Source organism: Budorcas taxicolor, chromosome 7 (genome assembly GCF_023091745.1).
Source record: "Budorcas taxicolor isolate Tak-1 chromosome 7, Takin1.1, whole genome shotgun sequence".
NCBI lineage: Eukaryota > Metazoa > Chordata > Mammalia > Artiodactyla > Bovidae > Budorcas > Budorcas taxicolor.
The window spans coordinates 37,801,439-37,902,920 of record NC_068916.1 but is presented as its reverse complement, the minus strand read 5'-3'; the positions used below and the strand labels follow the sequence as shown (position 1 = coordinate 37,902,920).

At 40.8% G+C, this 101,482-nt stretch overlaps 2 protein-coding genes across 3 annotated transcripts; one reads left to right on the top strand and one right to left on the bottom strand.

Annotated features, from left to right (window-relative positions):
• Positions 1 to 9,433: 9,433 nt before the first annotated feature.
• Positions 9,434 to 78,576, bottom strand: FAF2 (Fas associated factor family member 2). 2 transcript variants are annotated; one of them, XM_052642826.1, is made up of 11 exons: positions 78,484 to 78,576; positions 43,377 to 43,445; positions 28,473 to 28,607; positions 26,852 to 26,928; positions 24,378 to 24,516; positions 22,364 to 22,449; positions 22,174 to 22,265; positions 20,070 to 20,247; positions 18,947 to 19,118; positions 18,208 to 18,351; positions 9,434 to 12,575 (listed from the first exon to the last, which is right to left on the bottom strand). In XM_052642826.1, exons 1-11 carry the CDS (start codon positions 78,544 to 78,546, stop codon positions 12,393 to 12,395), a joined length of 1,338 nt encoding a protein of 445 aa, XP_052498786.1. In that variant the 5' UTR covers positions 78,547 to 78,576; the 3' UTR covers positions 9,434 to 12,392. The 2 variants fall into 2 exon arrangements, with proteins under 2 accessions (XP_052498786.1, XP_052498787.1); XM_052642827.1 differs by lacking the exon at positions 78,484 to 78,576 and adding an exon at positions 69,424 to 69,543.
• A 14,372-nt stretch (positions 78,577 to 92,948) lies between these two features.
• LOC128050515 (elongation factor 1-alpha 1-like) lies at positions 92,949 to 94,392 on the top strand. Its single transcript, XM_052642769.1, has one exon. It carries the CDS (start codon positions 93,004 to 93,006, stop codon positions 94,390 to 94,392), a length of 1,389 nt encoding a protein of 462 aa, XP_052498729.1. The 5' UTR covers positions 92,949 to 93,003.
• The last annotated feature ends 7,090 nt before the right edge of the window (positions 94,393 to 101,482 follow it).

Genomic DNA, 101,482 nt, shown 5'->3' with positions numbered 1-101,482 from the left:
AAAAATTAATTGTATTTCCATATACTAGCAGTGAACACGTGGAACTCAAGAATAAAAACCTGATAATATTTAAATCACTTGAGAGAAAATGAAATGTATAAATCCAACAAAACATAAGACTTCTGTGTTGAAAACTACAAAACACTGATGAAACAAGGCAAAGACCTACATAAATAGAGAAATCTGTCGTATTCTTAGATTGGAAGACTCGGCATAGTAAATTGTCACTTCTTCCCAAATTGATCTCTAGGTTTAATGCAATTCCCATTAAAGTCCAGCATAGCTATTTTTTTTTTTTTTTGACATACTGACATGCTTATTTTAAATCTTACATGAAAAAGTCAAGAAACTAGAGTAGCTAAGGCAATTCTTAAAAAGAAGAATAAAATGAGAAGAACCACTCTTCCTGATTGTAAGACTTCCCTGTAGAGACACATTAATCAAGACATTTTATCAGGAGAGGGATAGCCAAATAGATCCATAGGACAGAAAAAAAGAATTCAGAAATAGACCTGCATGCATATAACCAACTGATTTTTGAACAGTCAATGAATAATTTTTTTCAACAAATACTCCTGGAGTAATTTGATATCAGCCAAAATCACTGTAGATGGTACCAAAGTCAATTTTCTGGTTTTATATAAGATGTTATTGTTGAGGGAAAGTAAATGTACTTAAGAACTTTTTGTAATGTTTTTGCAACTTCCTATAAATGTATATTTATTTCAAAGTTAAAAAAAAGGGAAATTGGATAAAGATTTGACATTATGAATCAGAGTGAAATTATATTATCCCTGGGCTCCCATTCTGTCACTTGAAGTGGTCATTCTGGTTACCTCCTATTAAAACCTCTGCCTGCCACCAACTACAACAGTGCCTGGCCCATGGTGGCCATTTTGGGGAATGAATTAATTGGCAGTTATTTTACTAACAGTTGGTATAATTGGCAGCATCTTTTCAAGGGTCACACACTACAAAGTGTCCTTGGAAGGAGGAGGGTGGGTCTCCCCAGAACTGGATGTTTTCTCACCATTTTTGGGCTCAAGTGTCCTTTGAGCTCAGCCTATATGCTGACATGTAGAACCTTCAGGGCTTTTTTCTGGGCACAGAGGGTGTAACAGTCTAGACAGTTCAGTTGCCCCTCAGTCCTCGAGGCCTGGTAGGACTCTTGGGTTGTCATTTCAGCAAAACTGGTTGAGTACTTCTGCCCCAAGCCAAACACGGTTTTAGGCCTTGGGAAGACTCCAGTGAATGAAACTAAGTTCCTGTCACCAGGAAATGGGCATTCCAGGAGAAACAATATTTAAAAACCCCGAAAACCACCGTTTCAAATATAACAAGGGCCATGAAAGAGAATGGGCACCTCTATACAGGGCTTTCAGAAGAGGCAACCAATATTGAGATTAATGAGACCTGAGTGTTGAGAAGGAACTGGTCAGGAGAAGAGCATTCTGGAGGGAAGGAACAGAATGTGCAAAGGCCCAGAGGCAAGAATGAATTTGGGCAGGGTGAAGTTGGAGAGGAGCAGGGGCCAGCTCCCACAGTGTTTCGTTTGTTCTTCAACACCCTGAGTGGAGGTATTTATTATCTTTGGATTTTATTTGGAGGAACTGAAGCTCAGAGAGGACCAGGGCTAGGCCCAGGGAGAAAATGGGAGAATCAAGATAGCCTTGCAGTCTCCACTTGTAAATTCTCCTAAGTCAGAGAATACACTTCTGAAAAGCCCAAATGGTGGCCTCTTTGGTCTCTTCTTCCCCTTCTTCCAGGCTCCAGGCAAGCCCTCTCCCACTGCCACTAGAAACTTGCTGGATGAACCAGGAGTAGAAGGTTTTTGTCCCTAGGAGGGGTCCTTTGGGGGCTGGCAGCCACAGGAGTTCTGTTTACGTTTTTTTCCCAAAGTGCCCTGTTTTCACCCCCTTGCTGTGTGTGCTGTTCTCTCTGCTTGGAAGACCACTCACATTCAGTGAGCACCCACCACACTGTCGTATTTCTCTCACGATCCTTCTATGTTCTTAACTGTAAAACTGTTTATACCTTCCTCACTGGGGCAACTGGGGGCTGATTGAGGCTTGGTTAGAGGAGCTGCCATGTGCCCCCTGCCTCCTTGGCCCCTGAATCACACTAAGATGCCTCAGGGGCTTTAAATTCTCTCTTGCTGGTACACATGCTCCCTTCCCAAAGCCCAGCTTGAATGACCCCTCCTCAGACCCCTCCCTCAAGCCAGAGCAGGCCACACTCTATTCTGGTTTCCACTGCACACCATGCGAATGTCTCACCTGTTAGAAGTCCTGCTGGTTGCCCATGACTTTGCTTCACCAGACCAAGGACCGTCATATTCACCTCGTTCCCAGACCCTAACGAAAGGGCAAGGACACAGTAGGCATTGGTGAGGGTTTCTGAGTGGATGACTGAATAAGTGAGTAAATGAGTGAGCTGCTGTTAAGAAAAAGACAAGGGAGGTTAACCCCAGTCCCAGGGCCCAGATGATTTTCTACAGGCCCTGCCCTCTCCTTTTGTGGTCCCAGAGACAGTGAAATTAACTGTTTTCTCTCACATTAGTTTTTGTATGATGATGTCCACTCCCTGGCCTCCACTGACGAGCTGGGACACACCATCATCCTCCACCGTTATTCCGAGCACAGATGAAGTTTATGAGAGAGAAGTGCAGGCTGGGAAAGCCATCATTCTCGGCCGGCCAGGCAGACTCAAGGCCACAGCAGGTCACCGGAGAGGCTGGTGCCAGGGCCCAGATCAGCCAGAAACTAGCCACATCTGTGGCTAGAGGATAAAAGGATTTCTTTGCAGTAAACATATAAACATTTTAGGTGATTCTAACCAAAGTATAAACAGGAAAAAAAAAAAAAAAAAACCTGAAGCAGATATGCCAAAATATCAGTGTTAATTCTTTTGAGTGGTAGGAATGTGAATGACGGTTATTTCCTTTGCACTTTTCTGCACCATTTTAAAAGAAAAGGCTCTGCCTCTGCTGTGTGGGGCGCAACTAAAAACAAAAACCCCATCTGCTTGCGTTATGCTCCAGAGGCGGGAGCCCTGACATCTGAGTGTGCCTTCTACCTGCGACAACTCCCATCCCTCAACTGTGCTCCACCCTTTCTGAGGCCTGGACCCCACCCTTTCTGAGGTCTGGCTTTCCATTCTGGGACCTACCTTGTAGTCTTTCGACATACTAGTTCTTTCCTTAAATTAGCTACAGTGGGTTTGTTGTTGTTTGCTAACTACAGACCTCTTTAAAGGGCTTCCCTGGTGGTTCAGATGGTAAAGAATCTGCCTGCTATGTGCGAGACCTGGGTTTGATCCCTGGGTTGGGAAGACCCCCTGGAGGAGGGCATGGAAACCCACTCCATTATTCTTGCCTGAAGAATCCCATGGACAGAGGAGCCTGGTAGGCTACACAGGTCCTTAAGGTCACAAAGAGTCAGACACAACTGAAGTGACTAACTTTACTTATCAACTACAGATCTCTTTAGATACAGAAGGTAAGAACTACATGAGCAAACCCAGGTGTGTGGAGTCCTGTGTGTCTAAAATGGCATACTAGGCCAAATACGACTTTCATCTACTCTCCTGCCAGGACCTGGGTGATAATGAAGCCAGAGTTAAACAAGAGTCGTATCAGTATGATTCTGGAAGACTAGAATCATGTAGTCTAGGTACTTGCCTTCTTGGCAATCAGAGGAGTTCAAAAAATTGACAGCATGTTGTTGAAAACCTTTGTATCCAATGTGAGTTGTCTTGGTCTGACTTTAGGCAGGCAAATGCCTGGTGTGAAAGAGTCAGATCTACTTACATGTGATTGTATGGAGGAACAGAGAAAAATGAAATTACGATGTTCCACCAGGGCCCCAGAGTTGAGGCCCCGACTTCCAGCCTGGGGAGCGGAAAGCCTCTGGATGTTCCCACATGACCTCTTTTTAGAAACCAACTGGCAGCAGTGAGGGAGGCAGACTAGTACATTTTCATGCCTACTCGCACAGTGTATTCTGGGCTTAACCTCGCCTGGGCCCTCAGTTTGCTGAGACAGGCTTCTAAGTCTTCCTACACTCTGTCTTGCTCTCTGAAATGGACATTTCAAATCTCTCAGTCTAATTAGATCTCTGGCCCCATCACTTTCATCACTCCCCCCAACCTGACAGAGTGAACAGACATCATAACATGGGGACGCCCGTAACTTGTCTTCAAACCTACATTCTAGAAGTCAGAATGCCCTGACTTTTGTTCCCATCCTTCCTCCTAAGGCCAATGCCTCCCACCACTCCGGTGGCATCTTTCTCTATTGTCCCTCCTCTGTGCATTTTCAACCTTTCTCTAAAATCTCCGCTTTTAGCATTTAAACATAACAAAGTCTCTCCTACTTTAAATAACCCTTCCTCAGTCCTGGTTCCTATTTCCCCCCATACTTTCACTGACAAATTCTGTTAGAGCTGCCTACATTTGATCTTCCCACTTCACCTCTTATGTATTACTTCTGTCTCTGACACTATCTTCCCCCATTGAAATAGCACCTTTGTTCCTAAATTCAGTTTTTGGAAACCAGTAGCTCAGCTGGCAAAGAATCTGCCTGCAATGCAGGAGATCCTGTTTTTGATTCTTGGGTCAGAAAGATCCCCTGGAGAAGGGAAAGGCTACCCACTCCAGTATTCATGGGCTCCCCTGGTGGCTCAACTGGTAAAGAATCCACCTGCAATGTGAGAGACCTGGGTTCAATCCCTGGGTTGGGAAGATCCCCTGGAGGAGGGCATGGCAACCCACTCCAGTATTCTTGCCTGGAGAATCCCCACGGACAGAAGAGCCTGTCAGGCTACAGTCCGTGGGGTCGCAGAGTCAGACATGGGACTAAGCACACATAAGCACATTCTCAATTTCTCACTCTCCTTGATCCTCCATATTTAATCAACCTCCTAGTCTTGGCCACTATTTTTCCTAAATAGTGCTCAGTCCATCATTAGCCTCTCCATCCCTTCAGTTCAGTTCAGTCGCTGTCATGTCCGACTCTTTGCAACCCCATGGGTGCAGCACACCAGGCCTCCCTGTCCATCACCAACTCCTGGAGCTTGCTCAAACTCATGACTATCAAGTTGGTGATGCCATCCAACCATCTCATCCTCTGTCGTCCCCTTTTCCTCCTGCTTTTAATCTTTCCCAGCATCATGGTCTTTTCCAATGAGTCACTTCTTCGCATGAGGTGGCCAAAGTATTGGAGTTTCAGCTTCAGCATCAGTTCTTCCAAAGTTAATCCTTTTGGTTTAACTGGTTTATCTCCTTGCAGTCCAAGGGACTCTCAAGAGTCTTCTCCAACACCACAGTTCAAAAGCATCAATTCTTTGGTTCTCACCATCCCTAGGCTGCTCCTGATACACAACTCCATCGTGTCACTTATCTTGCCCTCTCCCATCCAGTCTCCCCAGTGAGAAAATCCACTTTCTAAAACCCTAATCCAACGTGCCTCCCTTGTTTAAAGCTCTCAATGGGTTTCAGGATAAAGTGTGAATTCTTTAACCTCTTCACATATTCTGACACCCAATCTGAGGGAATGGAAACACGACAATTATTCTGTGTCAAACATCAACTGGGCAATTTCTACATTCCCAAAGGTCTTGTAAGAGGCCAATGAAAGTGGTGATTAAGAGGTCATGGGGGGACTTCCCTGGTGGTCCAGTGGCTAAGACTCCCGGCTCTCAATGCAGGGGGTCTACATTTGATTCCTGGTCAGGGACCTAGATCCCACATGCCACAACTAAGACCTGGCACAGCCAAATTAAATAAATTGAAAAAAAGAGGTCATGGGTGACCATAAGAGATGGTAAGTGGAGATGAAAGTATAATTAACAGGAGGTTAAGGAAGAAGCAGGGGCTGGTTGTGCAAACTATCTTGGAAGGGAAGGAGACAGGGAGGTGATTTTATGGGTAAAGCAAGGTCAAGATTTTGTAAGGGAGGAGATGCCAAATAGTTTGTGGTAGAAGATAAAGCAATCCAAGCAACTGAAAAGGGAATAGTTTTTGGTAAAGATCTGGTGATCATAACACAGATGGTGTCTGATAAGAGTATAAAATAACTTTTCTGGATTACAACTTAGAGATAACACAAACATTTTAAAAAGTAAAAATTTCCATTCCTTTTTGACTCAGTAATTTCACTATTAGAATTTTTTTTCCTGAGAAAATAAACATGGACATGCATACTTAGCTATAGGGATGTTCATCAATTTATTATCTAGAAAAGCAAAGAAAAAGTTTAACAATCTAAATGTCATAAGAGGCTTTTGATCAATATGTGGTACATCTATTCAGGGAAATGCTGCACAGCCATTAAAAAAGATATAGAAGAATGTGTGAAATAAGAGATAACTCAATATTTATAATATTACCCCATTTCTGTATTAAAAATGCTTTTATATGCAAAGTCTAGGAAGATACACATCACAATATTAACAATGGATATCTCTGGACAGTGTGGTAATTATAATTTTTTTTTTTGCTTTGAACTTCCTTAAATTCCCATCATGAAAACAACTTATAAAATTATACAATCATACATGCATGCATGCTCAGTCGAGTCCGACTCTTGCAACTCCAAGGACTATAGCTCGCCAGACTCCTCTGGCCATGGGGTTTTCCCAGAAGGAATACTGGAGTGGATTGCCATTTCCTCTTCCAGGGGATCTTCCCAACCTGGGAATCAAACCCGTGTCTCCTGCATCTCCTGTATTGTCAGGCGGGTTCTTTGCCACTGAACCTCCTGGGAAGCCCATACACACAAACATAAAGTGAATCCATTTATACAGAGTTTAAGAACAGGCAAAACTATGGTGAAAAAAGTCAGAATAGTTACCTCTGAGAGCCCACTGACTGGGAAGACACACAAGGGAACTTTCTGGGGGCGAGGTATTCTGCACCTTGGTTTTGCTGTACACTTAGGTAAAACTGTATCAAGCTGTGGATTTATGAGCTGGACATCTTACTGTGTTAATTATATCTCTTTTGAGAGAAAGTACACCCACAGGACAGAAGAGAAACAGGAAGCAGGTGACAAAACACAGAACCATTTTGAGGTGAACAAGGGAGATGAGGAAGTTCTGGGCAAGACCTCGTTTTCTCAGGAAGTAGGCTGTTGCAGTAGGCGTTAAGAGTGAGTAGGATGCACGTGGGCTTGGATCTGAGAAAGGGGACACAGTGATGGAGTGCCAGTGGGGGTACAAATGCGTGAATTTCCCTGAGCTGGATCAAAGGAGAGGGCACCAACCCCTAGGGCTCCTCAACTCACTGTGATACATGCTAGGATTCTGCAGCTGAAGGATCAAAAGGGAAATCAAACAGTTGAGTTTCCTTTGGGAATTGTGACAGTCAGTACTGGCTTGTAGTGGAGAGATGTGAAGTCAACATGATTCCATAGAGACACTGAAGCGAGAAGGGGACAGAAAGGCTTTGAGGGCAGAGCAGGGACAGTGGAGTTGGAACGGTAACAGCCATAGTGAGGAGGGTCAGTTCTTAAGTCCTGAGGGTGAGGCAGTTCTGAGTGAAGGCCATACTCAAAGCCTAGGACTGCTGGCATAGAAGGGGAAAAGCGACTACTCAACTTTGTGTCCATGTACCCAGTCCAAGCACTTCACAGATACCAGTTCCTTTAAATGGCATCTGGAGGGACCGTACTGCCAGTACAGTGGTTAGGACTCGGCGTTTTCATTGCCAGGGGCTGGGATGGTTCGGGAACTAAGATACCGCAAAACGGCACCTGGACTTTGCAAGGATCCTGCTGTGAGGCTTATGTATGAGGAAACTTGCCAGCAGGAAGCAGTTTCAAATCCAGATTTGACTCCAAAGCTGCTTCCTGCAATACTACACTGCCACAGAAGTTGAGTACTATGCTCCACACAAGTGGAGCTGGAATTTTAGGGAATCCACATAGGTAGGTGTTGAGTCACGCACGTTGCTGGTGGAAAAAGTATCAGTTGCCAACATCTGGAGAATGGCCAGTAGCAACCAACAGGGTATAGTAGTCCAAGCACATGGCATGTGCTCTGGGAGCTTGCCTTGGAGGACAGTGCGTCAAAGTGGCAGAAGAGGCAAGAGGAAGGAACTCGGGGGGCCCAGGACTTGTGGCTCTATCAAGGTGAAAGCACACATGGAGTCCCAGCAGCAGTGATGGAAGTGCATCAAGAAAAAGTGTCAGGAACTATCTGCCCATAAGCAAAATCTCAACCACTCCCGTTTCTTTCCTTCCTTGATCTGCATGGGGATGAATTGCTAGCAGTGGGCCAGCTACAAACTGGAAAACAGTAACAGGAGCTTTCGCCCAACACTTCTTGTGTGCCAGGCACTCTGCAGCAGCAATTTATTGAATCTTCGTGGAAATGCTACATCTGGACCTATCTTAGGATGACACTGAAGCCTAGGGAGTTGAGGTTAGTTGGCCAAAATCACAGCCACAGCCAGGATTTGTGACCAGATGTACCTGGCATCAGAGTCTGCACCTTCCTTGACTATTAATAGATGAAACAAACTTTGTATGTCAGCAATCAAGCAAATCTTGTGAACAATCAACTGTAAAGTTTTCATTTTTAGGGGATTCTGACCTAAGGTGAATTAACTATTATTGCAGATTTACTAGACTGAGAAGACATTCTAGTTTGCACTTAAGATGTGGGTTAAAAAATACATATATGTATCTTTGGGTAAGCAACAGGGCAGACTCTGCAGGTGACAAAAACTTATAGAAATGAGTTTTTTGCCCAGGACAGATAGTAGGAAAGAGGCAAAGAACGGAGGCTTAAATCTCCTCAGAAATAAAAATAAGAGCAAAAATAGACTAGGAGGGTAGTTCTAAAAGTCAAGAATCTGTTAGATCCAAAGTGACTCTTCTCTAGCCACTCATTTGCAAGAACATAGGTCTGTACAGGCAGGAGAAATCACATTCCTTAATAAACTGATCGTTATTAACGCCAGAAAATATACCTTCAAAATACACTTCCTCAGAGAAAGGGGAACAAATGACACCTGCATCAGGTGCTTCATATATACATACATATATATATATATATATAGTTTTTTCCCCCCTCCATTTACTTGATTTCATCTGCAAGCCCATCCTGAGGCAGATGGTATTAACTTCATTTACATTTGGGTGAAACTAAAGCTCATGGGACCCGAGACACAGGCTCACAAGACTGACAAGTGACAGACCACAATCTGAACACAGATCCGCCAGCTTTCTATTCACTCCTGAGCTGCCATTTTCACAGGAACACATCATAGGTCTGTTTTGACTCCCTGCTTCTTTTTGACCCTCTCTTACTTCTTGGCAATATTCCCTTCCCTGATGTTTTCCAACCTTGCCTTCAGACAGAACCACATCTCCCCCAGACAGAAAGACCCACAACTTGGTATGAAAATTTTGTTATAAAACATTTAATGTTAACCTACAATACAATGTAAACTTTTATGAAAAAAATTTAAAGTACACTAGATTTCCTCAGTAAATTGTCACGTAACTTATTCAGGTGCAGTACAAGTTGGGCACTGCATCCTTGGGGGATGGATTTCTTGTTGCTGCGTCTCTCGCAAGTCCTTAAAAAAAAAAACAAAAAACCAGTTCTAAAGTGGAGCTCCTTGTTCAAGCACCAGATTAATACTCCCCTGACTGCGTTCTGGGGGTTATCACTCCTTCCCACAGTCATTTTCCGTAACTTTTTCCTTGGCCTTGGCACCATTTGCAATGTTCATAATGACTGTTCAGTTGAAGATTCTAGGTTCTTTTTAGCTTGTTTATAGTCTGTTTTTCTTTTTTAAAGTATTCTCCATTGGCCATTTTTTATCCAAACGTTATAGTGAAAGCAAGGACAAAGAAGTATTTGCTGCAGGAAATTCTGCAGGTGTTGAACAAAAAACTGAGGCTACAGAAATTCAACTGACTCCAATTGGGTATCTTTGCTTGGTCACTTCCTACGGATATTCAGTTGAATCTACTACTTCAGTCTTGGAAATGCAGAACAAAACTGGAAACAAGTGTTTTTGTTTAGCTGATGACTTGGCATTTGAAAACAGCTGAAATAATCAGGCGATTTGGAAACAAGAGCAAATGCTTGTGGATCACCAGCTTCTCTGTTTTCTCGCTTGAAGGTCCCATCAAGTTCCCAGAGGTCCTTGGGAATAACATACAGATTGTACCGGCATTGACAAAATGTGCACCTTTCATGGAGTAAAGGAGTGGGATGAGTGGCAGGTCTCGATCAGCAAGAAGACAGGAACTGCTCTGAGTAAAGCAGCGCTTAAAAAAAAAAAAAAAGGACAAAAGCAAAACAAAGCAAACTGACAGGCCATCCTGAGAGTTGTACTAACACAAATAGACTTCAATACTCCGGCACTGGACCTCCTTCACTGGACAGGTTAGCAAAAGGCAAGAGGCACAGGGTGCACACTGTAGAATAAGAGGCAGATGGAATTATTGAGCAGACTTGGTACATCCAGCCTGGCAAAGGTCCTGCCAGGGAAATGCAAATTCTAGGCAGGCAGGTTGGTTCTGAGTTAACTGAAAAAATTCCTCTTTGCGTGCCTGTCAGCAAGAAGCAAACTTCTCACATAAGGTGGCCTGGAGAACATGGTTTATCCTGGAATTCACTTCAGATAACATTTTATGCCAACAGCCAGCAATCTCCCACTCATCTGGTCATGGGATGGCAGGAAACAAAGTGGAAGGATGACAGAAGCAGGAGCAGGGTTACATTTTCCTGGAGATTGTGCTGTCGACACTTGTGCCAAGGCCACTGCGAAATTCTCAAGGTCCTCAGGTGACACCTACGGGGCTCCCCACCGGCCCTTGGTGTTTACCCCAACCACTGAGGGCAGCAGAAAATAGCAGCCATGTCAGTGCAACCTAAAAGGATGGCCCTCAGGTTTAGCTAAGCAGGAGATAAGCCTCTGGAGACTGCAAATCCAGCAACTTGTGCTTGACCTTGGTATGAGCCGCTGGCCTCACCAAATGCTAGGCAACTGTGGTAACTTCAGTAGGTTGCAGTGTTGGGTCTACACCAGTCTACCACAGAACACCTTGGAATACTTGTCAGCTCATGCTAATACACGGCCTGACCCATGTACCCACTACCATAAACTCAACCACAGACAAGACATCCAGAGGCTAAAAACCCGTACTACTTCAACAGCAATAGAGAGGATAAAAACTTGTCTCCACAGCAGGCGGCTACATCAAAAACTGAACTGTGCCTTCCAACAATTTACACAGGCTGAGTTCTGTCTTGGCTTCCTTCAAGGCTATGGTTCTTTCAATCCTTAAACCACCACTACCGCCAATTCCTAAGGAGACAGGCAAGGTCCTCTCACATGGTTCTGTTGGTTGCATCACAGGCCCTGTTAGTCCTTTGGAAAGGCACCAAGCTTGGCAATTTAGGAAGGCTCAGGGCTGGGCAGAAAGAGCATGCACATGTCAGAACAGGAATGAACTGCCATCCTTTGGTTCAGACCCCATAAAGACCACTGATCCAGATTCCAAGGAAAAGCTGCAGTTTTATGTATAGGTAAATCTACATGGAGTTCATACCATATGTACGGGTCTATTGGTACATACACCACCATTGCAGGGGTATAAACCTGGACTTCCTCCCATTGCCCCAAGTGGGGTGCATAGGTGGCAAGAAAGGACAGCAAGAATTGGACCAAAAAGAATAACCTCTCTGGGAACGTGAGAGGGACAATGGCAGAAATAAGCATAAACCAGCCCAGGGCACCTTTATTACACTCTTGTGGGCTAAGGAGCCCAGGGCAAGGATTCATGGGTTTAAAAACTGGCTCCTTATCAAATAATGTTAAGGAAAACAAATACATCTATGTCAGCCTCATTCCTTTGGTCATTACAAAGCAACAGAAAAAAAATTAAAATTATTCATGAATTGTAGGAAGTTGAGGAACATCTCTCCGCTCTGTGCCTTCTCTCCCCTCTTCTCTGGAGGTGGGAGAAGCGAGTCCTCAGGAGATGCTGCAGTAGCTGTTTGATGAAGGTTTTCACTTTTATTTTCCATAAAAGCAAGAATGCATGAAATCTAGTGGGAATGTCCCCTTCCCCAGTTGGGACAACAGCGGGGTTGGAGGTGAAGAGTCTCCTTTCATTGGAAGGTGTATGGTGCAAGAGGGAGTAGGGAAGGGTGGGCTTGCCAGCGGGAACGTTCACTGCTAACCTCGCGTGCGCACACAGGTGGTGACTCTTGCAGGCAGCATGGTTTCTGATCCCTCCTTAGGACGCAGCAGTCTTTAAAAAAAATATTGTATTATAATAATAATAATATCAATCTCTCTTATTTTTTTGTTTTTGTTTTTTTTCCATTTCTTTTGGGGATTGGGGTGAGAGAGAAGAGGAAGAAAAAGTGTCATTCGTCTGTTAGGTCCTGAACAAAGAGAACTTCTGTGTGGCTGAGTCCGGCCTCCTGCAGCGTTGGGGGGTTGGGCCACTCCTCTGAAGGGAGGCAGGGCAGCACCCTTCGGGGAAAATTGGCTTCAATCTGAAACTTTTCAGGGCTTTCTTTCAAGGAGAATAAGAAGTCGTGGATTACCTGCAGAGGTCACAGAGAAAAAGGGCAGTGAGAAAACACACACACACACCCCAACTATGAAATCAAATATAGCTTTCTCCAAGATGACTTGGAGATACAAAATTACCGCATTACAGTGAAATTTCATTTCAAAATCCATCCATTTCACAGAGCAAACATGCAGGGAAGCTCTTTTTTTAAGAGATTTGTTACCCAGTCCTGCTATGAATTGATACATCTCTTTCTCTGAAAACTGGTCTGATATAAACAACAAACCTTGCTGTTGTTGAGTTGGTTAAGTCCTAGCAGGTGCAACCCCATGGACTGTCACCCGCCAGGCTCCTCTGTGCATGGTATTTCCCAGACAAGAGTACTGGAGTGGGTTGCCATTTCCTTTCTCCAGGGGTCTTTCTGACCCGGGGACTGAACCCACATCTCTTCAATTGGCAGGTGGGTTCTTTACCACTGAGCCACCAGGGAAGCCCTAAACATTTTTTACTTAGGAATAGTCAAGAGTTAGAGAAAAGTTGAAAGCATAGGTATAGAATTTTTTCTTTGAACCCACTGAAAGTGAGCTACCAACTGAATGTCCCATCATCCCAGAATACCTGTGTATATTTTACAAACAGGGCAATTACCTTCATAATACAAAACCCGCAAAATCAGGAAACTTAACTGATATATTACTATAAAAATATACATTAAATTTTCATTCAGGCCCCATTCAAGTACTGGCAGTTGCCTTTTAGAGCAAAAGCATCCAGTTTAGAATTGTGTGTTGCATTTAGTAGCTGTCACATCTCCTAAGTCTGTTCCTTTAGCCTGGAACAGATTTTCAGGATTTCCTTAACTTTCATAACCCTGACACTACTAAAGGTTTCCGGTCAGTTATTTGGCCTATTTGTTTATCTGAAGTTTATTCATGATTAATTCCAGTTTTGCATCTTTGGCAGGAGTATTATAGAAATGATGATGTGATCTATTCAATGCATCCTATTCAGGTGGAGTATAATTTCAATTTGCTCTATTACCTATGATATCCACTATGATCACTTGATTAAGGTGGGACCTGCCAGGTCTCTTCCCTCTTAGTCTTTTCTCCATTGTAACTAAGGAATATTTTGTGGGGAAGTACTTTGAAACTCCAGAAACATTCTGCTCCTCAAACTTTCTTCAACTTATTTACATAGAGCCATGCTTTCCTATTTCATTCAATAGGTTTTAATGTTCAAACTGTTTCTGATGGAGTCTGAGAAGCCCAATGAAGCTGGCTTCTGTGTATTTCTGACATGTCTCCCATGTTCTCTGAATAATTCCTTGCTTTGTGGCACAAGGTATTACAGGTGAATCTTGTATTTTCCATCCCAGCCCTGCAATCAGCCATTTCTCCAAGGAGCCCTGATTATTCTTTTTAAAACATTTTTTAATTTTTGGTTGCACTGGTCTTCACTGCTGCATGCAGGCTTCCTCCTGTTGTGCCTAATGGAGGCTGCTCTTCCTTGGAGTGCATAGGCTTCTCACTGCAGTGGCTTCTCTTGTTGTGGAGCACAGGCTCTAGGCCCATGGGCTTTGGCAGCTGCAGTACTCAGGCTCAGTAGTTATGGCACAACACACGGGCTTAGCTGCTCTGCAGCATGTGGTATCTTCCTGGACCAGGGATTGAACCCACGTCCCCTGCATTGGCAGGTGGATTCTTTACCTCTAGACCACCAGGGACATTCCCTGGTTCCTCCTAATGGACAATGGCATTTAAAAACCATGATCTAGGGAATTTCTTGGTGGACCAGTGGTTAGGATTCCGTTTCCATTGCAAGGAGCACACGTTCAATCCCTGCTCAGGGAACTAAGACCTTACATGCTGCATGATGTAGCCAAACAAAGAAAAAAATAAGAAAATAAATAAAAACCATGATCTAAGTACCAAAAGTATGTTCACTGCTACTGGGGTGCTGATGTTCCTAGGCACTCTCTGTGGAGAAAGCTAGGCAATGAGTACACACATATACACATCTGTATCTTTATCTCCCTCTATATGTGCTGAATGCTAAGAGTTGATTCCTCTTTCCACATATACACCCTTCTTACCTGGTTCTGGCTTTAATATCTACTCCATTCCCAGGCCACCTGGGCGCTGACTTCGCTTCACTGGTCCCCATAAGTGGATACCTCCTTAACTTGATCGAGATTGGGACCAGCACCCTCCATGTGGACCTCTCCTCTGAGAAAGCCCTCTTAACTCTAGTTTGGCTCTACCAAGATACAGGTAAATTCTTATTTTCCCCTCTCTCTTAACTCCACCCATTAGGAATACACACCCTGGCTGATCTATGGTCCTCTTCATCGCATATTCCATTTCTTTTTAAAAACCATTTATTTGGCTGTGCTGGGTCTTAGTCGTGGCACGTGGAATCCTTAGCTGTGGAACGTGAACTCTTAGTTGAGACATGCAAACTTTCAGTTGCAGCATCTAGTTCCCGGACCAGGGATGGAACCGAGGACTCCTGTGTTGCGAGCATGAAATCTTAACCACTGGACCACCAGGTAAGTCCCCTTTTTTTGTTTTTTTAAACAAGTATTTATTTGGCAGTGTCAAGTCTTAGGGGTGGCATGCAGGATCTTCGCTGTAGCACATAGGAACTTTTCATTGCAGGGCGTGTGGGCTCAGCAGTTGTGGTGCGCAGGCTTAGTTGCTCCTTGGTGTGTGGGATCATCTGAGACCAGGGATTGAACATATGTCCCATGCACTGGAAGACCAGGGAAGTCCCACATATTCCATTTCTAACAAGACTCTAAGGGATGTGCTATGAAGGACACTGCATTCAGGTCCCTCACAAAGATCAGGAACACACTATTCAAGTTACCCTTACTTTTTTGAAGGAATCTATTTCTATTTCCTTTTTATTCCACCTCTCATATAAGTGTATTCCTTTTTGGTGAAGCAGTCCTTCCTGTGTTTGTCTTAACTTAAACTTACCTCTTTAGAATTTTTAAGGGGCTATAGCTACAAATCCATTTAAAGTTCATTTTCCTCTTACGTAATCCATTCATGATTTTACAAACTTCTCATATTTTGGTCCATCAACCTTAATAATTTTCAGTTCCCTTTTGTCTTTGCCATTTCCATTAACATTCATCTCTTCTTTTCTTGAGATGCATCAGTTAGACTTGCACCAAGTATTCTTGGTATGAACCCAGTAAGGGTTTTACAAAAGGGCAAAATATCTTGCTCCTTTTTCAATCACTGCTTGATAATACTCAACACTAATACAACACTGGCATTCTTTATCACTGGCAATGCCCTAATACCATCAAGAAACACATAAAATCACTCTAGAGGTCCCTTTTGGTTCGTAATGGAAAGAAAAATGAGTTCTGGGCTGAGTTTAATTTGGATTCTCTCTTATATGCATTTCTTTAGGAGAGAGTCAGGTGCCACTTTTCTGCCCACTCACAGAAGCTGGAGATTTTCGTACATTTTACCCTTTTTTCAATCCTAGCATTTAATCACTGTCAAGAGTTGAGCATCATGCGCAAACAGTGCATTTCATGTAACATTCACTCATACTCACTAGACCTCACAGGAAGATCACAGTCTGTAAGGGCACTAAAAACTGCAACTCATTCTTCAGCTACTTGCTGTAACACTACGAATGGTAAATGAAAAGCCAACAGTGCCACTATACCTCTCATCACACTTCTTTCCTATCTTTGAGCCCTGTCCTCATTTCTCCATCTTAGTTTTTATTTTTTAAAATAACTTTTAGTGCAAATCTTTTTAAAGGCTTACAAGGATTAAATATTTATTAACACAACAAATGGTTACCCTTTGACTAAAAGTCTATTCTATTCCCCAATTCTAATAGATTTTCCTCTAAAACTCTGAGGAGAGGAAATTTTGTTTGGGCTTTTCATATATGTAATGAGAGTTTAGGGAGTAAAAACTCCAGAAGAGCTTGGGCATACTACAGGGAAACGGTTAGTCAAGATGGCTGCAAGCTAAAACCTACACACAAAACAGCAGTTAGGAGACACATCAAGGGAAGGGAATGAACGTATAGTGACCATCTACAACAGAGTAGGTCCTGTGTGAGGCTCATTCATGTTATTCCCAAGTAAAATATCCAAAGTTAGGGATGAAGAGTACTTTCCTCCATATAAATCAGTGTATAAATGAGAGATAAATAAAACGGAGAAGCTATTTATTTCACCAGGATGCCTCAAAATGTTTTACTGTGAATTAGCTCTTTGAATAATCTTAACATTCTTAGTAGTCAGTAAGCTCTGTGAATTTCAGAACCACACTTTACTCACCTGCATAACTCACAGGGTACCCAGCACAGGGCCTAAAATACCTTCAGTTTAATGTTATCAGAGGGCAAGTTATATTTCCATTTTATTTCTGCGATATATCTGAGGCCCTCTAAGAGATTCTGTAACTTGCTCAATGTTCTCCAGTTAAACAGGAAGAAGTAATCAATGTGCCACCCAGCCTCACCTAACCACAGAGCAGCCACATTTCTATTACGCGGTTTGTTGTTGTTTAGTCACTAAGTCATGTCTGACTCTTTTTTGACCCCATGGACTGTAGCCCGTCAGGTTCCTCTGTCCATGGGATTCCGCAAGAATAATACTGGCGAGTGTTGCCATTTCCTGCTCCAAGGGATCTTTCTGACCTAGAGATTGAACCCAAGTCTCCTGCATTAGCTGGTGGATTCTTTACCACTGAGCCTCCACGGAAGTCTAATTATGCAGTTTTCTCCTGATTATTTCAAGTGATCAGGGAAATGGCAGAATCTAGTATAGTTGTAAATTTGGAAAGGCAACATGCCAACACAATATAAACATAAAGGCAACATACCAACACTAAATATAATTCCTTCTGATAACAAATATCAAAAATAGCACTTGAATGTTTACTATGAGCCAGGCACAATGTTGAGTACTTTACATACGAACTTAATCCTAATTATCCTATTGCAGAGTGACCATTATACTCATTTTACAGATAAGAAACTGAGGCGTACAGATTAAGTAAACTGACCAAGGAGAGACATTTATTAACAACAGAACAATGAGAATTTGCTCCTCATTCTGTAAGACTCTGTGCTTTCAACTACATCCCTATGGAATGACAAATACTATCTACCTATGGACACCGGCTACACAATGTAGCCCTACTACGTGGAGCTTACGGGGTAACCTGAAAAGAAAGAAAGAGTGACAACTGCATGAAAACTGCACATGCACTTATACCCAGCTGTGTAATCCCAGTCCTTCTAGGGCCATGGGGATAGAGCCTTTTCTACACAGCAAGGGGTGCTGATGGGATTCTGAAGCCAGTGAAAGCCGAGCAGCCAAGGAGAGCCTCCCACCTCCAACATCTGAGTCTTCTGTGGAACTTCTTGGTAAGGTATCTTTTCTTCTTGGCAGAGCTCAAACATGACATAATGAAATCTTAATAACTGCTCTGTGTTGGCAGCTAGACCTGAAGGAACCTACAATAATTCAGTGCCCTCTTCACTCTCTGTTCCACCCCCTTCCTCCTCTGTTCATTAGAGCAGCAGATAAACCAAGAACATTTTTGAGAGTCCTTAAAAGCTTTCAGATCTACAGCCCAGACATTAACACTTCACACAACTGAGGCAGTCCTTACTGTTAGAGACTGTGAAAAGTGGAATCGTCTCTCTACTCGAGAATCATTGGGTAATTTGAAAATGATTTTGACACTTTCAGGGTCATCAGGGGAAGGCTCCGGGGGCAGACACTCCAACTTCCTTTCCTTCTCCTCTTGTAAATTCTGTAGAGACACAAAGCAAAGGTGAGACTATGGTTCCAACTAGGGAACAAGGAAACAAGAAATACGATCATATCATAGGTTTACTAGAGAGTATCAGGAAAAAAGCTTCTTGGCAAGAGTCAGAAACACCTCACTTTAAATTATATTTATTTGCTTACACACCACTGCATCACATGTATTACTGATTGACTGTTAAGGTATGCAACTGGTAGAAAAAAGGGAAGGACTGAAAGATACTGGCTATAATCAAGCAGCAATATGCAATGATGAAACAAGATCATGAATTAAATGTCAGATGAGCTAACCCTGGTACCTGAATGTTTAAACACTACTGCTGTGAATTAGCATATTGAACTGTTTACTATCTGTTTATGCTTCCTTTTCATGGAACAGAGTTGTTTTACATAACCTTTATACTTACTCTTATATTTGTTTTAATAAACTTTAAAGAAAATACTTTTTGTGAAAAATGTAGTAAATATTAAAATGGCACGGAGAATTTAAATCATCCACAATCCTATCATCTAGTTTTTTCCTTTCACACTTAAGAAAAGACCAGTCTGGGAGTCACCAGAAGCAGAGACAGGCTCCTCACCCGCCGCCGCCTCTCTTCTGCCAGCTTCTGCTGTTGCACCTCTTCCTCCTTCCGCCTCTTCCGTTCTCGCTCCTCTCGCTTCTTTCTCTCTTTTTCCTGGTCAGCTCTGAGAGAGGCCAAGTAGGCCTCATCCTGTTGCTGTCTCAGCACCTGGGTCTGGTTTCGTTCTTCCCTGTGGACAGATCAAAAGCATAAAAGGAAAAGGTAAATCTCACAAAGCCCTGCATTTCCTTATACTGAAATTTTTCAGGGGGTTAAAAAGGTTGACAATCTCGGCAGATAACTATTTCACACTATCATGAGAGAGTACAAAGAAAGCAAGCAGAATCTAAATGCACTGTCTCTTAATTTAATTTGGCAGAAAAAGAAATGGCGAGCTTTCCATCTCTTTTTTTCATGTAAAACTATCCTTTTCCCCCAATCCTAACAGAAGTAACTCAGTATTATTGCCATCAAATGATCATCAATATCATATTTTATAGGTAAATACCTTCTCAGGTAACTGCATTTTCGTATATGTTGCTTTTATAAAACCAAAAAACGATACAGATATTTTAGCAGATTTGAAAAATACAGAAACACCTTATTCAGAGTTCTACTAATCAAAAAGGAAACACTAACATTTTGGTATATTTCTTTTTCTCTCTGAAAAATTGGGTATCTATGTAGAGTGTTGTGTGTGTCTGTAAAATTAAAAGAAAATATCCCAGAATGTTGAAGTGGTGGTAGGGATTATGAATTATTTAAAATTTCTTCTTTGTGCTTTTCTGTGTTTCCTGAATTTTCTACATTAATTCCTGGATATTACTTGTACGATGGGGGGGGGAGTTATAACCATTCCTCAGTTTTTATATTTAAGTTCTTTATATCATGCTCAGCTATTTTAAATGACATGATTTATAATCCTGAGCACAGAGTCTTTATTTTGAATGACATCTCCAAGGACAAATGATCTGATGGAGTTATTTAGGTCAAAGTATCCATATATGAATATTTTAACATTAAATGGAGAAGGCTTTTGAAGTTGCCTAACACTGAGAAGAAGCCAGGATTTGTGAAGCCCCAGGTAAGGCACCCACGTCTGCAGCTGGTCTCTCAGTTCTAGAGAGGAACTCCCCTGTACCTCTCTAGGCGTTCAGACACCAGGTAAGTCTGATTTGCGTCCATGATAAATGTCAGCTGGTTAATGAGGTCATCAGGCTGAATGAGGCCTTCTAGACGTCCTACCACAGTCATCCTCCGATCCTTCAACATAATCATGGCCAAGAATGGATAGGTATTTTCTCTTAAAGCCTGTGAGACTGACAGAAAGAAGATCCAAAAAATCAAGGGCAGGACTTAGGGATAAAACAGAATAATTATCTTAAGAGTTCACACAACAAGCAAGAGATAACTGCTTTAGTCTCAACTGGGAAACAGTGGAGGTGTCATTTATTCCCTGCCTACCTTTTTTCCTCCCCTACTTTCTCAATCTTTTTGTTGTTGTTGTTGTTATATATTCATGTTCCTATGTCCAATCAGTCTGATTAGAGGAGGACAGGCTTTTCTGGTGGGGTGTTGTTGTCATGATGATGCCAGAGCAGCCTGCAGAGTTCAAGGACAATGTCTATTTGACAGAGCAAAAAGGATATACAAGGACTCTGGCTACTGCTTATTATAATAATCTTCCTTTGTGCTGGTTGGGGTCAAGCCTAAAGAGGCCAAGGCTGTAACTCTCCAGTTTTCTGTTACTGGTGATGATCTCAACCATCATCTTCCCTATCTTTTGTTCCTTTTATCCAATCCCTTCCTTATCCCCTTTTCCTATGTCCTATACATGCTACCCAATTAAAAAAAAGGGCTAGCTTTCCTATTCTGAACAAGCTTAGAAAGTTGGTCCTCCAAATAATCAAGATTGTACCGTAACAGTTTTACCTTATGATTTGAAAAGAAGAGATTTTAAGCTTCTATAAAAATATCCTTAGTCTCCTTCTATCACTGCTCATCTCCAAAGCCATATTAGAATGTCAAATATGCAAGGACTTATCAGCTGTTTAAAAAACAATTAGGAACAACAACTCGGATTCCAGGATGCAGACGAACCATCTACTGCATCTTTGGTTCTCAGGATTTAGCACAGAACCTGTATGCCAATATATACTCAAAAGTTGCTGAACAGAAGTAGCTGCAAAGTAAACTGTTTTCCTTTACTAGATGCCTTTATATCTTATGGTGGTTTAGTTGCTAAGTTATGTCCAACTCTTGTGACCTCATGGACTATAGCCTGCCAAGCTCCTCTGTCCATGGGATTCTCCAGGCAAGAACACTGGAGTGGGTTGCCATTTCCTTATCCAGGGGATCTTCCCGACTCAGGGATCAAACCTGGGTCTCCTGCACTTCAGGCATATTCTTTACCGACTCTGCGACCAGGGAAGCTGATATATCTTACACTGACTTCTAAAGATATTTACCTCCAGTTAAGAGTTAGTTCGGAGAAGGCAATGGCACCCCACTCCAGTACTCTTGCCTGGAAAATCCCATAGATGGAGGAGCCTGGTGGGCTGCAGTCCATGGGGTCACTAAGAGTCAGACATGACTGAGCGACTTCACTTCGACTTTTCACTTTCATGCATTGGAGAAGGAAATGGCAACCCACTTTAGTGTTCTTGCCTGGAGAATCCCAGGGATGGGGGGAGCCTGGTGGGCTGCTGTCTATGGGGTCGCACAGAGTCAGACACGACTGAAGTGACTTAGCAGCAGCAGCAGCAGCAGCAGCAGCAGCAGCAGCAGCAAGAGTTAGTTACAGTCAGTAAAGATCTGAGCTTTCTGAACCCCTATGGGCACTCAACATACTCAAACAACTATTTCACTGTGCAAGAAGCTCTGGTAAAATTGCTAATGCCAAGAATAAACTCTCTGGTAAAAAGCCCACTAAGATTAAAGGCAAGTTGCTGGCCAGGACTGGGTATTTTAAAAAACAAAACAGGTTCTGGCAATGGTTAACTGTAATAAGTGGGCTAGAGTCTGACAGACCTGAGTGTGCTCCAAAACTTGCTAACTGTATGATCCTGGGCCAGCAGCTTAAATACCCAAACTATACAGTGGAGGTAATACAATCCCCATCTCTTGTGACTGCTGAGAGGTTTGGTTGGCCACAGAATAGTCATGCGATAAATGGCATGTCTGTCCAGATTATCTGAAAGATATTCTAACAATTTCAATGAGGAAAAAAACCCCACACAACTTACCTCTGTATCCCTCAGGTTTGTTTGTGGAGCATGCCCAGAAGAGCATCCTAGTGTTTATTAGTGAAATAACTTCTGGTGCACAGAGTGTGTTGCTGTGGAGAGGGATGAAAATGACATAAGAGGAACTTGCTTTCCACAACTATCAGCAGATAAGATCAGAAAAGAGGAAGAAAAAAAACAATCCACTTACCGACAGAATTCATCAGAGTCCTGGTGATCATCTCCATGAAGATAAACCAAAAGAAAGCGAAGCTCCCGTTTGGCATCATTAAGTGCCTGTGAGAAACAGAAGATCACTAATTATGATGATGACTGTGCCTCACACTTTTAATTAGGATAAAGATCCTAATGGATACAGCTATGTATTTAGGAACAAAAGAAGAAATAAGGAAAGAAGGTAAGCAAGAAAAGCAGAAAACTCCTGGGCTTCTATCTTCACACCCTTGGCACTCCTCTCCCAATAGAAAGTCCATATGCTAATAAGCTTCAGTGAAAAAGTTTTTAGTGTTGTTAGGATTTAAATTCTATTAGGCAAGTGAGAATAAAGAATAAGCAGCCTGACAGAAAAAAGCCCCATGTAATCACAGAAAAGTCAGCTGTTCCCACAGTCTAAAGGAAGATAAAAACAGGAGAATCTGACCTGAAAAAGGAGACGAGAATTTTGTCACTTTATAGCTACAGCATAACGGAGAAGGCAATGGCACCCTACTCCAGTACTCTTGCCTAGAAAATCCCATGGACGGAGGAGCCTGGTGGGCTGCAGTCCATGGGGTCGCTAAGAGTAGGACACGACTGAGCGACTTCACTTTCACTTTTCACTTTCATGCATTGGAGAAGGAAATGGCAACCCACTCCAGTGTTCTTGCCTGGAGAATCCCAGGGATTGGGGAGCCTGGTGGGCTGCCGTCTATGGGGTCGCACAGAGTCGGACACGACTGAAGTGACTTAGCAGCAGTAGCAGCAGCTACAGCATAATAAATACTGTGAAGATAAGCTGGATCCCTTGCCACATGCCAAACGGATGAGAAAATGAGGGACCCAAGGGCATTTTAAAGAGCATGAGTTTTAAAAGATCTTCAAAAACAAGGCAAGTGTCCCAGATTCCTGTGTATGCTTTTTCATTTGTAGACTCCTGGACACATTACAATTCAATTGAGATTTCCTGAACGACCAATAGTGGTCTACCCTCAGGATCACAGCAAAGAGGGTCTATGAGAGGTCCCATCTCATTCACAAATGTATCTCTAGCATTGAGCACAACGTGTGGCATATAGTAGGTGCTTAAGGCTTACTGAGTGGGGTGGGAGCAGCCAGTGAGAAAAATAAGATGTGGGAGAATCACACAGGAAGCAAGAGTCAGCATTTTTCTCCTTTTCCAGATAGATTCAGGAATCCTGGAGGCTGCAGAACAGAACCACTCTTAGGCACATGCCCACCACGCTACTTCTACATTTGTTTCTGGTGAAGTAGGGGTATGCCCAATACCCACAGAACTCCTACTAGTCTTCGCCCCCTGAGAGATAAAAACAGTCAAAGGTGTGTGTTGCTTGGGTTAAATGAGATGTGCTGCCTTGAGTCTATGGTCTATGCCTTTATTCAGTTCTGTGAGGGATCCAAGAAGACTTAGGCTTTGCCTACAAGGAGCTTATAGTCTGTACAGGAGATAAGACATGAACACAAACAACTATACAATAAGGAAGACTGTGACTGCTATAAGAAAAAAAAAAAAACACTATGAAAATACAAGACTATTTTAGTCTATAAGTAGGCAGGGTAGAGTTCAGCAATCAGGAAAGGTACGAAAGGGGAGAGACACGAGCTGGTGAAGGATGGGCAAGATTCCAGTTAACAAAAATGTGAGGAAGGCATTCCAGATAGAGGAAACAGTAAAGTAAAAGCAAAGGCACAGAGGTGGGACGTTACAGAGTGTGTTAAGGGGATTGTTTAGCTGGAACCTATGGTACAGGGAAACAAGTTATGCAGGAAAGACCTCAAAAGAGGTTGGGATTAGATCAAAGAGGGCCCAGCTAAAGGGCTTGTTTTTGTGTGTGTGTGTGTGTGTGTGTGTGTGTGTGTGTATAAGCTATAAAAAGTCATTTAAAGGTTTTGAATAAAAGAATGACATGATCAATGCTGGCCTATGCTTTCCTTTGAGGATAGAACCATATCAATAAATTGGCATCTATATGGTTTGTGGCACTGACCTGGCTGTACGTTCCCAGGTAGAAGACAGGGTGTGCCCTCCCATATTTCTCTTCAAAAGAGTGCATAAATGAAACAATGTCCCCAACGGGATCAGTGACCCGGCTGCGAGGGTCAGGCCGTATAAAACGAAGAGCAAACCTGGGGAGGAAGGAATAAATATCACATGAATCGGCTTACTGTAGTGCACACGGAGTGGGCCAGTTTGTAAAGATTCCTACACAGAGCCACAGGCTTGGCAGCAAGGGGAGGTGAATCACCTGTGAGTGGACCATCAAACCTGAGAATACAGTCTGGCTCCAAAGCCACAAAGCAGCAAGCTGTGCCACTGCCTGTTTAAGAAGAATGCAAACTACTAGGATTATAAATTTCAACACTGGTGTAAACAAATATTAAGTGCTTTTTGCAGAAAAATTTAGGACTGAAAGAACTGGGAAAGGAAGACACAATATCCACAAAGGTCAAGAGTCAGGCTGTGCCCTCAGACTCTTGTAATGGCACTGTCTAAAACAGCAGCCAAGAGCCACATATGGCTATCTAAATTACCAAGAAAATTAATTCAATACAATCAAAAAATTTAGTTCATCACTCACAATAGCCATATTTCAAGTGCTCAACAGCCATGTGTGGCTAATGGGTTCCATAATAGACAGTGAAGATACACAACATTTCCATCATCACAGAAAGTTCTGTTAGATAGTGCTGTTCTAGAACAGGGCTGTCTCTTTCTGGTTGTTCTACCTGCCTCTCCCTTTCCTTTCTGTTCTCCTGGAATTTTGAGTTATGAATCCACATTCCCGAACTATTCAGATTATGGACAAGAACTTCAAATCCAAACTTGCAGTCACGATTTACTTGCTCATCAATGGGGCAAGTAAATTCTGCTCAGTGATTTACGGCTGACAGCATCCATAGAGGAAGTTATAAAATGGATCTAGACAACACTTGGCAGAGTTGAAGACTTGGCAGTTATTTAAGTTTAAAGATGGTAGATCTGTTTCTGAAGAGCCCATCTTATCACATTTGTACAATACCATTTATTTATCCTTTGGGTTTCCATAAAAAGCAAAGGAGCAGAGGCTTGATAAGTCAAGGTGCTACATAACATTAAACAAGTTGCTTGGATGATACAGTTGCATTAAAATTAGTAACACATGCCATGCATATTTTTCCCCAAGGAAGTGAACAATATTCATATACTTGATTCAGCATAGAAAAGCTAACTACACTATGATATTCTCCTTAGCAAATACTAAGCCAGTTCTTTATCCCCTTAACAAATTCCCCATATACACACAATGTCACTTGGAATTTCTCCTGAATAATCAAATCTAACTCATTGACACAAACATTCCAAAGCAAATTAAAAACAAAAGAAAGAAGCTGTGTATGTGGAGGAGTGATTAGAAATCCTTAAGATTAATGTTTTGATAACTTTATCTGAAATCAAGTATTTTAGGATTATCTTATTACTCCAAGTTTTCAAATTTTATGAATGAATGGATAAAGGTTTTAATTATCTTTTGTTGTTGTTTTTTCTCATCACAAAACAGTCCAATGGCCAACACAATTTAGGACAATTAGCTTAAAAAAAAAAAAAAACAACAACAGAGATAGCAAATGATTTTAAAGATTTTTACATGCACCTCTGAAGCTGGTCAGTCCATACCTTCAGGCTCTGTTCCCTAGAGTAAGGCAAAGATTAGCCTGTATTCAGAGGCAGGTACAGGTTGCGCTATATGCATACAAGGCTACAGTTATTGGCCTGGATGCCCATAAACATTCTAGTTCTCCATAAAGATTAGGTGTGGATTCATCTATCACTGAGTTCTAGATCAGACACTCAAGTCTGATGTGCACCTTGGGTCCCCTGACGTTTTGCAGTCTTTCTGTAGCTTCTTGTGCTGAGCTCTCCAAACGGTAAAAGAAGGAAGTGAGAAGAAAAGTGAAGGTGTGAAGCAAGGATGTACACACACGTGGAAGGGTTACAGTGCCAGCAACCTATGGGTTGCCAAGACAAAGGGAAATGTAAAGAAGGGGTGTCTAGAACAGTGAAACTGTTATAGGAGGAATCTGGGGAAAAATGGGTCATTTCAGAGCAAGTCAATCTGTTGGAATTATGAGTTGTAAGATGCATTTGGGTGAAACTTAACAAGGAGTGTGAAGCTAGCAAAGGTAACAAAGGTTGGAACAGAAAGGGTGTGAAGACTAACTGGGGAATGTAGGGGGAAAACATGGTGGGATAGGGAGGATACAATAAATATAGGCAGACTCATTTGTGAAAATGGTAAAATCTGTTGTTACGTTCGAAAAACTGAAAATATTTTCATGCTATATGAAATACTTTAGGAAAGGTACTCAATATGACGATAAACTGGCAAGTCAAAATTTATAAGAGCATAAACCTTATTCTGATCTGTTTCTGCTCCAAAGTCTACCCTGTTGCTACTAAACACATGGATACAAAGGTACGTACCTAAATATATCAAGTATTGTATAATAGGTAAACCGGAACGGAAGCATTATCAAGTAATAACCCCATCCAAGCAGGCCCTGAAATTCCAAAAACAAAGTTAGACATCATTCTCCCAACCCGTAATACCTTAATTGCTAGATAAGATTTTCATTCTTTTTTGTCCTTTATGTGATTTCTCCTTCTGTCACATATGGTTCTCTTTTCCTGGACCACTTTATCTTTCTTAAAAAACCAACTACTTAGGACCTCATTTCATCTAATACTAACGTAATTTTTATATTAAATCTGCTTGAACACTTTTTGTGCAGCTACTTATATTAGTTGCCAAATTCAATTCCAAGTTTTCCTCCCCAAATAATAAATATTCATTCTTTCATTTTTAGAGTTAACACATTAAAATGTAGTATATAGAAATAACAAGAAAGATAACCAATATTACTACCTTGGACCTCTGTATAAAAGTGACGAATAATTGTATTAATCACAATTACAAATCTCCAAATACCTGCTAATCTCAACAGTAGTGTTAATTATTTTAGCAATATTGATTATTGCTACTCTTATTATTAACTAATAAATACATAGGGCTCTATAGCTTACAAAGCATTTATTATATATTATATTATGTTAATCTGATATCCTCTTTGTGTCCATGGCCAGGGAACTCTAGAGCTCTGGAACTCTATTAGTCGACATTAGGGTCTCAAACAAAGTCAAGCCCAAAACAAACTGGAGTAACAATGGGCACATATGCAGTCAAGTGCAGAATCCTAAGCACTGGACCACCAGAAATTCTTTTGAACTACTCCTTGAGTCATATAATCCTCTAAGATTCTGTGCTCTTCTACTGTTAAATACCCTAAAATAGCTACTTAGAAACTCTGTTTTTTAAATTTTACCAAGTACTCTGCAAAAGGAATGATAGAATACATTTTAAATTCAAGTGTAAGAAGTGAGTGTTAACTCTTAAGAATAAGAAAGAGAAACTCTAAAAGTTCTCTGGAGTTCACTGTGAGTATACACACCTGACTTCCCTAATCTGACTGTGAATAATCTGAAGAGGGAAGAATGCTTCTTTATTCACCTCTAGATTCCCAACAGCAAAATATCAAGTACCCTGAAACACTCTTAAATGCCAACTGAATATAACTGAATCACCTCCTTGCTACTACTAGCCCTGAGATTAATTTCAAAGATATGGCCAAGGCTCCCACAGAACTTCCAAGTATTTCCCTAGAAGTAGCTTAAAATTAAGCAAAATGAAACAGCAAAGAATTCAGTAAACATTTTAATTTAAAAGTGCAGGGTCTACTAAACACACAGCAAACATTTTTAGACACATAAATACATGTAGATAAAGTGTCATAAACACAAAACAAGGCACAGAAAACTCTTCAAGTAACTGGCATAGAAACAGGGAAAAAAATAGTTACTTTCATTGGTTCACTAAGGAATCAAGAAAAAAATGATAAACCCAATAAATCTACCAAGGAGCTAGGTCAAGCTAACAGGTTTATATTCTCAATATTCCTTTTGCTCCTATCATACAGAGATCAACATAACCAAGTAAGAGAACTTTTACAATAAAAAAGGGAGAGGTTCCGGCTATGAAATAACTTGCCCTTGGTTGTGGTCTTGAGACAACATAGCTGTAGATCCTGTGGTCAGCTGTATTAACTTGCAAGGGTCGCGATGGTGGTGGGTTGAAAACACTCGGTACACCCTCTTGCTCGTTCAATCTGTCCTGTACAGCAGCCTGAGAGGAAAAAAACAGTAGCACTTCAGTGATGCTCATATCAACCTAGAAGAGACAACTATTGCTGGTGTGTCAAAATAGGTCACCAGGGAGTACACACTCATGAACCTTTTTTAACTTGCTAAGGTGGGAGGCAATGTGTGGTGATGGCTCCATAATTCATATACAGAGGCGTCCAAGGAACCTGTCTGGAAGCTCACTGCTTTTATTCAGATGGTATACACTATTTAGGGTGGCCAGGTTACAAGGTGTTTGACTGTACAAGCATAAGAAAAACCACCCACAGAGAACACAAACTGTAGACACAGTTTGTGTCTGGTGCCCCCAGAACTGTGCAATGGAGCCATCTTGATCGGTTGGTATTGAGGGAAAGCTTGGCTTTGGAGCAGAGGAAGTTAGGTCTGAATCCTAGCTCCAGCACTGAGAAAGTTGCTTGGCTTATGTGCCTCAGTTTTCTCACATGCAAAATAAATGAACAATACTTTTCAGGGTTAATCTGAAAATTTAATGAGATGACCATACAAAATTTTATATAATTCCTGGCACAAAGATGATATTCAGTAAAAAAAAAAAAAGTTTCATTCCTTTCCTAACTCTGCCCCTGAAACTGGATATTTGTCCCAGTATAGTTAGAAAATTTGGCTTTACCCAAAGGGAAATCTGATCTCTACCTTCAGCTTCTGGAGGTAATCAACGTCACACCTGGTAAGAGTATCTTTGCTATGGGATTTTATGGTGGAGCTACGCACCCCATGCCCAAGGTAAGAGAAACCCAAGTAAGATGGTAGGTGTTGCAAGAGGGCATCAGAGGGCAGACACACTGAAACCATACTCACAGAAAACTAGTCAATCTAATCATACTAGGACCACAGCCCTGTCTAACTCAATGAAACCAAGCCATGCCTGTGGGGCAACCCAAGACAGGTGGGTCATGGTGGAGAGGTCTGACAGAATGTGGTCCACTGGAGAAGTATTCTTGCCTTGAGAACCCCATGAACAGTATGAAAAGGCAAAATGATAGGATACTGAAAGAGGAACTCCCCAGGTTGGCAGGTGCCCAATATGCTACTGGAGATCAGTGGAGAAATAACTCCAGAAAGAATGAGGGGATGGAGCCAAAGCAAAAACAATACCCAGTTGTGGATGTGACTGGTGATAGAAGTAAGATCCGATGCTGTAAAGAGCAATACTGCATAGGAACCTGGAATGTCAGGTCCATGAATCAAGGCAAATTGGAAGTGGTCAAACAAGAGATGGCAAGGGTGAACGTCGACATTCTAGGAATCAGCGAGCTAAAATGGACTGGAATGGGTGAATTTAACTCAGATGACCATTGTATCTACTACTGCAGGCAGGAATCCCTCAGAAGAAATGGAGTAGCCATCATGGTCAACAAAAGAGTCCAAAATGCAGTACGTGGATGTAATCTCAAAAACGACAGAATGATCTCTGTTTCTCTCCAAGGCAAACCATTCAATATCACAGTTATCCAAGTCTATGCCACAACCAGTAACGCTGAAGAAACTGAAGTTGAACAGTTTTATGAAGACCTACAAGACCTTTTAGAACTAACACCCAAAAAAGACGTCCTTTTCATTATAGGGGCCTGGAATGCAAAAGTAGAAGTCAAGAAACACCTGGAAAAACACCGGAAAATTTGGCCTTGGAATGCAGAATGAAGCAGGGCAAAGACTAATAGAGTTTTGCCAAGAAAATGCACTGGTCATAGCAAACACCCTCTTCCAACAACACAAGAGAAGACTCTACACATGGACATCACCTGATGGTCAACACCGAAATTAGATTGATTATATTCTTTGTAGCCAAAGATGGAGAAGCTGTATACAGTCAACAAAAACAAGACCGGGAGCTGACTGTGGCTCAGATCATGAATTCCTTATTGCCAAATTCAGACTTAAATGGAATAAAGTAGGGAAAATCGCTAGACCATTCAGGTATGACCTAAATCAAATCCCTTATGATTATACAGTGGAAGTGAGAAATAGATTTAAGGGCCTAGATCTGATAGATAGAGTGCCTGATGGAACTATGGAATGAGGTTCATGACATTGTACAGGAGACAGGGATCGAGACCATCCCCATGGAAAAGAAATGCAAAAAAGCAAAATGGCTGTCTGGGGAGGCCTTACAAATAGCTGTGAAGAGAAGAGAGGCGAAAAGCAAAGGAGAAAAGGAAAGATATTAAGCATCTGAATGCAGAGTTCTAAAGAATAGCAAGAAGGGATAAGAAAGCCTTCTTCAGCGATCAATGCAAAGAAATAGAGGAAAACAACAGAATGGGAAAGACTAGAGATCTCTTGAAGAAAATTAAGAGATACCAAGGGAAAATTTCATGCAAAGATGGGCTCGATAAAGGACAGAAATGGTCTGGACCGAACAGAAGCAGAAGATATTAAGAAGAGGTGGCAAGAATACACGGAAGAACTGTACAAAAAAGATCTTCACGACCCAGATAATCATGATGATGTGATCACTCATCTAGAGCCAGACATCTTGGAATGTGAAGTCAAGTGGGCCTTAGAAAGCATCACTACGAACAAAGCTAGTGGAGGTGATGAAATTCCAGTGGAGCTGTTTCAAAACCTGAAAGATGATGCTGTGAAAGTGCTGCACTCAATATGCCAGCAAATTTGGAAAACTCAGCAGTGGCCACAGGACTGGAAAAGGTCAGTTTTCATTCCAATCCCAAAGAAAGGCAATGCCAAAGAATGCTCAAACTACCGCACAATTGCACTCATCTCACACACTAGTAAAGTAATGCTCAAAATTCTCCAAGCCAGGCTTCAGCAATACGTGAACCGTGAACTCCCTGATGTTCAAGCTGGTTTTAGAAAAGGCAGAGGAACCAGAGATCAAATTGCCAACATCCGCTGGATCATGGAAAAAGCAAGAGAGTTCCAGAAAAACATCTACTTCTGCTTTATTGACTATGCCAAAGCCTTTGACTGTGTGGATCACAATAAACTGTAGAAAATTCTGAAAGAGATGGGAATACCAGACCACCTGACCTGCCTCTTGAGAAACCTGTATGCAGGTCAGGAAGCAACAGTTAGAACTGGACATGGAACAACAGACTGGTTCCAAATAGGAAAAGGAGTACGTCAAGGCTGTATACTGTCAGTCTGCTTATTTAACTTCTATGCAGAGTACATCATGAGAAACGCTGGACTGGAAGAAACACAAGCTGGAATCAAGATTGCCAGGAGAAATATCAATAACCTCAGATATGCAGATGACAACACCCTTATGGCAGAAAGTGAAGAGGAGCTAAAAAGCCTCTTGATGAAAGTGAAAGAGGAGAGTGAAAAAGTTGGCTTAAAGCTCAACATTCAGAAAACGAAGATCATGGCATCCGGTCTCATCACTTCACGGGAAATAGATGGGGAAACAGTGGAAACAGTGTCAGACTTTATTTTTGGGGGCTCCAAAATCACTGCAGATGGTGACTGCAGGCATGACATTAAAAGATGCTTACTCCTTGGAAGAAAAGTTATGACCAACCTAGATAGTATATTCAAAAGCAGAGACATTACTTTGCTGACTAAGGTCCGTCTAGTCAAGGCTATGATTTTTCCAGTGGTCATGTATGGATATGAGAGTTGGACTGTGAAGAAGGCTGAGCGCTGAAGAATTGATGCTTTTGAACTGTGGCGTTGGAGAAGACTCTTGAGAGTCCCTTGGACTGCAAGGAGATCCAACCAGTCCATTCTGAAGGAGATCAGCCCTGGGATTTCTTTGGAAGGAATGATGCTAAAGCTGAAACTCCAGTACTTTCGCCACCTCATGCAAAGAGTTGACTCATTGGAAAAGACTCTGATGCTGGGAGGGATTGGGGGTAGGAGGAGAAGGGGACGACCGAGGATGAGATGGCTGGATGGCATCACGGACTCGATGGACGTGAGTCTGAGTGAACTCCAGGAGATGGTGATGGAGAGGGAGGCCTGGCATGCCACGATTCATGGGGTCACAAAGAGTCAGACACGACTGAGCAACTGAACTGAACCGAACTGAACTGAAGCACCCTAGAAAAACCAACCATGTAACTTAAGCTGGAGACTTTGAGTAATGCAGTATCAGTCAACCTAGAGACTGAGTTCAATGACACAGGCAACTAGTCAAATCAATCATGCCTCTGTAATAAAGTCTCAGTGAGAAACTGGACACTGAAGGTGTGGTGAGCCTCCCTGGTGGGTAACACTTGGTGCCTATTGTTAAACACCTGGGCCAGGAGGGTAACATGTATTTGGAACTCAAGACTTTGCCGAAAGAGCTTCTTTCTTTAGCTGATTTTAATCTGTATCCTTTCCCTATAATAAACTGCAACCATGAGTTGTAATAGGTTTCAGTAAGCTCTTTTAGTGAATTATCAAACCTGCATGTGGTTTTAGGAACACCTTGTACTTGCCGTTGCTAACAGGAGTAAGGGTGGTCTTTCAGAGGACTGCATGCTCTCTAACCTTCATAGCTGGCTTTAAACTCTGCCTCTAGGTTTTACATTTTAAAGTGTTGACACACAATTCAATGGGAAAGAACAGTCTTTCCACAAATAAGGCTGAGACAACTGGATACCACTGCAAAATAATGAAGCTGACCTACTAAAATCACCCTGTATACAAAAACTAACTGAAAATACACCAAAGACCTAAATGTAAGAGCTGAAATTATTAAACCCTTAAAAGAAAACAGCTGGAAAAAAAAATCTTTGTGATTTTGGATTAGGTTATGGTTTCTTAGATAAGATATTAAAAGGACAGACAACAAAAGAAAAAAACAGATAAAATGGACTTCATCACAACTGAAACACTTTCATGTACCAAAGGACACTATCACAGAGAAAAAAGACAACCCCACAAAATAGGAGAAAATATTTACAAATCATGGATCTGTTAAGGGTCTAGTATCTACAGTATATAAAGGACTCTTACAACTTATCACTTAAAAGACAAACAACTCAATTTAAAAATGGGCCAAGGACTTGAATAGATATTTCCCCTAGGAGATAAACAAATGATCAAAATGCATATAAAAAATATACTACACCATTAATCATCAGAAATATGCACACAAAAATCATGAGATACTACTTAACATCCATTAGAATGACTATAATATAATAAGAGACAGATTTTTACAAATTGTAGGTTAGGGTGTGGACTTCCTAGGTGACTCAGTGGTAAAGACTCTGCCTGCCAATACAGGAGACATAGCTTGGATCCTTGGGTTGGGAAGATCCCCTGGAGGAGGAAACAGCACCCCACTGCAGTATTCTTGCCAGGAAAATCCCATGGACAGAGGAGCCTAGTGGGCTACAGTCCACGGGGTCACAAAAGAGGAGACAACTAAGTGATTGAGCACCTGTGCACGTGAGGATGTAGAAAAACTGGAACCATCATGCACTATTCTGGGGGGTATAAAATAGTGTAACCTCTGGAAGCAGTCTGGCAGTTCTTTAAAAGGTACTCTTTGAGACCCCATGGACTGTAGCCCACCAGGCTCCTCTGTTCATGGGATTTTCCAGGCAAGAATACTGGAGTTGGGTGGCCATTTCCTCCTCCAGGGGATCGTCCTGACCCAGGGATTGAACCTGAGTCTGCTCTGTCTCCTGCACTGGAAGGCAGATTCTTTTTTTTTTTAAATCACTAAGCTACCTGGAAAGTCCTAGAGTTATCACATGATTCAGCAATTCTACTCTTAGATACCCAAGAGAAATGAAAACATATGTCCCACACAAAAACTTATACACTAATATCCACTGAAACATTAATAATAAAAACTGAAAGTGCAAACAATCCAAATATCTATGAACTGATGAATGGATAAAGATAACCGTGGTATATTCATACAAAGAATATTATTTGACAGTTAAAAAACTGATACATATTGTGACATGGATAACCAAGTGAAATAAGTCAGATACCAAAGGACAAACACTGATTCCACTTATATGATGTATCTAGAATAGTCTAGTTTTATAGTGGCAGAAAGTAGAGTTGTGGTTACCAGAGGCTGGGCAGAGACAGTAATGGGAAATAACTGATTTAGTGGGTAGAGAGTTTGTTTGGGAAGATGAAAAAGTTTTAAAGATGGATAGTGGTTAATTGTTGTACAACAATGTAAATGTACTGAAATTAATGTTACTAAATTATACTGCCCCTTAAAAATTACATACCTGGGTGAAGCCAGATGTTCTTCACATACTTCAACTAAAACTATATATCACAAAAGATTAAAAGCAGAAGTGAATATGAAGATCCAGCTTTTTTTTACTAAGCCAGACAAAAATATCTGCAAACATTTATGTTAACATACAATGAGTTTATTATTTTAAAAATGAATACTAAACTAAGAAAAAAGATATGAAACTGAAAGATGAACTCCCCAGGTCGGTAGGCGCTCAATATGCTACTGGAGAAGAGCAGAGAAATAGCTCCAGAAGGAATGAAAAGGCTGAGCCAAAGTGGAAACAATGCCCAGTTGTGGATGTGTCTGGTGATGAAAGTAAAGTCCGATGCTATAAAGAACAATACTGTATATGAACCTGGAATGTTAGGTCCATGAATCAAGGTAAATTTGAGGCGGCCAAACAGGAGATGGCAAGAGTTGAACATCGTTATTTTAGGAATCAGTGAACTAAAATGCAGTGGAACGGGCAATTCAGATGACCATTACATTTACAACTGTGGACAAAAACTGCTTAGAAGAAATGGAGTAGCCCTCATAGTCAACAAGAGAGTCCGAAATGCAGTATTTGGGTGCAGTCTCAAAAACGACAGAATGATCTCTGTTTCCAAGGCAAACCATTCAATATCACAGTAATCCAAGACTATGCCACAATCACTAATGGAGAAGAAGCTAAACGGTTCTATGGAGACCTACAAGACCTTCTAGAACTAACACCAAAAAAGGATGTTCTTTTTATCATAGGGGACTAGAATGCAAAAGTAGGAAGTCAAGAGATACCTGGAGTAACAGGCAAATTTGGCTTTGGGGTACAAAATGAAGCAGGGAAAAGGCTAACAGAGTTGTGCCAAAATTTTCTGGTCATAGTAAACAGCCTCTTTCAACAACACAAGAGATGACTCTACATATGGACATCACCAGATGGTCATCACCAGACTGATTATATTCTTTGAAGACCAAGATGGTGAAGCTCTATTCAGTCAGAAAAAAAAAAACAAAAAACCCAGGAGCTGACTGTGGCTCAGATTGTAAACCCTTTATTGCCAAATTCAGACTTAAATTGTAGAAAGTAGGGAAAACCAGCAGGCCATTCCGATATGACCTTATGATTATATGGTGGAAGTGACAGATGGATTCAAGATATTAGACCTGATAGAGTGCCTGAAGAACTATGGATAGTGGTTTGTAACAGTGTACAGGAGGCAGTGATCAAAACTATCCCCAAGAAAAAGAAATGCACAAAAGGCAAATTGGTTATCTGAGGAGGCCTTACAAATATGTGGGAAGGAAGAGAAGTGAAAGGCAAAGGAGAAAATCTGAATGCAGAGTTCCACAGAATAGCAAGAAGGGATAAGAAAGCCTTCCTAAGTGATCAATACAAAGACACAGACGAAAACATAGAATGACTAGAGAAGTCGAGAGAAGACTAGAGAAGTCGTCAAGAAAACTAGAAATACCAAGGGAACATTTCATGCAAACACGGGCACAATAAAGGACAGAAATGGCAAGGACCTAACAGAAGCAGAAGATATTAAGAAGAGCTGGCAAGAATACACGGAAGAACTATACAAAAAAGATCTTCATGACCCAGATAACCATGGTGGTGTGATCACTCACCTAGAGCCAGACATCCTGGAGTGTGAAGTCAAGTGGGCCTTATGAAGCATCACTAAGCAAAAAACTAATGGAGGTGATGGAATTCCAGCTGAGCTATTTCAAATTCTAAAAGATGATGCTGTTAAGGTGCTGTACTTAATATGCCGGCAAATTTGGAAAACTCAGCAGTGGCCACAGGACTGGAAAAGGTCAGTTTTCATTTCAATCCCAAAGAAAGGCAATGCCAAAGAATGCTCAAACTACCACACAACTGCATTCACCTTATACTAGCAAAAGTAATGCTCAAAATTTTCTAAGCCAGGCTTCAACAGTATGTGAACCAAGAATTCCCAGATGCTCAAGCTGGAGTTAGAAAAGGCAGAGGAACCAGAGATCAAATTGCCAACATCCTCTGGATCACAGACAAAGCAATAGTTTCAGAAAAACATCTACTTCTGCTTCACTGACTACACTAAAGCCTTGGACTGTGAATCACAACAAACTGTGGAAAATTTTTAAAGAGATGGGAATACCAGACCAGCTTATCTGCCTCCTGAAAAATCTGTATGCAGGTCAAGAAACAACACTTAGAACCAGACATGGAACAACGGACTGGTTGAAAACTGGGAAAGGGGTACGTCAAGGTTGTATATTGTCATCCTGCTTATTTAACTTATATGCAGAATACACCAAGCGAAATGCTGGGCTGGATGAAGCTCAAGCTGAAATTAAGATTGCCAGGAGAAATATCAATAACCTCAGATATGCAGATGATACCACCCTTATGGCAGAAAGCAAAGAGGACCAAAGAGCCTCTTGATGAAGGTGAAAGAGGAGAGGGAAAAAGTTGGCTTAAAACTCAACATTCAAAAAATGAGGATCATGGCCTCCGTTCTTATCACTTCACGGCAAATAGATGGGGAAACAATGGAAACCATGATAGACTTTATTTTCTTGGGCTTCAAAATCACTGCAGATGGTGACTGTAGCCATGAAATTAAAAGACGCTTGCTCCTTGGAAGAAAAGCTATGACCAAGCTAGACAACTTATTAAAAAGCAGAGACATTCTTTGCTGACAACTATCCATATAGTCAAAGCTATGGTTTTTTCAGTAGTCATGCATGGATGTGATAGTTTGACAATAAAGAAGGCTGAGTGCCAAAGAATTGATGATTTTGAACTGTAGTGTTGGAGAAGACTCTTGAGAGTCCCTTGGACTGCAAGGAGATTAAACTAGTCAATCCTAAAGGAAGTCAACCCTGAATATTCATTGGAAGGACTAATGCTGAAGCTCCAATACTTTGGCCACCTGAACAGAAGACTCTTAGAAAAGACTCTGATGCTGGGAAAGATTGAAGGCAGGAGACGGGACGACAGCGGATAAGAGGATTGGATGGCATCACCAACTTGATGGACATCAGTTTGAGCAAGCTCCAGGAGATCATGAAGGACAGGGAAGTCTGGCATGCTGCAGTCCATAGGGTCGCAAAGAGTCGGACACAACTGAGTGACTGAACAGAGCAACAACATGGTAATAAACAAACACATACAGCCTATATAAATAAAAGCTCTCTGGAGAACAACATACTTATTTTGGGGCTTCCCTGATGGCTCAAACATAAAGAATCTGCCTGTAATACAGAAGACCGAGGTTTGATCCCTGGGTCAGGAAGATCCCTTGGAGAATGGAATGGCTACCCACTCCAGTATTCTTGCCTGGAGAACTCCACAGACAGAGGAGCCAGGCAGGCTCATCTATGGGGGTCACAGAGAGACACAACTGAGCAACGAACACTTTCACTTTTCACTTTTGACACACAAATATTTCTAGAGAGGCACAGAAATATCTGGGGAAAAAGCAAAAGAAATTGTTAATACTACTATGTTGGGAATGTAGGACTGTGAGACAGTGGTAGGGAAGTGATCAGAGCCAGATTTTTTCATATTTAATCTTAGGCTTTGTTTGAACTTTTTCAGCTAAATTTTCTTCTTCTATTAATTGATCTTTAAAAATTGAAGTATAATTGATCAATTTCTGCTGCACAACAAAGTGATTCATTTATACACATCTATATTATTGTTCTTCAGTCGCTCAGTCATGACCGACTCTTTGCAACCCCAAGGACTGCAGCACACCAGCTTCCCTGTCCTTCACAATCTCCTGGAGTTTGCTCAGACTCATGTCCATGGAGTCGATCATGCCATCCAGCCATCTCATCCTCTGTCATCCCCTTCTCCTCCTGCCCTCAATCTTTCCCAGCATCAGAGTCTTGGTTAACTGGTTTGATCTCCTTGTAGTCCCAGGGACAAGAGTCTTCTCCAACACCACAGTTCAAAAGCATCAATTCTTTGGCGTTCTTTATAGTCCAACTCTCACATTCACACATGACTACTGGAAAAACCATAGCTTTAACTGGATGGACCTTTGTGGGGAAAGTAATCTCTCTGCTTTTTAATATGTTATCTAGGTTGGTCACAGTTTTTCTTCCCAGGAGCAACTGTCTTTTAATTTCATGGCTGCAATCACCATCTACAGTGATTCTGGAGGCCCCCAAAATAAAGTCTCTCACTGTTTCCACTGTTTCCCCATCTATTTGCCATGAAGTGATGGGAACGGACGCCATGATCCTTGTTTTTTGAATACTGAGTTTTAAGCCACTTTTTTCACTCTCCTCTTTCACTTTCATCAAGAGGCTCTTTTTTAGTTCTTCATTTTCTGCCATATGGGTGGTGTCATCTGCATATCTGAGGTTATCAGACTCCCAGCAATCTTGATTCCAGCTTGTGCTTCTTCCAGCCCAGCATTTCTCATGATGTACTCTGCACAGAAGTTAAATAAGCAGGGTGACAATATACAGCCTTGACATACTCCTTTTTCTATTTGGAACCAGTCTGTTGTTCCACATCCAGTTCTAACTGCTGCTTCCTGACCTGCATACAGGTTTCTCAAGAGGCAGGTCAGGTGGTCTGGTATTCCCATCTCTTCAAGAATTTTCCAGTTTGTTGTGATCCACACAGTGAAATGCTTTCATGTAGTCAATAAAGCAGAAGTAGATGTTTTTCTGGAACTCTCTTGCTTTTTCCATGATCCAACGGATGTTGGCAATTTGATCTCTGGTTCCTCTGCCTTTTCTACATCCAGCTTGAACATCTGGAAGTTCACGGTTCATATACTATATTGAAGCCTGGCTTGGAGAATTTTGAACATTACTTTGCTAACATGTGAGATGAGTGCAACTGTGTGGTAGTTTGAACATTCTTTGGCTCTGGAATGAAAACTTAACCTTTTCCAGTCCTGTGGCCACTGCTGAGTCTTCCAAATTTGCTGGCATATTAACTGCAGCACCTTAACAGCACCATCTTTTAGGATTTGAAACAGCTTAGTTGGAATTCCATCACCTCCAGTAGCTTTGTTCATAGTGATGCTTCCTAAGGCCCACTGACTTTGAATTCCAGGATGTCTGGCTCTAGGTGAGTGATCACACCATTGTGGTTATCTGGGTCATATTTATCTGGATCTTTTTCGTATAGTTCTGTGTATTCTTGCCAGCTCTTAGTATCTTCTGCTTCTGTTAGGTCCATACCATTTCTGTTCTTTACTGTGCCCATCTTCCCATGAAATGTTCCCATGGTAGCTCTAATTTTCTTAAAGAGATCTCTAGTCTTTCTCATTCTGTTGTTTTCCTCTATTTCTTTGCATTGATCACTGAGAAGGCTTTCTTTTCTTTCCTTGCTACTTTGGAACCCTGCATTCAAATGAGTATATCTTTCCTTTTCTCCTTTGCCTTTAGCTTCTCTTCTTTTCTCAGCTATTTTTAAGACCTTGTCAGACAACCATTTTGCCTTTCTTTTTCTTGGGGATGGTATTGATCACTGCCTCCTGTACAGTGTCACTAACGTCCGTCCACAGTTCTTCAGGCACTCTATCAGATCTAATTCCTTGAATCTATTTGTAACTTCCACTGTGTAATCATAAGGGATTTGATTTAGGTCACACCTGAATGGTCTAGTGGTTTTTCTTACTTTCTTCAATTTAAGTCTGAATTTGGCAATAAAGAGTTCACGATCTGAGCCAGAGTCAGCTCCCATCTTGTTTTTGATGACTATATAGAGCTTCTCCATTTTGACTGCAAAGAATATAATGAATCTGATTTTGGTGTTGACCATCTGGTGATGTCCATGTGTAGAGTCTTCTCTTGTGTTGTTGGAAGAGGGTGTTTGCTACGACCAGCATTCTCTTGGCAAAACTCTGATAGCCTTTGATGTTTCATTTTTTCATTTTCTACTCCAAGGCCAAATTTGCCTGTCATTCCAGGTATCTCTTGACTTCCTACTTTTGCATTCTAGTCCCCTATAGTGAAAAGGATATCTTTTTTGGGTGTTAGTTCTAGAAGGTCTTGTAGGTCTTCAATAGAACCATTTAACTTCAGCTTCTTCAGTCTGTGCCCAGTGATTGGGGCACAGACTTGGATTACTGTGGTATTGACTGGTTTGCCTTGGAAATGAACAGGGACCATTCTGTTTCTTTATTTCACTTAGTATGATATAATCCCCGGCTCTATCCATGTTGCTGCAAATGGCATTACTTCTTTTTTTCTTTTTTGGTGGCTGGGCAGTATCCCACCGTACACACACACGGCATGCTCTTCCTCCATCCCTCCAGGCTGTCCCCATGCCTCCTGCGGCAAATCGCGCTGAGCCTGGCAGGTGCGCGTCTCTGTGGGCACCCAGGCAGGGGCTGCGCAATGCATGGCGGTTCTGCTTGTGGCTTCCTGAGGAGCCGTCACACTCATTTCTGCAGTGACTGCACCAAGTTGCCTCCCGCCAGCAAGGCAGGAGGATTTGTTTTCCCCACACCCTCTCCAGTATCTGTTATTTGTAGTATTTTTAATGATGGCCATTCTGACTTGTATGTGATGGCACCTTACTGTAGTCCTGATTTGCATTTCTGTAATAGTTTTAAGTGATATTGAGCATCTTTTTGTGTAACTTCAAATGAAAGTTACTTTTATGTATTATTTTTAGGAGTTACTGAAAGTGAAAAAATGTAAATATGGCATAATCCCATTTATGTAACAAGAAAATTATATACAAATCTATACAGCTATATAAACAAACAAAAAGTGTTTCTCAATAACTCCTGGACCAAAGAAGAAAACAAAACGTTTAAAATAATGGTTTCAGAAGAAAATTCACAGGCTTAAATTTAAGAGTACAAATAAATCAACAAAGCTGCAAAAAGCATAATGGTAAAAAAAAAAAGAACACAAACCTACAAAAGTATGGTAAAATTCATTAATGTCAGATTTTGTTTTATTAACAGTAAAAAGAACTGATAAATACAAAAGTTTTTTATAAACAAAACAAGTAAAGTAAGTCTCCAGCAAATCTCATTTTAAAAAAAGGAAAGTAAGCATAATAAAAACCATGAGAAGAGGGAATAATAGAACAAACACAGAAGAGAGAAAATGACATCGTGCTTGGGATAGCCTATGCTAATCTCTAAACCTATCCTGAAAATCTCGAAGAAAAAAGGATCCTCAAGAAAGCTTATCAAGAAAAAAGCAGGCAACAAATAGATCATGAATAATGGGAGGAAAATGAAGAAGTTAATACAGAAAAGGCAGAAGCAAGTTTTAAACTGCTTTCTTTTGAATCTATGTTAACTAGGCTTCTCAACCCATTTTATCAAGTCAGTCATTTTTAAAAGCCAGCATATGCTTGAAATAAAAGTCTAACAAGGAGACAATACCAAAGTATTATACAGAGCAACATAATGCCTTCTGCCTAAAATGCATTCCCCTTAAAATTTCACATTCATCATTCCTTTTCATCATTCAAGTGTTAGCTCAAATATAACCTCCCTAGAAAGGCCTTACTTGACCATCCTATTAAAATGACTTTCCTTATCCTCTTTATTCTATTTTCTGTACTCATCTTATTCACAGCATTTATTACAAACTGAAGCTCCATGAGAATAGGGACTTAAGTCTTGTTTGCTGGCATAGTGCCAGAGCCTAAAATTGCTCAAAAATAGCACTGAATAACTAAATACCACTTGTAATCCAGTACTCTATTCAAATAATATACCATAATTAAACAGTTAAGTTCAACAGATATCAAAAGTGTGCTTGATTAAACTCAACATCCACTAATAAAGCAAGAAAAGAATAACAGTCAACAGATATTTGAGAGCCTATGATATACGAGGATCGATTTTAGATGCTGGAATACAGCAGTCAAAAAAACCAAAAACACTCTGCTCTCATGTAGCTTATTACATTCTAGTAGCTCTATCTCAAAACAATAACTAGCATTACACTTGATAATAAAACATTGGAGGCATTATAGTGAAGACAAGGTGTTTGCCATTACCATTATTAATTGAGATTATTCTGAAGTATTAGCCAATTCATCATTAAATAAAACAAAAGATCCATATACTGAAAAAAAAAAAATCGAGCTGCAGGTAACATAACCAAATAGAAAATTCAGAAAAATAAATTTTAAAATATTTAATAAAAAGGTTCACATTATGGAATCTGGCTGTAAATCAAATATATAAAAACCAGTATTTTCCCCAAAGTCATTAAGGAAAAATAAAGAGGGAGGGACACTATACTGAGGGATTTGGTCACAATCTTTTCTGTGATTTTATAAACTCTGATCATAATCTTCACCTTTCACACAAATTTAAAGACTGCTGCTGCTGCTGCTAAGTGACTTTAGTTGTGTCCGACTCTGTACAACCCCATAGACGGCAGCCTACCAGGCTCCTCCGTCCCAGGGATTTTCCAGGCAAGAACACTGGAGTGGGTAATTTAAAGACTAAAGAGCTATAAATTAAAAAAAAAACTATTGAGAGAAGATTTTTGCTGTGAAAAGGAAAAAAAGAAACGTACATGTCTTTGAGATCTGTTTTCAGAGCACGGAGTAAGAAATAAGTACACTCATAATGAATCCTATAATACCTCTATGTTCCAGTTATGCTGTTCCAAGGTATGGCGACATTGATCCATAGATTCTATGCCAGTCAGATCCTGAAAGATAAAAACAAAAAATTACTTAGGGAAAACCAACAGTACATGGTGGATATTTTTACCCTTATTAGAATACTTATAAATACTGCAGGGGAAATACTCTATCAAGTGCTGAAGGCAAACAGATATTCAAGTATGGTAAAACATCACTATTCAGAATTCACTCAAATGGTTATCATGTATGTTAAACAAAAAATTTCTTGTCTTAACTTCAAGGCTTTTAATTAAAAAGACTACTTGACTATATTCTCTCAAATTTAAGTTTAAAAAATGAAAGATTTCTTCAACTTCTACATTCAGCAAAAGTCTTATTCAATGTTAAACATCTATTCTGTTTATAATACATACTCATATAATGCAGGTTTTCTGCAAAACATGCCTTTTACTAATTTACATACCTTACCTATCAGCATAAGACTTAGCTTATAATACAAACTGTAAAACTTTTTATTAAAAAGAATCTGTAATTCAGATGTTTCCCTCCTGTAAGTACTCTCCCTACTCCTTTCTCCTTACATGATTTTTAGGTTTCACTTTGTCTATGATCAAATAAATCTGCTCTGACTCTTCTCTCAGTTCAGTTCAGTCGCTCAGTCGTGTCCGACTCTTTGCCACCCCATGAATCGCAGCACGCCAGGCCTCCCTGTCCATCACCAACTCCCGGAGTTCACTCAGACTCACGTCCATCGAGTCGGTGCTGCCATCCAGCCATCTCATCCTCTGTCGTCCCCTTCTCCTCCTACCCCCAATCCCTCCCAGCGTCAGAGTCTTTTCCGATGAGTCAACTCTTCGCATGAGGTGGCCAAAGTACTCGAGTTTCAGCTTTAGCATCATTCCTTCCAAAGAAATCCCAGGGTTGATCTCCTTCAGAATGGACTGGTTGGATCTCCTTGCAGTCCAAGGGACTCTCAAGAGTCTTCTCCAACACCACAGTTCAAAAGCATCAACTCTTCAGCGCTCAGCCTTCTTCACAGTCCAACTCTCACATCCATACATGACTACTGGAAAAACCATAGCCTTGACTAGAGGACTCTTCTCTCATCCCCCTCTAAATATAGAACATTTCCTGAAGATGTGCCTTTGGCTTTTACCTCTTCCTGGCAATCTCATTTAATCCTCAGCCTTCAATGATCCTTTCTACTCAAATGACTCCTAAATGTACTTCTTCTCTCCTGAAATTTGGCAGCACATTTCCAATAGCCTATTCAACATTTCCATCTGGATGTGGCACAAGTACCTCAAATATATTATTTAAAACTACTGTATGTGTTAATGACACCACCACCTTCCAAACTATACAAGCAAAGATGACATCTGGATCCTCGGTCGCATCTCTGAGTACTCTGTACCTTGAACTACACACTTCATCGGTAACCAAGTTCTGATGGTTTTCTGTATCTATAACCATATTTCCATTCCCACAGCTAGCATCTTCAATCAAGCTTTTATGATACCTCAAGTGAATGGTCAAAATAATTTCTCTTCCTAACTCTTCCCAACCTCCCCTGGTCTCCCCACTCCTGTGTGTGTGTGTGTGTGTTATTTCTCTGCTCAAAACTGTTCAGCTAACTGGATAATAAATTCCAAAATTCTTAGCTTGGAATTCAAGTGTTCCTACAATGTGGCCCCAACCTAGATTTCAGCATTATTTTCTATTTTCCCTTAGGTATCCAAAACTCAACAAATCTAACAGCTTCTGTGTATACCAAATGACCAGAACTTCCACAAAGCTAAATCCTAGCCTTCCTTCAAGGTCTAAGAGAGAAGCCAAACCTACCCATCTATCCTTTTCATGCAGCCTATGTCTACTGTTATTGTCTATTCTGTGTTATTACTATATCCAGGGATACAGGGATAAATACGCAGTCTCTATCCTCAACAAATCCCTCTTAATAACCAGCAAGCAACTGGAAAAAAGAGATTGATCTCAACCTGACAAGAATGTGGTAACATGCACTGATGAGTCAAGAGGCTGAGATTCTTGTTTTGGTTCTGTAACCTATGATTCAAGGATCAGACATAATTGAATTCCAGCTTCTTTTATGTACAACACGAGGGATTTAATTTGGACTGAATATCCTTTCCAGAGCTTAAAAGAACAAAACAAAAATTAAAGTTTGCATTCTTTAGGTATGCAATTGTTTATTTTTTAAAATTACACAGAAATTTAAAAAAATTTAAATTACACAGTATAGAAACTTTGTTAATATATTTTTATATTTAAAATACTGGAAAATTAGAAAGCTCTGTTAAGAACTCTAGAGATCTATTAAGAACCGACGGCTATGACATCTCTGATCATCTTTAATTTTGGTTCCTGACCATCTGGGCCTCTTACTAGTTTGGCTATTCCTTTCTGACTTGTACTATGTTGGTGCAAAAGTAACTGCACTTTTTCATTGAACTTTGCTGTTTGATATCGGAATACATTCTTAAATAAATGTGGTGATGTTATACATCATTTTAATGTGCATTTCACTTTTCTTTTTTTTGCTAATGACTTATTACTTGCTGTTTATTTTATATTTATTTTAAACTAGGGAAATGATGTTAAACAAAAAGCAAATTCGAGTGATTTTTAAATTTGAGCTCACTGGGTCATAAAGCAGGGAGACAACTTGCAACATTCACAACGCATTTGGCCCAGGAACTGCTAATGAACGTACAATGCAGTGGTGGTTCCAGAAATTCTGCAAAGGAGACAAGCGCCTTGAAGATGAGCATAGTGGCCAGCCATCATAAGTTGACAATGACCAACTGAGAGCAATCACAGAAGCTGATCCTCTTACAACTACACAAAAAGTTGCCAAAGAACTCAAAGTCAACCATGCTATGATTATTTGGCATTTGAAGCAAGCTGGAAAAGTGAAAAAGCTCGTTAAGTGGGTGCCTTATGAGATGACGGCAAATCAAAAAAAAAAAAAAAATGGTTTGAAGTGTTGTCTCCTTTTGTTTTATGAAACAATGAACAATTTCTCGACTGGATTGTGACATGTGACAAAAAGTGCATTTTATACAGCCAGTAACAACCAGCTCAGTGGCTGGATGGAGAAGATGCTCCAGAGCACTTCTCAAAGCCAAACCCTCACCAAAAAAGGTCATGGTCACTGTCTGGTGGTCTGCTGCTGGTGTGATCCACTACAGCTTTCTGAATCCTGGCTAAACCATTACACATGAAGTATGCTCAACAAATCAAAGAGATGCACTGAAAACTGCAACCCCTGCAGCTGGCACTGGTCAACATAAACGGCCTAATTCTTCTCCAGGACAATGCATGACGCAGGTCACACAACCAACACTTCAAAAGTTGACTGAACTGGGCTACGGAATTGTGCCTCATCCACCATATTCACCTGATCTCTTGCCAACCACCTACCACTTCTTCAAGCATCTCGACACCTTTTTGCAGAGAAAACGCTTCCACAACCAGCAGGATGCAGAAAATGCTTTCCAAGAGTCCGCTGAATCCCAAAGCATGGATTTTTATGCTACAGGAATAAACAAACTTATTTCTTGTTGGCAAAAATGCATTGACTGTAATGGTTCCTACTTTGATCAATAAAGATGTGTCTGAACTTAGTTATAATGATTTAAATTTCACAGTCCGGGGACTTCCCTGGTGGTCCAGTAGCTAAGATTCCCTGCTCCCAATGCAGGAGGCCTGGGTTCAATCCCTGGTCAAGGAACTAGATCCCACATGTCATAACTAAAGATCAAAGATCCTGAAAGCCGCAACTAAGACCTGGTGCAGCCAAATAAAAAAATTTTTTAAAGTCACAGTTTTAAATTACAACTACTTTTGTACCAAGCTAGTAATAGAATCTCCTTTAACTTTTGATTTCTTTGCCATCCACTGCAGAGAACCGGGATGTCAGGGTTCCACTTCTCTACATATTCTCCTTAAGAACTGGACTTTACTTTTACCTTCTTCTCAAGGTATGAATGACCACTGGGTCTTTACCAAAAATATTTTCTACCTCTCTTATACACCTATCATTTTCTGTCATCTTTTATGGCTATTTACACTCATTCTACTGCCTTATTACAGGATGCAGGCTCCTTAAGAGCAAGGAATGTGATTCATCTCTATATAATGCTCCCCAGTACCTTGCACACAACAGATGCAATTTAGATCCCTCGGTCAGAAAGATCCTCTGGAGAAGGAAACGGCAACCCACTCCAGTATTTCTGCCTGGAAAATTCCATGGACAGATGAGCCTGGTGGGCTACAGTCCATGGTGTCTCAAAGAAGCCAGACAAAACTGAGCGGGCGCATGTGCACGCATGCACACACGCCTACCCCTGGTACACAGTAAGGGCTTAAAAGGTTACAGAAAAAGGCTGTCCACGTTAAAAAGACCTTTTAGGATAAGCTTCAATAATCATAGCTATTAAGTGAAACTCTCTAGACATTCTCACCAAAGTTCACTGTACATTAATACCCTGAGTTTTTTTTGAAAAATTAAACTCCAAATATTCTAACTAGAGGCTAAACTAGTAGTTAAAAATACCCATTTGCAGAATATGCCCTTAAGAATTAAAGTTCATAATCATTTTAATTGTCACATAATATGTCAATTGGCAAAAACAATTGACATACAGATGCTATAAGTGCTTCTGATTTTTTGCTATTAAGATAGCATTCTCATGAACACTTCTGTTTATAAAATTTCTCTGTATTGAGGATGTCCCCCTGAGGATCCAGCTAAAAATTACAGGCCAAGGAATGTACATATTTTTGTTCTTGATACATACTGCTAAAACACACTAAAATGCACTTTAAAAGGACCATTCCAATTTACACTGATTAGGGTTGGTTTCAATGTGAGTCAAAAGCTAAGTATGTCTCAAGCCAATAATCATTTCATGCCAATTAAGTTTTGCAATGCCAGCTTTCTTCAAAAAGAAAGATTGTAACAGGTATAGCTTGAGACACTACATAAGCTTTGCTACCAATTCTCTCCTCACCTCCAACACATTTAGCTGTAAGCACATAAAGAAGAGAAGTAAAACAGAGAAGCTGAGGGAACGTTATATTTAATAACTTCAGTTATTGGCTTCAAGCTCCTCCCAAACTGATTTCTTTAGAACCCAACAGGCTGTAATTCTCTTGTTTAAATTTTATTCCTTCATTTATTATTTTGGGCCTGCTGGGTCTCCGCTCCTGCGTGGGTTTCTCTTCAGCTGCCACCAGCCGAGGCTACTCCCTAGGTGCAGTTCGTGGCCCTCTCACCCCAGTGGCCTCTCTTACTGTGAAGCACGGTTCCCAGGCACACAGGCTTCAGCAGGTGCAGCATGCAGGCTCAACAGTTGCGGCTCCCAGGTTCTAGAGTGCAGGCTCAATAGTTGTGGCACACTGGCTTAGCTGCTCAGAATCATGTGACATCTTCCTGGACCAGAGATCAAACCCATTGTCTCCTGCATTGGCAGGCAGATTCTTTACCACTGAGCCACCAGGGAGGCTCCTGTAATTCTCTCTTAAAAGGAACTGGCACAAAGCATAAGAATCTGTCTGCCAATGCAGGGGACACGGGTTCGATCCCTCGTCCGGGAAGATCTTTCATGGCGAAGAGCAACTAAGCACGTGAGCCACAACTATTAAGCCTGTGCTCTAGAGCCTGCAAGCCACAACTACTGAAGCCTGCGCACCCGAGAGCCTCTGCTCTGCAACAAAAGAAGCCACCGCAACGAGAAGCTGGCACACCACAAGAGGAATAGCCCTGTCTGCCACAACTAGAGAAAGCCTGAGCAAAGCAACGAGGACCAAGTGCAGTCAAATAAGTAAATGATTTTTAAAAAGGAACTTTCTCTTGAAAAGAGACCCACTTCTCTCTATATCCCCTAGATCCAGTGCAGTACCTTAGCATACAGCAGAAAATATTTAAATGAACACTGTTCTCATGTCAGTGATCAACTTTTACTTCATCCCTCTCTAGTTTTTAAGTACTGTTCTTTTCACTATTATTTTGTGTAAGGAATTATATATTTTCCTCAACAATCCTATGGGTATCATCATACCCAGTATCAGTTGAGGATATCAAGACTCTTTAAAAAAGAATTATGTGAAAGACACTCCACACTAATTCAGGCACAGAGTAAGTGCTCACTGAAGGTCAACTAAATCTGTAATCTCACCTAACTGGCTTGCTCTTCAGAATTTTGCTTTTACATTCACATCTACTGACATCTGAGGTGACATGAGATGGCACTGGCAAAATAGCTTCAATATGTAGAAAATTTTAACTTTGGCACCCTCTAATCTTTCAGGACCAGTGTCTACCACAAATCCCCTACTCGGGCAGGTTTGCCCAAGTCTGTCTTACTGACAGTCATCCCTGGTGCCAAGATGGTCTCTCCCTTCCTCCTCCCCGCCAGAGCTAATTCCTCTTCCAGGAACTGCCCCCAGCAAGGATGTAGCACAAATGCTACACTTAGTTTCATTAATTTATACAAATGTAACAGAAGGTGGCTCAGTGGTTAAAAAAAAAAAAAATCAACCTCCAGTGCAGGAGACCAGGGTTCGACACCTGGTTCAAGAAGATCCCCTGGAGAAGGAAACAGCAACCCAGTCCAGTATTCTTGCCTGAAACACCCAATGGACAGAGGAGCCTGGTATACCGGCTATAGTCCATGGCGTTGCAGAGAGTTGGAGAGGACTTAGCAACTCAACAACAGTAACAACAGACTGACAGCATTAGTAGGAGAAAGGCGTTATTTATCATTAGGGCAAAAAACACCCTGAACTCCAATCAATCTCTAAACAACAAAATGCATAATGGAGATTAGAGGGAAGTGTGTGAACTATTCGATATCCTTCTACTCCAGCCTTGGTCTAATTTCCTCCTTTCCCAAGTCAGTTGATAATAGGATGTCAACATTACTTGGCAACCTACCTCTGAAATATTCTGATCCTTCATCTCTTGCTTAAGCGTAACTCAAGGAAGGTATCACAACCAGATATATCATTCAACTACTTGGAAAAGGGACTGGGCAACTAGAGTTAATCACTCTAACGTAATCACTATAGAGTGCTTTCCTAAGAAGTGTTTCTTTCCACATCTCATCTGTTTATAACTAACAAACACTGGAGGAGGTTGGGGCAAAATCTCAGTTGAAATCTAAGTACTCTCTAAATTTTACTTGGCTTGTTGGCTCTAGCTTGTTGAGGATACATTTTTTTTTAAAGTATTTATTTTAATTGGAGGATAATTACAATATTTTAATGGTTTTTGCTATACATCAACTCAAACTGGCCACAGGCATACATGTGTCCCTTCCCTTCTGAATCCCCCTCACTCCCCACCTCACCCCAGTTGTCACAGAGCTCTTGCTTTGGGTTCCCTGCATCATACATCAAACTCCAACTGCCTATCTATTTTACATATGCTAATGTATGTTTCAATGCTATACTCCCAAATCACTCCACCCTTTCCTTCTCCCACTGAGTCCAAAAGCCTGTTCTTTATGGCTGTGTCTCCTTTGCTGCCCTGCACATAGGATAGGTGGTACCATCTTTCTAGATTCCACATATACATGTTAATATATACTTGTCTTTTTCTGACTACTTCACTCTGTATAATAGGCTCTCAGTTCATCCATCTCATTGAAACTGACTCAAATGCATTCCCTTTTTTAAATAGCTGAGTAATATTCCACTGTGTATATGTACCACAACTTCCTTATCCATTCATCTGCCAATGAACTTCTAGGTTGCTTCCATGTTCTAGCTACTGTAAATAGTGCCACAATGAACACTGAGGTACATGCGTCTTTCTCAATTCTGGTTTCCTCAGGGTATATGGCCAGTAGTGGGATTGTTGGGTCATATAGGCAATGCTAAAGAATGCTCAAACTACTGCACAATTGCACTCATCTCACATGCTAGTAAAGTAATGCTCAAAATTCTCCAAGCCAGGCTTCCGCAATATGTGAACCGTGACTTCCAGATGTTCAAGCTAGTTTTAGAAAAGGCAGAGAAACCAGAGATCAAATTGCCAACAGCCGCTGGATCATGGATAAAGCAAGAGAGTTCCAGAAAAACATCTATTTCTGCTTTATTGACTATGCTAAAGCCTTTGACTGTGTGGATCACAATAAACAATAAAATGTGATAGAGATGGGAATACCAGACCACCTGACCTGCCTCTTGAGAAACCTGTATGCAAGTCAGGAAGCAACAGTTAGAACTGGACATGGAACAACAGACTGGTTCCAAATAGAAAAAGGAGTATGTCAAGGCTGTATATTGTCACCCTGCTTATTGAACTTCTATGCAGAGTACATCATGAGAAACGCTGGACTGGAAGAAGCACAAGCTGGAATCAAGATTGCTGGGAGAAAGATCAATAACCTCAGATATGCAGATGACACCACACTTATGGCAGAAAGTGAAGAGGAGCTAAAAAGCCTCTTGATGAAAGTGAAAGAGGAGAGTGAAAAAGTTGGCTTAAAGCTCAACATTCAGAAAACGAAGATCATGGCATCTGGTCCCATCACTTCACAGCAAATAGATGGGGAAACAGTAGAAACAGTGTCAGACTTTTTGGGGGGGGGGAGGGGAGGCTCCAAAATCACTGCAGATAGTGATTGCAGCCATGAAATTAAAAGGCGGTTACTCCTTGGAAGAAAAGCTATGACCAACCTAGATAGCATATTCAAAAGCAGAGACATTACTTTGTCAACAAAGGTCCGTCTAGTCAAGGCTATGGTTTTTCCTGTGGTCATGTAAGCATGTGAAAGTTGGACTGTGAAGAAAGCTGAGCGCTGAAGAATTGATGCTTTTGAACTGTGGTGTTGGAGAAGACTCCTGAGAGTCCCTTGGACTGCAAGGAGATCCAACCAGTCCATTTTGAAGGAGATCAGTCCTGGGTGTTCATTGGAAGGACTGATGTTGAAGCTGAAACTCCAATACTTTGGCCACCTCATGCGAAGAGTTGACTCACTGGAAAAGACTCTGATGCTGGGAGGGATTGGGGGCAGGAGAAGAAGGGGACAACAGAGGATGAGATGGCTGGATGGCATCGCCGACTCGATAGACATGAGTTTGAGTAAACTCCGGGAGTTGGTGATGGACAGGGAGGCCTGGCATGCTGCGATTCATGGGGTCGCAAACAGTCGGACACGACTGAGCGACTGAATTGAACCGATGGTAGTTTTATTCCTAGTGAGGATGCATATTTTAACTTTTGTTTTCAGTTATTCCCAGAGAGAAACTTAGCAGAAAGCAGAGATCTCTGTTCTCTCCTTCCTCCAACACAGATAGCTTTGCTTTATACAATAAGCAATATGCCCTCTTTGGTAGCAGCAGGAGAAATGGAAAGTGAAGTCCTTTCAGGAAGTGAAAGGCTAGGCTTTCAACCTAGGCTCTAATCTGTAACTAAAGCTTTTACACTCAATCTTTATTATTTACATTTAATTACTGATTTACCAAATTAAATACCTGCAGATTCCACTTACTAAGCACCTATTCCTATGTAATAAGCACTGTAAGTAATAAAGCCCTCATTTTCACCACTGAGAAACCCAAGTATTCAAGAGGGCATGTACTCTGTATAAGAATATCCTTATTTAAGAATAATAAGTGGTGCAGCCAAGATTAAAACCTTGAGTAACAATCTCCAAAGTCCAGGTTGTCTCCTATGCTACACTGCCTCCCATTATTTAATTAATTCATGTTAAAAACAAGAAGTTTTCAGTAAATTCTCAATTTGGAAATTTTCAACAAAATTTTTGTTCAACTGACAATACAACATCTGGAATTTTTTTTTCTATTTTCACATTAAAGAAATGATAAAGTGAACACAATATTTCAACCCCCTTGTTTTGCATAACAGGAAACTAAGGCTTAGCAAAGTGAACAAGCTTTCCCAAGTCACAGAGCAAGAGAATGGTAGAACTATCCAGTCTTATTCCCAGTCTCTTCTTTCTTCATTGTATCTACAGGCAGCTAAGTAACAGCTCATAAATGTACATAAAATTATTTTCCTTTATGCCTAGGGTCAACAAATAATCAGCACAGATTTGTTCTTCGAATATAGTTTGGTGTCAAGTAAGACTGGAAAATGCTGCTTATCAAATCTCCTTTCTGGAAATTCCCAATACATTTTTTTAAAAAGGCTTTGAAAACTCCTGCCTTCAGTTAAAAAGAAAAAAAAAAAAACAAACACCTTTAACTTCACATAAAGGAAGTTTTTTTTTTAAGAACTCAAACTAATATCTGTTTGAAGAGTTTTCCTACAGAACTGTTTGTGAACCACAGGTATAGACAATCAAGAGATGTCAAATTAATGTTCCATACACACATAGCAGCTTCTTAAACAAACCCACAATATTTATCCAAGCAATTACGAGTAGGTGGAATAAGGGATGGAACTTTGTCGGAAATTTAGAAGACACTCCAGTCTTCAACAATCCTTCATTCTAACTCTACCATTCACTAACTTGGTGCCCTTAAATATCTTTCTGAGTTTCTGTTTCTTTACTGGTAAAATGTAAATAACAATACTCATTAACTCACTAGGTTGTAAAGAGTAAGTGTACAATGCTCAATTTAGCTATTATTTTTAAGAAACATGCTGCTGCTGCTAAGTCGCTTCAGTCTTGTCTGACTCTGTGCGACCCCATAGACGGCAGCCCACCAGGCTCCTCTGTCCCTGGGATTCTGAGAATGTTATAACGGACCTTGGTTTATGAGGACAAGAAAGACATTTGTTCATCAATTAAGATGACCATGTGGATTTTTCCCCTTCGTTTTTTAATGTGAAGTATTATGTGGATTGGTTCATAGACTGAACCACTTGTGCATTCCAGAGATATATCCCATTGGTCATGGTGTAGACTCCTTTCAATATGCTGTTGAATTCAGTTTGGTAGTATTTGCTTGAGGATTTTTGCATTAATGTTCATAAGGGATATTGGTCTGTAGTTTTCTAGTAGTATTTGAGTATCAAGCTAATGCTGCCCTCAAAGAATGACTTAGAATGTGTTCCCCTCCTTTTCAGTTCTTCAAATGTTTGGTTCAATTCACCAGTGAAGCTACTGGGTCCAAGGCTTTTCTTTGTTGGGAGAGTTTTAACTATGGATTCAATCTCCTTACTAGTTACAGGTCTATTCAGATTTTCTATTTCTTTGTGACTTAGTCTTGGTAGGTTTTGTATTTCTTGGAATTTGTCTATCTCATCTAGGTTATCTAATTTGTTGGCATTCAATTGTTCACAGTACTCACTTCAAAACATTTTTTTAAACAGAATTGGTAATGTCTCCATTTCTTTTTTTTTCTTTTGGCCGTGGGACATGTGGGATCCTAGTTTCCCAACCAGGGACTGAACTCATGACCCCTTCAGTGAAGAGCAGAGCCCTAACCACCAAGCCACTGGGGAAGTTCCCCCATTTTCCTTTCTGGTTTTAGTAATTTGAATCTTCTCTCTTTTTTCCTCATTCCACCTAGCTAAAAAGTTTGTCAATTTTGTTGATTTCAAAGGACCAATTTTTGATTTCACTGATTTTCAGTCTTATTTTGCTATTCTCTCTGCTGTTTACCTAGGCTCTCTCCTTTACATTTCCTTCCTTCCACTAGCTCTGAGTTTAGTCTGTTCTTCCCCTTCTAGTTTCTTAAATTATAAAGTTAGGTTGTTGATCTGAAATCTTCTGGTATTGTACTGTACCGTACTACACTATATTTTGAATTTTGGCAGCATGCAGGATCTTAGTTCCCTGATCAGGGATCGAACCTGTGCCCCATGCACTGAAGCATGGAATCTTAACCACTGAAATGCCAGGAAGACCTTTTATTATTACTTTTAAAAATTTAAGATCTTTTGTGTTTTTTAACATTCATGTTTAAAAGCTACAAATGCCCCCTACCACTCCCCAAGCACTGTTTGCTGCATCCTGTAAGCTTTGGCACATTGTATTTTCATTCTCATTCCTCTCTACGTATTTTCTAATTTTCCTTGTGATTATTTCTTTCATCCATTGGTTAAGTGTGCTGTTTACATAAATTCATGAAATTTTCAATTTTATTTCTGTTATCAATTTCTATCTTAATCACACTGTGGTTTAAGAAACTACTTTGTATGATAGCTATCTATTAAAATCAATTGAGACATAACTTCCTATATACGGAAACCCTAAAGATCTCCCCAATCCCTGTTAGAACTAAAAAATGAATCAAACAAAGTAGCATGATACAAGTCAACATAGAAGTTTCAGTTGCATTTCTTTACACTAACAATGAATACTCTAAAGAGGGAAGTAAGAAGACAATTCCATCAATAATAGCATCAAAAAGAATAAAATACTTGGGAATTAATTGAGGAGGTAAAAGACTTATACAATTAAAACTACAAAACACTACTGAAAGAAATTAAAAGATCTACATAAATGGAAAGACACCCAGTGTTCATGGATTGGAAGACTTAATACTGTTAAAAGGTCAATACAACCCAAAGTCAGCTACAGATTCAAAGCAATCCCTATCAAAATCTCAATGATCTTTTTTTGGGTGCCAAAATAGAAAAACCAATACCCAAACTCATATGGAATCTCAAGGGACCCTGAAGAGCCAAAAATAATCTTGAAAAAGAAGAACAAAGATAGAGGACTCACACCTCCTGATTTCAAAACTTACTATAAAGTTACAGCAATCAAAATAGTGTGGCACAGACATGAAGACTGACATACATATGCACTGGTCTCCGGCCCCCAGTTCCTGACATACAGCTTGTTGCAAATACCACAAGACTCGCGTTCTAATGTTTAGTTTTTGATCCCAGTTCCTGACTCAGAGTGTCCAAAACTGTTGTAATTTCCTATGTGATAAGAACACTAGGAGCACCTTGTGTTCTAATATTTGTTTTCTGACCCTGATTCCTGAGAGACATCCGAAATCCCTTGGAATTTCTTGGATGACAACCTTGTCTTTTGCTCTGATAAGGTGACTCTCAGATAGGGACTGGTCATCAGACAGAAAAACCGTGATTAGAAACTTCAATTTTCAGCCCCAGAACTTCCCTACTGGTACAGTGGTTAAGAATCTGCAGGGAACTAAGGTCCCATATGCCACAGATAAGCTTGGGTACACTAGAGCCTGCGCACTGCAGTAAGATCTGAGGGAGCCAGATACATAAAGAATTAAAAAAAAAAATTTTAGCCCTACCTCCCAATCTCCAGAGAGGAGCTGGAAATGGAGTTAATAGTCAGTTGTGCCTAAGCAATAAAGCCTCCATAAATAATACCCTAATAGTACAAGATTCAGAGATTAAGCCATCTACATGCCAGGAGGATGGCGTATCCCAGCTTCTCTGGGACAGAAGCTGCCCTGCACTTGGGACCCTTCTGGACCTTGTCCTACATGTTTCTTTATCTGGTCGTTTTTCTGTATCCTTTATTGTATCTTTTGTAATAAATCAATAAACAAAAGTGAATCCCTGACGTCTGTGAACCATTCTAGCCAATTATCAAACCCCAAATGGGGGTCATGTGAACCCGAATTTATAGCTGGTCAGTAAGAAGCTCAGGTGGCACTGGAAGTGAGGGCAGTCCTGTGGGGCTGATTGCTTAACTTGTGGGATCTGATGCTAACTTCAGGCAGACAGTGTCCAAACAGAACTAAATTGAATCTGGGAGAACTGCTTGATGTGTGGAAAACCCACACATCTGTTTAGAGTAAAGGAGAAACAAAGAGGACTTGCTTTTCCTACTCATTTACCTAACACCATGTGCTTAGTCGTGTCTGACTCTTTGCGACCCCAAGGGCTGTAGCCCACCAGGCTCCTCTGTCCATGGAGATTCTCCAGGGAAGAATACTGGAGCGGGTTGCCATGCCCTCCTCCAGGGGATCTTCCCCTGGGACTGAATCCAGGTATCCCACACTGTAGGCAGATTCTCTGTCATCCGAGCCACCAGGGAAGCCCACCATCTATAAAAATTAACTCAAAATGGATCCAAGACCCAAAAGTAAAACCTAAAGCTATATATATATAACACTTAGGAAAAAACATAAGCTAAAAACTTCCTGACACTCGATTTGGGAATGATTTTTCTTTTGCTTTTTTAAATTGGCTGCACGGCATGAAGGATCTTAGTTCCCTGTGGACCCTGATTTGAAGTTCAGAGCCTTAACCACTGGACCACCAGGGAAGTCCTAGAAACAATTTCTTCAAAGTGACACCAAAAGGCACAGGCAAGAAAACGAAAGAGACAAACTGGACTTTGTGACAATTTTTAAAATTTGTACAACGAAAGACACTATCCAGAGTAAAAAGACAACCCCAGAATGAGAGACTATGTTTGTGAATTATGTATTTGATAAGGAATTAACATTCAGAATATAGAGAACTCTTAAAACAAACAAACAAAAAAACACAACTTGATTAGGCAAAGGACTTAACCAGACATTTTGGCAAAGAAGATACACAAATAACGAACAAACACATGAAAAGATGTTCAACATCACCAATCATTAGGGAAATGCAAATCAAAACTATAAGGTACCACTTAACACCTGTTAGTGTGGCTACTACTGAAAAAACAGGAAATGAAAAGTGCTGGCCAGGATGTGGTGAAACTAGAACCCTTGTGCACCACTGGTGGGAATGTAAAATGTTACAGCAACTGTGGAAAACAATGTGCAGCTCATCAATAAATCAAAAACAGAACTATCATATGACACAGCGATTCCCCTTCCGCGTGTGTACCCGAAATAAACGTGGTCGTGAAGAGACACCTGTGCACCCACGCTCACAGCACTGTCCACAGCAGCTAAGACGGGAAATAACCCAGTGTCCATTGCCAGATAAGGCAAATGAGCAAAATGTATGTATACGTAAAATGGAGTATTATTCAGCCTTTAAAAAGAAACTTTTGAAATATCCTACAAGAAGGATGAACTTTGAGAATGTTATGCTAAGAAAAACAAGCCAGTCATAAAAAGACAACTACTACATGATTCCACTTCTATAAAGTATTTGGAGCACTCAAAATCATAGCGAAAGACAGTAAACTGGTGGCTGCCCTGGGCTAGAGGAAGGCGGAAATGGGAGTTACTGTCTAATGGGTGTAATTTCAATTTCACAAGATGAAAGGAGTTATGAAGATGAATGATAATGGCTGCACAACATTACAGATGTATTTGCTATTACTAAATTGTACACTTAAAATTGCTAAGATGGTAAATTTTCTATGTATTTTACCATGTTTTAAAAACTGGAGGAAAAACACATTTTTGATGTGAGATGAACTTCAACTTGATTAAAAGGTTCTGAAGTACTACAATCAGATTACTTTGTTTTCTAGGAATCAAACAAATTGATTTTTTTTATTTTTCCCTTCCTCCTAAAAAAGGGATACTTAAAGCCACAGGAATTGCTTTAACAAAGAGAGATAAACATCAGGAACAAATGCACTGGGACTTCTCTGATTAAGTTCCCTGGTTAATTCAGTGGTTAAGAATCCACCTTCAAATACAGAAGACATAGGCTCGATTCTAGTCAAGGAACTAAGATTCCACACGCCTTGGGAGATAACACTGAGCACAACTAGACAAGCACACCACTACAACAAAACCCCTCTGGGAAGTGGAGTTTCTGGTGAATTATTAAATTCACTCAACAAACAGTAACTGACATCATGTGGCAAGCACCACAAAAAAATCACAGTTCTGATCCCCAATAACTTTGTGGCGTAAAAAGACTTGTAAATAATTAGATTATGACAATGACCATATACCAGTAGTAAACAAATCCAAGTGTTCCAGGGGACTCAGGATGATATCAAAGTTCTGAGCTGAAACTGGTGGAAGGAGGTGTTTCAGGACAACAGAGGAATATGCACACAGGCAGAGGAATGAGAAAGAATGTCACGTTAGGGAAACTAAAAAATATCCCTGGAATAGAAATAGAAAGGGTAGAATATGATAGAGTTGAACAGTGAAATAGGAGTCAGATCATGAGAAGTAAAGAAAGATTTCATGCTGGTTTAATCAATACAAAGCAAACAAAAAAATCTTAATGAGTGACACAATCAAATCTTTGCTAGAAAGATTATTCTGGAAAAACTAAGAAGGCTAAATCGAAGAGGAGAGAGACTTGAAACCAGGAGCACTGGTACAGTTACTGACATAGTTCAAAGTATATTGAAATGTAAGTATAAACTAGGGTAGAGGCAATGCAGATAGAGTGCGTGTGGTGGATTTTTTGGTTTGATTTAACTCCACTGCAGACAGTGATTACAGCCATGAAATTAAAATACCTTTGCTCCATGGAAGGAAACCTATGGCAAACCTAGACAGTGTATTAAAAATCAGAGACATGACTTTACCAACAAAGGTCCGTCTAGGCAAAAATATGGTTTTTCCAGTAGTCATGTACAGATATGAGAGTTGAACCATAAAGAAAGCTGAGTGCTGAAGAATTGATGCTTTTGAACTGTGGTGCTGGAGAAGACCCTTGAGAGTCCCTTGGGCAGCAAGATCAAACCAGTCAATCCTAAAGGAAATCAACCTTGAATAGTCACTGGAAGGACTGATGCTGAAGCTGAAGCTCTAATACTGACACCTGATGCAAACTGCTGATTCACTGGAAAAGACCCTGATGCTGGGAAAGAATGAAGACAAAAGGAGAAAGGGGCAGCAGAGGATGAGATGGTTGGATAGCATCAGTGACTCAATGCACGTGAGTTTAACCTCCGGGAGATGGTGAAGGACAGGGGAGCCTGTTGTGCTATAATCTGTGGGGCTGCAAAGAGCAGGACATGACATATGGATTGAACAACAACATTCAACTCCAACATGAATTTATAAACATTAATACATATACACATGCATACATACTGAAAACAAAATTCCACAGATATTTAGCATGAAAACACTTTCTCTTCTAAATTTATTCCAAGAAACTGACACTCTCATGAAATAAGAGTTTAAAGATACACATATACAACTGCAAGCATTAACATCAAATCTTCAGTTTTATTACTTATTTTTTGCTATTCATTTTAAGAAAAAATATAATATGGATAAATGGCCACTAAGATTTCCTAAATATATTAAAAGACTGTTAACTGGCCCAAAAGAAAATTGACAAAATTAATCTTTACCAATATTCACCTCAAAGACAGGCAGGGTTTCCCCAGTGGCACAGCAAGTAAGAATTTGCCTACAATGCTGGAGACGGTTTGATCCCTGGGTGGGGAAGGTCCCCTGGAGAAGGAAATGGCAATCTACTTCAGTATTTTTGCCTGAAAAATTCCTTGGACAGAGGAGCCTACAGGACTATAGTTCATTGGATTGCAGAGTCGGACACAACTGAGCATGCACGTGCATGCACACACACACACACACACACACACACACACACAGACAGAGATTTGCTTCTAAAAGAATATCTGCAGTACAGATAATCCTCCACTCAGAGTAATTTGAATTTATACTGCTCTGCCAATTACACAAATGTTATTCCTGAAAACACTTAGGGGAATGTATAAATGATGGCCAGCTCACTCTGAAGAAACAACCCCAAACTTGAATCAACTTGATCACAAATGCCTGTAATTGTTACATAAAGATGTAACAAACAAAAGCCCAGCAAGAACTACAGAATCAGTTTGTCCAAAAGCTTACAAGAAGACAATAACTGTGTTCTTGAATAACAGCACTCAACAACACTAAATGTTAATCATATCCTCTCAAATTCATTTGTAAGTTTAATAAAATTTCAATTTTATGAAGCTGATTATAAAATTCTTTTGGAAAAGCAGGTAAACAAGAAAATCTGTGAAAATCTTGAAAAAGAGCAGCAAAGAGACCACCTCTTTAGATTAAAATATACTATCTCTTGTTCAGTCGCTCAATCATGTCTGACTGTGACCCTATGAACTGCAGCACACCAGGCATCCCTGTCCTTCACTATCTCCCTGAGTTTGCACGATACAATTATGAGTAGTATGTGTAAGATGAATGGAACAGAAAAGAAAGTTGAGGAACTGACTTTACTGCATACAGAATTTTGTACTGAGAAAACAATTTCAAGACAAAGAGCAAAAGAGAGTTTAAAAATAAACACAAAGAAGAACGCTTGTAGACCCTATTTCTTAGCTTTAGGTTTACAGGAAAACTGTATAGAAAGTATGGAGAGTTCCTATACTCCCTTCCTGATATCCACTTCCCCGTTACTAACGTCTTGCAGTGTTGTGCACGTTATAACTGCATTAACTAAAGCCCACAGTTTACATTAGGGTTCACCCTTTGTCGTACACTCTATGGGTCTTGTCAAATACATAATGTCATGTATCTATCATCATAGTGCCATAAAGAGTTCCACTGCCCTAAAAGTTCCATGCTCCATCTGTTCTCTCCTGTCTAACCACCATCCCTGGCAACCACTGATCTTTATACTATCTCTATAGTTTTGCCTTTTTCAGAAAGGCATATAGTTGGAGTCAGCTATAGAAGCTTTTCAGACTGGTTTCTTTCACTTAGCAATATTCATCTAAGGCTCCTCTGTGTCTTTTCATGACTTGAGAACTCATTTCCCCCCAGCCCCAACGGAATAATGTTCTATCGTACGGATGTATCAGTTTGTTTATCCATTTATATACTGAAGGACACCTTTGTTTCTTCCACCTTTTTGGCAATTGTGAATAAGGCTGCTATAAACATCTGTGTGCAGGTGTCTGTGTGGACATAAAGTATTTTTATTTTACTTTTATTTAATTTAGGTAAATATTGCTGGATCATATGGTTAAGACTATGTTTACTTCTTTTTTTTTTTTTGGCTGCACAGCTTGTGGGATCCTCATTCCCTGACCAGGGATTGAAGCCAGGCTGTGAGAGCTCAGAGTCCTAACCACTAGACCACCAGGGAATTCCCTAAGACTATGTTTACTTTTTTAAGAAACTGCATAACTGTTCCAAAGTAGCTGTACTATTTTGTATTCTCACTAGTAATGGATGAATTTCTGTTGTTCCATATCCTTGCATTTGGTGTTTTAGATTTTAGCCATTCTAACAGTTTATGGTGGCTATCTCATTGTTTTAGTTTGCAATTCCTTAAATGATACTTGATGTTCAGCATCTTTCATGTTTCTTTATCATCTCCTGTATATTTCTTCATTGGTGAGGTATCAGTTCAGATCTTTACCCCACTTTGTAACTGAGTTGCTTCTTTACTGCTCAATTTTAAGAGCCCAACCATACAACTGTTTAGAAGAAAACATAAGTGAATTCTTCTACTGCCTAAGTGTGGGGAAGTCTTTAACCATGACTCGAAATTCATAAGCAATAAAGAAAAAAATTCTGTATTACACAAATAAAATTCTGTGTAAAAAAAAAAAAAAAACCACAACATGAGTGTGGTCAAAAAACAGCATCATACAAAATGAAAAGAGCTGAGAATGATGCCTGCAACTTATTTAGGTAAACAGTTAACATCCCTAATGTATGAATTAAAAAAGATACAGAAGAAAAAGGATGGCACTTCTCTGGTGATCCAGTGATTGGGACTCTGTGCTTCCACTGCAGGGGGCATGGGTTCAATCCCTGGTCAGGGAATTGGGATCCCACATGCTTCAAAGTGAGGCCAAAAAAAAACCAGAAAAGGATAACTTGCTACACAAGTGGGTAAGTGGACCATTCATAGAAAAATAAACTCAAATGGTCTTTAAAAATATAAAAGTTGATCAACCTCACTCATAAGGGAAAAGTAGATTAAAAACTACACTAAATTTGACAACATATTCTATTAGGTTGTTGGGGCCCTCAAACATTGCTAGTGGGAACATAAAATGGTACAATCCTCAGAAAGAAAATTTGGCAATATCTAGCAATGTTACATATTTATATGTATATATATACATTTAACCCTTTGACCCAGAAATACTAAAAAAATAAAATGTTAGTGCACAAGGCTACTTACCATTATGTTATTTATTATAACAAATAATGAGAAATAACCCAAATATCCATCAGGAGGGGGCTAAATTATGCTATGTATACCGTATATTTACATAGCTGTAAATATCAAAGAGAGAGACTTTCCTACATTGCCATGCAGTGATCACAAGAAAATAATAAGTATAAAAAGCAGGTGGAGAAAAGTGTGTAATAAACATCACCACTTATCGGGGGAGTCATAAATATATTTAGTTAATACTTACATTTTTAAATAAAAGGGTCTGTTGTCTTTTTAATTCTAAGCTTATATAGGAGTAGGAGAAGGCAGGGAACAGAACAGAGTATAAGGGAGAGTAAAAGGAGTTAGATTTCTTTAAATATATTGCTACATGTAGATTTGACTTTGGAATCATATTGCTGTTTTATAAAACAAAATTTAAAAAACAGCAGCACCAACAATCCCTAAACATCACAAGTAAATATCAATGTAGAGACAGTAGCGTAACAACTCAAAACTACACCACATGACTTGAAAACACAGTAAAATTGGCTTCCCTGGTGGCACAGTGGTAAACAATCTGCCTGCCCATTCAGGAGACACTGGTTCAATCCCTGGGTCAGGAAGATCCCTTGGAGGAGGAAACTGCAACCTACTCCAGTATCCTTGCTGGAAAATTCCATGGACAGAGGAGCCTGGTGAGTGGTTACACTGACAGAGGAATCAGTTGTGTGTGCATGCTCAGTTATGTCTGTCTCACTGCAGACATAATGATGGACATAACTGAGCATGCACACACAACTGACTATACATTCTACAATAAAAAGGCTTAAACTGTTTCAAATAATCATACTATTGTCACTAGTAAGGGTATTATTTTGAGACACTTAAAGTGATGATTATGTGATAAAGCAAATGAATTACCATGTTAACCTCATTAAGAACCACAATTTTTGGTATAGAGAAAGGAGAGGGGAAACACAGTGCAGAATTTTAACTAGCAGTCCTGAATTTGAATTGGAAATATAAAACTGTTTCATCATGAATTAAATAAATACAAATATATGTGTGTTTGTGTTATACATGTATTTCCTAGTTCTATTAACTAAAAAGTTCTAGAACAATCCAAGAGCAATGAGCCAAGGCACACACACATTTCCTGGAGAAATGGCTAATTCAAGATTTAGGTAGAAAATGCGCAAGATGAGTCAAACATCTCACAACATCAGAAAGCTAGAAAGCTATCAAAGGCTACTGGGGCCATGACAATATAATAAAAAGTCTTTAGGAACAGAAACACGAGGCTCTTACAAACTCCAAAGGGAAATATTTTCTGTGATTCTGAAAAAATAAAATTGTGCATCTATTAGGTTTTCCTTAAAAAAAGGTCATCGGGAACCAAACTAACACTCACAACTCTCAAAGATGGCCCAATCTAAGCATCAATAAGCACAATGGCATGAAAGGTACAACATTAAATATGTTTACATCCATGACTTCATTGCAAATTAAAAAAATTTACAATTAAATATTAAAAAATCTGGCTGGTTACTTTCTAGGATGCTGGGAATCAACTCATTATTTAAAAACTAATAACTGAAAGGATTAAATGTTTATTTTGCCTTTATTATACATACTGTGTGCTATGCTTAGTCATGTCTTACTCTGCAATCCCATGGAATGTAGTCCACCAGGCTCCTCTCTCTCTTGGATTCTCCAGGCAAGAATACTGGAGTCCGTTGCCATTTCCTCCTCCAGGGGATCTTCCCAAACGAGGGTTTGAACGCAGGTCTCCCACACCGCAGGGAGATTCTTTACCAGCTGAGCTACCAGGGAAGCCCTATACATACTATAACTTAGTGTAACTAAACAGGTGAGGGAACATATATCTTTATAGAAGACTCCCAATTAACAAACAAAGGAAGACAGAATCAAAACGTCATCACATTGCATGTGAAAAGACTAGGTAAAATCTAATGAAATATAATGTATTAATATTAAGCTTATAGAAAATGTATCCAAGGATACTAAAACTATAAGCTAGATTTGAGTTTTCAAGTGAAAAAACTTTACAAAGTTTAATTAACACTTTTAATTCCCAAATCAGAGTTAATTCTGTATATGTGAAAAATACCAGACAAGTCTTCTGTTTAAAATACTTTCTGTATATATTCTTTTTGAAGAGGACTTGCACTCCTTCAAGTACACGTTGCTGCTGCTGCTAAGTTGCTTCAGTCGTGTCCGACTCTGTGCGACCCCATAGACAGCAGCCCACCAGGCTCCCCCGCCCCTGGGATTCTCCAGGCAAGAACACTGGAGTGGGTTGCCATTTTCTTCTCTAACACATGAAAGTGAAAAGTGAAAGTGAAGCCGCTCAGTTGTGTCCAACTCTTCGCGACCCCATGGCCTGCAGCCCACCAGGCTCCTCCGTCCATGGGATTTTTCAGGCAAGAGTACTGGAGTGGGGTGCCATCGCCTTCTCCGCAAGTATATGTTAAGCTACTTGATAAGTGTTTGTCTTCTAATTCCAATTTTAAAAAAGGACAATATTCTTACAAATTCTCAATTCTACTCTTTTATCAAATATTCCCTGGAAAAATACAGAAATGTAAAAAAAAATGTGCACAACCGAACAATCTCCCAAACAGCCTCTTTTTGGATAGAGCCCTAGTATTTATCAGGTACTTTACATGCACTATCTTATAGCCTTTAAGAATCCAAGACACCCTTTCATGATAAAAATTTAACTGAGAATAGAAGGTAACTTTCTCACCCTGATCCAAGAAACATTCATAGCTGACACAGACACAGAGGACAAATTTGTGGACAAGGCGGGTGAGAGGGGAGGAGGAAAGAGAAGGTGGACTGTATGGAGACAGTAACATGGAAACACGTTATTACCATATGTAAAACAGCCAGCCAGTGGGAATTTGCTGCATGACTCAAGGACTCAAACCAGGTCTCTGCAACAACCTAGAAGGGATGGGGAGGGAGATTCAAAATGGAGGGGACAGAGGTATACCTATGGCCGATTCATGTTGATGCTTGGCAGAAACCAAAATAATACTATAAAGCAATTATCCTTCAGTTAAAAATAAATAAATTAAAGAAAAATACAGCTAGTATAATAATGGTCAAAGACTAAATGATTTCACCCTAAGATTAGGACAAGACAAAGATGTTTACTCTGACCATTTTTATTCCACATTATATTAAGACACTTAAGCAAGAAGTGGGGGAAAGGCATCCAGATTGGAAAATAAGAAGCAAAACTATTCACAGATAATATAATCTTATATATAGAAAAAACTAAAAGTTTTTAAAAAAATGAATAGAGAACTAAAAATGAGTTCAACTAAGTTGAACAATACAAAATCAGTATACAAGAATCAGTTATATTTCTGTATTTCTATACACTAGTAATGAACCTGAAAATAAAATTAAGAAAACCTTTCCTTTCCCAGTATCATCAAAAAGAATAAAATATGTAGGAATAAACCTAATAAAAAAAAGTACAAGTTTTGTACACAGAAAACTACAAAACATTGAGAGAAACTAAAGATGACTTAAATAAATGGAAAGATTCTCATATTCCTGGACTGAAAGATTTAGTATTAAGATAGCATGGCTCCCCATATTGATCTAGGGTACACAGCAATTTCTATCAAAGTTCCAGCTGGTAATTCCTATCAAAGTCCCAGCTACCTTTTTTGCAGAAATTGACACAGGTGATGCTACAACTTATTTGGAAATGAAAAGGATCTAGAATAGCTAAAACAATTCTGAAAAAGAACAACGTTGGAGGAGGACTACTTTCTGATGTCCACTATTACACAACTGCAACAGTCAAAGACAGTGTAGTAACAGCATAAGGATAGATACCAATGAAATAGAAATGAGAGTCCAGAAATAAATCCTTAGTTATGGTCAACTGATTTTAAACAAGGGTTTCAGGGTTATTCAATAGAGAAAGAATAATCTTTTCAAGAAATGGTGTTGGGAAAACTGGATATCCACATCCAAAAGAACGAAGTTAGACCCCGATCTAAAATCCATTAACTAAAAATGAATCAGACCGTATACGTAAGAGCTAAAACTACAAGTCTTAGAAGAAAACAGGTGTAAATCTTTGTAGCCCTGGATTACACCATGGTTGCTTAGATATGACTGCCAAAGGACAAGCAACAAAAGATAAAGCAAGTAAATTGGACTTCATCAAATTAAAAAACTTCCAAGACACCACTAAGTGAAAAGACAACTCAGAGAATGGGAGTAAATATTTTGCCAATGATATATCTGACATAGGACTTGTACTCAGGATACATAAAGAATACTTACTACTCAACAACAAGAGAAATAGCCCAATTAAAAAATGGGCAAAGGACAGAAATAAACCCACTCACCTACAGTCAATTAATGACAAAGGAGGCGAGAATGTGTAAAGGAAAAGACACCCTTCAACAAGTGGTACTGGAAAAGCTGGACAGCTACAATGAAATCAGAAACACTCCCTCACACCATACACAAAAATAAAAATGGTTTAAAGACCTAAATATAACGCACCAAGCCATAAAACTCCTAGAAGAGAACACAGGCAAAAATACTTGGACATAAATCACAGCAATGTTTTCTTAGATCTGTCTTTCAAGGCAAAAGAAATAAAAGCAAAAATAAACAAATGGGACTTAATCAAAGGTTAAGGCTTTTGCACAGCAAAAGAAAGCATCAAAAAAGGGAAAAAAAAAAGCAACCTAAAGGAATGGCAAAAAATATCTGCAAATGATGCAACCAACAAAGGTTTAATATCCAAAATATTACAAACATCTCACATAACTCACCATCAAAAAACCCCCCAAATAACGGAATCAAAAAATGGGAAGAAGACTGAAATAAACATTTCTCCAAAGACACACAGATGGCCAACAGGCACATGAAAAGATGATCAACATCATTATCTATTAGAGAAATGCAAAGTCTAAACCAAAATGAGTTATCACGTCACACCTCTCAGAATGGCCATCATAAAAAGAACACAAATAACAAATGCTGGCAAGGATGTAAAGGAAAGGGGAACCCTGCACACCACTGGTGGGAATGTAAATTGGTGTAGCCTCTGTGCAAAACAGTATGGAGGTTTCTCAAAAACTGAAAGCAAAACTACCATATGAGCCAGCAATTCCATTCCTGAGTATATACCTGAAAAACACAAAACAAAAAAGGTCAAAATGTGGACTCCCCTGGTGGTCCAGTGGTAAAGAATCCACCTACCAATGCAGGGGACACAGGTTTGATCCCTGGTCCTGGAAGATTTCCACATGCTGCGGGGCAACTAAGCTCACGTGTCACAACTACTGAGTCCAAACACCCTGAAGTCTGTGCTCTGCAACAAGAGAAGCCACGGCAATGAGAAGCCAACACACTGCAAGCAGACAGTAGACCCTGAGTTGCTTGGCAACTAGGGAAAGTCCGGTGCAGCAACTAAGACCCAACACAATCAAAATAATTAATTAATTTAAAAATTTTGATGTATTAAAAGAGGTGACACTTTGCCATTTGCAGCAACGTGGACAGGCTGGGAGGGTATTACGTTAAGCTAAGTGAGTCAAAGAGAGGAAGACAAATACTATACAGTATCACTTACATGTGGAATCTAAAGAATACTATAAACTAGTGAATATAACACAAAAAGAAGCAGACTCACAGACAGAGCAAACTAGTGACTACTGGTGGGGAGAAGGAAGATAGGAGGAACGATATAAGGATAGGGGATTAAGAAGTACAAAAAAACTATGTGTAAAATAAGCTACAAGGATATACTGTACAACACAGGAAATACAGCCAATACTTTATAATAGCTATTAAATGGAATAAACTTTTAAAACCTGCAAATCACTATATTGCATACCTGTAGCTTATATAATATTGTACACCAACTATACTTCAGTTAAAAGATACAGTGTGTACACATACATACACATATATGTACAATGAAATATTACTCAGCCATAAAAAAGAATGAAATATTGCTATCTGCAGCAACATGGCTGGGCCTGGAGAATATCATACTAAGTAAGACAGAAAATCAATCTGACTTCAGTGTTGACCATCTGGTGATGTCCATGTGTAGAGTCTTCTCTTGTGTTGTTGGAAGAGGGTGTTTCTCTTGGCAAAACTCCAGTGCATTCTCTTGGCAAAACTCTATTAGCCTTTGTCCTGCTTCATTCTGTACTCCAAGGCCAAATTTGCCTGTTACTCCAGGTGTTCCTTGACTTCCTACTTTTGCATTCCAGTCCCCTATAATGAAAAGGAATCTTTTTTGGGTGTTAGTTCTAGAAGGTCTCACAGGTCTTCACAGAACTATTCAACTTCAGCTTCTTCAGCATTACTGGTCAGGGCATAAACTTGGATTACCATGATATTGAATGGCTTGCCTTGGAAACAACAGAGATCATTCTACAATTATCAAAATCAGTATGAGGAGAGTGAAAAAGTTGGCTTAAAGCTCAACATACAAAATGAAGATCATGACATCTGGTCCCATCACTTCATGGCAAACAGATGGGGAAACAGTGGAAATAGTGTCAGACTTTATTTTTGGGGGCTCCAAAATCACTGCAGGTGGTGACTGCAGCCATGAAATTAAAAGACACTTACTCCTTGGAAGAAAAGTTATGACCAACCCGGATAGCATATTGAAAAGCAGAGACATTACTTTGCCAACAAAGGTCCATCTAGTCAAGGCTATGGTTTTGCCAGTGGTCATGTATGGATGCAAGAGTTGGACTGTGAAGAAAGCTGAGTGCTGAAGAATTGATGCTTTTGAACTGTGGTGTTGGAGAAGACTCTTGAGAGTCCCTTGGACTGCAAGGAGATCCAACCAGTCCATTCTAAAGGAGATCAGTCCTGGGTGTTCTTTAGAAGGACTGATGCTAAAGCTGAAACTCCGATACTTTGGCCACCTCATGCGAAGAGTTGTCTCATTGGAAAAGACTCTGATGCTGGGAGGGATTGGGGGCAGGAGGAGAAGGGGACGACAGAGGATGAGATGGCTGGATGGCATCATCGACTCGACGGACCTGAGTCTGAGCAAACTCCAGGAGTTGGTGATGGAGAGGGAGGCCTGGTGTGCTGCGACTCATGGGGCTGCAAAGAGTCGGACACGACTGAGCAACTGAGCTGAACTGAAACTATAGTGGAGGTAATGAAGATAATGGGGACCTCCCTCAAAAGATCCCATGCATGTACTGCTACACTCAGTGGCCCCAGCCTGCAGCAGACCTCCACCAACCAACACCTCCGCCGGAGACTCCTGGATACCCACAGGCAAGTCCGAGACAGTCTCCTGTGGGGTCACTGCTCCTTTCTCCTGGGTCCTGATGCACAAGGTTCTGTTTGTGCCCTCCAGGAGTCTATTTCCCAGTCCTGTTTAAGTTCAGGCAGCTCTATGGTGGGGTTAATGGCGACCTCCCCCAAGAGGACTTATGCCATACCCACACCCAGAGCCCCTGTCCCTGCGGTAGTCCACTGCTGACCCATACCTCCACAGGAGATGCTCAAGCACAGTTCTGTCTCAGTCTCTGTGGGGTCCTTGGGACCTGGTGTGCACAAGGTTTGTTTGAGCCTTCTAGCAGTCTCTGGTGAGAATGGGGTTTGATTCTAAATGCGAAATCGCCCCTCCTACCATCTTGCTGGGACGTGGGGTATCTCTTCAGAGCCACTCCAGCACCTACAGTCTTACTGCGGTTTCTCTGACCTTGGACGTGCGGTATCTCCACATGGCCGGAAGGACTGATCATTGATCACTGTTCACTGGAAGGACTGATGTTGAAGCTGAAACTCCAATACTTTGGCCACCTGATGCAAAGAACTGACTCATCTGAAAAGACTCTGATGCTGGGAAAGATTGAAGGCGGGAGGAGAAGGGAACGACAGAGGATGAGATGGTTGGATGGTATCACTGACTCAATGGACAGGAGTTTGAGTAAACTCTGGGAGTTGGTGATGGATAGGGAGGCCTGGCGTGCTGCAGTCCATGGGGTTGCAAAGAGTCAGACACGACTGAGTGACTGAACTGAAGACAGAAGAAGATAAATATCATATCCCTTATCTATGGCATCTAAAAGTAATACAAATGAATCTATATACAAAAACAGAAACAGACTCATGGTTACTAAAAGGGAAAGGAATAAGAGGAGAGATGAGAGATAAGTTAGTAAGAGAATGGGATTAAAACCCACAAACTACCATACATAAAATAGACAAGCAACAAGGATTTACTGAGTAACACACGGAACTAAATTCAGTATCTTTTTTGTTTAGTTGTTAAGTCCTGTCCGACTCTTTTGCGACCACATGAACTGCAGCCCGCCAGGCTCCTCTGTCTAATTTTCCAGGCAAGAATACTGGAGTGGGTAGCTATTTCCTTCTCCAGGGATCTTCCTGACCCAGCGATCGAACCTGGGTCTCCTGCATTGCAGGCAGATTCCTTACCATCTGAGCCACCAGGGAAGCCCTAAATGGCCAATAAGCATAAGAAAAGATGCTCATCATTATTTAGGTCATTAGTGAACTAGTGAAGTCACTCAGTCGCGTCTGACTCTTTTTGACCACATGGACTGTAGCCTACCAAGCTCCTCTGTCCATGGGATTTTCCAGGCAATAGTACTGGAGTGGATTGCCATTTCCTTCTCCAGGGAATCTTCCCGACCCAGGGATCGAACCCGGGTCTCCCACATTGTAGACAGACGCTTTACCATCTGAGCCAACAGGCAAATCCATTTAGGTCATTAGGGAAATGCAAATCAAAACAATGAGATAACATCTCACACTTTTAGGAAGGTTTCAAAGATGAATGATTAATAAATGTTAGTAAGGATGTGGAGAAACAGGAACCTTCACATACTATTGCTAGGGAAAATGGTATAACTACTTTGAAAAATTTTGGCAATTTCTCAAAAGTTAAAGTTACCAAATGACCCAGCAATTCTACTCCTAGTTGCAATGAAAACATGTCCCAATAAAAACTGGTATGCAAATCTGTAGCAGCAATAATAAGCTAAAAAGTGAAAACACTACAAATGGCCATCGACTGAAGAATGGATAAACAAAATGTGTTTTATCCAAACAATGAAATATTACTGGCCATAAAAAAAAAATGAAGTACTGATACAGGCTACAATATGGATGAATTTTGACAACATTATGCTAAATGAAAGAAGTGAGGCACTAAAGGCTGTGTAGTGTATGATTCCATTAATACCAACTGCCCAGAACTGGCAAAATCCATAAAGACAGAATATAGATTAGTGGTTACCCAGGGTTAAAAGGAAAGAATGGGGAGTGACTGCTAATGGGTTTCTTTCTGAGGTGACAGAAATGCTCTGGAAGTACACAGTGGTAATGACTGGACAACTTTGTAAATATACTAAAACCATTGAACTGCATACTTCTAAAGGATTAATTTATTATTTTAAAAGGGTTAATTTATGATATGTGAATTATATCTCAATAAAACTGCTATTAAAAGAACCCAAGACATAAAACTAAAACATTAGCAGTTAGAAAATTAGTAATGATCAGAAAACATGATAAGAAACTGGACAGAAAATAAAGTTTAAAAAAAATCTAGATAAATATACAAAATTCCACAGTGTTTCTATTGGCAACCACTTAGAAATAAACAGGTATCCCATTCCCAGGGTGAGCAAAATTACAAAATACCTAGGAATAAGTTTAATAAGGAACGTACAAAAATCTAAAAGTTACCAAAAATATTTTAAAGGACATGTGACATCTGAATAAAGAAATGTACACGTTCCTGAACTTCAACCAGTCCCAAATTAATATATTATTTTAAGCAATTTCTATAATTCCATGGCTGCACAAAATGATTTTTAAATGTACATGAAAGAACTTGTAAGAATTACCAATAATTTAAAAAAAGAATAGGGAAAAAGTCCTGTCCGCTCAGATATTAAAATCTGATATAAAGCTGGTATTATTAATTCAGTAATGCTACTAGCAAATAGGTTATCGAGAAGTATGATAAGAGGACTACTCAAATCAGTTGGGGGAGGAAATGACTATTTACCTAACCTACAGTCTTTACTGGAAAAATATGAAGTTGGTTTCTCATCTCATATATACAGAAATTAATTCCATATGGATTAAAGACCTGATTTTAAAAATAAATCTGTAAAATATTTTGAAAACAATAGAGAACATTTGTATAAGCTCATTAAGTAGAAGGCATTCTTACACAAAATAGACAATCAAAAGGCCAGAAAGAACAAAAAAACCTGACAATTTTAAACAAGTGTAAGTGAAGAGATAACAAGCAAAAATAAATGATGTTATGGAAGAAAATATTTGCTATACATGTCCAGTGTAAAGAATTTGTACAAACTGATAAGAAAATCTCAAATAATCCGAAAGAAAGTGAAAAAGGATAAACAGGGAATTTATATAATAACTAACCGTAAATGGCCAAAAGAACTTCAATCTCATCCACAATCAGGAGTTTATAAAACAGTGAATTTGAAAATCAGCACATTTTATTTGGCAACCAGAAAACATAACTTCTATATAATGTGGGACACATGCATTATCTCTATTTTTAAAAAACAGAGGCTGATAAGCCAATCCGTCACTCTTATGTTCCTACTCTTTCCCATTTGAAATAGCTTAAAACAAGTGTTTGCATTACTGTTCAAATTCAAGTGACTGCAAAACAAAAATCAAGAATTATAACTACCACTATCACTAGAATGCAAGTTGAGAAAAGAACTCTCAAAATTTAATCAGATTGACAAAAACTGAAAAGATACCATCCAATGCTGGCAAGGATGTGGAGAAACAGGTCATCTCACATCCTCTTGGTGAGACTGTGGGCTGCCAAAACTTCCTGGAAAGTAGTCTAGCACATTTTTAGGATTCTGTTTAAAATTAAAAGCCCTGCTTTATCAGCTATATCCCCTAGATCCATCCTTAAATTCCCTGAGCACTTCTTCACTTTCATGTTCTAACTGAAGCTTGGCTTTTCCCTAAAAATACTCACTCTGAAGCCCTCTCTCCCATTTTCTCTCTCAAACCTGTGGGTATGGAAGTGAGAGAATGGTGCTCCTTGTTCATTCCCACTTTAGGGGATTCTTCTTCCCTTCTCCTTAAAAAGTCCATCTTCATGTAGAGCAGATTAAGAGAATTCACATTAGCAATGATTTCCAGGATTAGAATCACACTCTTGGACTTTCTTTATTGTGTTCTCTGTCTTAAAAGTGTCCCATACTATTTCCACTGGCCCTACTCACTCACCTGTAGTTGAAAACAAAATCAAAACCTAAACCCAGAGAGGTAGTGTTAGGTGACAGGAAAGAGCACCAGACTTCTGGATTCTAAGCTCATCACTAAGCTTAGGTAAACTATATCCTGATCCTAATTTACTCACCAACACCAGAACCCACACCATGCTTATTGGGAGGACTTAATGATACAAAGTGCATCTAGAGCACTTTGGATAAAGTAAATGTTCGATAAGTGTTTGTGTGCATGTGTTAGTCACTCAAGTCCGCCGTGTCTGACTCTAACCCTACGGACTGCAGCCTGCCAGGCTGCTCTGTCCATGGTATTTTCCAGGGAAGGATACTGGAGCAGGTTGCCATTTCCTTCGCCAGGGGATCTTTCCAACTCAGGGATTGAACCTGGGTCTCCTGCATTGCAGACAGATTCTTTACCATCTGAGCCACCAGGGGAGCCCAATAAGTGTTTAAACAACATAAAAATAAAAACACCTTCAAATCTCAAATTTCATACTCCTGTACAAGAAGAAAAGAACTCTTTCTCTACTGGCCACGAATAGCTCCTTTAGTCCCTTCTCTTTGCCCATGTCATTCTTCTCCAGGTGTTCAAACAAAACCTAGAGGCAGTATACCAGGGAAGTCTGCTACACTTGGAAATTTGGAAAAATGGACTTCAATACAAATGACCTTTCCCATATTTGCATTAGCTCCTCTAAAAACTCATTATTTCCTATTTGAAGCAGCCTAAAACAAACATGGCATCAGTTACTCATATTCAACTAGATCCAAAATAAAGAGGAGAAAATAACTAGAAAAATCTTAAAAGACATAAGACAGACTCAGAATCTGATAAATACACCCTAAGGAGTTCCAATCAAATCACATGTCACAGAAACGGTGAAACAGAAGAAACCTGAGATTTCCAAAATATTTCACTTTTTGCTGATTCCAATATATAAAATGAAGCAACAAATTAAAAACCGACTCCTAGCAGTGTCATCCTGTTCTGATCCCTGTGGAGAGTCCAAGCATATGCTCCATACTTTTAGTGATGCAAACCTGAAACCCAGTGTTATTTCACTAGAGAGTTAGAAAAAACCTTTGGTGGGTCCTCATGCCTACAGATTAAGCTTTAAACCACTGAACATTGCTCTGAAAGGGTTCCAAAATCTGGCTATAATTTACCTTTCCAGTCTTATTTTCAACTTCCAATTCTCCAAATCCATCACAACAAACACATTCCACATTATTTCACAGTCATATCTCAGCTCTGAACATATTCCTGCCCACCTCCAATCATTTCATTCGTTCTTCAAAGTGGCACAGAAGAGTGGAAGGAGTCCTTTAAGTTCAGACCAGACCCACTAGATTTCTAATTCCATCCCCACTGCTTAATAGCTTAATTATCTAGAGAAAATACTTCAAAAGACCCATTTCCTTACCTAGGAGGCATACCACCTGTGGCACCTTTACAAGGCTATTGTGAGAATTAAGCATAATCATTATAAACTGTTTAGCACCATGCCTGAGGCACAGTAGAAACTTAATGGTAACTACTAAGCCATCTTCTTTACCCCTCCCACCTTCATCAGTACTATTATTCCCTAAATTTCCTTCGTTTATACCACTATGTTTATTATACTTATGAGCACTAATATACTGAAAAATATCCATTATTTATGTATATATCTGGCTTCGCCATTAGCTTATAGGCAAGATGGCTATGGGTATGGATTTCTAAATCTCTGTCACTTACTACTTCAGCAAATTACCTGGCCTCACAGAACCTGTTTGTTCGTTAATACACTGAATTGGGGTTAACACCTTACAGTGTTATGAAAAGGTTTAAAAGAGTTGATGTACATCAAATACCTGGTATAATGCTTGACACCTAGTAAATTTTGGAGTGTTAACGGTAATCCGGATGGTGAATCTAATCCAAGCAATTGCTTAGAGAACACACAAATGTAAAATGTACTTGCCTTATTAAATAAAGCCATCTTAATACAATTCTAACCTGCTACTCACCTCTCTTATTGATAGAAATAGCCAGTGAAGACAAAAACAGAGGTTCCCATGCACTTTATCTCAGAAATGCTACCACATATTCATGTTCTTCCAGGACCAGACTTAGTACTTCACGACTTATGGTTCACATCACCTCATCAGACTTTAAAACCATATGGGGGCTTATCCCTCAAAGAGTTGTAAGGAATAAAATGATCTGCCAAAGTTAAAGAAAACTCTGAAATTAGTGGTCTACCAGGAAGCGGAAGCTAGTTGTCCGCTCTTTATTCGTTCTAATTCTAATCTGCTGTGTCATCCATTTCTCTACTCAGAACTCCAATCAAATGTCAACTACTTCTATGACAGTATTTTCCAATCTATATGCTTCCAACCCACTGCTTGATTTAAGAGAAAACACTTCAAAATTAACTGCAGTGACATCAAGGAAACCACAGCAAAGCTAGAACTTACAAAAAGAAAAAAAAAAAGTATTAGCGCACTGGCATTCCACTTTCAGCTGTATACTGCTACTCCCACGTGTTGCATAGCATCACCTCAAGAACGCAGGAAATGCTGAGGAAATGCAAGGGACCCGGCTTTAAATCTGACACCATAACCTACTAGTTGTGTAAACCAGGCCTGTTACTTCTTAAGCCTCATATCCCTCATCTTTAGAGACTGTAACTATATGAATCTCATAGGGCCATTGTATTAAATACAATTGTTGTATTAAACAATTAAACTCTTGTACAAAATACATTAGTGTGCCAAATGTTTTAGCAAAGTACTTACAACACCACACTCAATAAATGGTGTTCTAACCATTTGGTGTTATTGCCTGAGCACTACAGTTCTTGGTAAATACCGTGGAATTAATGAATACTTAGCACAGTTTATATTAGGAAATAAGTGTACCACTAACTTTAATTCTACCCTAAGTTAAATAAGGATTAACAGTTGCAATACTGTTTGAGAGAAGTTTACTGTTTATGAAGCCCTTTTAAACATCCATAAACTCACTGTGATCTCCACAACGTCCTTAGGGGGTAAACACTTAAGATATGTGCCACAGAAATAAACTGGTACCCACCAGGGTAACACAGAGCCAAGGTAACCTAAGTTTCCTCCAACCGGATTCTCCAGCTCAGGGATAAGGTGTTTAGTGTCAAAAGTTTTTAACCTACACATCCACTAAAACGAGGCAGACTGCAGCAAGTGTACCATCCATCCTCCTCAAGCAGAGCCAAGCGCGTGAGTCCAAGAATCAGCTCCAGGAAATAAACCCCTTCAGAAGGCACAGATGACATTTACAACGCTGCATTGTTTCAATACGAGGTGTCCTCCCACACCTTTAGGGTGGGGGCCATTTCTGCCCCCACCCTACCAAAGCGCCCAACACAGGACCTGGCACCTAAAAAGCCATCAATAAATGTTTGTAGAAATGGTATGGGAAGTTGCTGAAAGGCTCTAACAGAGACCCGAAACGAGGCCAACTCCACGGTGGGGATTAAGCATCTCAGCGGAGCCACAGTCGTGGGCGGAGAGGTTCCAACCGGTAACCTGGCTGGAAAGGATGGCTGAGGACGGGCACTGCTAAAGGGGAACCTGGAGAGCTGACCCTCTGATGAGAGCCAGAGCAGGTCTGGCCGCAGCCATTCCTGGAAGGCCGGGGACAGACAGAGGTTCGGAGGCCGGGGGCACCGAGCAGGGCAGTTGGCGGCTGGGGGGGAGGGGGACCTTCTGCTGGTCTGAGAAGAATCTCGGGCCCAATCTGAGCAGGGTTCTGGGCTCCTCTAGGGACCCACTCCCTAGCCCGCGGCAACATTCGCTGCACCGAGTGCTCGCTGCTACCTGAAACTGCAGCAGCTTCTCTGTCTGCTCCTGGGTTAGATCCCGCTCCTCAGGCGCCGCCATTTTGCCGCCGCCTCTACGCTTCTGACCCGTCCGCACCGTCACCCGCCGGAAGTGACCTCAGCAGCAACCACATCCGGTCTGAACGGCCGCCGGCGCTCAACTGCGTCTGCGCGTGCCGGCCCAACCCAGGGGCTGGGGAGGGGTGGAAATGGTGATAATTTCCGCCGCCAGAGGGCGCCTTCTCTCGTGCAGACCCCGAATACTTCCGAAAATAGTCGAGGAACTGTGTGGGCAAGTCGCCTTTTGGAGTCAGGCGAAGGCAGGATAGATCCTTGAAAGAAAAGTTATGACCAACCTAGACAGCATATTAAAAAGCAGAGACATTACTTTGCCAACAGATGTCCGTCTAGTAAAGCTACGGTCTTTGCAGTAGTCGTGGGAGTGAGAGTAAAGAAAGTTGAGCGCCGAAGAATTGATGCCTTTGAACTGTGGTGTTGGAGAAGACTCTTGAGAGTCCCTTGGACTGCAAGGAGAGATCAGTCCTGAATATTCACTGGAAGGATTGATGCTGAAACTGAAACTCTTAATACTTTGGCCACCTGATACAAAGAACTGACTCACTGGAAAAGACCCAGATGCTGGGAAAGATTGAAGGCAGGAGAAGAAAGGGAAGACAGAAGATGAGATGGTTGGATGGCATCAGCGACTCAATGGACATGAGTTTGAGTAAACTCTGAGAGTTGGTGATGGACAGGGAGGCCTGGCATGCTGCAGTCAATGAGGTTGCAAAGAGTCAGACACGACTGACTGAGTGACTGAACTGAGATGAATTGAATAAGTCAGGATCTTCCAGACTTATGACCCTTGAATAGACCGCAGAGCCAAGAGGTTCCGAATGCTTTGGGAACTCCCGAATGCCACTGGACAGATTTTGCCTGCTCTTTAAGCATTTTCATCTCCAGTGTTTCAGAATATTTCTTAAGAAATTGTGGCCGTTCAGAAATATCAGTCATTTGATGTTTGATTCCTGCCATGATGTTTCCAAAAGCCCCTGACCATCTCTAGGAGGTTCCGAAAGTCCCCGAATACTGAGCCAGGGGCGGGAGGCATTTCCCCTCGCCACCTTCGAACCAGAAGCTGGAAGATTAGGGGCTCATGAAAATTGTTGGGACTCGGCCACCTGGGCTCTGCCAGACTTAGGCATAGCTCTCTGTCGACTCCTCTTGGGACTCTGCCCCTGCCTGCCGGAGGCCTTCTCGGGTCTCTGCCCTCTGCCCGGTCTTCTCTGTGAGCAACCGAAGGAAGATCCTATGAGTGGGATCAGAGGACCTGGATTCAGGTTCCAGTGTCCACGTGGCAAAGTACCGGACATCCTTGAGCAAACCTCCTGCTCTCTGGTCTAGTTTTGCCACTGAGGGAATGAGGTTCACCGGCAGCCCCAGATATGCTGCCATATCTCACTCTCCTTGGAAGCAGCCCCTCACCCTTTCTACTACCTTACCTCCACCTCTCAATGTCTGCCTTCTTCTGCACTTTCCTTTCCCCTTCAAACTCTCCACCTCTCTTCAGATCTATTTTCATTTCCATTTCTTTTCTCCAGCCACCTGTTTTTTCTGTCCAATCTCCAGAAGGCTTTGGGAGGCAGAGGTGTCAGGGTCTGGTGCCTACTTTTCCATCAAGTGTCTGTCTAACTCCTAGCAAGGCACTCAGCCTCCTGGGCCCCTCTGTCCTCCCTATCTGTGGTATCTCACCCCACCAATTTCACAGCATTTAAATTGCTGAGACAGAACCCGAAGGATTTTTGAAAACTAAAGCTCTGTGAAGAGTACACTAAGGGATGGAAGGACTAAAGTTTTGGCTATTTCTTTCCGGCCTGAATCTGGTCTTATAATAGGTCTTGAGAAATGGAGTATTTCCTGCCATATCAATAAACAAGGATGCCACAGTCATCAGTGATTCTAGGCCTCCAGGGCAATGAGGAAGAACAACCTGTGATCTAGCAGCCACTTGCTAAGGTTAGCACTGAGGGAAAAAGGCAGGGTACTGGCCCTAGATAGCTGAGATGCATACAAAAGAAATGATTTCCGTAAGCCCAGACTCTTTCATTTTCTCATGTATAGAAACTCACCAAATTCCTTAACTGGAAATATCTGGTTTTCTTTAATTCACAAAAATACCTTTGATGTTCAGACTTCCTGCCCTTTGTTGCAAACCTCCATATGACCAGACTCCTCCCCACACTCCGAGCAGTTCTCTCAGGGTTACTTGAGATGCTGCCTCCTGGGCTTAAGTCCTAAAAATTTCTGCCGAATAAAACGTAACTCTCAACATTTAAGTTGTGACTTTTCTTTTTTTAAACCGACAGTCTGCACAAACCTTATGACAGTATCCTGGAATTTTTCTTAGAACTTTAAGCTAATTGGAAGCAAATAGCAGCCACTTGAGAGACCCTTTTTTTTTTTTAACATCAATTCAAAGCTTAAAGGAGATGCAGTACTATTCAACATCTCCAATAATGATGGCTCCAGAAGAACTAGATGAAGGACTGCAAAGTCAGTTGCCTTCTAGAGTTGTTGCATAATTCTGATTTAAGATGTATTCTTTCCACGCACAAATTTTGCGGTTGTATTAAACACCATTCAATGTTCTGCTTTTCATACACCCTCTTAATTTACATTTCCCTCTTCTTTGAATGATGTGGTTATAAGAATATTTTACTTAAAAGAAAAAAACATACCGTAGGAATATGATATAGCAAATTGGAGAGTCCATTCCATGAGCAAAGATAGTTTCTGCTTCTTAGCTGTAGTTTCTGGCTTCCATGTAAGGCCAATGGAGGGATAATTAGGAATTTGGGGTTAACAGGTACATACTAGGACTTTCCTGGTGGTCCAGTGGTTGAAAATCTGCCTTGAAGTTCAGGGTTCAACAGGGGTTCAATCCCTGCTCTGGGAAGAGTCCATACGCCTCAACTAGGGGGCAGCACCAAAGACCCAGTGCAGCCAAAACCAAACAAGTTTTTAAAAAAGAAAAATAGGTTTTAAAAAAAGGTAAATATCTGAAATAGATAAGCAGTAAGGTCCTACTGTATAGCACAGAGAACTATATTCAATATCTTATGATAATAATGGAAAACGATCTGAAAAAGAATATGTGTGTTCTTTTTCAGATTTATATATATATACATACACGAATAAGGGACTCCCCTGGTGGCTCAGACGGTAAAGCGTCTGCCTGCAATGCAGGAGGGAGAAGGCAATGGCACCCCACTCCACTACTCTTGCCTGGAAAATCCCATGGGTGGAAGAGCCTGGTAGGCTGCAGTCCGCGGAGTCGCTAAGAGTCAGACACAACTGAGCGACTTCACTTTCATTTTTCACTTTCATGCATTGGAGAAGGAAATGGCAACCCACTCCAGTGTTCTTGTCTGGAGAATCCCAGGGATGGGGGAGCCTGGTGGGCTGCCGTCTATGGGGTCACACAGAGTTGGACATGACTGAAGCGACTTAGCAGCAGCAGCAGCAGCAGCAGCAATGCGGGAGACCCAGGTTCGATCCCTGGGTTGGGAAGATCCCCTGGAGAAGAAAATGGCGACCCACTCCAGTACTCTTGCCTGGAAAATTCCATGGACAGAGGAGTCTTGTAGGCTACAGTCCATGGGGTCGCAAAGAGTTGGACACGACTGAGCGACTTCACTCACTCATGTATGAATAACTAAATCACTTTACCATGTACCTAATGAATGTATCTACTAAAGAGAAACAGACTCACAGACATAGAGCACAGACTTGTGGTTGCCAAGGGGAAGGTGGGTGAGGGAGGGAAAGATTGGTAACTTGGGATTAAAAGATTCAAAGTGTTGTATATAGCATGGCTAAACAGCACGGCCCTACTGTATAGCATAGGGAACTATATTCAATATCCTGGAATAATGGAAAAGAAGATGAAAAGAAAAAGAATTTGAAAGTATATATGTATGTGTTTGTGTGTGTAACTGAATCACTCTGCTGTACAGCAGAAATTGACATAACATTGTAAATCAACTATATTTCAATAAAATTTGAAAAATTATATGCATCTTCAGATTTGGCTAATTTATTCAACAAATATTTATTGAATGCTTGTTCTGAGCCAGGCTCTGGACCAGATGCTAGAATGGTAAACAAGACACAGCCACTGTTCTTGAAAGAATACATAGTTTAATGAAAATTTAATTGAATTTTCATCAGTCTCTGGACTGGTGTGTGTGTATGTGTGTGTGTGAGACAGAGAGAGAGAGTTTTGAGTCTTAGGTTTTTGCCTATAACAGAGTGGGATATGTCACTGAGAGCTAAGAGAATCTAATGAAAAATTCTTTCTCTAATTCTAGTAATAAGGACTTGTTAACTCCTTACCATTTTGTTCCTGATAAGGATGAAATCTGTCCCATTGAGTAATGAAAATCCTAGAACAAGCCCTCAATTTCTGAGTAGCTGGAACATAACATATTTTCTATCAGTTGGGGACACGGCATTTTGATTGCTGAGTAAAGCAGACCATTGAGATGTCAGCAGCAGTTTTTTGTTTGTTGGCTTTCTGTCCATCAAATTATTCATTATAGGTTAAGTGACACCAGCAGGAATTAAGATGACTCAACTAGATTCATTCAAAAAGTAGGAGAATTGAGAAAAGAAATACCTTTACCCAACAGTGTATTTTAGATTCTCAGGCTTATGCTAAGGGTGTTTGGAGTGATGAAAATAAACTAAGCTTGGAAACAAAGTTTTGCCTTATGTAAGTCACGAAGTACATCTCCTGTTCTCCAGGGAGACATAAGTTGTTACTGTTCAGTAGCTAAAGTGAAAGTGAAAGTGAAGTTGCTCAGTCGTGTCTGACTCTTTGTGACCCCATGGGCTGTAGCCCACCAGGCTCCTCCGTCCATGGGATTCTCCAGGCAAGAATACTGGAGTGGGTTGCCATTTCCTTCTCTGGGGGATCAAACCCAGGTCTCTCACATTGCAGGCAGACACTTTAACCTCTGAGCCACTAGGGAAGTCCCTGTTCAGTAGCTAAATCATATCCAACTTTTTGTGACCCCGTGGAATGTAGCATGCTAGGCTCCTCTGTCCTGCACTCTCTCCCAGAGTTTCTCAAATTCATGTCCATTGAGTAGGTGATGTTATCTAATCATCTCATCCTCTGCCATCCCTTTCTCCTTTTTGCTTTCTATCTTTTCTAGCATCAGAGTCTTTTCCAATGAATTGGCTCTTTGTATCAGGTGGCCAAAGTTTTGGAGCTTTAGCTTCAGCATCAGTCCTTCCAGTGAATGTTCAGGGTTGATTTCCTTTAGGATTGACTGGTTTGATCTCCTTGCTGTCCAAGAGACTCTCAAGAGTCCTCTCTAGCACCATAATTCACAAGCATCAATTCTTTGGTGCTCAACCTTCTTTATGGTCCAACTCTCACATCCCATCCTTGACTACTGGCAAAATCATAGCTTTGACTACACGGATCTTTGTTGGCAAAGTAATGTCTCCGCTTTTTAACACACTGTCCAGGTTTCCCTTATAGCTCAGTTGGTAAAGAATCCGCCTGCAATGCAGGAGACTGTGGTTGGATTCCTGGGTTGGGAAGATCTGCTGGAAAAGGGATAGACTAGCCTCTGCAGTATTCTTGGGTTTCCCTTGTGGCTCAGCTGGTAAAGAATCTGCCTACAATGTGGGAGACCTGGGTTCAATCCCTGGGTTAGGAAGATCCCCTGGATAAGAGAAAGGCTACCCACTCCAGTGTTCTTGCCTGGAGAATGCCATGGACTGTATAGTCCATGGGGTTGCAAAGAGTCAGACACAACTGAGCAACTTTCACTTCTACTTTCCTTGATGGCTCAGTAGTAAAGAAGCCACTTGAAATGCAGAAGATGTGGGTTTGATCCCTGGGTTGGTAAGATCCCCTGGAGGAGGGCATGGTAACCCATCCAGTATTCTTGACTGGAGAATCCCATGACAGTGGAGCCTGGCCAGCTACAGTCCATAAGGTCAAAGATTTGGACATGACTGAAGTGACTTAGCATGCACACACTAGGTTTGTCATAGCTTTCCTTCCAAGGAGCAGATGTCTTTTAATTTCATGACTGCAGTCACTATTCACATGGATTTTGGAGCCCAAGAAAGTAAAATTTGCAATGATTCCAATTTTTCCCCTTCTATTTGCCATGAAGTGATAGGACCAGTTGCCATGATCTTAGTTTTTTAATGTTGAGTTTGAAGCCAGCCTTTTCACTCTTCTCTTTCACCCTTATCAAGAGGCTCTTTAGTTACTCTTCACTTTCTGCCATTAGAGTGGTATCATCTGCATATCTGAAGTTGTTGATATTTCTCCTGGAATTCTTGATTCCAATTTATAATTCATCCAGTCCAGTATTTTGCATAATGTACTCTGCATAGAAGTGAAATAAGCAGGGTGACAATATATAGCCTTGAAATACTCTTTTCCCAATTTTGAGCTAGTTATTTGTCCTATGTCCAGTTCTAACTGTTGCTTCTTGACTCACATATAGGTTTCTCAGGAGATAGGTAAGGTGGTCTGGTATACCCATGTCTTTTAAAAATTATTCACAGTTAATTGTGATCCACACAATCAAAGGCTTCAGCATAGTCAATGAAGCAGAAGTAGATGTTTTTCTGGAATTACCTTGCTTTCTCCACAGTCCAAAGAATGTTGACAATTTGATCTCTGGTTCCTCTGCCTTTTCTTACCTGAGTATTGTACTGTTGATTTTGTGGCTTTGGCAAGTGAATATCTCTGTCTCAGTTTGTTCATCTCTTAGCTGTAAATGAATAATTCCTACCTCACAGTTTGTAGCAATGATTAAATCATAGAGAACATGTAAAATTTATGGCCTTATTATAGCCACCTTGTAGATTTGAGAGAGGACAGAGTGAAACAGTGTATTATCTGGCACTATTCAGAATAACCAAGATATGGGAAAAATTAAATGTCCATCCACAGATGAATGGATAAGGAAGATGTGAGACATTTACCCAGTGGAATATGACTCAGCTATAGAAAAATATGAAATAATGCCATTTGCAGCAACATGGAAGACGCTTACTCCTTGGAAGAAAAGTTATGACCAACGTAGATAGTATATTCAAAAGCAGAGACATTACTTTGCCGACTAAGGTCCGTCTAGTCAAGGCTATGGTTTTTCCTGTGGTCATGTATGGATGTGAGAGTTGGACTGTGAAGAAGGCTGAGTGCCGAAGAATTGATGCTTTTGAAATGTGGTGTTGGAGAAGACTCTTGAGAGTCCCTTGGACTGCAAGGAGATCCAACCAGTCCATTCTGAAGGAGATCAGCCCTGGGATTTCTTTGGAAGGAATGATGCTAAAGCTGAAGCTCTAGTACTTTGGCCACCTCATGCAAAGCGTTGACTCATTGGGGAAGACTCTGATGCTGGGAGGGATTGGGGGCAGGAGGAGAAGGGGATGACCAAGGATGAGATGGCTGGATGGCATCATCGACTCAATGGACGTGGGTCTGAGTGAACTCCGGGAGTTGGTGATGGACAGGGAGGCCTGGCGTGCTGCGATTCATGGGGTGGCAAAGAGTCGGACACGACCGAGTGACTGAACTGAACTGAACTGGATGGACCTAGTGATTCTCAAACTAAGTGAAGTAAATCAGAAAAAGACAAAATATCGCCTGATATCACTTATATGTGAAATGCAAGATACAACAAAATAAACTTATCTATGAAACAGAAACAGACTCACAGACACAGAGAACAGATTTGTGGTTTTCAAGGGGCAGGAGGGTTGGGGAGCAGTGGATTGGAGTTGTTGGGGATTAGCAGCTATGAAGTATTACATAGAGAATGGATAAACAAGGTCCTACTGTATAGCACAGGGACTATTCAATATCCTGTGATAAATCATAATAGAAAAGAATATGAAAAAGACTGTATCTATATATACACATACACACACACTCATATATGTATGGGCTTCCCAGGTGGTGCTAGTGATAAAGAACCTACCTGCCAATGCAAGAGATGTAAGAGACATGGATTTGATCCCTGGGTCAGGAAGATCTCCTGGAGGAGAGTATGGCAACCTTCTCCAGTATTCTTTAAAAGAAGTTATCTATTTATTTGTTACTTTTTATCTTTTTGGCCACACCATGCAGCATGTGGGATCTTTGCTCCCAGACCAGGGATTGAATCCAGTGGAAGCACAGAGTCTTAACCACTGGACCACCTGGGAAACCCCAAACTCCAGCATTCTTCCTTGGGGAATCCCATGAACAAAGGAGTCTGGCGGGCTACAGTCCATAGGGTTGAGACAGGACTGAAGTGACTTAGCACGCACACATGCACACATACATATCTGAATCACTTGCTATATACCAGAAACTAATACAACTGTACTTCAACCAATACAACAACTGTAAATCAACTGTACTTCATTAAAATATTTTTTTTTAAAGAGAAAAGTCTTTATTATTGCTAAAGCCTTTTGCAGAAGTTAGATTTTGCTATAGATTGACTCAACATGTGTTACTGTCTTACATTTACTTAGCTTTGGGGGTGGCCTAGCCTCAGGAATCTCCTAGAATAACAGGAAGTCAACTGCAGTATCAGTTGGGAAATGACAGAGCCCCAAAGATATACAGTCGGTAATAGACTGTATCTTTCAGGTGTGTGTGCGTGAATCACTAAGTCAGGTCTGACTCTTTGTGACTCCATGGACTGTAGCCTGCCAGGCCCCTCTGTCCATGAAATTCTTCAGACAAGAATACAGGACAGGGCAGCCATTCCCTTCTCCAGGGGATCTTCATGATCCAGTGATCAAACCTGGGTCTCCTGCATTGCAGGTGGATTCCTTACTGTCCAAGTCACCAGGGAAGCCCCATCCGTTACAAAGGACCTCTTAGCTTCCAATCTCATCTCTTCCCTGGAACACTGCAGTTTCCTCCTAACTGGTCTCCTGGATTTTACTCTTGCCCCTCTCATCACAGCTGTCAGAGAAGCTTTTCAAAAAGTAAGTCAAATCCTTTCGCTCCTCAACTCCAAACCCTCTACTAGCTTCCCATTGTCTTGGAGTAGAATCCAGGCTCCTTTCTGTGACCAACAAGGAAGCCTACCCTACCCTTTTCGGGCCTCATTATTGTGAACTCATTACTCTCAAACCTCCACCTCATTATTCTTATTCATACCTCAGGGACTTTGCATTTTTAGAACCCTCTGCCTGGAACACTTGAGTCCTCACATGACAGGTCCCTTTTGATGTTCAGATCTCAGTACATGAGTATAACAACCTCAGATAAAACCTAAAATGTCCATTTTCTTCACATCACTAGTAACTAGATGCTATTGTGTTGTTTATCCATTTATCTCAAAGTTCTGTGTTCCAGGAGGAAAAGAGAGGCCAAGTTGGCTTGGGCCACCACTGAGCACCCAGTACTGAGAGCTACACTGGGCATAGAGTCAAAGGCCTATAAATATTGAGCCCAAGCTAGATCCTTAGAGCAAAGACCTCATGAATGTAGATGGACTTATGGGAATACAGCCTTGAGAACTAAATCAGGAAATAAAGCTACTACCTGTGGGATGTAGACGGAAAGTCTTTACTCACAGCATCTCAAATAGAGAAGAAAAGGAGGACCACCTAAGTTTTGCCCAATGGAGGAAAGGATCCTAATAGCAGTGACTTTTAAGGTAGATATTCTTTTTTGAGGCAGAAATAGTTTATTGCTCTTTTAAAACCCCATGTTCATAAAAAAAAAATTACATGATTTGCGAACTGTCAACAAGTTCAAACGACACCTCAGTTGGCAGAGTGGGAAAGGGAGGGAAAGAAGGAGACCTATTTACAGATGGTTTCAGTAACTCAGATGCATTGAAATTGTCCCTACAATCTTAGACTCTGGCTTGGGGGAGGAGAGGGGAGGATGTTTCCCAAAGATATCGTGTAGGTTCCACCGAACCAGATGCTCAGATTACCATCTGGATACTTTGGGCTCAATATGCCAATGAACATGGAGATGGAAGCATAACATACTGCCAGGGCAACCTCCCTCCCATTACAATGAGGGACCAGGGTTGCTGTTACACACAACAGAGTCAGGAAAAGTCGGACTGGAGCCCAGCAGATTCCCTGGGACATATCTGTGCGCTTCTGTACCCAATGCTAACAGAAAAGAAGCAATTGCAACAACTATAACCTGACACGGTTGAGGCAACGCAGACCCCGCAGAAATCAAAGTCTGGATATCTCCTCAGGAAAGCAATCAGACCGACAAGTTGGGAAGTATTAGCGAAGTATTCGGAGAAGGCGATGGCACCCCACTCCAGTACTCTTGCCTGGAAAATCCCATGGATGGAGGAGCCTGGTAGGCTGCAGTCCATGGGGTCTTGAAGAGTCGGACACAACTGAGCAACTTCACTTTCACTTTTCACTTTCATGCATTGGAGAAGGCAATGGCAACCCACTCCAGTTTTCTTGCCTGGAGAATCCCAGGGATGGGGGAGCCTGGTGGGCTGCCATCTATTGGGTCGCACAGAGTCGGACACAACTGAAGTGACTTAGCAGCAGTAGCAGCAGCTAAGTATTAGCTGAGAGTGACAAAATCTATACTGAATGGTAGGAGGGAGATGATGTAATGTTCACTTAGAGCTTCAGAACCAGCCTCAGCTGCAGAGAACTGTAACTTGTCTTGCTAACTCGTTTTTCCTAAGTCTTAAGAGAGATTGTGGCTTGTTGCTGTTCAGTCGCTCAGTCATGTCTGACGCTTTGCGACCCCATGGACTGCAGCATGCCAGACTTCCCTGCCCCTTCACCATCTTTCGGAGCTTGCTCGAACTCATGTCCATTGAGTCGGAGAAGCTACCCAACTGTCTCAGGGATTTTTATGAATGACTGGACTTTTACCCCGCCTTTCAGAAGGAGTGCGGTCCTTTTGTTCCCACAGTAGAGAAGACCCCATATTGTCAGATGAGACCAGGTATAATGAGAGGGAATGAACAACACTGAGGGCCCAAGTGTGTACTGTGTCAGACGACTCATGTTTTCACTTTGGACCTTTGCAGTTTTACCTGTCTTCAAGGCCCTTGGTCACTTGTTTCGCCTAAGCCACTTCTGTGGTGACCAGCTCTACATGGGTCCTATCTAGTCACCACCATGGTGACACACTTACACAGACACGACCTGACAGAGCTTCACCTCGTGGGTGCGCCTCCCACCCCACAGCTTGCCTGTTACCACTGGAGTACGAGACACTGTGGGCCAGCACAGTGTCCACCCATGCACTACACAGAAGTGCGGGAGAATTCATGTCCCGTGGGGCAAAACCCTGACCTCTGACAGCTGATGTCTACCAAATGAAAACTTTTCATTTCCTGCTCCATGTTGAGCTGTCTTAAGATGCAAGCATTCACATGGTCTCTCGGAGGCAGACCTATGGGATGGAGCAGTGTAGTTCCTACCAAACATTAGCCTTCCTCCTGTATTTCTCCCTGTTCCTTGCCTCCCTGCCTTGTTCTGTCACGCCCGATACCTTGGAATTGCACTCCCCAGTAAAGTATAAACATGTAAGCTTTTGATTCAGGCTATGTTTTCTATGGGACCTAGCCTATGACATAGTGTATCAAATTAGTGGCTCAACCACAGAGAAAATAACAATTTCAAGTGAATTTAAAACACAGTATCTGTAGGGCATTAATCCTACATTTTCCCAATAGGCTATATCCTAAAAACAGAAAAATCTTAAATGATATTTAGTAATCACAGGTCAGTAAAAACATTGATGTTGTTATTTAAAAACTATACAGATATAGAAAATAAATATATGGTTACCAAAAGGGAAAAGAGCCTGATGTTGCAGAAGATTGAGGGCAGGAAAAGAAGGGGGTGACAGAAAATGAGATAGATAGATGGCATTACCGACTCAATGGACATGAACTTGAGCAAACTCCAGGAGAGAAGGCACAGGGAAGCCTGACATGGGGTTACACAGAATCAGACATGACTGAGCAACTGAATAACAGTAACAAAAGGGAAAGGAAGAGGAGGTATTAGGAGATTGGGATTAACAGATACACAGTACTATATATAAAATAGATAAAACAACAAGGACCTACTGTATAGCACAGGGAACTATATTCAATATCTTGTAATAGCCTGTAATAGAAAAGAATCTGAAAAAGAATATATATTTGTGTGCATGCATATGTATAACTGAATCACTTTGCTGTGCATCAGAAACTAATATAACATTGTAAACCAACTACACTTCAATAAAAAATAAATTAAAAAAAACTGTATATGGGGGTTTCCCTGGTGGCTCAATGGCAAAGAATCCACCTGCCAATTCAGGAGACCCAGGTTTGATCCCTGGATACCCTAGATCCCTGTCAACCTACTACAGTATTCTTGCCTGGGAAATCCCATGAACAGAGACGCCTGGTGGGCTACAGTGCATGGGGTCACAAAAGAGTTGTACATGACTTAGTGACTGAACAACAACAATAGCATATCTTCCTGTAGATAGAGCAAAAAAGAGTGGTTATATTATGCCTTAGAACCAAGATTTATGGCTTCCCAGGTGGTGCAGTAGGAAAGAATCTGTCTGCCACTGCAGGAGAACCAACATTTTTGGTGAAAGAGAAATATATAGGTCTAAAATCAAAAAGATTAAGTAAAACATTGTAATCTTAAATTTAAATTAGAAATATTAATAAGAACACAATTTATTTTTCTTTTTCAAACAGAAAATGTGTTGCCCAATTCTGTTGACTAAAGAGGTCTATTAAATGTAATTACTGAGGAGCCCCAACAATGGTTTCTAAATATAATTTTCTGCTAACAGATCATAGAATTCCTTGAAGAAATGACTAATCCCAGTCTGAGGGCAGGTAATGTACAGGATGAGCTGGGAATGTGTGTTAGAGAGCAAACAAGCTGTTGAACTGTTACAAGGGGCCAAAGATGGGGAAATTTAAGCATCAGAAATTATAACGATGGGCTTTTCTGGTGGCTCAGTGGTGAAGAATCCATCTGCCAGTGCAGAAGACACGGGTTCAATCCCTGATCCAGGAAGATGGAACGTGCTGTGGAGCACCTAAGCTTCTGCACCACAGGTTTTGAGCCTGTGCTCTAGACCTTGGGAGCCACAACTACTGAGCCCACGAGCTGCAACTACTGAAGCCTGTGTGCTCTAGAACCCATGCTTGGCAACAAGAGAAGCCACTGCAATGAGAAGCTCATGCACCGCAGCTAGAGAGTATCCTCTGCTTACCCAACTAGAGAAAAGCCTGAGCAACAACAAAGACTCAGCACAGCCAAAAAAATGTTTAAATAAATAAATAAAATTATTTTTTTAATATAATGACTATCTCTTCTGTACTGAATTGCCTTTGCAACTTTGTCAGAAATTAGTTGTTTACATACATGTATGTCTTTTTTCTAGACTACTATTTTCTATTTCTATGTTCTTTCATTGATCTATTTGTTTATTTTGATGTCAAAATCACAGTTTTAATAACTGTAACTATATAATAAGTCTTGAAATCTGGTAGTATTAGTCCTCCAATTTTGTTCTTTGCCAAAGTTTTTTTTTTTTTCTCTTTTTTCTATTTTAGGTACTGCCAGGGTTCTGTGATTGCATTGACTCTATTTTTTTTCTAATTTATTTATTTTAATTGAAGGCTAATTACTTTACAATATTGTATTGATTTTGCCATACATTGATATGAATCCGCCACGGGTGTACATGTGCTCCCCATCTGGAACCCCCCTCCCACCTCCCTCCCCATATCATCCCTCTGGGTCATCCCAGTGCACCAGCCCCCAGCATCCTGTATCAGGCATCAAACCTGGACTGGCAATTCATTTCCCATATGATAATATATATGTTTCAATGTTATTCTCCCAAATCATCCCAGCCTCGCCCTCTCCCACAGAGTCCAAAAGACTGCTCTATACATCTGTGTCTCTTTTACTGTCTCTCATACAGGGTTATCATTACCATCTTTCTAAATTCCATATATATGCGTTAGTATACTGTATTGGTGTTTTTCTTTCTGGCTTCAGTTCAGTTCAGTTCAGTCGCTCAGTCGTGTCTGACTCTTTGCGACCCCATGAATCGCAGCACACCAGGCCTCTCTCTCCATCACCAACTCCCGGAGTTCACTCAGACTTGCGTCCATCGAGTCAGTGATGCCATTCAGCCATCTCATCCTCTGTCGTTCCCTTCTCCTCCTGCCCCCAATCCCTCCCAGCATCAAAGTCTTTTCCAATGAGTCAACTCTTCGCATGAGGTGGCCAAAGTACTGGAGTTTCAGCTTTAGCATCATTCCTTCCAAAGAAATCCCAGGGTTGATCTCCTTCAGAATGGACTGGTTGGATCTCCTTGCAGTCCTAGGGACTCTCAAGAGTCTGCTCCAACACCACAGTTCAAAAGCATCAATTCTGCTTTTTCGCAACGGGTTTGCCGCCAGGACACAGGTGTCGTGAAAACCACCGTTAAACCTAAGCCAAAATGGGAAAGGAGAAGACCCACATCAACATCGTTGTCATTGGGCACGTAGATTCAGGGAAGTCTACCACGACTGGCCATCTGATCTACAAATGTGGCGGGATCGACAAGAGAACAGTTGAAAAGTTCGAGAAGGAGGCTGCCGAGATGGGAAAGGGCTCCTTCAAATATGCCTGGGTCTTGGACAAACTGAAAGCTGAACGTGAGCGTGGTATTACCATTGATATCTCCCTGTGGAAATTTGGGACCAGCAAGTACTATGTTACCATCATTGATGCCCCAGGACACAGAGACTTCATCAAAAACATGATTACAGGCACATCCCAGGCTGACTGTGCTGTCCTGATTGTTGCTGCTGGTGTTGGCGAATTTGAAGCCGGTATCTCCAAGAACGGGCAGACCCGTGAGCATGCCCTTCTGGCTTACACCCTGGGTGTGAAACAACTAATTGTTGGCGTTAACAAAATGGATTCTACTGAGCCACCCTATAGCCAGAAGAGATACGAGGAAATTGTTAAGGAAGTCAGCACCTACATTAAGAAAATTGGCTACAACCCCGACACAGTAGCATTTGTGCCAATTTCTGGCTGGAATGGTGACAACATGCTGGAGCCAAGTGCTAATATGCCATGGTTCAAGGGATGGAAAGTCACCCGTAAGGACGGCAATGCCAGTGGAACCACCCTGCTTGAAGCTCTGGATTGCATCCTGCCACCAACTCGCCCAACTGACAAACCCTTGCGTTTGCCTCTCCAGGATGTCTATAAAATTGGTGGTATTGGTACTGTCCCTGTGGGTCGTGTGGAGACTGGTGTTCTCAAACCTGGCATGGTGGTCACCTTGGCTCCAGTCAATGTAACAACTGAGGTGAAGTCTGTAGAAATGCACCATGAAGCACTGAGTGAAGCCCTTCCTGGGGACAATGTGGGCTTCAATGTCAAGAACGTGTCTGTCAAAGATGTCCGTCGTGGCAATGTGGCTGGTGACAGCAAAAATGATCCACCCATGGAAGCTGCTGGCTTCACAGCTCAGGTGATTGTTTTGAACCATCCAGGCCAGATCAGTGCTGGATATGCACCTGTGCTGGATTGTCACACAGCTCACACTGCTTGCAAGTTTGCTGAGCTGAAGGAGAAGATTGATCGTCGTTCTGGGAAAAAGCTGGAAGATGGCCCTAAATTCTTGAAATCTGGTGACACTGCCATCGTTGATATGGTTCCTGGCAAGCCTATGTGTGTCGAGAGCTTTTCTGATTATCCTCCCCTGGGCCGTTTTGCTGTGCGTGACATGAGACAGACAGTTGCTGTGAGTGTCATCAAAGCAGTGGACAAGAAGGCAGCTGGAGCTGGCAAGGTCACCAAGTCTGCCCAGAAAGCTCAGAAGGCTAAATGAATATTATCCCCAGTACCTGCCACCCCAGTCTTAATCAGTGGTGGAAGAATGGTCTCAGAACTGTTTGTCTCAATTGGCCATTTAAGTTTAATAGTAAAAGACTGGTTAATGATAACAATGCATCGTAAAACCTTCAGAAGGAAAGGAGAATGTTTTTGTGGACCATATGTTTTGTGTGTGGCAGTTTAAGTTATTAGTCTTTAAAATCAGTACTTTTTAATGAAAACAACTTGACCAAAAATCTGTCACAGAATTTGAGACCCATTAAAAAAAGTTTAATGAGGAAAAAAAAAAAAAGCATCAATTCTTTGGCGCTCAGCCTTCTTCACAGTTCAACTCTTACATCCATACATGACTACTGGAAAAACCATAGCCTTGTCTAGACGGACCTTAGTCGGCAAAGTAATGGCTCTGCTTTTGAATATACTATCTAGGTTGGTCATAACTTTTCCTCCAAGGAGTAAGCGTCTATTAATGTCATGCCTGAAATCACCATCTGCAGTGATTGTGGAGCCCCAAAAATAAAGCCTGACACTGTTTCCACTGTTTCCGCATCTATTTCCCGTGAAGTGATGAGACCGGATGCCATGATCTTCGTTTTCTGAATATTGAGCTTTAAGCCAACTTTTTCACTCTCCTCTTTTACTTTAATCAAGAGGCTTTTTAGTTCCTCTTCAATTTCTGCCATAAGGGTGGTATCATCTGCATATCTGAGGTTATTGATACTTCTCCCAGCAATCTTGATTCCAGCTTGTGCTTCTTCCAGTCCAGCGTTTCTCATGATGTACTCTGCACAGAAGTTCAATAAGCAGGGTGACAATATACAGCCTTGACATACTCCTTTTCCTATTTGGAACCAGTCTGTTGTTCCATGTCCAGTTCTAACTATTGCTTCCTGACCTGCATATAGGTTTCTCAAGAGGCAGGTCAGGTGGTCTGGTATTCCCATCTCTTTCAGAATTTTCCACAGTTTATTGTGATCCACACAGTTAAAGGCTTTGGCATAATCAATAAAGCAGAAGTAGATGTTTTTCTGGAACTCTTTTACGTTTTCCATGATCCAGTGGATATTGGTAATTTGATCTCTGGTTCCTCTGCCTTTTCTAAAACCAGCTTGAACATCTGGAAGTTCACGGTTCACATATTGCTGAAGCCTGGCTTGGAGAATTTTGAGCATTACTTTACTAGCGTGTGAGATGAGTGCAATTGTGCAGTAGTTTGAGCATTCTTTGCCATTGCCTCTCTTTGACTTACTTCATGCTGTATAATAGGCTCCAGTTTCATCCACCTCATTAGAACTGATTCAAATGTATTCTTTTTAATGGCTGAGTAATACTCCATTGTATATATGTACCACAGCTTTCTTATCCATTCATCTGCTGATGGACATCTAGATTGCTTCCATGTCCTGGCTATCATAAACAGTGCTGCGATGAACACTGGGGTACACGTGTCTCTTTCAATTCTGGTTTCCTCGGTGTGTATGCCCAGCAGTGGGATTGCTGGGTCATAAGGCAGTTCTATTTCCAGTTTTTTAAGGAATCTCCACACTGTTCTCAATAGTGGCTAGACTAGTTTGCATTCCCACCAACAGTGTAAGAGGGTTCCCTTTTCTCCACACCCTCTCCAGCAATTATTGCTTGTAGACTTTTGGATCGCAGCCATTCTGACTGGCATGAAATGGTACCTCATTGTGATTTTGATTTGCACTTCTCTGATAATGAGTGACGTTGAGCATCTTTTCACGTGTTTGTTAGCCATCTGTATGTCTTCTTTGGAGAAATGTCTGTTTAGTCCTTTGACCCATTTTTTGATTGGGTCATTTATTTTTCTGGAATTGAGCTGTAGAAGTTGCTTGTATATTTTTGAGATTAATTCTTTGTCAGTTGCTTCATTTGCTATTTTCTCCCATTCTGAAGGCTGTCTTTTCACCTTGCTTATAGTTTCTTTTCTTGTGCAGAAGCTTTTAATTTTAATTAGGTCCCATTTGTTTATTTTTGCTTTTATTTCCAATATTGTGGAAAGTGGGTCATGGAGGATCCTGCTGTGATGTATGTCAGAGAGTGTTTTGCCTATGTTCTCCTCTAGGAGTTTTATAGTTTCTGGTCTTACACTTAGATCTTTAATCCATTTTGAGTTTATTTTTGTGTATGGTGTTAGAAAGTGTTCTAGTTTCATTCTTTTACAAGTGGTTGACCAGTTTTCCCAGCACCATTTGTTAGAGATTGTCTTTTCTCCATTGTATATTCTTGCCTCCCTTGTCAAAGATAAGATGTCCATAGGTGTGTGGATTTATCTCTGGGCTTTCTATTTTGTTCCATTAATCTATATTTCTTTGTGCCAGTACCATACTGTCTTGATGACTGTGGCTTTGTAGTAGAGCCTGAAGTCCGGCAGGTTGATTCCTCCAGTTCCATTCTTCTTTCTCAAGATTGCTTTGGCTATTCGAGGTGTTTTGTATTTCCATACAAATTGTGAAATTATTTGTTCTAGCTCTGTGAAAAATACCGTTGGTAGCTTCATAGGGATTGCACTGAATCTATAGATAGCTTTGAGTAGTATACTCATTTTCACTATATTGATTCTTCCAATCCATGAACATGGTATATTTCTCCATCTTCTTTGATTTCTTTCACCAGTATTTTATAGTTTTCTATATATAGGTCTTTTGTTTCTTTAGATAGATATATTCCTAAGTATTTTATTCTTTTCATTGCAATGGTGAATGGAATTGTTTCCTTAATTTCTCTATTTTCTCATTATTAGTGTATAAAAATGCAAGGGATTTCTGTGTACTGATTTTATATCCTGCAACTTTAATATATTCATTGATTAGCTCTAGTAATTTTCTGGTGGAGTCTTGATAGGGTTTTCTACGCAGAGGATCATGTCATCTGCAAACAGTGAGAGTTTTACTTCTTCTTTTCCAATTTGAATTCCTTTTATTTCCTTTTCTGCTCTGATTGCTGTGGCAAAAACTTGCAAAACTATGTTGAATAATAGTGGTGAGAGTGGGCACCCTTGTCTTGTTCCTGACTTTAGGGGAAACGCTTTCAATTTTTCACCATTGAGGATAATGTTTGCTGTGGGTTTGTCATATATGGCTTTTATTATGTTGAGGTATATTCCTTCTATTCCTGCCTTCTGGAGGGTTTTTATCATAAATGGATGTTGAATTTTGTCAAAGGCTTTCTCTGCATCTATTGAGATAATCATATGGCTTTTGTTTTTCAATTTGTTAATGTGGTGTATTACACTGATTGATTTGCGGATATTGAAGAATCCTTGCATCCCTGGGATAAAGCCCACTTGGTCATGGTGTATGATCTTTTTAATGTGTTGTTGGATTCTGATTGCTAGAATTTTGTTAAGGACTTTTGCATCTATTTTCATCAGTGATATGGGCCTGTAGTTTTCTTTTTTGGTGGCATCTTTGTCAGGTTTTGGTATTAGGGTGATGGTGGCCTCATAGAATGAGTTTGGAAGTTTGCCTTCCTCTGCAATTTTCTGGAAGAGTTTGAGTAGGATAGGTGTTAGCTCTTCTCTAAATTTTTGGTAGAATTCAGCTGTGAAGCCCTCTGGACCTGGGCTTTTGTTAGCTGGAAGATTTCTGATTACAGTTTCAATTTCTGTGCTTGTGATGGGTCTGTTAAGATTTTCTATTTCTTCCTGGTTCAGTTTTGGAAAGTTGTACTTTTCTAAGAATTTGTCCATTTCTTCCAAGTTGTCCATTTTATTGGCATATAATTGCTGATAGTAGTCTCTTGTGATCCTTTGTATTTCTGTGTTGTCTGTTGTGATCTCTCCATTTTCATTTCTAATTTTATTGATTTGATTTTTCTCCCTTTGTTCACTGATGAGTCTGGCTAGTGGTTTGGCAATTTTATTTATCCTCTCAAAGAACCAACTTCTGGCTTTGTTGATTTTTGTTATGGTCTCTTTTGCTTCTTTTACATTTATTTCTGCCCTAATTTTTAAGATTTCTTTCTTTCTACTAACCCTGGGGTTCTTCACTTCTTCCTTTTCTAGTTGCTTTAGGTGTAGAGTTAGGTTATTTATTTGACTTTTTTCTTGTTTCTTGAGGTATGCCTGTATTGCTATGAACCTTCCCCTTAGCACTGCTTTTACAGTGTCCCACAGGTTTTGGGTTGTTGTGTTTTCATTTTCATTCATTTCTATGCATATTTTGATTTCTTTTTTGATTTCTTCTATGATTTGTTGGTTATTCAGCAGCGTGTTGTTCAGTCTCCATATGTTGGAATTTTTAAATAGTTTTTCTCCTGTAATTGAGATCTAATCTTACTGTATTGTGGTCAGAAAAGATGCTTGGAATGATTTCCAAGCATTTTTTGAATTTACCAAGGCTTGATTTATGGCCCAGGATATGATCTATCCTAGAGAAGGTTCCATGTGTGCTTGAGAAAAAGGTGAAATTCATTGTGCTGGGGTGAAATGTCCTATAGATATCAATTAGATCTAACTGGTCTATTGTATTATTTAAGGTTTGTGTTTCCTTGTTAATTTTCTGTTTAGTTGATCTATCCAAAGGTGTGAGTGGGGTATTAAAGTCTCCCACTATTATTGTGTTATTGTTAATTTCCCCTTTCATACTTGTTAGCATTTGTTTTACATATTGCGGTGCTCCTATGTTGGGTGCATATATATTTATAATTGTTATATCTTCTTCTTGGATTGATCCTTTGATCATTATGTAGTGGCCTTCTTTGTCTCTTTTCACAGAAGTCTATTTTATCTGATATGAGTATTGCTACTCCTGCTTTCTTTTGGTCTCTATTTGCATGGAATATCTTTTTCCAGCTCTTCACTTGGTCCGTATGTGTCCCTTGTTTTGAGGTGGGTCTCTTGTAGACAACATATATAGTGATCTTGTTTTTGTATCCATTCAGCCAGTCTTTGTCTTTTGGTTGGAGCATTCAACCCATTTATGTTTAAGGTAATTATTGATAAGTATGATCTCATTGCCATTTACTTTATTGTTTTGGGTTCAAGTTTATACACCATTTCTGTATTTCCTGTCTAGAGAAGATCCTTTAGCATTTGTTGGAGAGCTGGTTTGGTGGTGCTGAATTCTCTCAGCTTTTGCTTGTCTGTAAAGCTTTCGATTTCTCCTTCATATTTGAATGAGATCCTTGCTGGGTAAAGTAATCTGGGCTGTAGGTTATTTTCTTTCATCACTTTAAGTATGTCCTGCCATTCCCTCCTGGCCTGCAGAGTTTCTATTGAAAGATCAGCTGTTATCCTTATGGGAATCCCCTTGTGTGTTATTTGTTGTTTTTCCCTTGCTGCTTTTAATATTTGTTCTTTGTGTTTGATCTTTGTTAATTTGACTAATATGTGTCTTGGGGTGTTTTGTCTTGGATTTATCCTGTTTGGGACTCTCTGGGTTTCTTGGACTTGGGTGATTATTTCCTTCCCCATTTTAGGGAAGTTTTCAACTACTATCTCCTCAAGTGTTTTCTCATGGTCTTTCTTTTTGTCTTCTTCTTCTGGGACTCCTATGATTCGAGTGTTGAGGCGTTTAACATTGTCCCAGAGGTCTCTGAGATTGTCCTCATTTCTTTTAATTCATTTTTCTTTTTTCCTCTGTTTCATTTATCTCTACCGTTCTATCTTCTACCTCACCTATCCTATCTTCTGCCTCCATTATTCTACTGTTGGTTCCCTCCAGAGTGTTTTTCATCTCATTTACTGCATTATTCATTATACATTGACTCTTTTTTTATTTCTTCTAGGTCCTTGTTAAACCTTTCTGGTATCTTCTCATTCCTTGTCTCCAGGCTATTTATCTGTAACTCCATTTTGTTTTCAAGATTTTGGATCATTTTCACTATCATTATTCGGAATTCTTTATCAGGTAGATTCCCTATCTCTTCCTCTTTTGTTTGGGTTGGTGGGCATTTATCCTGTTCTTTACCTGCTGAGTATTTCTCTGTCTCTTCATCCTGTTTATATTGCTGTGTTTAGGGTGGCCTTTCCATATGCTGGCAGTTTGTGGAAGTGAAGTGAAGTGAATTTGCTCAGTCGTGTCCGACTCTTTGCGACCCCATAGACTGTAGCCCTCCAGGCTCCTCTGTCCATGGAATTCTCCAGGCAAGAATACTGGAGTGGGTTGCCATTTCCTTCTCTAGGGTATCTTCCTGACCCAGGGATCGGACCCAGGGATCGAACCCGGGTCTCCCGCATTGCAGGCAGACGCTTTTAACCTCTGAGCCATCAGGGAAGCTGGCAGTTTGCGGAGTTCTCTTTATTATGGAGTTTCCTCGCTGTGGGTGGAGTTGTATAAGTGGCTTGTCAAGGTTTCCTGGTTAGGGAAGCTTCTGTCGGTGTTCTGGTGGGTGGAGCTGGATTTCTTCTCTCAGGAGTGCAATGAAGTGTCCAGTAATGAGTTATGAGATATCAGTGGGTTTGGAGTGACTTTGGGCAGCCTGTATATTGAAACTCAGGTCTGTGTTCCTGTGTTGCTGGAGAATTTGCATGGTATGTCTTGCTCTGGAACTTGTTGGCCCTTGGGTGGTGCTTGGTTTCAGTGTAGGTATGGAGGAGTTTGATGAGCTCCTATCGATTAATGTTCCCTGGAGTCAGGAGTTCTCTAGTGTTCTCAGGATTTGGACTTAAACCTCCTGTCTCTGGTTTTCAGTTTTATTCTTACAGTAGCCTCAAGACTTCATCTGTCACTTCCAAGGTGGTTCTCTCTGTTTTAGCTTCTGTTTTCTGGTCTCTTCAGTGTCTAATTTCCACCCTGACACAAGGGGGCGGTGGTGGACACTTTTTAAGGCTCACTTGTTCAGTCGTGCTGTGGGGAGGGAGGAACACTGCAAACAATAACTGGCATGTGCTCCCAGTGTCTTGGCCACACTGGGTGTGCCCCCGCTCACGGCGCGTGTGCTTTCCCTCTCTACACTGCTTAGGCTCTAGGTTGCTAGGGAACCTAGTTCTAGGGAACTGTCTGAGGCCAGCCCTGGGTTGTATGCACTTCCCAGGTCTAAGCCGCTCAGGTTCAGGTACTCGGGTACTCCACAAAGGTGCAGACTTGGTTGGGCATGTGTTTTGTGCCCTTCCCAGGTCTGAG

What these genes read in the sequence shown, in the direction of transcription:
- FAF2 (XM_052642826.1), bottom strand. Translation starts at nt 78,546, where the DNA reads ATGGCGGCGCCTGAGGAGCGGGATCTAACCCAGGAGCAGACAGAGAAG. An exon ending in AGCATAACTGGAACATAGAG is followed by an intron (nt 28,608 to 43,376) that starts GTATTATAGGAT and finishes TTTTCCTCTCAG; the next exon opens with GCTGCTGTACAGGACAGATT. An exon ending in TCTCAAGACCACAACCAAGG is followed by an intron (nt 26,929 to 28,472) that starts GCAAGTTATTTC and finishes TTGGAATTTCAG; the next exon opens with GGCCTGCTTGGATGGGGTTA.
- LOC128050515 (XM_052642769.1), top strand. Translation starts at nt 93,004, where the DNA reads ATGGGAAAGGAGAAGACCCACATCAACATCGTTGTCATTGGGCACGTA.